Genomic DNA, 144,179 nt, shown 5'->3' with positions numbered 1-144,179 from the left:
GAGGCAAATGATTTAACCCTCTTTCATGATTCTTCTCTAAGAAAAAGGTCTCTAGATGCCAAGATGTTTTCAATGCAATGACTGTGTTATCTCCCTTCAGATGCTGAGGTAACACAGTCAAAATAGCATCGATGATTCTTGCAGCTTGATGAGACAGACTTCCCTTGAATTGCTGCAAAGCTTAAGACTCTCATCCCCTGTTCTTGAGAGAATCATCACTTAAGAGATTTCCCAGCACTCTAACTGCACTTCGTGATGGTAATGGGAAGTGGCAACACTTCTGAACTTGCAAGACCTTGGTCATCTTGGGTTTCATTTACTGCTGGTGCTTTTAGTGGTCCTTAAAAAAAAGAAAAAGAAAAAAAAAAGAAGAAAAAGAAAAAGAAAAAGAAAAAGAAAAAGAAAAAGAAAAAGAAAAAGAAAAAGAAAAAGAAAAAGAAAAAGAAAAAGAAAAAGGCTCACTCATGCTTTAATACAGTGCAAGTAAAAGGTTTGGCACACAGAATGGTATTTAATAGATGAGTATATATCTGGGCTTTAAAACTGCTACAAATGGTCATATATTGTAGCAAAAGAAGTAAGGAATTTATTATACTAAGGCATTCTGCTGCTAATTTATAAGCTCTTTCTCTTAGGTTTCAGCAGTTGCTAGAAGAACATGAATGTTTCTGTCATGTCTTAGAAACAAATAACAAAACATATCCATAGGGAAAGTTACGCCATAAAACCGAATTTTAATAGAGCAGGAGGGGGCTGACAACAAAAAGAATAATTTCATCTGCAAAGTTGCAGGTCGGCGTATTGCAGCTGAGAATTCTCTGGCAGTTGTGTAGATGTGAGCTCCCCTGTGTAACACTAACCCAGTCCCTGCCTGTCTCACAGGGAGAAGGGGTAATTCTGTGAAGGTGAAATGACATGTAATACAGACCTAGTAGCCATATGCTTAGTTTCTTATAAATATCTTCATTTTGCTTGATAGCCTGTCTCTGGCATTCCCAGTTTTTAACTCAGTAATTTTTCATAGTGTCATGTCCTAGCTTCAGGCAAAGGAGCAGAGCTGCTGCTGCCTGGGTACCCACTGGGCTGGTAGAGGGACAGCAGGGGCGCACCAGCATCAGTCACCTCCCTGGGCATGGGGACAGGATGGTCAGAGTTGTAGGAAGCTGCAGGCTCGTGCTGCTGTGGCATCACTAGAGCTGATGGCCCTGGGGGGCTGACATGGGGTGGGCAGTGTGGAGGAGCCCCAGGAGTGTGGGCAGGGACAGTCAAGGCTGGTGATACCATTGGGGTCCTCACGTACTGAGTAGGTCTATAAAATCCTCTCTTCTGACTCCATTTCCCCTCACAATTGTATGGCAAATATTTTCCTACCATTTCTGCCCAAGGTAGTGTACTGAAGCAGATAAAAACATAGATAAACAAAATCTAAACCTGCACTTTCTGCAGACAATTTTCCATCATCACAAGGTTGGTTCAGCCACTTGAAAACCAAATACAGAGAATCAAACCCAGCTAAAATGCCTAAAAACCTCTCTGTGTATTACTGTGTCAAAGAGGGACAGGCAGTGCTCTGCTGGATGGAGCAGGGCACAGGGAGCCCTGCTGTGGGCTGACCTGAGCTGGAGCATCGCTCTGCTGCAGCATGGAGCCCTGTGCTGATGGAGCAGCACAAGGAGTAACACGGCAGCTCTTCTGCAGCTGCCAGCTGGAGAACACCCTAAGGCTCCCAGCTCCGGAATTAGCAGAGCCAGCTCATGTGAACCCAGCTTGGGGTCGGGATCATGCAGAGCCAGCTGTGCAAGTGGCCAAAGATGCACATAAGAACCAAGTCCCAAATATTTTTACAATGTTAGTTTTACAGGAGAGAGACAATAAATCAAAATAGATCTTCAGTATAAAGGAGCAAATGAAGAGACTTCAGACACTGTAATGCAGTCGCCCCACAGAAGCACAACTCATGGCAAGCTAAGTTGTGTAAGGACTGTGCTGTTGGGGTGGAAACTCACTCAGCCCTCATAGTTTGCCCTTCACAGATGTTCAGTTCCTATCCTAAGACACAGGTGGATTCAAAGAGAAGGCAGATCAGAAATGCAAAGGAGCCACATTATATAATTATTTTAAAGAAGCAATACAGGAAGTCTCACAACATTGGTGTTGTGGTCATTCTAAACCTGAAAGCTATCTTTTATCAGGCTTGAGCTCTTCAAATCTATGGTTATGTGCTCCTTTCTTACCAAGACATAAGTTTTCCTACACATAGGCAGCTGCCAAAATTGGGAAGGAGGCAGTAGATAACCTGCAAGAAATTGGATGGGGAAAAAACCCAAGAGTGCATTTGAAACATTAAATATTTCAATATTAACCATGAGTATTCATCTCCTGCTCAAATTGGCTGCTTGTCAAGAATGAAGCCTCTCAGAGATGCTATCTGGTGAGATAGGTGGTTAATGAGGGACCTGGTCCAACTTCTCTCATGCACCCAAAGCAGATAAAAGCCAGTTTCTATGGTGGTGAGAGAGACCCTACATCCTGCCTGTGAAAGTTATGACACTGTTCAGACATCAACCTACCACACACTTTGTTAGGATGGGAGAATTCATGAGTGACCCCCAACAGAGGCTACTGCCTTTGGCACTCCACTGGAGAGTGATATAATTTCACCCTATCACTCCTCTGAGGGATATTTTTAAAAATTGCTTTGGCTCCAAAGTAATGTAGGTGTTTCTGAAGAAAATACATTTATGCAAAAGGATGACAGCTTGAATCTGAGTGCGTTTGTTTTGTAGTGGTATTTCAAGTGCTCATCAAATGCATGGCAAAGAAGGTGTTCAGAATGAAGGAAGAATAAATGAAAAAACTTGGCAGCAGTAGCCTCAAGTTATGAGATTTTTGCAGACATAAACCTTATTTTTTTTTTTAGCAAAATCAGTAAAATCATTGTAGTGATTGACCTTTAAGTGAAAAATCTGATGCTACACTCTTACTTGCTTCCATAAGGACCCACTGGAATTATGTTAAGAAAGTCTATTGTGATTGTCTTGCTGTTTCATTCTCAAAGTGCTGTTGACTTCCGGGTTCCCAATCTTCTTCTTTGATCCTAAAGAATGCCAGCAGTCTGTAGTCTTGGCAACTTCATAGCAGCCAGCTGGTAGGAAATATCCCAAACACTGATACTGAGAAGTCTAGCCTGATTTCTTCACATGCTGTCCTTTCAATTCATTAAGATATATATTCCTTAAAATATCTATTTGGAAGTGCCCATATATGAATGAAACTGGCAATGTGCAATGCTTCTAAGAAGTCTTATTTATCTATGACATTGCTACTGTGATGACTAGAGGAAAGACAATGGAGGTTTAGACTTAATATTAATTATAATTAGAATTAATAAAAATAACATTAGATATTAATTAGAATTAATTAGAATTAGAATTCATTAGAAAGCTGATTAATGAATTTGGCACCTTTAGCTGAAAGACAGGAATATATTTCTGTGTAGTTTTGCTGTGGAAAGTGCAAGCACAACAGACATTTGAAATATCATGTTCTGGGGACAGCATTAACATGCTTTTTCAGTGGTGATTTTTGTGGAGTTAAGACTACCTATGGTGGGTGAAGTTTTTCAGGACACGAAAAGGATGAAGTAAAAGGTAGGGGCAGAAAGAACAGCAAAAATATGGAAGTTTGCAAAATTATCTGCCACCCTGTAGCCTGTTATTCTGCAGTAAAGAGGCTGGCTAAGAGAGGAGCCTGGCCTCTCTGGTGCATTATGACAGAGGAAAGAAGAAATATGTGTTCTGTTTATCTGCCATGAATCAACAAGAAAGAGGTCAGCAGGAACATGAAATGAATTTTTATGAGAAGGTTGGACATCAAAAATTGCTCGCTCTCTCTTGCCTGAATTATCACTCCAGCTCTTCTTTCTGTATTTATGCTTTTGACTTCTAGTGGGAACAATTAAGAAGAAACAAGGAGCCTCTGCTGTCCCAACATAAAATGTGCAATAATATCTAGCCTCTGGAAGAAAAGCTTATAATCCATCAGGGAGAAAATACATCCCCTGATAATTGTTTAGCAATGGCAGAGCACTGAGGACCCTCTGAGGATATGAGGCATGAGATTATAGATCTAATAAAAATGTCTGTAAAATAGAGAGTAATTGAGATGTTTTAGAATATATTCAGCAACTATGAATGGACACAATAGGACAAAAAGCTATCAGTCTGCTTGAAATAACAGATTCAGCAGCCTTGCAGTGTTTCCTTCAAGGACAATAGCTTGGTTTTGGGGGTTTTTTTCTGTCCTGTACCTTGGAGGAGTTTTCAGTTTTTAAAAGCACAATAGTGCCAGAGCAGGTTCTGTCAAACATGAATAATTGAATTTGAACAGAAATGCAGAGACTCTGAAAACACAACTGAAGGCTTTGGAAAACACTCAGAAAATGTACAGGCTAGGTTAGCTGCTCCTGGGCTCACATCACTAAACTTGTCCTACCTCCACTGAGAGCACTGAAGTTCTGCTGGTGCAAAATTTCAGCAGATAGCTGTGAATCAGGCCCAGTATTTGTAGGGGTCTCCTCTTAAGTGGAAGGATCAGTGGGTATCTTTGCAAACACTGGTAGACATATGATAACATTCATATAAATTGAATTATTTAAGACTCCCATTAATCAGTGCTCTGAGATCAGCATCTGCTCTTCCCTTTTGCTCAGTGACAAGTTGCCACTCTGTGATTGTGCTTATTGCATTAGGCCCTAATGAACCTCAATGCTTTCTCCAAGGGCACCGTGCAGATTACTGAAACCTAATGACATCCTAAATTGTTTGTTCCTTAAAGAGTTCACCTGTGTGGTCCTGCCCTCTGCCAGTAGCTCTGCCTTAACCTGACAGCAATCTCAATAAATAGGTGGAGAAATAATAAGAGGAACAGACAAGGGGAGTGGGGAGGCACATGAGACACCAGGAAAAGACCCTTGAATAGAAAGGAAATAATATGAGTCTGTAAATATGAGTCTGTAAATATGAGTCTTTCTTTGGAGGAAAAAGAGGAAAATTGCAGACAAACCATTACAACAGGCAGCAAATTGTAGAGAAAGAAGGGTACTAAAGAGGAAAAGAAGGGTGGCTAGGGAAAGAAGAGGGGACTTCTCACCCATATTCTCTTGAAACAAAGTTTCCTTTTTCATGTAGTGTTTGTTAATCATAAAGGCACTGCTTTGTAATTTTTCACTTGTACTAAATCTTCTGCTACAGAATGTACACAGCCTGCAGGCTGGAGCAAGGGAACAAGGCCATGGGGTCTCATGCATCTGAAGTGAAATACTAGCCATAATTTTTTCTTTCTCTGTGATTAAGCAGTGTTTGACTTTTAGCTTAGCTGACTTTGAAATGTCAAGAGTAGCATCAAAGCTTTGACCTGTTTCTAGTGTCTCAAATCCCACGCACTCAAAAATGGAAAAGAATATACTTCCTTTCCCAGGGCTTTGAAGATAAAGGATATTTCCAAAAGCAATGCATACAGAATTAGGAAATCCGGCAACAGAACGTCCTTTTTAACCAAGCTGCTGCTGTTAAAACTGAAGACTGTATTCATGGTGTGCCATTAGTGCCATTGCCTGAGAAGTGCATGTTTAAAAGCAGTTTTACACTCCACATGTACCCCCTTGAAAAGAAAGCCCCATGCAGACAATTCCTTAGATAGAATATATATATATATACACCTAAGTCTGCATTTCTTACTCTCCCACACTGTAGGAACAAAACCTATTTTTTTAAAGATCAATTTACTCCTGCTGGGTAGCCATTATTTCACCAGGGCTGGATGATATTTGGTAAGTGGTTCAAGACACTTGAGATGCAGAAAACATCCTCTCGTGTCCAGAAAAAGGTCTATGTGTTTGCCTGATTTGAAAATGCATTGACTATTGATGACTCAGGATATCTTTAAGAACAAAAATCAATGCAGTATGCCACTAGAAGGCTAATCATCCAGTCCAGCCTTCCAAAGATGTTCAGCAGTTTGTTTTCTAGGCTCAGTGGTTCATGAGAGTTTGAAGATAAAAATCACATTACTTTCACTAACATCCTTTCTGCTTCTGCTTGCAATTATTCACTATCCCAATTTAAGTGGCTGCTGCCTCCAAGTGATTTATGTTGGAAACAATGCCATGTTTCATCTGAAAACATACAGTCACAGCTTCCAAGCTATATGAAGCATTCACCTCCAACTCCAGCACTTTGTGGGAATACTGACTCCAAAGCTAATTCAGTAATTTAAAGAGATGGGTGAGAATTGTTACAATAGTACAATTTCCAAGGTCACTATTATTAACCATATTAAATTATTTCAGAAAGGTTCTGTTGAGACTTAGGTAGCCTTTGAACTAGACAGAGCAGCATATATGTAAAGAGAGAATTGAAGAGCAGCAGATAAATAGGAAAATTAAACAGAAAGGGGCACACAACATCTGTGAGCTCACTGTGGGTGAGGCAGCAGGTGGGACTGGGAAAGAGCCTCTGCATCACTGAGTTCAACTCCCTGCGATTACACTGTCATGACATTGACATTAGGATCAGTGTATCTTCTCCCTCACCTAAACCTCATACCACAAAGCAATCTCTGAGATCATGCAAGACCACTAGTGCAAAAGGCAAAAAGCCTCAAAAAATTACACCATGGCATGATTTGAAAAGAACACAAGAGAGGCACAGCACTGCCATTAGTGAAACATCCCTGGAGAATTTCTAGCAGATGGACCCAGCACTGTGCCCTATTGGAAACGAAAAGCTGCTGAGCCTCTGCCAATCTGACATGAAGGAAAAATTTAACCCTCAAATAAACACCGAAACTGACAATTAGTTTGGCCCTGGGAATGTGAGCAAGGTATTGCAGCCAGCAACCTGAGAGATTTGTCAGACTGTAGTCCTGACCTAGCTCTTGTGGCCAATCCTATTACATGTCAGAGAAAGTGGATCACAGACCTTTCTCTGTGCCAATACCTGGTGGTAGCATTGCCAAATATCCCCTACAACAGAGGATATCAGGAATAAGAAGCTGAAATTTTTTGGCATATATGAGATAGCACTTTCCCTCATTTGTCTTCTGCTTACTTGCAGAAGAGTTGCTCTTACCTGAGAAGAGTTGCTTTTCTCCCAGAAGCCTAGTAAGTGACTGGGAGATTAGTGCATCAGCCCCAAAAACCTGTCTCAGTCACACAATCAGTGCAGTGACTACTGTGCTGTCCCCACACCTGACTCAGAAGGAGCTTACCCTCTCCTCTGCAGATCCTCAGCTGTGAGGCTTTCAATGCGCAAAACTGAAATAATAAACTTAATCTCTCTGTTCGCTTACACTATTATACCCAGAGAGTTGAGGACTCAGTCATCCAAGCAGCCCATCCCCACAGTCACCCAAAAGCCAGTCTGAAGACATCCATCTCAAAGGCTTCTCTCTTCTCCGACCGGCAATACCCTTCCTCCAACAGATCTAGCTCCAACTCTGGTCAAATTCTAGCCAGATAACATTTAACAGTAGCAAAAAGGGCCAGAGTCCCTTTCAATTTCCCTAAATTTGAAAATACAAAAGTTTAAGACTCAAACACTCCAGCCCAGTCTAGGCTACTTTCTGCTTCTCTAACTGGTGGTGTTCAAACAAGGCCAAGAGAGATGAGGTCATTAGTCATAATTATAGATAAAGACAAATAAGATCAGTGCACAAACAATCCATTATCCAACTGCACCTGCAGTGAAATGCCAGTCCTCTTCAACAGAGTCAATATTTTCATTTGTAAGGAATAGCTCAAGCAAGTCTATTTTAGACTTAATTTGCAGACAGAACCAAAGCTGAAGTATTACTCAAGTAACTGAACCACAGGAAAAGATAATGCTGTAGAAGGGGGTGGTTTAATTACAAGGACTCTAGACATTTATATTTTATCCCAAAAATATCAGCAATGTAAAGATACAATATAATTTTTCTTGTTCAGTTCTGAATAATTTCACCATCCTACCTCCAACTAACTTGCTTGTCATTAAATAAATGTACCCGGTCTCATTAGATTGTTTGCTTTACCAAATTCACCAAATAAATTTACTGAGTAGTGTTAATGTAGCCATAGGGGAGTGAGTACCATGTTATCCCATTGGGGAGCAGTATATAGAACCAGCAGGAACTTTGTACCATTTGCAAGTCTAATAAATCCCATAGCCCCAGCTGGAGGTAGCTCAGTTCCACCAGTTCTGAGTTTCAAAGAGACGTGTGTGTTTGATTTGGGGAAGGGGGAGAAAGGGGCAATCAGTCTTGGATGGACAAAAAGAGCTGATGCCACATTTCCTCAAGGACTTTTGTGACTGACTCTCCCCAGACAATGACTTGTACTCAGTAGGACCTCAGAAAGGAATCTACATTGAAAAGGCTGCTAGATATACTGCCTTGTCACTGAATGGAGATGAGAATCTTAGCAGTACAACAGGAAAATAGGACTGAATAAGAAAGGAGTAAGTTGTAGACTTAAGAGTGAAACTTTCCATCCTAATACACTCTGGAGAACTCGAATAAGTGCTTTCTAATTACCTTGCATTTAACGTGACATATTTATGGCTGTCACAGCACAAGTAGACTAATATACAGGGCTTTTTATTAAAGGGCCTCCAGAGAAAAGCATCCAAACCTGCCAGCAACCATGTTTCAAAGGTTTAACCTCTCTAATCTTTATGGTTCAGTTAAAGTTCTTCCTTCACACATGCCAAATATAACATTCTGCCAAGTGAACTGTAAGATTGACTTAGGCAATTACCTTCTCTATTTAACATGCAATTGCATTCCTTCTTATTTGTGGTAAATTCTATACGATTTGCTTATAAAACTTGCCTAATTATATAAAGTATGGTAACAGAAACGCTAAACCTAACTATTGATTTACAGAAAGCAAATGTAGCAAGCAGACACTGAGACACAGTTCATGACCAGAAGATCACTATACATTGAGGCATTGAGCCACATAGCATCTAACCTGAGCAGGTGTGCCCTGCTACAGCTTGATTTTCTAACCTGTGCTGTGCTGCACAGGTGCCTTTGCTGTAGGGTAAACTTGGGTTTTGCTAGTAACAGAGGAGCCTGCACGCAGCTTGGTACCAGCAATCACACCACCTGCATGTCCTCACCTTTGTCTGAAACTGCAGCAGCAAGTTCTTCTGGAAACATCCTTTCAGCACGAACAATGAATATAATTTTGCTTTAAGAAAATCCTGAAAGAGCCGGAATTAACAAAAAATAAAAGGTGGTGTACACTTCTACATGAATGGGATCTGGAGGCCTGTCTGAAGCTGAGCAACACAGTGTTGGCAGCATCTGGAAGGACATAAGATTATCTATGCTGCCTCTCTTTCTCTATAGCACTGATGCTAATAAATAGCAGTGCTTGTCAGAATCTGAATGCCTTTCTTACTGGGATTTTAAAAATCTAGCACCTCCTGCTGCAAAGCAGCAGCTAATAAAGCAGTGTCCAAGTCTGTACTCTTCTTTATTTACAGGACTGGTGGCATCTCTCCCATAATTTTTCTCTAGTTAACAAGGTGCTCAATTAGATTGGAAAAGTTGTATCTTGCTTGAATTTTTTCCCTCATGGACTGGGAGAACCACCCTGTTTGACTTTGATGCTCCTAATTTTGGTGGCTTTTGTTTGCCCAATACAAGTGGTTGAGACTTCCAATCTTACCCTAACAAGCTTTCTCCTTTTCCCCCTTTTCTTAAGGTTTAGTGTACCTTGATTCTAGCAAAGAAATTTCAGGTCATCAACCTACATGTCACCAACCTCCTCACCACTCAGCCCAGCATTTTCCTGACAGACCCTTGCCTAACTATCCATGTTCATCTTGGTTGCTCAAAAACTTTTTCAGCATTGACTAGCTACTAAGCAAATGAGGCAGCTGCATGTTTTACCCTCAGAGTGAACATTTTTTGGCCTATTTCTTTTCCTATTCTTCACTGAACTGGGATACAGTGATGTCAAGATGTTTGTATCTGGCACTAATTAACAAGTACCAGCCATTAGAGCTGCTAAATGTAATATTGGTTTTATCCTATAGAGGGATTCAGTTATTTGTTTCATGTAGGCACTGTGCCTTCCCTCAGGATTGTTCCTTCATTTTTCCCTTTGGAAGAGCATCATCTTTTTTATCATTTGCTTTCAGCCAGAGATTCCCTAAGGGAATCCCTCAGCTATTTCCTCAGATGTCTCCCTTGTGTCTATAAAGCACAATGGAGCGTGATGTAGCAGCGCTGATTGGAATCAGCTGAACAGAGCTCAGCTCCCTTCCTGAAGGTGCTCACTCACTTGGCTCTGCTGAGAAACAACAAACATTCAATTCCAGGCAAAAGGCACAGGGATGCCACTTGTTTTTTCCAACACCTCAAGCATACATTGTGTATTTTTTTCCCTAGAACTTGTACCTTTTTTGCTTGTACATCCATTTTGAGCAACTGTGTAAGAAAATATGCTTTGAGTATTGTCACACGCTAACTATTCTGAAACCTGTTCATATATATTGGACACCTCTTTCTCCAAACTGAAATCCTACTTTTTTCTTGATTTGTGTGGTGTGTTTTTTTTCTCTCTATCTCTTCATAGACTGTCAACATTAAATCTCACCCAAAGTGAATATGCCCTTCTTCTCTTCGATGTGTCACAGTGAACATCCTGAGTCATCTGACAAGGACATTAGAAAAGTTCATTAACTTTGCTTCCAGTGCTTCTGTTCAAGCAAAGGTAGAATGAAAATGCTTACAAAGTATAACAGTAGTGGTTTGACCTGGCTGAAAGGACTAGTATCCAAAAAAGCCACTCTATCACTCCTCTCCTCAGTTGCACAGGGGAGAGAAAATACAAGAAAAGGCTTATGAGTTAAGGATGGCAAGAGATCACTTACTGATTACAGGGAAAACATACCCCATTTAGGGAAATTAGCTGAATTCATTACCCATGAACATCAAAGTTAGAGTAAGATAATGAGAAGCAAAATAACTCTTAAAACTAGCTTTTCTCCACCCGTCTCTCCTTTCTGGACTAAATTTCATTCCTGATTCTCTACCTCCTCCTGCTCAGTGGAGCAAGGACATGGGAAATGAAGGTTACAGTCAGTTCATCACATCATGTTTCTGGCACTGCTTCCTCCTCAGGGAAAGGAGTCCTTCTCCAGCTCCAGAATCCTCAACAAGCTTCTCCAACATGAGTCCTTCCCACAGACTACAGTTCTTCATTAATTGATCCAGCATCTGCTTCCTCCTCAGAGGAAGGAGTCCTTCTCCAGCTCCAGAATCCTCAACAAGCTTCTCCAACATGAGTCCTTCCCACAGGCTACAGTTCTTCATTAATTGATCCAGCACGGCTCCCTTTCATGGTGCAGTCCTTCAGGAACAGGCTACTCCAGCATGGGTTTCCCACAGGGTCACAAGTCCTTCCAGCAAACCTGCTCCAGTGTGGGCTCCTCTTCCCAAGGCTCTGTCCCTGCCAGGAGCCTGTTCCAGCATGGATTTCCCACAGGGTCACAACATTCTTTTGAGCACCCACCTGCCCGTGGGTCTGCTCCATGGGCTGCAGGTGGGTCTCTGCTTCCCCATGGGCCCCCATCAGCTGCAGAAGGACAGCCTGCCTCCACCACAGGCTGCAGGGGAATCCCAGCTCTGGTGCTTGGAACACCTCCTCCCTCTCCTTCCTTACTGACATTGGTATCTGCAGAGGCTTTTTTCCCACAGTCTTACTCCTCTCTTCTCTGGTTGCATTTACTTCTCTGGAATAACTTTTCTTTACTTCTTAAACACGTTATCACAGAGGCATCACTTCCATCACTGATTGGTTTGGCCACGGACAGCAGTGGGTCCATCTTGGAGCCAGCTGGCATTAGCTCTGTTGGATATGGGGGAAGCTTCTGGCAGCTTCTCTCTGATGTCACCCCTGTAGCTCCTCAGGTCACAGTGTGGCCTGAGGGGAGGGGGGGATGTAACTAAAGTCAGTCTCTGAGCCTCTGCACTCCCCGCTACCAGAGCACTTGCCTTGCAAATGCAATACAATAGCCAAACAAAACACACACAAATAAAAAATCAAATGGTAACTTTGTCCAGTAGTGACTAAATAAAAAAGAAATTATAGTAGGTGTATGATATCTAGATAAGGTAAAAAATAATCCTTAGGCTGTGGAAGAAAATCAATGCAATCAAAATCAGCATGCTTAAAATCCATATGTCATTAATACACTATTATTTGTACAGGGTAAATATTTTTCACTTAAACAAGACGTTTCAGCCTTTCATTGCGAGAACTTGGCAAAATCCAAATTGCTTATTGACAAGCTGCACTAACTATGTACAAACAAGAGATGAGAGATTTTCAGCTTGTCATTCATGATATATCCTGAAAACAGAATCATTCTCAAGTAAGCCCTCTGCTGACTAAAGCAAAAAGGGGAATATAGCCCCATTGTTCATAAAATAATTTTTAAGAGGTGCCTAGAACTTTTACCTTTGCCAGTGGTTTAGTGCATGATACTGGTATAGGAGGTCTCAGAGATAAAGGGTTGTTTCCTTGCAACAAGGAATAATTGGGGAAGCATGAACATTAGCTTTTTTAGGATGGGTAAAGGAAAAGAAATGGATTTCAGGAAAGATCATCTGTTTTGCAAATTGAAACAAGGATTGAAAAATTTTAATAAACTTAAGGATCTTGGTAGTTAAAATTAAACATGCCTGTTGCCATGTGGTTTGGGAAATAATCTAACAACTGAGGTTAAAATCCTTAATAGTTCTGGAAAAATTGGATGGGTAAAACTGACATGAGACACAAAAGCAGAGAGGGATTGAAAAATTTTAATAAACTTAAGGATCTTGGTAGTTAAAATTAAACATGCCTGTTGCCATGCGGTTTGGGAAATAATCTAACAATTGAGGTTAAAACCCTTTAATAGTTCTGGAAAAATTGGATGAGTAAAATTGACATGAGACACAAAAACAGAGAAAGAAGTTGTGTGAGCACAGGGCAGCTGCAGGGTCCAGCTGCAGGAGGTGACATCTCCATACAGGAAGGAGTTGCTGGCTGAGGGGGTTATGCTGCTGCTGCCGTCCTTTGGCTGTACAACATGACCAAGGAAAGGAAGTGCTCTTCGTATTGGTGACTTTACACCATTTTAGACCATGTAACTCAATGCAATAGCTGGTAATTCCCCTTTAGCTTTCCCTTAACTGTCAAAAAACCAGGCTGCAGCTATCAAACGCCCCCTGGGTTGATACAGAAGGACCTCTAGTAATAGCCTGACCAAGTAGATTACTTTTTTTCTCCCTTGAAGTATAGGACACAGGGATTTCGTCATGCTGTTGCATGTATAAGTCTGGGTGATTGTGTGCATACATGCACACTTACATACACAGATTTCTCTATTTTGATAATGCTTTTACTGCTCTAGTAAGGATGAACCAGAGACATGTGAGCGCATTAAAGATAGCATCTTAATAAATTCTAGCCTTCCAGTTCTCCACTTTGCTGATTATGGTTTTCTAAATTGCACATTTGAGGTAAATTGCCTTAAAAGTACTGGAGTTTGGAGGAAAAAAAAAGGGGGAGGGGGGGGAAAATAAAATAGTAATGTTCCATTAAAGCCGTTATCTCAAGTCTTGGGAATTTTTTTTTGTTTTTTGGGGTTTTTTTTATAAGATATAACTCAGAAGCAATTTTCTACCCAGTTTACAGTAATTATGTTGATTGTCATTAACCATGCAACACAGAATTGTGTTTATAATAAAGTGCAATCCTGTAAATAACACAGGCATAGCTCATGAACAGTGCAACTTAATTGGGATCTCGGATTGAAATATCCCCCAGCTGACAGTGAAAGATAGATGACATTATCCTAGATGTAACCCCGCTGAAGGGATACACCACAAATATCTTACTCTTCCATGCATTTAAGGGAATGGGAAATAGTATCCTGAAAATTATCTAAACAATATGCAAGTTTTTCATGCTTTCAAACCTGGGTCATTGATTCTCATAATGGCCTTGGACTCCAACTTTTACCAACCATATGCACTAAAACATTTCCAGCCTGAGTACTGTTATTAAAATGCCGAGAATTTCTTAAAGAAACTCATTTGCTATTTTCCTTATTATGTTATATAGCTTAGAACATAAACACTTACATGCCCTGGAAAAGGAAAAAATTGGAAAAGCTAGCACTATGCTGCAGCACAGAGTTTAATTTAAACACTATATATGTATAGTGTGCCTCAGAGACCTCTATTACCTCTTCAGTGGGGTCAGACAAGTACAGACACTGTTGAGAGTTACAGTAACAAGAAACCAAATGCATTTCCAACGAGTAAGGCAATAAAAGCATCTTGTATTAGCTATCTACAAATAATGTAAATTTCTATATATCATCCAGCAGAGAGGGATTTTCTGCCAAGCTCATAGAGTCATAGAATAATTCAAGCTAGAAGGGCCCTCTGCAGGTCACCTTGTCCATTTGCCTGCTCGAAGAAGGCATGGCTAGAACAGATAGTTCAGAATCCCATCAAGAGTTAGTTAAACATCTCCAAGGAGGGAGAGTCTGTAATCTCTGAGGATTCTTTTTCCAGTGCCTGACCACCTTGACCCCCAGCCTCAAAATCAAGCTTTTCAAAGCCTCTGAGTGACCATGGCCTTTCTGTGTTACAGTGATGGTTTGAGAGTCAGCTTGCACACAGTGGTCTCTACAAAACCAGAGAAGTCTCCAGTGATGCAGTGGGTGGAGGTGGCTGAATCCTGCATCACCTGTCTCAGCAGTGCTCCAATGCTACTGCAGCACTTTGAGGCTCCAGGGAGAACTGCTGGAGTTTAGGTAAAAGAGAGACTACTCCTGGAGAAGGCAAGTGCAGAACCACCACTGTCTACACATTGTTTTTGCTAACAAATTTTAGAATATAAAAATGAAGCCAGATATTTGTAGTGGAGATTTTTTTAAAAAAACCCTCCACTTTGCAACCTTCTTTATAGCATTAAAAAAATACCTACATTTTGGAACTAGCTTAATATTTACATTTATGCAGTGTCTTAATGCCAAAATACAAACACAGGGCTTATAGATACAATATGTAAAAGAGAAATATCTAATTATGTTGAACATTTATATGGTACTTCTCATTCTCTAGATTTTTTCTTTTGCCTTTATACATATAAACAAGTAAAACTTTATTAAAATGAACCAAAGTCCTAACCAATCACTTCTGCCAAGGATGTGAGTTCATGGGCACTCATTTCCATGTGGGCATCATGAAAATCTCAATAGTTATGATAGCCCTTCCTCTTCTGGTATACATTTCACCAGAAACATGCAGACACTGATTATGCAAGGACTGAGGGCCTTGGAAGGGCTTCAAGGGACTTCATTCCCTTGTGCCTACAGCAAACCTGTTGACTCAAAAAGTGCTTTTCATCAGCTGATAATAGCCAATCTTTGTACGGCTTCACATAGCAGCCTTTTTCCTCTTGGGCCTGGACTGACAAGAAAGCTCCTAGCAAAGGGACTTGAACATGGTTCTTTCTCCTGCTTACTCCTGAGGCTGAATGATGCATCATTCCAGTCCCAAGCCCTCCTCTTCACAAGAGAGCCTGGTGTACAAGTTGCAATACTGAGAGAAAGGTGCATCACCTTCTGCATTGGAAGGTGCCATCTCCTGGTGACCACCTGCCAGGTATATGCAGAACTTCCTACCTCATCTGCAAATCTCTATTTCATTCCTAAGCTTTCTGGAAAAAAACAAACACCCAAAAACAAACAAACAAAAAAAAACCAACAAAAAAAACCCCCACAAAACAAAACAAAACCAAAAAACAACCCCAAAACCAACCCCAAAACAAAACAAAAAAAACAAAATAAAAAAAAAGCAAGAGAAGTTACAACAACCACATAATAAGTCATTTCACTGAAATCCACCCTGGTAGAAATCCCCCCTGAGAGAGAGACTTCTCAGACTCTCCTTGCTTCCAGGAGAGCCTTGGCTTCAGGCAGACCCCTCTCCACTGTTTATGCCACATAGTCACTTTTCTGCCCAGGTGGCTTTTACCCTGGGATGTCCCACTGCAGCTGCTCCCTTTGATACCTTCCTTTCCTGCCACTGGAAGCTCACGTGGCCCAGTAGGGAGCAGGTTATGCAGGCTTCCACTTAGAAACACAATGAGCCCTTTTCATCCCACTATTCCTGCAGGATAATGTTCCTCCATTACCCTCTGCTTGTTGGCACAAGTGAACATCTGGTCCTTTTCTCTAAAGTGCATTTTCCTGAAAATTAGAGCAACTTCTCTTGCACTGATCTAGTGGCCAAAGGGGACAGCTAAAATGTGACATGGCAACATCTCCTGGTGAAAAGAAGTGCCTACAGGCACTAAATTTAAAGCTGCATTTTAGTTGACTGAGTTATCAGATTGTGTTTAACTGCAACAGTGATACTTGTGGTAGACAGGAAGATTTGGAGCAGATACTGTTTTAGCAGAAATATTTGCATGTGATACTGTGTGAATGAATACAAAGTCTAAATTCACTTATCCATCAATTAAAAGAGTGGATCAAAAATAAAAGCCATTACTATTGGGACCACTGTGTCCCTGGCTCTCTTTGGAAATATTCCAGTGATAGCCTGGATTCACCCCACGCAGTTTTAACTTCTCTGCTGTGTTAGCCACACAATATTTCATTAATGACTTTTCCTTCTCCAGTCTCTCCCTCTTTGCAGAATAGGTTCAGAGGACCTGTAAAGGTCATCTAGTCAAAGCTCCCTCCAATGAGCAGGGACAGCTTCAACTAGATCAGGCCGCTGATATTCAGTAAATATAAATTAAATACCTCCACTCTTACTTATCTCCATCACAGCTTTGCTTCTCTATAAAGAGGAGGGCACCACGAGGTTCTCAAATACAACAGTCTGGCATTTTGTTGAGGATTAGTATAGTAAATTCTATGAACTGTTAACTCTGTGGGACTTCTGCAGTGGTAAGGAGGTCCTGTATGTCAAATGTTCTACTTGTAGCACAGCCCATATGCTTTACAAACAGAACAAAACCCATCTAAGATCTGACCAATAATTAAATATTTAGTAGCACCAAGTTAAATTTGCCTAAATAGTATTTTGTACCTTTCCAGAAATAAAAAGTAAAATTGAGACCTTCAGAAAATCAGGAAATCAAGAAATAAATGTAGAGCCCTAAATTTAGTAACTCATCCAGACACCTCCTTCATAGGAGGTGACATAAGAGGAACATATGAAACACTAGAAGAATACAGAGGCCCCAGTTCTTTTCTTTGTTACATCAATAAATTATATTAGCTTCCTTCAAACAGCACAATGCTGTCATAAAACAAGTATCATATTGGTTGATTTGACAAAAATAATTAATTCCAAGTAAACCTTCAATGGAAACATTTTGGTATTAGCTTGGTAAATACTACTAAGGTTTGCTCTCTGTTGACCACAAACTTGATTTTACCTCTTGAATTACAAATTTGCCCAGTTGAGCACCAGCTTGTAAAGCCCAGCAAACAGGCTATGAAGCTTCCTTCCCTCAAAGCCATAGGCTGCCGTAGGAGATCCTGCCAAGCTCACATTATCTCCCTGTGTAATTACAGCTTTTTAGTTCAGTGGGGTGTGATTAGCTCAAGCTGTAACTCATTAAGTGCACTATAATTACAGTGCACTCAGCTTCACAGTTGGGTTTGACCTAGAAAGGGCGTGTTCCTGGGGTTATTTTAACAATCTGTTGGCAGTGCTCATAGGCACCACCAAGCCTCGCAAGGAAAACATCTGAAATTCGACAGGCACTTGACAGCCTCGTTAGTGGCTGCCAGTGTTAAACGTGTCTGGATATTTCTGAGCTTTCTGCATGTTGGTCTCATTCATGTGTCTTTACCTAACATATCAAGATTAGCTCTTCTTTTAGCAACAGATGCCCAGTGGGGGAAAAAAAAAAGGTTTATTTATTAACGATGAAATTGTTAATTTCTGAATAGAATAATCAAAAATATAAATGTGCAGTAAGTGCTGGAGTTGTAAAAGGCAGTAAAAATTACAAGCTGAGCACAGGAGAAATCTCATTTTATGATGAGGAACTATGTTTTAGTGCAATTAGGGCAGCAGATGCTGAATGCCTGATCTGAAAAAAAATAAATGCAGTTTCCACAAAAAATCTTTTATGACAATTTACCATTATAGATGTGTATAAAAGAACAATATTATAGCCACCTTCAAAAGCTTGTTCCCCATTTTTTGCATTTCCTTTCAACATTTTGTTTGAATTAATGTTGCTAGGTATCATTGCATGAATTTAACCACACCCATGAAGAAAAGCTGCCAATTCATTTCCGTTATGGTGGAGGCCTGGTGATACAAAATGTTACCTGCCAGTCACATCAAATATTCTCTGGGGTTTTTTTCTGTTAAAAAGAATCTTCCTGAAAATCTCTCTTCTCTGTCTCTCTTTCAACAGGTATTGCTTTCACTGGTTATTTCTGGACATATGAATACTGATAAACTGCTTCTGCAAGACCAGAATTGCTTTTCACCTATTAAGAAGCAAGAATTGATCACACAAACTATAAAGGCAAAATTAAATTGGACTTTTCTTTGGTCAGTAGGGAAAGAGAACTTTCCATTCAAAAAAATTGTGGACGATAGGCCAATGTTTTTAAATTACACATAATTAAGGACATATTGCGATATTGTGACAGTTTTGCATGAACTTCTCTTGGGATTTTATACCTTCAGGTGGCACAAAGGGGTGCAGAAAAGCAGCCCTGGTATAAACGTGACTGAGAATAGCCTGTAGCATAATAGATAGACTACATTATTGTTGCAGAAAACAAACTTTTCAGCTTTGATTCTATGAAAAATACCCTTGCTCTGCAGGAAATTCTGTTCCCATCAGGGAAGCATAGTGGAAGAGCTCAGAAAAGGGGATGCCAAAGATGTAACAGGTGGATTTTTCTCAACAGCAGGATAACTTCACTCTTTTGTGTGCAAAACTGAGCTCTCTGAATCGCTCTGAAGTTGCACTGTCACTTGCCTCTTGCTGTTCTGGTCTCTTAACCCAAAGGCCAGCAAGGCACCCCCAGCCAAAGCATGCAGAAACATCCCTCCCTGCTGAACGATGAAGTGTCCCAGCAGATCAGCAGAGCACTGCGTGTGGCAGGCGAGGTCTGTGTGAACAATGGATCACAAAACCAAGGCACTGGGCTTTCTTACACAGAGAAATTGAAAGAAAACTATCAGCCAGGCCTGCTGAGAGAATCTGAAAGAGATGAAACCCAAGGACCTTCAAGAACACCTTTTCTTTAGGCTCTGCATGCAAGTGCAAGTTTCATGGCCTCCATGGCTAAAGATGCTGGCTAAAGGCAAGGGGAAGGTCGTGTCATCCTCCTGAAGTGACATTATTACAGATGGCCACTGTGGGAAAGGGATTCATTTATTATCCCTCATAAACACAGGGGCTGCTCTTTACACATCACAAGGCTTTTCTGACACGTCCCAAAGGGCTGTGTAATTCTAACAAAAGCTTCTGCTGCTCTAGCCCAGGATAGTTGGGATTTGGGGAAGTTTTCCCAAGGTCTCGTCTGGTTAAATGTGCATTTTATTAAAAGCCCAAGTCTGCTACTCTCTCCATGCTGAGAGCTGTTATGGGCAGCCACAAAAAATTAGGCAATGGAAATCTCGTAGGTTGACAGACTTGCTTCAAAGCAAAAATATATTAGGCCTTTCTTTTTGTCCTCTCTTCATTTTCCCCCTGTCACTTTTCTAAGACAATATTTCAGAAATTCAGTTTCTAACTGGTTATAAAAGCAGTTACTTCTTCATGAAACATTGGCCAGCTGATTTTATTACTAGAGGTCCTGCTAAAATAAATAAATGATTGTGCAAAAAATGAGTGTTTCCTTCCAAGCAGAGGGTAGAACATATGTCATGAGCTAGTTACTAAAATAACAGTATGCACTAATACAGATGGAGTCACCAATCAGGTGGTATTTCTATGATTTATTAACACTTTCTTTAATTATTATTATTATTTTCTAGTGGTATTTTAGCTGTTCCAGATATCAAGTTTAAAAAAGAAAATCAGTCTTGTGTATTAGAGTTCCATAGATGTATTCTTCAAAGAAAACTTATTTAAACATGAGTTTTATCTTTGTACAGGGTGCACTGGAATCAGCAGAAATTCTGCAAGAGTGAAATCAGCTTCTCAAATGTTTAGGACATGCCCAGTGAAGTGGTTTCTGCAATTCAGTTAATTCAGTTGCTGGGGCAGCAGAGTAGGATGTATGCAACTTGATTCAAGTCTCAGTCTTGGTGTTCCCACACAGAATCATCAAGGTTGGAAAATACCTTCAATATCATCAAGTCCAACCATCCACCCAGCAATGCCACTGTAACCACTGAACCACACCACCCAGTACCAGACCCACGTGCCTCTTAAACACCTCCAGGGGCCGTGAGTCCAGCACCTCCCTGGGTAACCTATTCCAATGCCTGACCACCCCAACAGTAACATTTGTTTTCTATTATCTATCATGATACTGACAGCAAAGAAATTAAGAAAAAAGAAAAGATAATACAGTCTGCGTGCTAAAGCTGGGCCAGCCTACAGCAAAGAAGATTTCCAGAGCAGGGAAACCAGAGAGCAAGAGGCAACATGAACCTGTAGCCCAGTGAAAAGAGAGCTTGATTTGATTTGCCTTTCTCTCCTCACTAAGCTATGTGCAAGCTCTTTCTTGTCCCAAAAATATCACATTTCCCTCTCTGCTGTGCACCTCTAAAAGGCAGAGTGGGGAGGGAGGGCACCCACAAGTCAGACTAGGTGTCTAAGATTACAAGTGAGTTCATCCTGGCATTAGGAGAGAGCTGAATTGGGGAACATCCCCTGCAGTATCCTTTCTTCATGGCTGTGTTTCCCTCAGCCCATCTTAACAGCAGAGGCTTGTTTTCATCCCACTTCTGACTCACCACACAGAGAGAAGTTGCTAACTTCCAGGTATGGATTTTAGGACCTGGCTCCAGGACTGAAGTATTGTGCACCCAAATCAGTAAGAAGTAGCACATCAAAGAACACATACTGTTTAGTTACTGGGGTATCAGGGGCCATTTTCATGCCCTTTGGTCATCTGCCAAAAGTAACAATGCATCAAGGCCGTCTTAAAGTACAACAACCACTGACAGCCACTCTTGCCCACCTGAAAGCAGAGAGTCATCTCAGACCTTCCTGGTCTGTTCTATTTCCCCCACATTTCTTTTTCTTTGTGTGAATGTATCCATATTGCACTTATAATGGAGGCAACAGCTTAGCACATTTGCTCTCAAGCTTCTTCCTTTTTCTTTGTCTCTTCTGAAATACATTCCAGCTCCTTACCCTGCTTGAACTGACTGGAATAATGAGGAGTCTTATTCAGCATCTTGGCTGTTCTCTGCCTTGTGTTTCACTTCATAATGAGTGGAAAAGGGTCAAATTACTAGTCTAAATTCACTCCATTAGCTGGTCTAACTATCCATCTTTCAGCCAGTGCTACTTTACTTGGACCAATTACATTCTTCTAATTTGCTTTTCCTTGCCAGTGTCAGTGTCTCAGTGCCTGACAGCTTCCTACAGTTTCCACTAACACATCCCTATGCAACAGCTCTGACCCAAAGGTACCCTCCCCTTCAGGAGAATTCAAATGTCTTCATTATGTTACTGGAATCATTCTCTGGCTTCCTTCACTGTGAAATGTAGTCAGCCTCTTTCTCCATCACACACAGGAGAGAGTGTGCCCAAGAGAAACCCTTCTCTTGGTCTGCTTTGGGAATTGCAGCTTCCTATGGCACACTGCTGACATGTTTGCTGGCTGCAGGACTCAAAAAATTAACTCGGAAGTAAAATGAGAGCATTGGAGGTGGTAATTCCTCACACCCCCCACTTGAGAATCACAAATGTAAGGCAAAGAAAAGAATGAAAAGAACAGGTCCTTTTGTTAGACTACAGTTTGAAGTGTCTTCTAATTTGGCCTTTGTTCTCTAAATCCTTGATCCATCTGGAAACACACCAAAAAAAAAATCATAAAAGGTTAAAAGTTACTGAGAGAGACTCTTTTGCAGGTCATAATTAATTTTTTCATTGATTTTCTGTACTTACATTACACTTTCTTATGCATGTCAGTTTTACTTATGTCTCTGTAAGTTGAAATGTGTACACACTGCTCCTTATCTCTGCCAGGAGGGTAGCAGCTATCCATCAGTGTCACATTAGGTTATTGGTCTGGTTATTTCACACCCAAACTTGTGCCCTGTGGAGGTATCCTTTTGAAACATGTGGCCTTCCTTTACTGACTACTTCTTGCAGAAAATTGCTAATTTAGAAATAATTGTTCTTTTCAGGGATACATGCCTCTTGCTTACTTTTCTAAGGTATTACCTTTTTGGTAGTCCTTGGAAACCTATGGAGGTTCATCAGGAAATTTGCATATGCAGATTTGAAAAGAGACCAAGGGGCCCTCTCTGTTTAGAGAGTAGTGTGTAATAACATAATCCAGGGGATTATGTTGATTTAAACAGGTTATGTTGATTTAAACTGTTAGGTTCATGGTAGGTGCCATAATTGATGCAGGACATTTAGTGCCAAGTGGAAATATACAGTCATAATAAAAACCAAATGAATAAGCACTTTCTAAAATAAAAACAAAACCAATAACAACAACTAAAAATAAAAGCATTTCCACATGGTTCTATAATCTGAAATGAGATTCTCATTAGAGGGTGTTGGGCTAGACAGGGATGACTAGCATTATTAAACACATACAGCTTCCTTTACTCAAGTAATTTGGTATTGGTTTCCAGTCAAGGAGAAAATATTAGTAGAAGATGATGCTGCAAAAGCATAACCTGGAAATGTAATTTTTTTAAGTCTAGAAAGGCCATTCAGGGATTTGCTGAGAACACTACATTGCTCTTTATTGAACTGGATAACACATACAAATTCTAGTCCCATCTGTACCGGACATCCAGAGATTAATATAGGATTGCAATATTATATTTGTCATTGTAAAGCCTTTCCTCCAAAGATGAAAGAGCTTCAGAGTCATTAGTGAATGAGACCATGCAGTATTCCACTGAAATAAACTTTACAAAGATGAAATACAGCAGCAGCAGTGAAAAGAACTCACAGAGTTTCTTGCTTTGAGAGGTATGGTGGAGCTGTGTGTCCATTTGTGGTTTCTTACAGAGGCTTTTGTCAACAGCAAGCAAAACACAATGACTGCAGAAGGAGGTGCTGTACACAACAGGAATGGGAAACCTCACTCTATTATGGAGAGCTCTGCCCATCCCTGTTTCTCTCAGTCCCAGGCAATGTGCTCCTTAACTCCTGAAGGTCACGTATGGCCAAAGAGTTGGGCCTGGAACAAGGAACAAAGTCTCACTCTTGATGTCAAGAAGCAGAGCAGAAAAATAATTCTACACAGAAGTTAACCATATAAACAGTACCTTTTTGGCAGCTCAGTAGCAAAACTAGAAACAGAACCTCATTTTTCTTTCTCCTTTCTTCTACATAGGCACAATTAATTTACATGTTTACTACAAAGGAAACATATATTTGAGAATGCCAAGGCTTTCTTCAGCACTGCTCTGTCTCTGGTGGAGTCAATAGATGGGCAGCAGGGATGAAATTTCTCTTGATCTAATTCACAGTGCAAGATGGTGCCTAATTAGACAGCTATTTGCTAAGGAGTTAATTTTCACTTTTCTCTTTGTTCATCTTCTTTTATTCTCCTCTTCCATTTCTGCAGTTAATCCTGTTCAGTCTTTCTGCAGGAGCTGTACAGAGGAAAATAATGAAGTTACCAGTATTCTGTTAATTAAACTTCCTCCCTTTATTAATTGTGCCAGGAACATTCAGAAGTGAAAGTAGAATTTTTATGTTTTTGTTGATGACCAAATATTACCAGTTCCTCTAAATTGTCAACAGTATAAAATAAATCACAGGCATAACAGTGCTTCAACAATCAGTGTAGGAAGCTGAAGTGAGTGCAAACCTTTCTAGAAAGAACAGTTGAATGAGCTATGTCTGTGGTGAAGTCCTGCAGATGTGTAGGAAGTTGCTGTTTCTGGCCTTAAAGCTGTTCTGTAAAGCTTCACAACAGCTCTTGTCATCTTTGTGTTTGTTTGTCCAACATAAAATATGATGGATAAACATATTTTAAATTCCTTTCCTTTTCTCTTCCCTCTGCCCCCTCAGTATCCAAATGTTTCTTTGCAGGTATATTTTATTGCTAGTCCATCTTCTCTCTCCTGTCTCCTGTACTTCCTAATTTCCATTACTAGTTAATTATTGTGAATCTTGTTTCTATGTTATTTAGAAATAGATTGCTGGTCTTTCATTCTTTCATAATGTGGTTTCTTTTGCTTAGGAGAAATTAATTTTTCTTGCATCCCAGACTCCTTTCTCAAAGTACATGAAACAGTCAAATCCCTTATCCAGTTTTATGCATGTTCTAGCATTTGTCCTCTTCCAAAAACTCCCTTCCCAGTTTTCTTTCCAGGAAATTGCCCCTTTTCACCACTCTGCTCCACCTCCCCATCACTCCCTGCTGTACTGCAGTTTTTGTCCTGCTGCTGCCAGGATTGATGCAGTAGAACGAGACCTGAAAATCCCAAATAGACCAGCTCTTTGCTCACAGATGTTTTATCAAGGGCCACAAATTCTTCATCAGCCAGAAGCAGCATCTGCTTGACTCTTTCTCTCTATGTCTTAGATTGGGCAAGAACTGTGCTTACCGCAGATCAGATTTCTTGGGAAAATAGTTACGAAACTGTGTCTTTCTGGAGTTCACAATAACTGAGCTATCAGAGTGCTTTATAACCTTTTCAAAAATGGTCTGTTGTGAGGAGACAAGAAAATAGCAAATATCTGACATGAGGCCACTCCTCTGCCAAATATCAACTTCCATCTCTAAAACAGGAAGGCAGCAGAGAACTTGCTGAAGATGGAGAAGCACTGACTCATGCCAGGAGTCAAGTGAAGCTGCCAGGATGGGGAAGCTTCTGCGTGACCAGCAAGGTGGCAGCAGAAGAGCCTGCATGCTTTGCTGGTGCTGGTAGCTGCTCTTCCTAAGTTCAGCTGAATGAAAGTGTTCCTTCCAGTGAAGTAGCTCCTGTGAAAGACTGGAATGTTAGTGGTGAATGAGTCAAGCAATCAGCTGTTTGCAGAGGCTGCAGGGTGCTTTGCTGCTTTGCACTCCCCTGGCTGAGGAGAAGCAGCATCTATCAACAAGAACCTGAGTTACCTCACCTTCAGGGGCTGGTCGTATCTCCTCCTAACCTGGATGTTCACATAACCCAAAAGAGGCTCTGAACATCACAGTGAAGGGTCAGATTATTACCCTACATGACTGTGAATCAAGTGCTGCATTGTTACAGCACAAGATTCACAATACCTCCTTACCAAACCACTTTCAGTTCTGCTGTCTTAAGATTTTTGTTCTGCTCTACTCTGTTCTTGCTTTTTCACCTTTTTGGCTTCTGGAACTGTGGATGGGGTCTCCCTACCCATTTATCTATCTTTCCTTCCTATCATTAGACTTACTCAGCCTCTGACTTGCCCATAAAGAATCTTTCTGCTTCAGAGATATGGTTCCTAATGATTTCAACAAAAGCATGTAATATCTTAATTCCTGCAGTCATTTACAGATAGAAGTAGCATTAGGAAATAACAGTTTGGCTGTTTATTGATGCACTATAGTACCTAGAGAAAAATAAGAATGAGCACTCCAATACTTTCTGTGAATCACCAGTAATTTATCTATGAAGCATGGATATGTGAATGTAGCTGTGGCAGGGAGGCTGGTGTGAGAAGGATGTATGGAGACATTCTCCAGTCTTCCTCCCATGTGGCTGATTTAGAACTTAAAAGGTGAAGCACCAAGGAAAGGAGAGCCCAAATGGAAACCATGAACTACCAAGTGCACACACAGCTGAAAGATTAATCAATTCTAGCACTCTGTCCCAGGCCTGAGGTAAGATCACTAAATCAATATATATTATTTATATTTTGTGTATTATTCCCAAGTCACTCCCTCTACCAGCTCTGAGAGCTTCTTCCAATCTCCAGTATTATCCCATCCCCCAAAGCACAAGAAATTATCTGCCTCCACTCTCCACTCCCTCTGCACAGTGCAGAGAGGTCAGATGTGCTTGTGGCTTCAGGTCTGAGCAACTGGCCATCTTGCAGGTAGTTATGCCCAGAAGACACAGCAAATCTGCCTTCACCCTTCCTCCTTCTCCTTATTCCCAGATCTCAGGGCAATAAATTGCTTTTGATTTGCTGCCTCAGCTGGTCTGACCAGCAAGTACAGCAAAATGGAACCAAGGCTCTGCCTCTGCCTGGCTACCCGTGGTGAGGGGAATCATATTAACAGCTCTGAACGTTCAGGTGTCAGGTCCCAGTAGCACTCTAAAGGTTATAGGTGAGCTTCTCAAATCCCAGGGCTAGTACATGGCTTTGACCACAGTCTAATTCTGGGTCTAACCCTAATCTGCAGGGCTCTGAAGCTGTTAAATCCTGATGCTCGCCTGCCAGCTCCCAGCAGCACCAGCACACAACAGAAGGCTCCAAACGTTGCTTTCACTGTCAGTGAGAGCAGCAAAATCTTCTGGGCCATGCTAGTACTGCTGATAGGTGGGAAGGCAACAGATGGAAAATAGGTTTAAAATCTCTGGGGACATCCATGATGCTCCAGGGACTGCAGATGGCTGGGAATGAACGCAGTAAAAGCTGCAGCAAAATTATTCAGGGTCTCTTACTGTCCTAGAGCTGAAGGAGTGATTTGGCCACCTTGTAAACAATGCCTGTGACAGATGGTTGAATATCAGACCTATCTATTCAGACCTTGCTAATAGAAGCATTATGGCAAACCTTGAATTCTGCTAATCCACATTCTAAACCTGTACAAAAGGTAAATGGTAAGGTTAACTCAAAAGCCAAACAGCATAAATAAAACCTACACATCTGGAGGCATGAATTAGTACTTCCTTGCTCTTATTTAATGTGGCTCATTAGAAGAACAAGAAATATATGACAGCTGATTTTTTAAGTGACATTCTGCCTGCTCCACTGACCTTGATTTTGAATAGAATGTATGAATTAATACAGAGCCATACTGCATTCAATCTTCTCCTTCTACCTTCTCTAAGAGAGGGTAAAAAGTTCTTGAACCCTCATCTATTTAAAATTCTGCTTGTGTTAAGAGAGCAGAGGCAGAAGAATTAGCTTTCATTGTTCACAGCTGGGCTACAATCTGAGGAAAACAGAAGCTGGTAGCAGAGCAGGGAACAGCACTCTGCCCATCAATTCTAATGGATTGACTTGAAGAATAAGATATCAGATGAGAAATGGGCCAGAATTGGACTCTGTAAAAAAATTATTTGACCATATATTTCTGCAGCTGAAAAACATTCTATTTCTTTATCATAAAAAAGTCAAGCAACACAATTAAGAACAATTTTGGCACAAGCTGAATGAGTACTTGACAACTAGCTGCTGTTCCCAGTGGAAGTAAACTCTTCCTACTCAGGCTATTAAAAGAAGTTTCTAAACCCTCAAACAACAATTTCAACAACAAAACAAGAATGAATTGTTATCATTAAAAAAGAAAAAAATGCAGTTTTTGCTAGAAGATGAAATCTCAGAAGCCATTTCAAAGTTTAGCTCAAAGGATGTATTTAGATCAAGAATTCATGCTTACAGTCCATCTTTCTAGTCATCATTCTAACTCTTCTCTATTGTATCTGAGCACCTAATAAAGACAAATTCATCCAAAGAATATTACCTTATCTCTTGAGGGTATTGCACCAAATTTTCAAGTAGAAAGTTGTAAAACTCACTGATGAGTGACTTGCCAAAAGATGTATAGAGAATAAGGTATTGATGCCTGGAGTTAAAGCCCTGCTGCCTTACCCAGCAGCTGCTTTACCACATAGTGGTGAATAAGAACTTAAAAAACATCTGTAGCAAAATATTATTTTCTCACATAATTTAAACAATTTACTGGAGTAAGTAGCATAGTGAAACATCCTAGGAGTAGCCACATGATGTCATGTCAAAGGTCTATCTAGCCCAGTATCCTTTGTCAGTGGCTGAAAATAGATGTTGAAAGCTGTCACAAAAGCTGAAAATATCCTTCTACTGCTCTTCTACTCAGAACATTTGTTTGTCTGAACTTCCTCAACTGCATGTCAAAGCTATATGGAAAAGCTCTGTGGGCTTTCATATGTATTGTGGATAAGGTATGATAATTCAGCTCTAGAGTAAATCTGAGCTGTATAGACTATTGCTGGCTGTACTGCCAGGTGACTTCCACATCTGTTTCATCAGAAGAGATTATTTATTTTGTTATCTGTTGAACTCCTAACTCCATCAGATTTTTCAGGGATCTGCAAGTCAAAAAAGGCTGGATGTTGCTTCTTGAGGGGTCAGGTTTCAGGTGATTCAAGTGGCTGTTGCCTGTTTGTAGCTGAGAAAATTCTGCCATCTGCTGGAGACAAGAAAATCCACTCTGGGTCCTGCAGCTGCAACTACTTCTCTTCCTGCATCTCATGTTCTCGTCTCATTGTTCTTTCAGTACATTTTTTTTTTTAAGGTTAAGACGATTTAATTATCCCGTGTGCACAAAAATTTGTTTAATTCATTTGTGTGCGTGTTAAGATTAAATGTGATATAAACACATGTTATTATCCTGAGCGTTAACTTTGTTTTTTAATTCCCACTTCTGTTTCACAGTGAGGCAAACGTAGCCTAACGTCATTTGTACTAATTAGAAGCTGCATGCAGGGAAAAAAGCTTACTTCAGCATAGTTTATTACTTCTTGAGGTATAAGGTGACTTGATCTAGTGCATTTTTGAAAAGCAGCATTTGCATGCTGACTGGAACAGAATAGAAGCTAACTCAATAGTAGCACTCCAATCCAGTACAGCTCCTTACTTATCACTTTGCAATTTCCCACTAGCAAGCAAGACCAGCAATTCTACCTGAGTCTTTGTCTGGGAACAGAAATGTCTTTAGTCAGCTCTTCAAATCCTGGTCAGTATTGCAGGTGAACCAAGACACTTGAGCAGAGCACTTGTCACAGCAGATGCTCTTCACACTTTAAAGCCATCCGAGACTGAAAACAAGGAGAAGCCTCTCAACTCCATAACCTGCTGTGAGGTTTGATACTATTTTTTTCTTAAAGCACACAATAAATGCAATGCTAACCCATGCTCTACCTGTCCCTTGCAGCGAAAGGAATGCTGTGCAGGACTAACATGGGCTGGCTGTGTTGGGGGACAAGGTATCTTACCAAGAATCCATTTCACTGGATCCTCTTCACAGGCAGCCTTCTTCAAGAGCCCAAACCAATGCAGAACATGTGCCCATTACATATGTAAAGCATGGTAACAGTTTCTCTTTGTCCATCCTGCCAGCCTGGTTTCTGTTTCAACACAGTTCAGGCTGTCTGAAGGGTGAACACATTACGGTGACATTCCTGTCTATGTGAGTGCATTCAGTGGCAGACCCTGATTGAAGAAGACAGAAGGTTGGCATATTTGCCATCCCTGCCACATGGTGTTTGTGCCCTGTGTTAAACACAGGACACCAGCTCTTAAATGCAAGCACACATACATGTGTGCTCAAGCTCAATCTTTTTCCTCTATTCTTCCACCGTTTCACTATTTAAGCCCCAGATGTAACCCCAATGTCCAACATATACCTATCTAGACTGCCAGTTTTAAACAGTATTTATAATGATATACAATCTAAGATTCAAACTCTTCCATAACTCTGCAAGTCACAGATTTAAAAAATACTATTTTATTCTTTCTACCATATGTAAAGCAAGAAAACCAAAAGTAATGTGACTCCTAGTTTAGACACAGTTATTCTGCTTTAGTCATCTGCAGTAACATAATCAAAAGAAGCAGAATGATTTATAGCCTAATATATAGCTGTCTGCATTATGAAACAGTAAAACAAAAATGAGCACATGAAAACCCAGGAAGGTAACTGAACTACCTCATATATTATTTCTTTCCTCAAGTACGCAAATGAAAACAGTAGGTTTCCCTCTGCATTGTGTGCATCTTCTACCTAGAATAATAAAACAGAATCATGTTAAAGGACAATTATTTAACAATCCAAAATTTTTTTTGAAAAGGTAGAAAATCCATCCAGCCCACTGCTTGTTCCTTCCTGAACAGCTGAAAAAAAATATAAGAAAAATATGTATTCTGCCGTGTATCCAAAGATGGAATAATCTAACTCTGGCAGGTCATTGAGTTCTAGGGAATTTTCTGCAAAATGGAAGTCAAGCACGTGCTGGCAGGGAATGAGGGCTCTGGGAGACTTTATTGCAAAGTTATAGCCTGGAGTGGTAGTTGCAAGATGTGCCTCCACTGATTTCTATTCCGTGCACTTGCAGCAATCCAGCAGTTACCATAAAACTTCTGCCTGACTAAAATGCATTGGGCACTAGGTAGGATACTTTCCTTTTTATAAGATATTGCTGCAGATTAGAATTTCTTTTCATTGTACAATTAGGTAAGAATGTAATGCTGGGGTCTCTTGATGCTTTACATTTTAACAGGAATAGGTTTGTCTGATCTAAAGCCACATACAGAATTGAAATTTGGTGCAAGATAGTAAAACATCTCGCACCAAAATGAATCCCTTAGTGTGCCTAAAGTATTCCGAACAACATCATAATAGATTTTCTCATAGAGTATCAGAAAGAAATATTGTAAATAATTTAAATGCATATATGCAAGAAAATGCAGGAAAGATGTAAAAACAAAAAAACTAGAAGAATTAGAACAACTAATTCTAATGATGTTTATGTGAGGACAGAAAATCCACACTAGAATCTTGCTTGCAGACACATCTGTATTACTCCAGGTAAATTATGACTTAAATTGGTTTATCTCATGTAACATCCCTATTCAGACACCCACACAGATATTATCAGCTATTTGTTTGGATTATCAACTTGATAAAAATCACCACAAAACAACTTAGGGCAATATACACATTGACCTGCACTGGTATAATTAAACAATTTCTAAAAATGTCATTGAATGCTGTACATGGACAAGACTTGACATATCTCACTGGGTAGTGCTCAAAACAGCAAAAACCTCTTTTGAGGAATTCATTGCTAATGTTTCCATCATTCTGGAAACCAGGGTTAGAGAAAAATGCATTCTCTCTCATAGGCCTGTGAGTGAAATGACTAAGCACATCCTTGTTTTATAGCTCTTTGAGCCCTCTTGCTCCTTAGACACCTAGGAACCTCAACATCGCTCAGGTTTACACATGCAGGGCCACACATCCCCAAAAAGTGGGTTTGGAAGAGCACCAGTGTTTGAGAAATGCAGTCAGAGCCAGGAAGTGAGCAAGAGAAGAGTGCCTTTAATAGCTTGTTTTGGACACATTCGAAACACATTCACACCCTCACCCAGCACAATTTCTCATCTATTCAGGACTGCTGCCTGAACACAGCCCAGGGAATGTACCTGCACTGGGGATAAGCAGTTAGTAAAAGGTGCCTTCAGAGATCAAAACAGGGATAATTTTAAAGGTGACAGAGGCTAGTAAATCATTCAGACACTGAGAATGTTCATTCTGTTTCCAAATCATTTTAAGAAGGTCACCATCATGAGAAAAAAAAACCCTGCATCCACCAGTAGAAATAAGAATTCTCACCTAAACTCTCCCTTACCAGATTGGCAGTTTAGAGTCCCTGTCTCCCACAGCCACTCAGTTTAGTCATGCTCCAGCTACAGATGTCTTCCTCTCACCTATGAGCTCTTTTCCTCACAAACCCTAAAAGTTTCTGTTCACCGTATTTTTTTCCTAGAGCCTTTTCTCTCTCAGACTCCATCCTCTCACATTGCTTGCCGTTCTGTAGCTGAGACAATTTTAAATACTCTCCTCATCTGGTGTCTTGCTCTCTCATTCACCCTCTCAAGTAAAAGCTTCCTTGAACAAAACTCAAGGTATAGCACAACTGATCTGCTTTTAATGTGATTTATTACAGACATGATTGCAGAAATCCAAACCAAAGCCCGAAATACTTCACAAGCATCATGAAAATAGCTTCTTAATGCCAGCAACAGAGCAAGAAGCTGTGAATTCTTTTTTTCTGACTGTTTGTTATTTATAGTAAGCAGGCAAGCGCAGAGGTGACTGCAAGTGACTCCAGGCCAAACAGAATGATGGTGAGATTTGCCAGGATATGAACTTTCATTACTCTCTCTCACTGTAAAACACAGAAAAACAGGGAATAAGGATTTCCTGCCTGATACCCCAGGCTTTTAAATAGCATGTTCTCTACCTCAGTAAAAGTACAAACTGAAGCAGGCATTTCTCCCTGCAACAGTGTGCTAGCAAAATGATGAGGCATTGGTCTTCCTGCGAGTTGAGTCTGGTGCTTTTTGGCAAACTCCTTGTTGTTCGAGATGAATTTCCCTGCCATCTCCTAATGAGTTAAAATGCCCAAGGCGCTGATAGAAATAGCAGGCAGATGGTGCTAGTGATTTGTGCATTGTCGGGCACAGAGGATAAGTGAGAGCGCTTACAGGAGCCATCTGCAGCTTCATGCACTGATCCGGCAGTCCATCCTTTATATTGGGCTTGACACCAGCGAGAGGAGCCCTCAGCACACAGGCGGCTGCGAGCTACAGTGGAGAACTGAGATCAGCTGTGATGAAGATTTTGAGCTCCCTGGGCAGAGTAGTTTAACTCAGCCTTGCTCAGGCAGGAAGCTCCTGCTGAAGGTACCCCAAGGCACCACTCACAGACATAAGAGCTTTTCCAGGGTAAAGGTTTCCTCTGTTTGAGAGACACCCATAAATCCTGACATGCTTATTCTTTGGAACTTGAGTCAAATCCTTTGACTTTCTACTTCAATATTTCAATCTATGAAAAAAAAAAAAAGAGGCTACTTTACCTAGCTCTTGGGGATATTGTGAAGATATTTCTATATTATTATATTGTTATTAACATGCAAATGCACTCTACAGTGAAATACAATGCATATTGCTTCTGGAAGGCCACCAGCCCATGTTTTGGGTCATACAGAGCATGTGTTTCAAAACTGCTCTTCCTATGCATAGTAGAGTCCAAATTGTAGTAATTCAGACAAGACTCACACTGTACCAAAATATTTGACTTAGTTGTTTAGACTTGGAGTTCAGGGTCAGGTCTAGCTACTTAACCAGACACTGATTATGAAGGAGAAATACCATGGCTTTCAGATAAGGGTAAAATCCTGGCCCCATGGAATTTAATCAGAAGTTTGACAGGGTTCCTATTTTAGCACTTCAGGATGGAAAGTCTGACAACATCTTTTTGTTATCCATCAGCCCCTGGTTCGTGGATCTGGGTGAGCAATATCATGTTTGGGAATTAAACCAGCAAGAGGATTATTGCAATGTATCCCTACAGCTCTTGGAAACTACAGGCTGGAAAACACTGAAACAAACGTGGAAATTTATCAGAAAGACAATTTGTCCCGTAATTCAAACACAAAGGGAGGGCCCAGAGATAAAGAACATCTTCATTAATGCAGACAAATATTCTTGACATTCTGAGCAAGCTGGGACAGTCCTGACTTTGAAGAAATTAGAAAACACAAACACTGTGGCATTAAAGCATTGTGGCATTAAGATACCAACTTAGCAAGGGGAAAAATATCCCACACCAAATCCTGAATAGCACCGCAAGAATATACTTTTGGGAAAAATATTTCTGAGACTGCCCTTCACCTAAAATACAGGAAATAGAAATACAGGAATAGAAGGAAAAAGCTTTGTGCCTCTGAGGCTTTGGATAAAGATTGCTTAAGAAGGCAAGGCATTTTCACAACCCATCACCATCCTCACAGGCTGGTATCACAACAAATATTTGCAGCAGTACATGATTTGCAGAGATAGAAAAAAACCAAAAAACAAACAACCACGTATGTGAGAACTTTCCCTCTTTTTCAAAAAAAACCCAAAAAACTAAGACTTCTGGAGACAAAAATAACTTAGCTACCACTAGATTACATTATTGTTCACAAGTGTTTGCACTAGCAGGGATGGAGTTCCTGGAAGTATTTTGCCTTGTTTTTGGTTTTCACGACACAGGTCCCCATTGCAGATAGGTTTAGTAAGAGGCAGTCTCTCCCCATCACCAATAGGCTGATGGCTGCTTTTAATAGAAACAAAAATTGTATCTGGTGGAAAACAGGGGAGGGTATTTAGGGGCAAAAACATGCAATTGCACCTAGATTTGGTTTGGATTTAGTCAGTAGCATTTTAGAATTTTTCAGTTTAAAATTGTTTGAAAGGAACATTTTCTTTATAGAATTTTTCGCATGTATCTGAATAGTGGTAGTAACAATTTTATGGCCTGCCATTTTTGCAGTACCAGAGAAAACCATGGATTTACCAGAAAGAAAAGGTTTAATTTTAAGACCTCTGTTACAGCTTGGGATGTCATGTGAAGTGTTTGGGATATGAGCCCCAGGGAGGCCTGAAGGGAATCACACAATCAAACACTACCTCCCCCCCAGGGTGACCATGCATGACCTGCAGTGAAACAGGAGACTAGGATGGAAGCAGGAGAGGTGTTTGGCCAAAGCAGAGCCTGAGGAAGGAAAGGTGTTTCTTAAGGTGTTCAATTATGTTCTTTTTTTTCCCACCCAATACTCAAATCAGTGACCAGTCGCTGGTGCTACCTGGGAGTAAATAAAGTAAAAATTCTCTGAATTGAGAGTGTTTTACTTGAAACAGGATGAAGAGAAAAAAAACCTCCAAACCCAGTTATCCCCCCTCCTTGGAATGCCAGGAAATTCAAAATTGCCTGCCCCCACCTTTTTCTTAATCCTAGCAATGGGCTGGTTTCTCAGAGGCTCACAGACTGGGTACCTACCAGGTGTTACCCTCCCAGCTCCCACAGCTGTCCCACTGCACCTCAAGCTCTCTCTTTTAATCTCATTTTCTTTCAGGTCTCAAGTCCACTTTTTTTCTCCCGTTCCTATTCGTATGCCTCCCTCTGCTGGTTTGTTTTTTTCATTCCAGACTTCACAGTTGTATCCTTTGTATGAAGTACAGCACTTCAGAACACATTCTCCAAACAAGCAGTGCTTTTCTGATGGAAAAAGGGGAAGGAGCAGGTGGTTCTAGTCATATTCACAGTTATGCTGTAAAGATCACTCCATTGACCTTACCGAATCCTACCCATGGAGGCAGGATTGAATACAGAATCACTACAATTTATTACAAGTAATCACCTAGGTTTAGACTCCACCATTTTTAGTTATGAGAAGAATTATTTAATGGAGCTATTTGTTGAGTTAAAACTTTCATGAAAAAATCAGATCTTGAAACAATATTTTTCAGTTTTCACGATGCAATAAGCTTGAATCCACACCAATTCCCTCTGGTGAAACTCATTAGGAAGAGGTAGATTCATTTCTGTAGTATAAAAGTACCACAGTGCAGAATCAGGCCAGAAATGCACACTGGAGAATAATGTAATAGTGTCCAACTGCAGTGGTTGTTTTTTTTTCACTAATATGTGTTCATGGTTATTGAAGAAAAAAACTTACATTGTGTGAATGCTTTCCTTCGGCAAATAAAAGCTGTGGACTGGCTGGACTTCATGAATTTTCACATTTATTTCAGAAAGTACATGGAATTAAGGATGCTATTCTATTTCCTTTAACCATTTTTTAAAACCCACAGGAGCCACTGTCAACTTTTCTGTTTGTCAAACCAAAAAATCAACATTCAATATATATTATATTCCCACTTTACAGATGCAGTATGTAGACTTTAGTAAGACTAAAGTATTACCAGATTTAGATTGACTTTGCATTCATAAAGTTCCTTGAGTAGCAAAAAGGAGGGCAATTCCACATGATTTGTTCTGATTTCTTAATTCCAGATGTTGCTCATTACCTTGTTATCTTCTAGGGGTTACATAGATGACTTATGCTGGGCTATTTCTAGGAAGGGAAAAGGGGCTAGGTGTATTTTCCTTAGTTGTTTTCTTCTCCCCTTCCATCCTTTCAAAGGTGGCCACTGTGATTTCTATTTCACAAGCCCCTAGAATTTCCCTCATCCTCGAAAATGTATATTCTCTTCTGCAAATAAATAAAGGGCTCAGGACTCAGGCTGTTGCTCGTGGACAAGTTTTGTGACAACTGTACACACATAAATAAAACCTAAGAGGAAAAGACAGCTCAGATGTTTCATAAGACAGAAATGCAGAGCCATCTAGGCAACTTCAACCAGATTTGCAGACAGCAAGGCTACAAGCAGAGAGGAATGACAAGAAGTTTCCTGTAGCTGGGGCAATTGTGAGCATACACATCACATTTCATTTGTGATGTTTACATCTGTAAACATAGCTCTCAGCATATCAAGATCAGCCTGTCAAGGACCAGATGTGAGACGCTGGCCTTGTGTATTAAGAAGATAGGAAAAACATGATGCAGAATGCAAAATAGAATTGCATTACATGGAAAGGACCTGAAAACACATGGGGTATGTTACTTTTACATAGCCTGATGAAGAGAAAACTTACTTATGATATAAACAAAGGGTCAGATAACACAGGAGCTGTGTGGTACAAGAGCTGAAAGAGAAAAAAATTGCTTGAGTTGTCTTTCCCTGATTAGAAAATGTTTCATAAGCTTCTGACAGGCTGGAGACCATGTAATCACAACACACATTTGGAGAGGTACATGGAGTCCTGATTCAATTGCCCTACTGCTAAATAAAATCCAAACAAGACTCTGAGAGATGTCTGTGCTTTACAATGAATTAATGAATGTTTGTCTGGGAGAGGAAATCAAATGTGACAGTACACTTTCTTTGACAAAATCCCCCAAGCACTGACTATTTAACTACCCTGAATGGTGAATATGTGTTTTGTTTTCAGTAATGATGTGCTGGAGACCAAGCATTTACAAGCTCACTGAACACAGCCATCTGCCAAAAAAAATGAAGGAACTGAGACATGACCAACACTGCTTAAGGTTAAGATGAGGCCTGGAAATAGAATGTGTTCTGAGGACTACGCATTAATGACACAACAGAAAGACATAAAACCTACATACATTAAGGGTAGGAATCAAGCTGGCAGCCAAGGGTCAGGAGGGAGGCTCACAGAGACACAGCATCTGCTAAGGACCAACTGCAGTTCTTGCTTCAACTGAGGCATCAACCTCAACAGCTTGTCACAAGGGGACCATATTTGTGCATGTTGTGGGGCAGCTGAATGGCCTTGCACAGCCAGCAATCCAAAATATGTCTGAGAAAAGGGAGGCCCTGGACTCAGTCAGAATCAAATGAACTTTCTTATTTCAAATTTACTCTATAGAATGGTATTGCATCCAGTATAGAATAAAGTTATTAGCTGAATGGCCTTGCACAGCCAGCAATCCAAAATATGTCTGTCTGAGAAAAGGGAGGCCCTGGACTCAGAATCAAATGAACTTTCTTATTCAAATTTACTCTATAGAATGGTATTGCATCCGGTATAGAAGAGAGTTATTTAAAAAAAAAAAAAGGTGTAAGAATCATCCCAGGGAACAATAAAACTCACAAAAGGAAACAGAAGAGCCTTGATAAAAAGCCTGTAATGGAGGGACCAGCAGATGCTGCCCACTGACTTGACAAGGGAGCAGAAAGAAGCTTCACAGCTATGGAGGTCGCTTCCTCCCACCACAAGTAGGCTCTGTCCTTTTGAAAGACAGGTTTATGACTGTAAGTATATTTATTCCATTCTGTAACTGAGGAAAACACAACACATCAGCAAGAAACTCTGGTAAAGAAGGTTCAACCTGGAGCATACTGATCTTAATGTGTGAATATCTTCCTTCCTTCCTAAAAAAACATGCATGTGGTAAAGGAATTGTGCCAACAGGTTATTCCCAGCTAGCCTCTGGGCCCCATGCAACTTCTCACTCCACACCCCACAACCTCCCTGTGGGATGTGGAGGGAATCCAAAAGGTGAAAATGAGAAAACTTGTGGGTTGAGATAAAGAGATTTCAATAGGGAAAAAACCCCATACATATAAGCAAAGCAAAATAAGGAATTAATTCACTGCTTCCCAGCAGCAGGCAGAAGGAGCTGACATCCTATACCATGTTCATGTTTTACATCCTTCTTGTTTAGCATTTAGTGCAAAAGTTTATGCATTGCTTTTTTTTCCATTTCTTCACAATACCAAAACTAATACAAGGGGTTCTGAGAAAACTGACTGCAAAGGTGTGCAAGCCGAGTGGCAGGTGAAACAGGTGCATTAGGTCTCCTTGCTGGAAGAACTCCTTCTCAACAGGATTATTGGATTAAAATCCAACTGATACAGCTAAATATAATCCTATCAAGTTCACTGCACAGGAGAAATGTGAAGTTCTCTCCATGAAAGTTGGGGGCTAAAAACAGATGCATAGAGGGAAGGAACTTCTCCAAGACTGAAGAGGAGCTGATACAGCAGATATTTAAAGAGGACTTGTCAGACAAGAGCATACTGAAAACTGCAGAAATGACAAACCAGATCAGGGCTAAGAATACTTGAACTGGAGATGTAAAAGAATAAAAATATGCGGGTACTTGAAAAATGCCTGAGCTGAATTAAAAATCCTGTAACATCATGTCCTAAATAACTAAATATAATGCAGAAAATCAGGACTGACATATCTCATATGTCTAAGCTCTGACAAGCTTAGATCTAAAGGAGGGAGGAACATTCTGCAGTGCCAAGGTCTGTGACAGAATGAGTAGCTCTGTATCTAATAAAATAAAAATGTGATCTAACAGTGGAAAACTAAGTTTGACTTCTTTTATGTTAGCCCCATGGATGACTAGGGTAAATGATGGATTACTGCAGCAAAAGTGATTTCCTAAGGATAGCATTCGTAACTGTGAAGAAATTGAAGACAGTGAGAATTACTGCACTGTAAATAAGAAATACTGCAGATACCTGCCATACAGCTTTTAGAATCAAAGTGGAAATATTTCAATCTCATTTTTAATTAGCATAAATGTGCTGGCTTTAAATTAGAGATTCAAATCATTAGCAATGTCAGTGGTTTTACAGCTTCAAAACATTTGTTCTAAACGAACTGTGCATTACCAACTCAATGATAAAAAGGCTACTGCTAAACCTTGTTTCCTACCACGTATTATGTACTCACCACCCAATAATAATCCATTCTAATTTTAATTAAAATTCTAATTTCACTAATGTCAGAATGCAGATAATTGCTCCAAAACACGAAGCTGTGCAGTGAGGCCACAGAGCTGATGGCTCTATCAGCAGCACTAAGGCTCTCCCATAAAGGAGGGACCCAAAACTGAGCTTCTTTCCAACAGAACAGACTAAAACCACTGTAAGTAAGCTTTTATCTACAAAGCTTTTTGCTTCTCTGCCAAGCCCCTGCTGCTTTTTAATTAAAACCAAGTTTTGTTAATTAGAACAAAGGTCCCAATTTTAACTTGAACTAAACAGGATTTTTCTTAAGCTAAGAACTAAAGCCTCTGTTGTCATTGACTGTTGGAAGCTGAAGCTTCCAGGAAGAGCAAGGGAGACAGCTTCCCTGAAAACACAAAACTGCTGTATTTTTCCTTTTAATATTTTAATACTGTACCTCTAGGGACTTTTTTTCTGGTTTTAATTTCCCCCATATTGTCAGAGTTCTCTACACCTCTAGATGTGGCAAGACACTACTATTCACTTCAGAAAAAAACAAAAAATAAAGTGAGTGTGTGCAGAATTCTCACTTTACTTCAGACTCTGCTGTTGCTTTTAGTCTTTGTTTTCCTCTACCAGTAAAGCCCCATGTGGTGTGTGTTAACACTAGATAATAAGACAACACCCAGCAGGATTACAATGAATATCCTCTAGGGACTCTGCAAGCAGGTTATCTAAGAATAATGCACATTTTCTTATCTTCTTTTTGAACAGAGCTTGTTTGTGTTCCTATAGCATCTACCAGCCCTAATCACGTGCATATCATAATCAAAGATATACACAGCCACAAAACAAAACACTCTGTCTTTTTGTTGCTCACCTTCAACTCTGAAGTATTTTATCTTGTTTTCTGAGAACAGATGCTCTTGGGAAAGAACCTTGAGATGGCAGCACTGCCAGAAGCTCCCACACTCCAGGTGGAAGTTGTTCTTCCTGTGGCTCAGTTTCATGTCTAGCACACAGCTCGTCTGTCACCATTTCACCCCTCCTTTTGCAAGAGCTGAGTCAGAAAGGAGCAGCTGTGGATAGCAGAGGTGAAAAGCTTTCTTCAGTATATTATTGCAAATTTTATCCTGTAAGGAAAAAAGGGACCAAGATGAACTCTTTGTGGTCCTGAGTGCACTAATGAGCCTTAATGGCTCTGAGCAGCCTCATCTGCAGCTTCTACTTATACCCATAGGCCCAAGAGCTCTATTTAAGCACAGCCCTGGGCCCTTGTTCCTTGCTTTAGCTGTGTTAGAAGAGTACTCAGTCTGTGAGATAAGTCTTGATTCAAGCTTCAGCCTCTGGCCTGACTTGACGTCAGCCTGGTCTTGTTGCCTTGGTGGTTGCTGGACCTCATCCTAAATGCAGCTAAGGGGTTTTACTGCTGGTTTTGCCTTGCATTTCTCTCTTCAGTGTGATGTTGCCTTATGATCTGGACTTCTGGCTGACTGTGACTGTTTCTAGGTCTGTCTGGCTCTACTGAATGGGAGAGCAGGTCCTGGATGTTGAGGTACCTGCCCTGATGGTATGTTACCAATTTGGGCTCCCTACTCACCTTTCCCTTTGGGAAGTCCTGTCCTTGCCATTCCCTGACAACTTCAAGCATCAGATCCTCCTTTAAGTTACTTGAATCCCAACTATTTTAAATTAGTTGGAAATACGCCCTAATTAAAAGCCTATATCAAAGATGGAAAGCAGCTTCTCCTCTTTCATGGAGCAGTTTTCACATCCTTTTCCTGATTCTCCTATTATCAAGCTTGGTAATTCTAGTGTTTCTACAGAAAAAAAAAAAAAAGATAATTATTTTATTCTGCTAGCTGTGGGCTTCTTGTTTGTTTGTTCCTGGTCACAGATGTATACAGTGCAGGCAAATGCTTTTCCTAGTCCAGAGCATCCAGCTCTGGGATCTGCAGCATAAGAAGGATCTGGATCTGCTGAAAAAAGTGCAGAGGAAGGCCATGAAGAGGATTAGAGGCATGGAGCACATCTCCTCTGAGGCTGCGAGAGCTGGGGCTGTTCAGTATGGAGAAGAGAAGGCTCAGGGGACCTTATGGCACCTTTCAGTACCTAAATGGGAACCAACAAGAAAGCAGGGAAAAGACGTTTTACTAGAGTGTGTGTAGGATAAAGGAGAATGATGGATTTAAACTGAATGAGGACAGAATCAGATTGGATATAAGGAAGAAAACCCTTACAATGAAGGGTGATAAAAAACAGGAACAGGTTGTCTGGAGAGGTGGCTGATGTCTCACCCCTGTACGCATTCAAGACCACATTGGATGGGGCTGTGAGCAACCTGGTCTAGGTGGAAGTATCTCTGCACTTGGCAGGGAGTTTGGACTAGATGACCTTTAAAAGTCCCTTCCAACCGAAGCTATCTGTGATTCTCTGTATTTGTGGTGATAGATAAGTATTTTCTCCATCTGACAATACTAAGGAGCTAGAATTCCTGCTACTCATTAGTTCTCTATGTCCTCAGACCTGAAGCTGTGATTCTTCAAGGGCATTTCACCTCCGTTTTCCCTGTAAGAGATCCTTTAATGAAAAATATCTGAGGCATAATTCAGCATTGTGCAACCCATGAAAGCATCAGCATGCCTATGATTCAGTGTAAGCCCTGTGAGGAGAGGCTTGAGTCCTCCATAAACTCTGGTGTGCTGCCAGCCTCCCACTTCTGTCTCAGACAAGAATATAAGAACTCTATAAAGCTAGGAAAGCACTTTGAGGAATAAGTAACAAGAGTTTACCAGTGCCCTCCTGGAGAAGAAAAAAGCATAGTGTGACTTCACCTGGCATACTCACTCAGCTGCACACAACCACCTGATATCACATACTTTGTATATCTGAAACTGTGACCCCTCCTTGAGTGTTTAGCCTGACTTGAAGAACTCCATGTTTTTAGTGGAGCGCCTGAAGTGCTAAAGTGTGTAATACAGTGTCCTTGAAAATAGCTTTGAAATCACTGCTGTGTCACAAGGCAAGACATAAATGAGTCATGAATTGCACACATGCGCAGGACTGCTTCCCAAAGCTGGGCTCAGTCTGTTCTGTAGACTGCAGCCACCCTTGTGAATTAAAGCTCCACAGTAAGAAAGGCTGGGTGAGTGGCTCTTGTCAGAGTGAATTATCTCATTCCAGAGCCCTCCTTTGAGAAGAAGTATTGTTTAATTATAAAAAGCCTTGTACAAAGAAACTTCAATTTTGTTTTCATCATTAGATATGTTCTCTGTATTATTCAACATTTTATAACTCATTGCTGAGAAGACAAAGCAATCTTCCACAGCCAGGAATATATACACATCTTTCTACAGAAGCATTAAAAAGTACTGAGGGAAGAATAGCCAGCATTTTAATTAATTCTGGTTCCAAGGAACAGAATGAAAAGATGGTGAGTGGAACATTAGCCCAAGATAATGGACTCCTAGTCACACTGCTGCATAATTGAGATACAGCAGATGATTTTATGAAAATTGGATGGAGCAAAAAGATTTATTTCTGGAGTTGGAAACATTAATCCAAAGTGTCAACTTTTCTGCGTCATTCGTTGGGGGTCAGTGCTGAAGGTGCCAGATATCTTCTGAATGCCCTGACAGTACTTTCCCTTGAAGTAAGTGAAGATGCTCTGCATTTAGCAACTGTTTTCAGCACTGTCAACTGGCAGGTGATAACAACGTGAGGTACATGCTGATGTTACTTGAAATACAGTAATATATGCAAGCTGCTCGTGGTGGTTCTTATTACCGAGGATGTGTTTAAAAGTGCTAGGAGGAGAGGAGGCAACATTATTGTCATCTCTATCTCCCTGAAAGGAGGATGGAGCCAGGTGAGGGTCAGTCTCTCCTCCCAGGCAGCCAGCAACAAGACAAAAGGACACAGCCTCAAGCTGCAGCAGAAAAGGTTTAAGTTGGATAAAGCGAAGGATTTCTCCATAGAAAGGGTGATTAAACATGGAAGGGGGCTGGCCAGGGAGGCGGTGGAATCACCTTCCGCTCATAGAAAGGGTGATTAAACATGGAAGGGGGCTGGCCAGGGAGGCGGTGGAGTCACCCTCCGTTCGAGAAGGTGTTTGAGAAAAGACTGGATGTGGCACTTAGCGCCACGGTCTAATTGACACGGTGGTGTTGGGTCACAGGTTGGATTCGATGACCTTGGAGGTCTTTTCCAACCTAATTGATTCTGTGATTCTGAGAAGTCATATTTTGATGTGATAAAAATACGGGGAAAAAACCAATGCGGGGTTCCCGTTGTGATGTTAATCTGAGACCACGTCTTGCAGTTTTTCGGGCATGCTTTAGATCGCATTTCATTTCCACTGTTTCTACTTTCCCGCTGCCTAAGTTATCCCGCAGCACCAGGCTGGGTGATGTTACAGCGCCGGTGCGCACGGACGGGATTTCCCCCGGCACCTCCCGGGCCCGTCCCGGGTCTGAGGCGGCTCCCGCGCGCCCGCCCGTCCCCCACGCGCCGCCTCCCGCGCCTGCGCGCGCGCCTCCCGCCGCGGCGGATGAGCGGATCAGGCGGCGACCGGGCGGGGCGGCGGCAGCAGCGGGAGCGGAGCAGCGGGAGCGCTCTGTGCCGCGCGGGGCAGGGGAGGGGTCCTGCCAGCCCGCCCGCACATCCACACAGGCCGCGCTCCCCGCCGCGCCTCCTGCCGGACCTGCTGCGGGCAGAGGTGAGGGCAGCGGCGGCTCCGGGGCAGCGCCGCAGCGACCGCGGCTGCGGGCGGCAGGCGGGAGGCGTGTGCCACGGTGCCACCCGGGTCCCCGCCGGGGCCTCGCTGCCGTGCATGCCGCCTCCCCGGCTGCCGGGCGGGAGGGGCTTGCTGGGAGCCCCGGGGGTCTCCGGTAGCGCCGGGCCCGGTGGGGGCTGCTGGGCGCCCGGAGGGCTCGGCGGGGTCCCGCGGGCGAGGCTGAGCGGCTGCGGCCGCTCGGTGCGGTGCCGGGCTCCGCAGCCGCGGGCCGGCTGCTGGCAGCGCCCCAGCGCGCCCCGGGCCCACCGCCCGCCGGGCGCCGTTGGAAGCGGCGGCGTTAAAGCGGTTAAAATGCCGCTGCCGTGACTGCCGGTAACCTCCTGCCTTCCCCCCGCGCGGGGAAAATGAGCTTGCGCTGCAGCCGTGCCCTGGGGAGCGAAACCTAGTTACTGTCCCCGGTCCCGCGGCGCTGCCAGCCGCGCTTCTGCGTCTCTATTAGCAGGCCTTGCACATGGCTCGCTTCCTAAAGAAACTGGGCTCCAAGGGCCCAGTCTTGCTCAACGAACGCGGCGATCGTTCACGTGAAGTTCACACCGTTGGTGAAATAGTGGTGTTCGCAAATTGTGTGTTACAGCAGTGCGCTGTTGAATTCGCCTTCTGAAAGCAGGAAAGCCATCAGTTCAGTGTCTCGCTGTTTCTAACGTGTTTTGTGCTGCCACTGTCTGAAACAGAGTTCTTGGGACTGGGATCAGGATACCTTTTAAAAAGAGCTGATTTTCATCTGGCAGCTTTTATAACTTCAATCATTTCAACTTAATAATAAGACATATAAATCTGTTTGATCTGTTAAGTGTTAGTGCAATCGGGACCCTGCTAATGCTCATTAATTATCAACCTCAGTTTTGAAGTTTGGAAAAGCCAGGAGTTAGAACCGAGTTGTTACTCTACAGTGGGCATAATGGGTGTGTAAAGAGCAGGGCTTCCCACTTGTCTTTGTCAGGTCTGTTGAATGAGAGTTTGGAATTGATACAGTTCTGGTTTTCAATGATGCGGAAAATATGAGAAGAACATAGTTGCATTGTTGGCTACAAAGTAACTGTAGACTGGTGAAGTTTTCTGTGTGCTGTTGTGTTTTCCAATTCCCTGCAAACTTCTGAGGTAATTTGTTGTTTCAGCTAAGTGCTAGTTTTTAGTCAAAGCTCCTGAGCTTTGCGGTTTGTTTTGTGATTATACAGCTTTCCAAAACCTGACTGTAGAGCGCTCCTTTCCAGCTGCTGATTTGATGTGTCTACTTCAGAATCGAAACTAGTTGGGGAAAAAGGGATGTGTGGTTGTGGTCACTTGTGGACCCTTTGGCTCCTCTTTGTTTTCATTTTCTATTCTAGTGTTATGGAGGTATTAGAATCATTTAGTTTGGAAGACTCTAAAAATGATGTTCTAACTAAACCAAATACTATGAGGCTGATGTAGCTTAGACCTAGCAAGACATAATCCTTTTTCTACTTTAGTTATGGGTCAGGGAAAAGAACAACTTTTAAACATGCTGCTTTGTCAAATTAGTTTAAAAAATGACTTTTTAGTAAAGGTCTATCCAGCTTATATCTCTGCTGCATGTGTAAACCCCAGAGTACCTCAAACTGTGTTCTATAAATGCTTGTTGATGTTTGTTAACTTTTACAATACAATAGAAGGAGGAATTTTATGATGTTGCAGACTTGTACACTTTTTATGGGGAACTGAAGTGGGACAGAAAGACTTCAGTGGTCCTGTTCTTTTAATTGTGCTTGCTGCAGTGTCTCAGGTTTTGTTCCAAAGAGAAATAAGATGCCGAAATGAAAGGAAAATAATTTGGGCGAAGGGAAGTTTATTGAAGATGGCTCATTTTGAGATTGCCTTTTTATTAAATTCTGTTGATGTGATTGAGAAGGGTCTAAGGTGATGATGCAGCACTTATGCATTTTCTTTTGTCTGGTCTGCTGTTATACTTTCAAATAAATGGTTGTGCAACTACATAGTAAAGAAACTATGCATACTTTGTATTCTGTGAAGTTGTGTTCCAGCCTCCTCTCCATCCAGTAAATCTTTGCATAGAACACTCAGCCAAGTCTTAATGAACTGTGTTGAGTCAATTATTAGGCTTTCATCTCTTCACTGATTACTGCTTTACCACCTGCTTCCCCGCTGCATTTCCCACAAATTCTGTTTCCTGAAGCATGCAGCAGAGTTTTCTAAGGGCTTTTTCTCCCTTCTCTCTTCCTGTGCTGTGTAATTCCTCTTGCTTTAGGCTGTCTGTCAGATAACTTATCTCTTAGTCTCTTGGTCTTCTTCAGAACAGAAAATAAATTTGCTGGAGAATTTACTTAATGTCATATACTTAAAACTTCCTAATGGGCCAAGCAATGTAGTTTGTTTTAGTTCTGTTTGTTTCTTTTTAATGAATGTGTCAAACTCTACATTACTCAAATTTATGATTAAACACAGAAGACCAGTTTTTATTGTTCAACAAAATGTAGAATAATGAGGGAAAACAAAACCAAAAAAAGTCCTTCAGTGAAGAAATAGCGATAGCTGTAGAAAACAGCATAGTCTTATTCCCAACATGTGTGGGTTTTTCTGCAGTCTATGCAATGTAATTATAGTGGTATAAACACAGATGTTGCTGATCCTATTCTCTGAACTGTGATGTGAACATCTTGGTCAGGTAAATTGTGTTTCATAATAGACTATGCTGTTAATGAAGATCTTGCTTCTGCAGCAGATGTACAGTTGGGAAGCGGAGGAGCAGTGGCAGAAAGCTTTTTGAGGGAGGTGTTTGTGTAGTCACTGTTTTCACAGGAAGGGTGAAGTAGTGTAGTTCGCTGCCTAGATTGTTTTGGTGAATTGGTGTGGTACTTAAAAATACTGCTTCTAAGTGTGAAATCATGCTTTAGATGATTTCCTGAGTGAACTGCATTTACTGTGTAGTTTTCTCCTCCCCCACCCCCCCTTCAGTATTCTGATGTGAACATAATGATGTTGAATTGGTTAATCTTTTCTGGTTTGTTAGGCAGCAGTTATAATCATCTTCTATTAGAACAGGTTGGTTGATGGTAATACAGTTCAGAAGTAAATCTTGTTTAAGGCAGAAGAAATGATGGGCACAGTCTTTGTCATTTGTTTTGTTTGAAAAAAACAGTTCAACTAAAAACCTGACAGCGACCAAAACTGTTTTTCCCAATGCCTTGATTCATTTTAGAGGATCGTCTCTGAATTTTGCTTGAGTGATTTTGCTGTTCTCTTGTCTTTTGGGTAAAGTTGATATCCTCTGTGTTTAACTTCAGCTGGTAAATAGTTCCCTTCCTTCCATCTGCTGCCTACACCTCTCCCACTAAAACAAAGTGGAGAATCGTGCTCTGAGTTTAAAGCTGGAGCAATGTGAAGGGCTTTGTAGGGCTCTTGCTTCTCTTGAGAATGTGTGAACAAATATTGAGAAAAGTATGACTTGCACAAATTTTGTAGGTGCTAGAGAAGGTCTAGTAACCAAAAACTAGAAAAAATTTATTATTTACGTTGAAAAATACTTCATGGTATTTGCAAGTAGTAGAGTAGATCTATTGTTGCTTCCCTGTGGACTAATTTGGACCTTGGACTTGAAGAATCTGCATTGATTTGGGTATGTTTTTATAAATCAGCTTCTGATGAAGGAGGGAGTTTCTCTGCCTAAGAAACTCCCATCAGTTTAGATGCAGTAGAAGCAGCTGTGTAGCTTTGTCTTAAAACATATGCTTGTCCAGCTTGTGGGAACAGCAAATTGCATGCTTTTCTGGTGATTTGTCTCATTTTGGTAATTTCAGACTGTGGTGGAGCTTGATGTTGTGCGGGCTGACATTGGCTTTTAAAAGGAAGCCCGGTATAGAGTGTTGAACTCTATAAATGCAGCAAGTGAAGTCTGAGAAACAGTGCTCATAATAGGCCACTGATTAGTAGCAGATATGTTAAAGTGTTTTTTTCAGAGTAATTGGTTCTGGATTGGACACAGTTGAAATCTGGAGCAGTATTTTGCTATATTTGTTATAAAACAGTGTTTAATCCCATCTGTACTCTACAAGAAGGAAATCTGTTGCAGATGTAACGTGTATAGTAGCATAAGAAGCTTCTTGACAACAGCTAAAACTGTTTGACAGATGGTGGGAGGCATTTGGGAAGTAAGATTTTCACTTTGAGGAAATAGCTTGGACTTCTGGTGCTAGGAGAGGAATAAATAAACCTAATTTTCTTCACACTCTTAATTGTGGATGTGAGATTTTATCTCAGCTTGTTCCCTCAGCACGGGGTACAGCACTTATCATTCATCCACTAAAAATGCTACATCTGTCTCTCAAGAAGTTCTTAAGGTTACAGTGACTTTGACACCATATGGGAATGTGTGTATCTGATTTTCCTTTTTTTTTTCATTTAACCATTCATTCATCCATTTGAAAAAGTTCTCATTGCATCTAAGCTTGAGCTAGTTCATATGCTATCTGTATGTTCAGCCGTTTGCCAGTTCATTAATCCTGTCACCCAGTGTTTGTGTTGCAGTACTGCAGAAGCTGTTAATATGACTATTGAGTTGAGATAAGGAAACCAGCATGTTTCCTTTCAGAGTTATCTTTTTCTTGCCTGCAAACAGAAGCCATGGTATTGTGAAGGTTATTTCAAAAGACCAGTGAGTTTCTTTTGAATAGGTTTGGACTTGGAAGTGCAGGTACAATACTGGTCATTTAAACATGTGGAAAAAAAAAATTGAGTCTTCTTGCTTAACTTAGACTTTTTTGTTGACAGTTTTAGCTATGTAAGGAATTACACATGAGAAAATAAGTGGGTTTTTTAGAATTCACATGTTTAGAGCCAATAGTCTTTAAGCAGGTGGTCTAGTAAACCAAGTTGGGCCCTTGACTGTGGCTTGGGTATTATTTATCTGTTCCTAAGCATTCCCAAGACTTAATAAATTAAAGGATAATTTTCACCTCTCATTCCACCTCAGAGTAATGAATAACACCCATGAATGGTTTACGTGACTCTTCAAGTAGCAGAAGCGTCATTCCAAACCTGGCTTTGTCTCATGTACAGTAGGTCTTTTTCTAACTACTTAAGAGGGTCACGTCTCAGTGACTGGCATATTTTTCCTCAAAAATGTTCTTTAGATGTTGTATTTGTTACAGATGACTTGGAGAGTTAAGACAATTTATTACTTACAACTGGAGGGTGATACTGAAAAAGAGAGCCATATTGTTGATACAAGATTTGTGAAAGTAAATTATAGATTTAGTTGGTATCAAGTTCATGAATTATAAAAGATTTCTGCCTTTATTCTAAAGGTGAAATGTCATGTATTAAGATTCATTAAACACTTGGCCAGGTGCACAGCAAGTTCATTTGCTTGAAATTTCACGTAGATTTTTTTCCTAACTACTTCTAAGACATAGTAAAAAGCATCCTTTATGGGCAAAGTGAATACTTTTATTAGGTAAAAGATGGGTGGCATTTGTTTCAATATTGCATTGACCTAATTTTTTAGTTAATATATTCATATTTTATGGTCTTGCAATCTTTGCAGGTTTAAAAAATTGTGTTAATGCTGTAAATATGTGAATAGATATTTCTTAAATGGCATCGAATTGAGAAACTTGAAACAGTAGTTTTTCCTGGTCTGCTTGCAGTGTAATAGAAAATATCACTTGTTATGGGGATACATGCTGACAGATATAAACTCTTCAGTACTAAATAGCATATTTTTTCTTTGTTCTTGCATATTTAGTTCTGATGTAAATAGCTGCTTATGGATCACTGGTTTTTTTCTTTAAAACAGGCCATATCTTGGTTTGTTTCTGCATGACATGAAAATGCAGAATATTATATAACTGTGTATAGTATATAATATATACTGGAGTGTATATTATATACTATACACAGTGTATAACTGGAGTTAGGGAAAAATACTGTTCACAGCCACATGAAGCTTTCAGAATAAATCCCAATTTTGCCACTCCCTGTGCAAGCTGTTCCTTCCAGTCTCGTCTCAGAGGTGGCTGCCCGAGAGCCTGCGATGTGCGTGGGGACGGTGGTGGAGGGGGCAGGGTGGAGGTTTGTTCTTTGTGTGGTGGGATGCTGGTGCTGCCAGGAGAAGAGGAAGCAGTTTATTTGCAGTGGAGGTTTTGGCACGACTTGTGAACCTTTGTGCTGCATTAGTCAAATATTGTTCTTTAGCACAGAAGAGATAGCTAGGATATTGTTTAGGCATTAAAGCAGTGGGTCTGCATAAACTGCAGTTTGTTGTGTCTCAGCTCTGGGACTCGCATACAGTAGCACCATACTGTACCAGGAGAGTGGGTTTCCTATTGTTCCTCGCTGGAGAACTAGTCTAAGAGAAGGGCTGAAACATGCTAGAGTTTCAGTCTGAAATTCACAATACATAACAAATATTTAACATGGCTGTAGGTCACTAGTCTCTTTCCTTGCACGACTTCACCTTTGTCTCATAAGAGCTCTGTTAGAAGGCTTTAAATGTAATCAGACCTCTTGTGATATTTCTTTCAGTATTTTTTCTAGTGGAAGGCAATCACAAGAACAAGTTTATTTGTGTCTCTGAACGGAACTGAGCCAGTTTAGAGCTCCATTTAGAGTGGTGCAATTTATTACATAATGCAAGGAAAATGTTTGGTCTAAACAGAGATACTATGGCAATTCATATAGCAGTCTGTGTTACTTGGGCCTGACTTTTAAGAGTGAACCACTTAGCTTTTTCTTCTCCCTCATCCCCACCCTCACTTGTGGGGGGGGTTCAATATGGAATTTTCCATTTCATATGGAAATGAGGCAGCTCATCTTCTTGATGGAGGCATTTATTTGTTCTTAGGCAGTTTACCATTGGTGCATCTCCTGCTTTGTAGACAGGCACAGATAATCTTTGTGCTTCCTGTGTAGAACATGTCAGTCCTGCCGACTCCTTGCCACCTACACCATGGCTGCTGAACATGAAACTGAAGTTCTGTGCTGTACTGAGCACTGGCTCCCCGGAGTTACAACTGTGAGCTAAATTAGATGTAAATTGTAGGAGTGGTGCTGGGTGGAGATGGTGCAAACCCCCAGAACTGCTTTGCTTCAGACCTTTTGCCTTTCAGGTGAAGAGTGAGTACCTGTGAAGTCAACCAAATGCTCCTTTTCCACTAATAGGTGGATGTATAATTTAATTTTTTTGGTAGATGTTGAATGCTCTAATATGACTAATGCTAGTGTTGTCATTTTTTCATGTCTTGGAAGCTGCTGTACTGTACTTTTTGAGGGACTACTGGGCACTCAAGACTACTGGATTTTTTAATAAAGAACATGGAGTAACTTTTAAAAAAAGGATATATATTTTAAGTACTTGAAACATGATGATTTTATTTATACATAGTCCATGCATAAATATGGAATAAAGTAGCTAAAAACATCAGGTTGGTACCTAAAGGAAGTGTTAACTGTTCTAGTACACCAGTTTCAATTTTATTTATACATAGTCCATGCATAAATATGGAATAAAGTAGCTAAAGACATCAGGTTGGTACCTAAACCAGTTTCAGAAATAGAGGAGTGAGTCTAAGTTGAAACATTAACAAGATGAAAATGACAAGATTTGGAAGTGGCACTTATATTGAACCTAAAGACCATTCTAAGGTCTTTAGCAAGGAGTGTTTGAGTAAGTATGAATGTGTTAATCCAAGTCTAGAGGAAACAAATTTTGTCTAGATACAGAGTTAATACAAAAAATTTTAAAAATTATTTGTTGAAGATGTCAAATAGCAGCTAGTGTGATTGGCAGGGAAAACTGCAAAGGAAAAGTTCTGTAGACTTGGCCAACAAATTGGCATCAGCTCAGTGTCAATTCATTGTTTTTAATGGCTTGTTCTCCTTCTGAACAGTATTGGCACAGGGAGACGTACACCAGCTAAACTTGGTTAATAGCCTGCACTGTAAGCCTGGGCCAAATGGAGGGGAAATTTGGCTTTGACACATCTCAGTGGATTTGTTACATGTACTATACAGCTACCACACATTTATTCTGGGTATAGTATGCCAGACAATATAATTTTGCAAAACATGTTAAATATTGCTAGTATAACTGTACAGTTGAGTAACTGACTATGCTGCAGCAGAAGATAATGCAAACATTCTCTCTTCTCTTAATGCTCCTTATTTTTAATGCCCTCTTTCCACTTTGGGAGACAAAAAGAGAGGTCTCAGCAACAGGAGAAGTCATTTAGGTCTCGTATTGGACAGCCAAAGGACAACGTCTACAAAGAGAAATTTCCATATCAATATTAGATTTTAGAGTTGCATATTTTCCAGCCCTCTAGGTGGCTGATCATGATTGGTTCTCTGAATAAGAAATCTGCTGCTCTTCTCTTTCCATTTCTTATGGGGGAACCTTACAATGCTGAATTGACTTCTGATTTTTGTCCCTGGAAATATACTTTTCCAATTCAGGCAATGTCACTGAAGTTATGGTAATATGCAGAGGGAAAGGAGGAGGATTGAAGAATAAATTGTTACCTGAAGTAGTAGATAGGATTAATTAATAATTAATGGCCAAGCTTTTGTAGCTGATGTCTAACATACTTAAAGTGGATGTCATGTACATGTTACTAATGGAGGACTGTCTTTTGTGAGTGGAGACCACTTGCATCACTTTCCTAACCTAATAGCAGCTGCTCTGCCAAAGTTGAGGTGGCCTTTTTGCTTCTCTTCTATTTTTGTCTGTGTAAGTAGAATGGTGAGGGCCTCTTTCTGTTACCTTTATTGAGGAAAAGACATCTGGGATTGCTGCTTTTTCATGTGAGATATGGCCTGTCTACTTCATCTGCAGTTCCAGCTACATTATCTGTTCCAATTTCACTGGATACTTACCATCTGTCTTCTGCCTTGGTCTCCTACAAAAGTCACCATTAAAGGGCTGACGGGAATTTTGTGTCTGATTTCTTGTAGCTCTAGGCACCATCTGACTAACTGTGGCTTTAGCTGTTTTTCAGGAGATCATAGTTTTAGAAGAGGCCATGGCAATATCCTTATGTTCTCTCCAGATAGATCAGACACTCTGGAGGACTACTAGCTGCAGGAGGGTTTATTTTTTTCTTTTCCTTAAGTGATACACTTTGCTGTGTTACTAAGAGAGTGGTGTGTGCTGTCTAGATGTGATACAGGGCCTATGTAGAATCTGCTTTGCTGCAAGGACTTGCTGAACCTGTAGAATATTATTTGCATGTGTGCATGTATATATTTGCATAGGTAAGAGTGTCCTAGCAATACATTAGAAGGAGATAACCTCCTGTAAACTGCGAGCTGGCAGTTCTCAGTGCAGGGCTCCCAGCTGGGTCTTCAGCCCAACACAACAGCTGTGACCTGCAGCCCTTCATTTTATTTGCAGACTCCTTTAGAAAAGAAAGAAGTTTTGGTATAGGTAAGTAAAGCAAGTTTGCCTATCTGTATGATGGAAATGGCAGACTTTGAAGGTATCTGCTTCAGTTAGTGAATAAAAAAAAAATACAAATTTAATCTGCACAAGACATGAAAAGTTACAATTCTAACACTAAAGGTCTTGCTAGGCTGTCATGATCTCTAGGAGGCTGGAAGATTTATGTTACAATACAGATTTCCCCTGTTGAAATCACAATTCTGTAATTTCTCATCAGTAATTAAAATGTATTCTTTGATTGTGCAGAGCTAACATTTGGATCTTTTGTACGCAGAATTAAGGATCCCATACTAAGCTACCTCTAAAGATTCACTGCTTGCTGTTTTTAAAAACAGCACCTTGATTCAAGCTTGCAAACAGGATTGTAGTTATCTGTTACAAACCTGTGCTGCCTTGAAAATGGTCAGGATAAACCTTAATGCAAACAGCTACATTACAATACCTGGGAAAGAAAGTCATCAGAGGAAAGCATGGATTTGAGGCCTGTGATACTGGCAAGCAGAAAGCATTTCCCCTACTGAAATGACAATTCCATCTATTTAAATAGCACAAAATTACTGAGCATGAGCAGAATTTTTAAGACAATTCTGAAATCATCGACAAGAATAAATGTTCTTCCTTCATGAGAATTGTTCTCCTTTGATTAAAAAAAAAATCTGCTAAGGCAAAGGAGCGCTGAGCAGAAGGCTTATAGATTCTGATGAAGGTAGGGCGCAGTGAGCAATGAGCTGCCCTATAAAGTAAAGGAGAAACTGGCGAGAAATAAACCTGAGTGTACAGATGGATCTGTACCATGGCAGCTACTTTAATTAAATATTAACTATACCCACTTACTGTCAGTGCTTCAAAGAACACCGCTCAATATTCCTCTCCGTGCACTAACAAGAATATTTCTCTTTGAAGCTCAATAATCAGTTATTTTCAGTGTCATCAGCTCTGTTTGGCTGTCAGCTTGGAGCGGGGAAATATATTTTCTTCTTAACTGAACTAAGAAGTGGTGTAAGGAAATGAGGCCTGTGGTCTGAGAGAGTGTGTTTTTTGGTGGTTTTGGTTTGCTTTCTTTTTAGATTTGTAGAAGACCTCTGCTCTGGTCTCTGTGAGATCATGTTACAAGTTGTGCTACTTTGGTGTTCAGAAACCTTGTTGAATTAAGGCAAGCTTTTGGACTTTCCCTGGTTTTGGCTTATAAACAGCCATATATATTTATATATAAATAGCCCTCTTCATGTAGACGTAAAAAGTTTCCTTGTATATCTTATTTTTAATTTCTACCTTCTTCCTAAACAAAGCTTGATTTATGTCAAAAAGAAGATTAAATATCTGGTAGGTGGTGGTGATTTTCCAGCGTAACAAATCAATGACTGCATGTTGTACCATTTGTTGAGTATCAATGTTTATTTTTTGTTACTAATTGACCAGAAAAGAACTTCAATACACATTTTAGCTGTTTATTTTGTTAATTATCAAATTGTATTTCTTCCTTCTTTATGAAATGAAGAAAACTGGGCTTTTTTGCTTATCTTAAGTCACTTTCCTCTGTGATTGATAGATTGTTTTTGTAAATATAACCTACTTATGCACAGGACTTGTGTTATCTCTTAATATAAATATACTGAAATACCCTCCATCTTATTAATTGCCATATTAGCAGCATAGATGGAATTGAGGCATGAACAGAATAACACAAAAGTCAGCATTGAACTGTACTGTTTCAGTTGCTGTATTCTGTGAATGCTTCAAAGTATCACCTGTAATCTTTCATTCAAAAAGAGAATAAATTATTAATATTTACATCCTATAGAGATTAAATATTTGCCAGTATGAATTTCTGACAATATATTGCAGATGTAGCTTTGCCTGTCTTCCTGCATTTTCATTCTTTGTTTTCTTACATGGATTTATTTCTGAACTCTGTTCCTTAATTATTCTGGATAATAATTTGTGGACTACTTCTTCCTCTTATTGCAGGTACAAGAATTCATTATGCATCTGAAATAATTACCAGCATGACATTTCTTATGCTGAGAACAGTTAAAAATCATATCTTCGTGTCTTCTTCATCAGAACTTGCAACAGTATATTATGGATCAGGCTGATGAACATCCAGCAGAAAAATTAGATGGCTTAGTCTGCTTTTGGAAGAAGAAACCAATAATATTTCTGTAACAACGTGGACACTGGGTATTGCAGTGTAGCAACAGGAGGCTCATGCTTCTCAAACTGCTAGCTCTTTTGGGTTTAATTTTAAACTTCAGGAAGCTAAGGCTTGTTGCATTTTAAGAAAACAGTGTTAAGTGTAACTTCACTGTGTATTGTTCTTAAGAACTAAAGACAATGCGTTTCAATTTGTTTTTTCTTTTAATTCTGTATGCGGAATATTGTCTGGCAGTCGACCTTTTGTGAATTGAATATGTAAGAAAGCATTTGTGCTGGCAGCCTGGGAAGAGGAAAGGGAAGTTAGAGGGAGAGAGACCTGGTGTTGATTTAATGTATAATGTTCAAAAGTGATGGCTGAAACATGTCTGCAGTATTGCACCTAAATTTGAACTGTGATTCATTGTAGGCATTTTGTAGACATTTCTGTGGGTTTAAAAATATGTATTAATTTCCAGTGTTAGCTAGCAATTTCATTTTAAACAGTTCGGTGTTTTTTTGGTGGTGTGGTTTGGTTGGGGTTTTTTGACTGCTAGTTTCTTGTAAGTGATCAAAACATAAACTGCTTGCTTAGCAGATATTTCTATCTTACAAATGCAGATTTTAAGAAGCTTGTGTTGTCTTTCTTGCCAAATGAGTAGCATCTGTTATGATTCATTTGGCTTGAAAGTGTTGGGGGAAATGTTGTGGAAGCAAGCTCTTGGCTCATAGAATAGTTTTCTGAATGTAGTTCAGTGCCTTCATAGAGATGGTGTTTGATTTTGCACCTCTGCCTGTCACCTTCTTGGTGGAGGGAAGGAAGAAAGGGATGTGGGGGGTTTTTGGTGTTTTTTTCATTTGTTGTTGCTGTTTTTGTCAGGGAGCAGATGGTGTTTTAATGACTTGTAACTTGCTATAGCTGACCACCTGCAATCTGCACAGCGTGTTCTGCAGCAGGGCAGCCCAGACAGGGGAAATTGTGGAGGAACAAAAAATAATTGCTAAACAAGTTTCATGTGAAGTCTTAGAAAAGGACCTGAGTGAAGGCAGATGTGCATATGTTATCAGGGTTTTACCTTTCAGTCTGAAAACTCTTACTGAATCCTCACTCCCTTCTCCAGTATCAAGGGTCCCAAGAGTTGAGTGGTGAGGGAGAAGAAATGATGAGGCTTTTTTATTACCACTCACAGGTATAATAGGTACAATTTTACAACTCTGCTTAGCATCTGTCCTCTTTTTGTGGCACAATGCTGCTGTTGACATCAGTACTGAATAAAAGCCCACTTAAGCTCTGGCAGCCTTAGTTCCGTCCTGTTGCAGGGTCATGTTTGCTTGAAATTTGTTCTGTGATTTAATAAAAAAACCAAAACATTTATCTCCATATTTGTCTTGCTTTGGTCCTCTTTTAGGTGATGGTCCTGTGTCATTAACTGTTTTGGTTATAATTGTCTGACTCTTCTCAACATCTTTTCTCCATCCCAGCTTTATTCCGTGTCCATAAAAGTTACATCTTTAGCCTCATGCACCTCTCTCCATTCATTTAAACATATAGCAGCATATTGATTTTTTCTTCTTTGCAGCTGTCCTGCCTGTCTTAGCAATTCAGAAATCTGTGTTCTTGTGCTTTGCTTTACTTTCTCTGGAGAAAAATATAGGTGTTCACTGATGGAAGCTTGCATGATACATGAATAGTTTGCAGTTGTGAAATTTTAAATGTCTCTACTTGAATCCCATGCATGATGGACTTTGCTGCTTACCTTGCAAAAATCATGCTATTGTAACAGTGTGGGAGAAGCTGCAGTTCATGTGCCTATGTCAATGTCTCCTCCCGGCTCAAACAAATTACTGCAAGAGTAAGCTATAAAGCAAAATTAGTAACACTCCACTCCTCCCAATTCTGAGTCCAGGAGGTTGTTATCAGCATCAGTTTATTTGCTCTGACCAGCACTTGCAGGAGCCCTCCTGCTGATACTCTGGTGGAATGCAGCGGTATCAGTCTGCTCTCCATTACAGCCTTGGACTTTGTTTCCTGAGTTAATGAGGATGACATAGGTGTCTTGGCTTCTGCTCCTCCTTCATCATCACTGTTTCTGGTGTCTCATGCATCTTCTAGTTCCCAGCAAATGTTTTGCTGGGTAGCAAAGACAGTAGTTTTGATCTTCAGCAGGCTGTCCTTCCTTATAAGGAGTAGAAACGCTAGACTCCCATGGATTCTGATTTGTGAGCATTACAAAGACAAGCTGGCATGCTCGGTGTCCTGGGAGCTAGTGTTGTGTACTTTGCTTGAGATGCATAATGAGGCTGACAGCTAGGAGATGGATTATTATCTGGGGGAGCACTGAAATTGCTGTTGAGGTGGTTCCTAAAGCTACTGACTTGCTAGTGGTGGAGTCATTTTTCTACCCACAATGAAATGGGTAGAAATCATGATGATGGTATGGGATTTGAACAGTTTGTCCTTCAGTCTGCTTCTGGCAGAAGACATAAGAGTTGTAGCAATGGGTTATAGCATACCTTGCTTTTTTAAACTCCTGCTAAAATTTTAGGAAGAGAGGAAATTGGAAATCAAAGCAGTATATGTACTTGGATTTGCGTTACTTACATTTTCCAGGAATGAGTGGTAGGTAGTTCATTCCTGTGAAGCTCATGCCATGCATGCCATGATGTGAACTCAGTTTCCAGACAAAAGTGACTGCCTGGGGCAGTTCTGCATGGAAAGTGTGTTGCTTACAGACTAGACCTATATCTTAGTGTGAAATTGAGATGTTTTCTGTGCAGGCAACAGTTTTCTGAAAGTGCCTCAACTTTAAGTAAAGTGAAAGTGCAGACAATTCAGATGTGCACCTGCACTAGAACAGCATTTTGTAATCAGACATATGGGTTTACTATGGAAAACGTGATTTTTCTTTTGGTAATCTGAAACGAAATGTCTGAGTGTGCTCAAATCCCATACAGGGGAACAGTTTATTGTGGATCGCTGTTTTAAGGACGATCTCACCTGCATTAACATTTTTGTTTGACTGGCATTGTGGTACAGTTATTTAGGCATCTGAGAAGGTTGCTTTTCAAATTAAAGCAGTTTGCATACTTTCTTACCGTGTGTGCTATGTTGTGGAAATGCCTGAACTGAAGATTCTTGAAGCACCCTTAGAGTGTATTCCCTGTGTTGCAGTCCTTGGCCGCAGGTTAGGGCAGGGAGGTGAGCTCTGTGAAATACTGCCATCTACAGCACTCTCAGGGGTAGCTGAACAGCATCGAGAGAACTCCTTGGAAGTTATAAGGCATGAAATATGGCATAAAGAGGATTCTGACTTTCTGCCACTTCATAAAGGACCTGTTTTCAAAATGAGGAGCTAATTTAAGCTTGTTGATATACTGGAACAGATGCCTGTTAACTAGATATATTGTGTATATTTTAAAATAAATTCTAAAAATGGGGAAGAAGCAATAATTAATACCACTCTGAACTCCAGTAGTGAATGAAGTTTTACTAAAATATAATACTGGAAACAAAATTTTGATGTTAAAACTGAGTAGTAACTATGAAACGGTACTCATTCAGATTCACTAGAGAATCAGAAATCAGTTTATCTGCTTTTCCTTCTGTTGAACAAGTAAAGTTATAAAAAGAAACATGATCATCAGAGTCACACACATCTAAATTTCATAGCAAGTAGGCATGATTTTTTTTTTTGTAAGAGGAAATATCTGTGATGTAGGAAAGAAGAAGTTAGAAAGAAAAAAGAGAATTCTAGCTCCTTCTGCCTGTCTAGTTGTTCTGTTAATTTCATAAAATAAAATGGCAAACATAAAAATAGCAGGTGGGGTGACATAAGTTATAAGTAGATTTCCTTGTAATTAGGCAATCTAAAAGGCAGAATGAATGAGAGAGAGAGAAGTTAAGCTCTTTGAGTGGGAACCGGACTGTGCAATTAATATCTGTTGTTAAAGATAGCATGAAAAGGCAAAATCAAACTTCATAGCCCACCTGGGACATCTTTATCTTTTTTCTCTGTGGCTATTTTTCTGTTAAGCCTTCAATTTTTCCTTCATAAACCTTAAATATTTCAGGATCTTTATGAAGATTTTTTCAGTTCTTGTTAAAATGTGATTTATTTATTTACTAAAACAGCTAACAGATCTTTGAAGGTGTCTAAGGAGACAATTGTGCTATGCTTTTTTTTTTTTTTGATTGAATGCTATTCTCCAGTCCCAAACTAGACAGACTGTTTAGCATTTTAATTGGTTTTCAAGATGAATTCAGGTTTAATGTTCAAGGCCAAAGACAGGGTTGGAAGGTTAATTATACTTATCAACATTTGGGAACAGTCAATTCCCATTGTATGTGAAGTGTTGGCATAGTGCTTTTCTCTTGGGGGGAAATTGCTTGTTATTTCATGCTGTAACTGGAATGTTTGCATGCTTATCTTGGTTGTGTGGTTTTGGTGGGTGTCTCAGTTTACAGTTTGGTGCTTATAAATGGCTTTGAAATACCTAGCTGGCTATTCACTTTTAATCTGGATTTTATTAAGTTAATAGCACTCCTAGAATTACAAGCCTTAATTTCATATTGCATGTCTGTTGCAGACAATTTAGATACAAAAAAACTGAAGTTGTGAATTTCACAGATGTTTTAGAAGCTGTAAGGGAGTGTAAAATGTGCAACTGTAATAAGAACTATCAGCATATGTATGGTATGCTTTCTCAGGTTGTGATCATCAAAAAGAGATGCTGATCCTTCTCTGAATTTTATTGAGGGCTACAAAATGAAGGAACGAAATCCTTTCTCATGCGAAAGATTGTATGCCAAGCTGGTTTTTAGATTGGAGGCTCTGCATGCTTGTTGCTGTCGTTAAAATCAGTATTACTTGGGCTTTAGCGTTACAATTTTGTAAAAACCCCAAACCAATAAATTTTCACTCTCCTACATGTTCATGATAAGATTTCTTGGACGAATCATAGTTTTTAAAAGTTAAAGACTCCAGTTGTAACTACACTGTACCTGCTGAAATTAACTGGTTTGTGTCTGTGATAGCTGTTTTTGGATACTTAGTTAGTAATGGATAGTGCTGGACACGAGGTTCCTCCAGTCGCCCCTTTTGCACTGCACATGGTTGGAAGCATGTGCTGGCAGTTACTCTTACAGCTGCTCCTGCAGGGAATCTGAACGGGTACCTGCACTTTTCTTCCTTCTGACATCTCAGTGCAGTGCATGAAAGGGAGTGTCAGAGCAGGAGTGTGCCCCAGGAGCACCCTCTTACGCTCTGCGTAGGTTGGGACATGCATTTTTGTCCAGTTACAGCTTCTGAGCTATTGCTGCTGGCTCCATTTACTTTGTGAAGCATGGAAGTTAGTGTTTCGTTCTTTTCCTACACATTAGACTTGGAAATACACATGTAAGATGTCTTCAAGGGAATAAAATGTGTAACATTATACAGAGAGGTGTAGTTAACTGCTTTGGCAGAGATACAGGGTATTGAATTGCTTTATGCTAATATTATCTCTGTCGTTAAGCTTGTGTTATCTTGGTGTTGTGAGCAATTTTAAATATGAAAGTAAATTATAAAATGCTGTTAACTGATAATTCTTGTCAGTTTGGGGGACAATATTGGAGCATTGTAATGCTGTGAAAGACAAGGATGTAGGTTTTTTACTTAAAAAAAAAAATACATTCCCTCTTGGAACTATTCTTTTTTCCCTTATTTATCATCAAATAGTAATTGAATTTGCTTGAGCTTACTAGTATTGCATCCTTCCTTCCCAGCATTTGTGTCTGTCTTTCTGCATTCCTGACCTATTGATGGCTCTTGCCCCTTAACTACCTCCTTTAACTAGCTGATTTTTGAGGGGCTGGATAGAGGATGGTGGAGAGGCAGGATTCAAATTCCCTGTCACACAGTCCTATGGGATTGCACAGCTGAGAGGATTGTATTCACTTTAGATCAGGTGCTCGAGCTAGCTGATGGCCCCATTAAACCATTTTAGGGGAAAGAGAATTCCCAGTACTAGAGTAGTCTGGGTGGAAGAACAGGAGGAGGTTCCTTGTCCATTAAATATTTGTTTAGCCTTGAAAAGAGTAATGCTTTGCTTAGGATGTAATTTTTTTCTCTCTTTGTTTTCTTCTCTGAAGCATTTCAAAGAACTTCCAAGGAAGTGTCAAGACTTTGTTTTCCTGTCCGTGCTTACCACCACTCCCTGGTTGTCAAGGAACAGAACCCTTTATCCCAACCATGACACATTCTCATTTGATTGAATCAGAAAAAATAGAATCTTCTATATTAGTCCCTGAAGCAGAACATTAAAAGTACCCTCATAATATGTAGTTCTTGCTATAAAAAGTCTTGGTGTCTCCTTGCAGTACTGGGAGCAAAAAGCATTCAGCTCTTCAGAAATGGGACAGTTTTGTGAACAAATATGTTTAATTTCTGTTCTTGAGGGCTGGCTGTAACATTTGAAGACAGAAGTTTGCTTGACTTCTGTTTTCATCTCTGTGAAAAATAATTTTTATATAGGTTGCTTGTTTGTTGCAAATAGTGTGAGCAGTGGCCTCAGTGATATTGACCTGATTTCTGAGGGCTGTGAATTGCAGATAAGTTGTCACTTGATGATGCTTGTGATTCGTCCACAGCTGTTTGTTGTGGCAGGCCAGGTGCTTCTCAATGCCCAAAGAAATGTCATAGCGGAGCTTGTAATTTGTTAAATAGAAATGGGTAGGTAAACAAGAGGTTTATTTTTAGGTCACTTGCCAAGTCTGCAACGCAATTATATTGTACAGTTCCTGTGGATCAGGCTATATTGTTAAGTATTATTGATTCATCCTATTACACCAAAAACTATGCAGGATCATATGCACAAGCTATGGACAGCTATGCACATCCAAGTTGATCAGCAGTTACTCAGTAGCTTCAGAAGACAAGCTTGGATGTTTGGTGGTAAAAGGACTAGTTCTTGTTAAGCCTGTATGAAATCCCATTTGTAATATTTTTCTCCTGTATTTAAAAAACCCCCACAGAACAACAGTGAAAAACCTCCCAAAAAACCTCCAATTTTACTCCCTAGAATCCCCCCAAAAACCTCACAAACCATAAACAAACCAATAAAAAACCAACCCTCCCAAAAAAAACCTACAAAAGATCCTGAACTGTGATCAGGCGGAACAGCACTGACATCTAAAAAGCAAAGATGGGTTCATCAGCTCATTTTTCTTAAGTGCTAGAGTGAAAAAAACCTAAACTTGGCATAACCAATGGAAATCTAAATTAGACTTTCTAAAGCTTTTTAATAAACCATGATGTGTAAACCAGATACTATTGCTGCCTGTTTGAACCTGCTGCAGCTTTAAGTTAGGATTTCTAGGGTTTTTCCTATTGCAGTAGGTTACTCTGACCTTTTGTTCTTAAATTCTTGTACAGATATCCTGTATCTTGAACTTGTATAAACTACCTTTTAGCACTTGCCAAAAGAAATTGAAATAAAGGCCATTTATTATGTCATCAATTCCGTTTTATTATGAAGAAGAGACACTGCTGCTAAAATAAGAAAATTAAATTGAACATGAGAATAAACATAAGGTTCCTGTTTGAAATATCTGCATTTAAGCCTGCAGAAAAACCATTTTTTAGAAACCTCCCACACAACATAACTGTATTACAGCTAATACAGCTCAACTGAAACTGGTTTGTCTGCATTAAGTCTTCTTTCATATTTTTATTCTTGGAATTTTGATTGATTTTTCTATTTTATTTATTTCAGTTTAGAGTAGAAATTAGGACTGTAGTCACTCTCTTAACTGAGTCATTGTGAAGTGTATTCATGATGCTCATTTTAGAGGTAATCTCAGCTCTTGCTTGGCTGAAATGCCCATTGGCATACGGAAAAGTGGTTCTGTAACGGTAGGGCTTTGGGACATCTGACATTAGGGTGTCCTTTCAATAACTATGAGAATTTAAAAGAGGCCCTAAGGTGTCTTTAACCCTTGAAAACTGGTTGGGCATTCTTTTCAGTTCTCAGAGGTAGCAAAATACACAGTGCAAAGGAAGGACTAAAAACCTAGTAGAATTGCCATTAGAAAATTGGTCTTTGCACTGGCTCAGTTTTGGAGGTATATTAATCATTTAATGGAAAATCTTATGGATTCATTTAAGAAATCAGCTGTGGCAGTGAACTGTCTGCATGTTGGTGCCTGTTGTCCAAGCAAAATCACTGCAGCTTCTGAGATGCAGAAACTTTATGGTGGTTTAAGCTGATGTTTTTACTTCATTTGCAGTAGGTAACAAGCACTCACCTAATCACATATAGCTTATCTAGCAGTTGATAATTCATTGATCTGTAATAGATGATTACTTGTAATCATTTATAAATACTCTCAGAATAGCTTTGTGAAACTTTATTCCTAATGAAGTAGATTGTATTCTTGACCTACAGATGAGAATTAAAATATTTCTGTATCGAAGATCTCATTATAACTAAAATGTTTAGATACACCATTTGATGTACTAAAGTAGACTTTTAAGATCCTCTTATTGAGACTTTTTCTGCACAATGAATTAATTCTTATATTCTCAAAATGTTTTTCATAGTCTTGTTTTTTGTTTTGGAAAGTTCCATGCAGAAGAAATCCAGGTCTACATGTTCTCGTAGGAGGGCAACTGATTCCATTTTGGCATCAGCATCAGAAGGATTTGTTCTGCCACCTATCCATCTTGTCTGTGGAAACATCTCTGCTGACTCATCTTACTTTTTCATTTCAGAAAAACCTCTAACAACAACATTCCTTTTCCTTTTCCCTTGGCATGATTGCCTTCATTTCCTGAAGTAGTTTGCAGTTGTTGTTAGGGGAGTCTGTAGCTGTAGCACAGTGCGTGCTTACCCAGGCTGTTTGGGTTGGAATGGAGGTGAGTGAAGTGGTGTCCCTCAGCTTTTTGTCACCCCTGCTGTGCCAGGCCTGCAGAAGTCCCGTGACCTAGCTCAGTTTAAATTATTCACATTTTGTGAGTGTCTGTTTAAAATAATTTGCAATAGTGGGGATTCCTCTTGACAGAAGAGGGTTAGGAAGCAGCCGCACAGACAGGTCTGCAGGCAGTTCAGAAAAACCTGAGCCTCAGTGGGGTAAGAGGTGGTAAGGACTGGGAGTGGAGGACTGGTCATCTCCCAATCCTAGCAGAGTGTGTCACACTGCCTCTTCATACAGCTGCCAAAATGGGAGATGAGAAAGACAGTGTTCCATGTGAGAGACTATTATTAGTAACTTTACAGATGTGGAAGAAAATCACAGGGTGGAGTTCTGAAAGGAATATGGCTTGCCATGTGTCTAACCACTTAGTTTTAGTCCATCTTTTTTTCTTCAAAATCAAGACTGTCATTGGCCAATTTAACCTTGGATGGCTGTGTATGATGCCCACTTAGTGGTTTTGCTGGTTACTAATGTAGTAAAGTAACAAATAAAAATATGTAAAAATACGATGCTAGATTTGGGGTTGTAAGGCATGAATAAATCTTCATTGCCTACTTTACAATGAAACAAACAAAAAAACCATCTGAATGTTTTATAAAGCTTCATAGGCTCTCTCTTAAATGAACAAAATCAGTGGTTTATTGCCTCTCTTATTTTTATGCTCCAAAGTTAGACTGAGCCCTAGGTAAAAACGGCTCATGGAGGTGAAGTGTATAATGCTGCAGGTAACTGACACCTTTAAGTGAAGAAATAGACTTTTTTACTGTTAAGACCAACAACTCATTTGAGTCATGGGAACAGTCTTGCAGATTACTTATCATGAAGACCTGAATAATTTTGGGAGCTTTGAAGTGTATTTCAATGGCAAAGGGCTCCAGAATCCTAGGAACTTGAGCTTTTAGAGAGAATGTTGGGATTTAGTACTTGTGACTCTTGCCATATTTTCTGTACTCCTTAATTTTTTTCAGGACAAGTTTGTTTGTGGAACCTATTTAAGGTAATAATTATTGAAGTCGCAGTGGGTATTTAGAAGTTTGTTATGCTTCTTTGGCCTTCATTGCCATCTAACTCTCTCAAAAGATAGCTGAAGTATCTGGACTGTGCCAGGTTTTTTCCAGATGAGAGATGTTTTCAAGTCCTGTTCTTAAACATTTCGGCTTTCCTGGGTTTTTTTAGTAGTTTGGTATTTGATGTTTTTTTCCTTTCTGAGAACAGCAATACAGAAGCAGAGGAAACAGCTTGCTCTGCATGTGAGCTGTTTATTCAGGAAATGAGAAGGCAGGTGATGAAACTCAGGGTGGAAGGAAGTGTTTCATAAGGGTAGATTTGGTGGGTGATCGCAGTGTACTTGGGGAACTTGAAGTAGTTGTTGATTCTGGTGTGTTTATATTTGTAGCAGACTTTTGAGCATTCAAATATTGCAATGCAGAATTAATGTAACTATGCAGTTTGTAATCTGTGACTTCTATATAATTACTGGTTTTCCCAAGCTTTCCTGTTTGGACTGACTTCACAGCAGTAGGAATTGAACCTAGAGATTTTCTCAGATTTCTCTTCTGGAATTGCAGAATACAACCAGTTCCTAATTCTTCTAAGTTCTTGTTAGTTAGGAAGAACTGACCCTGTTGCCTCTCCTCCATTTTTACTAGTAACTTTGCTTCAGTTCCTGCTTTCTTGGAACTGATCTAGACAAACACAGGGTACTTGGCGTGCAGTGGCACTTTGTCATGTGCAAGAAGCTGGCTTGATCTGTAGCTTGATAATGAAATGTACTTGATGTGCAGGCTTGTTAGCTGAGAAAGATGATCTGTGGCCTTGTGCTACAACCAGAAGGCTTCTCTTTCTCTGGTGCTTCTCTTTCTCTGGTATTCAGAGAGCCTCGAGGGTAAAACATGCTACCTTTATTGCCTTCTGTGCTATTGCTGCTCCCCCGCTGCACGGAGCAAAGTGAAAGTGCCTTCAGCAGTCATAGGACAGCCTGGAAGACACTTAGATTTTTTGAGAGCCATGGTTTGATCACCCTAGTTAAATTTAGGGTACAGATTTCCTTTAATCTCTTAAGACTGATCCTATATCTCTTAGGAGTTATAGGTAGCTATAACTGTTAGATCTTGATATCTAGAAAACTTGTTCTTTTTGGTTTGTTTTAGCACTTAGATACCTTTGTCAAGAGTGTTACCTTAAGCTTCCTTGTGGATATTATAGAACTGCTTACCTGGAGTTCACCTGGTTATCCTGACAGATAGCTGAACATGAGTCAGTAACATGCCCTTGCCATAAAGAAGATGCATGGTGTTCATGAATGCTTTAGATAAAGCATTGCCAGCAGGTTGAGAATAGTGATCCATCCGCTCTACTCAGCACTGTTGAGTTCACATCTGGGCTGTTGGGTACAGTTCAGGGCTCCTGAGTACAAGGGGGATGTGGATGTACCGGAGAGATCCAGTGAAGGGCTGTGAAGATGATCAAAGGCCTGGATCATCTCTTGTGCCTGGATCATCTTCAAGAACTGGGTCTGTTTAGCCTGGAGAAGAGAAGGCTGAGGGTGAACTCATCAATGTGTATAAATAAATACCTGAAGGGAGGGTGTAAAAGCGACAGATACAGGTTCTTTCCAGTGGTGCTCAGTGATGATACAAGAGGCAGTGGGCACAAACAGAAACACAGGGAGTTCCATCTCAGCATCAGGAACACTTTTTGACTTTGAAGGGCGACCAAGCACTGGCACAAGTTGGCCAGAGTGTTTGTGTAGTCCTCATCCTTGGAGATATTCAAAAGGTGTCTAGACATCCAGAAGGATGGATGTTTCCCAAGGGGAGCTTGGCAAACATGACCTTCAGAGGTCTTTTTCTACCTGGAACATTCTCTGATTCTCTGTGAAATAGCATTTCTTTGGTTCTCTTGTGACTCTACTTTCCAGCAAGGACCTAGGTGAATTTTTATCCTTCTTGACATCAATGTAAGCAACTAGTTTTCTTTTCTCCTAGTGTGCTTTGCCTTTGCTTGCTGCCACATTGATCTTTATAGTAAATGTATTGTAGTGCTTGTGTAATCTTAAAAAAAAATTACAGTATATTATCTGATTCTCATCTTGGGCAATTTAAATGCTTCTACTTCTCTTAGGCTTTAGGGAAAGAAGGCAGGCATCCAGCAGAGCTTAGGTCGGTTTGGAGGTCAGATCCCAGGAGAGCAGTTCCCCTCTGGGAAGGCTGAGTGAGGAGGCAGCAGCTGTTTCACAGGCAGCCAGTGGCAGGGCATGGCAAGGCTGGGCTTGCCTTGAGGTTTGGTGCTGGAGCACAGGAGGGTACTGTGATACTGTGACACGTCCCAAAACAGTACTACAGTGCACCTGCCCGGTCTAAGGAGCCTAGGTCATGGTCCTTAGGAAGAAAGCTAAAACCTGCCTATATAATACACTATGCAGGTGTTCAAGTAACTTGGTCATTGACTAAAAAGAAAATGTGTTAGATTCAGGGGTCATCTCTACCACTTGCACTTTGTGGCTGCACCTTGGCTGAAATTCAGGAATTTGTGTGGGGACAGTGGGGACTCTTGATGAAACTCTCCAGATTTAGTGAAGTGTTTGAACTGAAGCTAATTTTGTGTTGGAGAAGGGGAGGAAGAGTCCTTTTGTGGACTGGATTATAATTTAATGTTATAAATTTACAACCAGTGAGGTATTTCTGCCACAGTGTCATGGCCAAACTCTCTTCTGCCTAGAAAAAATATTATGTTTGGTCATGAGCTCTTGTTATGCTGGCAGAAAAAGGGCCTTGCATTGCCTAATAACCCCTTTATCTAGTTCAACATACCCTGCAATAAAAGCTTATGTAATCTGGTTAACAGAGAATATGTAAGTCAATGCAGAACACTGCCATACGCACTTCACTGGTCTGTACAGGACTGAACAAAAGCTTGCTACCAGAGTTTGTCTCATGGCCAAGGCACCTAAGTTGTGCTGCTTTTGATCTGTGTTTTGTGTAACTGTGTCTAAGAAAATACTGGGTGACAGCATAGTACTGAGACATCAATTTTATGGCTTTTGCAATTTTTTTTTAATGATGGGAGTTGTCTTTTTACCTCTTCCCAAAGGACTTTCCGTGTGTGTAGATAGTTAGAAAAGATCCCATTGATGCAGAGCAGTAGCTTTCATTGATGCATATTTTTCTTTCCTTCTGTGGGAGACCTAAGGAGGATTTTCCTATTCTCAGGGTGCAATGAACTGAAAACCAAATTGTTACAAAAACTACCAATGGCTGAAGCAATTTTTTAAAACCGTGGAAGCCCAGAATGGAATGGTTTGGGTTAGAAAAGCCCTTAAAAGTGATCTAGCTCCAATCTCCCTGCCATGGGCAGGGATATCTTCCACCTGACCAGGCTGGTCAAAGCCCCACCCAACCTGGCCTTGAACGCTTCCAGGGATGGGGCACACACAGCTGCTTCGGACAGCCTGTTGCAGTGCCTGCCTCACTACCCTCACAGTAAATAATTTCTTTCTAGTATCAAATATTAACATTGCAAAAGTGAAGTAGATTTGTGAATGAGCTGGTGGACCTGCTGACCACGCTTCTTTTGATGCAGCCCAGGATACATTGTTTTTCTGGGCCGCAAGCAGATGTTGTTGGGTCATGTCTAGTTTTCATCCACCAATATCCCCAATTCCTTTTCCTCAGGAAAAGGAAATTCTTAACCCATTCTCCACCCAGCCTTGGGTATTTGTGCTTGCAGGTATTTGTCCTGGGGATAGTCCCAGCTCAGGTGCAGGACCTTGCACCTGGCCTTGTTGAACTGATGTCCTGAGGTTTGCACAGACACAACTCTGAAGTGTGCCAGGGTCCTCTGGATGGCACCCCTTCCCTCCAGCTTGTCAGCTGCACCACACGGTTTGGTGTCATCAGCAAAAATAAGATGGACTACAAGTGTTAACAGGACAGGTTATGGTTTGTGTGATAAGAGGAAAACATTTCCCTTCTGCTTTGAATATATGGTTTTGACTTGTTCAACCTTCTTCACAGTTGGAAAGAAAGAGCTTATTTTGTGGCAGGATTTGTCTGATTGGTACAGTGCTCTAAAGTAAGTAATACCTTTGTGTGTGCCTGATTGAATCCAGTGTCAATAGAGGGAAAATAGCTGACTAGCTGGCTACCATTATATAGTTATTTTCAAATAAATTCATTCTGCATGTACCCTCCTAAACACTTAAGCTTTTACGAATTAAGATTCTGAAGAAGTATTTGTTAATTAAAACCTCAAGCTGACCAAACTGCAAACACTTGTGAATGTAACAGAGAGCAGCAAAAGCATGTCATGAACATTCCCCAAAAGCTAGAAAACCCCTTAGATCAATAAAATTATACATTTAGGGGTTGTATCTTCAAATCTAATGGTTGGATTAGATAAAGTAGAAAAGAGCTTGCTTGCTTGTGTAAGCACCCTTTATAATAACCTGGCTGCATTTACAAATAAGAAAATCCCCTTTCCCTACATTGTTTGCAAAATTGTTTCAAAGCCTTGGGGTTCAGATGGTGAGAAGCATTCTGTAACTTTCAAAATAAATCTGTTCTCCAATTTCATACTTGTTTGACTCTTTGGCAATATCCTTTTGCTGAGAGAGCCCTTTTCCTTCCTTTGTATTTATTTTGGCATATAACAGAAGCAATATTGTTCACTTTCAGCCTTCATTTTGCCAAGAAAAATAAGGCAAGCTGGCTGTCTACTCATAAACTAAACAGCTTGGGGGAAGGTAGTCCTTAACCATTTCTGTACCTGCTTTACTGTTTAAACATGAGCAGGTAGAATTTTTTCCTTCCTTTTCCCAGAAAACTTCTTTGCAGCCTTGCATGATGGATTGAGTCTTTGGAACCACAAGTGATCATGAATGCTAAGAATTAGATCATAGGGTACCTGTCTGATGGTGCTGCTCTTGAGACTAAGATAAGGAAGGCTGTGATCATGTGAGCAGATGGAGGAGCAGAATACACCAGGAGTACTGACAATAAAAATTAAGAGTTAAAAAAAGTTAAATATAAAAATGGGTTAAAATGTTGCTGTCAGCAAAGATCAGTTCGTTCGGATAACTTGAGTATGGTTACAAGTTTGTGTAACTAAAAAAAGCTGGAAAACTGCTTTAAATAGCAGTGCTTGCATCTGTGTGTAATGCCACTCTATTTTTCATCCTATTTAAAAAAGTTTGGTGTTTCTGCAAATTGAATATGCATGCAGTCTGGTGTTGCTGAATTTCCTGCTAATAAGAGAACCTAAAATGGGTGTGTGGGGGAGAGACATCAAAAATCATCACCCAGGTCTGCATCTCATGTTTGGGTGTGGAGAGTAAGAGTTGCAGGGCCTGATGCGATGGGAAATAGAGCTTTAGGGTGAATTCCTCTTTCTGTGATAATGGCATATTTCCTTTTTATTAGTGCAAATTAATAACTTGTAGTAATATCCTTTCAGATGTCTACTGTTTCTAATTTACATGAGAGCATCTAGCCATGCTTCCCAATTATGTGCCACTTCAGTTAATCACTCAAATGCTTGAGCAAGGCCCTTCTCAGTTCATTGGACTAAGTCATATAAAACTTTTAACTTTGCAATTTTGTTAGCACACAATCATTTTGTTAAACTATTTTTTAATGGTTCCTTTTGTGGTTTACTGGCATATGTTATAGTAATTATCTAGAGTGTATTAATACTCTGTTTTTTCCTGAGGGAAAATTCTAACTTGCTTTAAATAATACAACCCCACAAACTAATTATAATAAAACATGGAAAGGAGTAGAATAAATGGTTATTCTGTTTTGTGAGATTTGTTTTCATGAGTGTCTATTTCCTGAGACAGACCTTGAACCAGAAGATCCTGTGTATTCTGGTTATCTGTTTGCCTTTCTCCCATCCTCCTTGGGAGGAGGAGGGTGGGAACATTCAGGATGTTTCTCAGGTTCCCTGGAGGGACTGTGATGTGTCTTCCCACCTCACCCTTCTGTCTTCACTTAATCAGTTTTTACCAAAATTTGACATTAGCTTGATTCATAGATTAAGAACAATATGCAAACATTATAGCATGAAAAAAATTCACCATCTCCGTGCTACCCCCTGCTCTTGCACAAGTGTTGGTTTAGCAATTGAGTTTGTAATTTAGCTGCTTCCTACCCCCTCACCCCACCCAAGACAAAAGGAAAGAAGAGCATTGTTCTTGGGATAATTCTGTGATGAAGCACTTGCTGTGGCTGGCGGGAAGGGCAGAGTGAGCGCGGCTCCGCGGAGGGTGGGAGCGCAGGGTTTTGTCCGTGCGCGGTACCGACAGCACTGTTCCAACAGGTAAGCACAGCCTCCTCAGCCCCTGCTGTCCTCTTGGATGGAGGTCTTGGACACACAGAGCAATGGGCTGTAGCTGCACATCTCAGTAGGCATCCCTGATCTGCACTTCTCCTGAAACTTGCTTAACAAATCAATGGTTAAAGCACTTCTTTTCCACCAAGTTTTGCTGGATTCCAGGGTATGTGCTTGTCTTGCTAATGACTTTAAATATGCTGTATGTACTAAGGTTCGTTGTAGGTTTCATTCTCTTCCAAAAAAAAGTAAATAGGAAATGCCTGGAGAATGAGGCATTGCTTTCCCGCTGTGTGTGATGACCCCCAGAGGAGTGCCCGCTGTGCCACAGAAGGTGCTGGCTTGCACATATTATTTAATTTTTGTGTTTTGGTTTCACAGAGCAGTACATGGCTGTTTCTGGAGTTATGCTGGGAAGCCCTCAACTCTGGCTGCTCCAGAATAGCTTTGTTTTGTACCCAAACAGATGGCATGCACATGCCTGTGGGGGGGAGTGGTGTGCTGCTGGGAACTCTGGAACAAAGGGAAATACAGGGCAAAACCTGTGGGTTTCTTTTTTTTTTTTGCATGACTCTTCCTTATTTTAAGAAGTAAGTGCTTGTCTCTGTAAGTAGTTTTTGTTTTGGCCATTTTATCTGAAACTATTCCCTCCATTCCTAAGCTGATTTCTCTGAATAAATGTTCATGTTTTGCAAGGTACTGTAAAACGCAGAGGTTGTTACCATATGAGACTATACAGCCTCTTAAAACAGAGGGAAGAGAAAGTGTAGCTCTCTACTGGATTTCAGCCCCTGGAATTAAATTATTACACTTTTCTTTTCCACTCTAGGGTCTTGAGTAGCAGGATGGAAGAACTCCGATAGAGACAGAGAACAGGTCCTTTCAACATGGAGAACGTTCCAGGTGATGGGGAGATGGATAAAAATTCAGTGAGTAACTTCAGTGTGCCTTTGTGTAATGAGATGAATGTGAATGAAGATGCTTTTGCAGGGAGAGGGTTAAATGACATGAATCTCTTCACTTTCACTTTGATTTGATACTTTTCTGCAGGGAGAGGGTTAAATGACATGAATCTCTTCACTTTGATTTGATACTTTTCGGGTGAATGCATTTGGAATATTATGAATGTTATGTAGTATCACGTATCATTTCCTAGATTCTCATGGCAGGAGCGCTGAATGTCAAAAACTTTTAGATTTTGAATTTGATTTTTGGATTTTGTCTCAGAGTCCCAAAGGAAAAAGGTATTCCTCTCAGTCTAAGTGGCACTTTGCTAGTTAGTGACTGGACAATAGAACAAATAATGTAGTTCTTTGTGGAATGAGGAGCAGAAAAGATAGGAGTGATAATTATATGTTATCAGAGTAATCTGAGGTGTAAGAGTTGATGATGTGTACTGATTATAAAATTTCTGAAGCAATGAAGCTCTTTCTGAGCACAATTTAAAAACAGGAAAGGCTAGTGTGTACTATCGTGCTTCATCATCATCAAAAATGTTGAAATTATTTAAGAGTTCAGTTTTTCCACAAGCTGTGTCATGTATAAGCACTTTAATAGCTGAAGAAGGAAATGTTTTGTAGTTTCCAAAGCACTACCTTGCAAAGGCAAATAGGTTCTGTTTTTCTGTAACTGAGGTGAAGGTCAAATTTAACACCTCAATATTGACAAACTTTATTTGTGATACTGAACTACTACATGGAACTATTAACTTGATCAAATGGTTTATTACTGTTTTTATCTTAAGTGGTGAGTTTGGAGACAAACTGTTTGGCAGTGTGTTAAGAAAATTCTTGTTTTTTTTCTGTAATGAACAAATTCATTGGTTTGCTGCATGGCTCATGCATTTATGTCCCAGATGCAGCATGCTTATGAGTATCAACTGCCAACTGTGCAGTAGGGTATTTTAATTTGTTTTTAGATGCTGTCAGTTCAGTTGTTGTGCTCCTTGTTTCCTCAAAATATATAAAAAAGTACCAGTTTGCAAAACACTTCAAAGTAATGTAAGATGTGCTACTTTTCTTTTTGTGACATGCCTTCAGAGTAGCATGATCTTAAGAAGATACCTAAAAATGTCTCATTTTACCAAGACTGCTTTAGAAGAATGCTAAGTGTAAGGATAAGATTGCCTTACATCCTGTGTTCTTCTGAAGTGTCATCTCAGAATAATTTTTTTTTAACTGATAGTGTATTGTAATAGGCTAGTCTAAGCATTTCTTATCAAAATGTCAGCCAGTGGGGTGGTTGTCTGTCTAAATTGCAGTTACAATAGCAAGTTTTGTGGGTTGCACTACAGGCATTGAAAACATTTTTGAAAGCTTATTTGGTAGTCTAATATACAGCCTAGTGTATATCATAGTAAAAAAAGTGGAAATTAAATAGTAAAGTTCCATACGTATTTTAAGAGAGATTGACCCAGTAGTTTTGAAGACCTTTAGTCAATGCAAATCCTGACACTTTCCAGAAATTTAAATATTTTGAAATTATGTTCAAAATTTTCCAGTATTCCAGGCTTTTAGGTGCAATCTTTGCGGTTTTTTTTAAAGTTCCATTGTCATGATAAAATTAATGAAGTTACATGTGTTGTAATATGCGTAAGGAATACTGATCAAATTTTTTCTCCACTTTTAAGTCCTTTGGGATGTTTCTAGGAGGTATCTGAAAAAAAAACATTTTCAGAAGTGTCAGCTTTCTAATTTGTTTTTTTGGCTGGCTTATTAAAGAGCACAAGATGAGGAGATCACAGGCCTTAATGCTGTGCTTTTTTCTTTTCCAGAATCAGTATACAGAGAAAAGTCTTATATTAAGTGCTCTTTCTGTCTAACAATTAGGTTGATACATACTGAATATAAATTTGAGGACAAAGGCTGTGACAGCTCAGCAAACTATTTTTGTAGTCTGACACCATTAAAACAGTGCAAAATAATAGATGCTGTCAGTTTGAGAACAGTTTTTCTCTACTTTTTTATGAAACAATAATTTAATCAAGTCTCACTTCCCCAGAACATAGAACATTACATGGAAATGTATGGTATAAACCATTCTTTTTTGAAATATTTGTTAGTAATTTTCAGTCACTTCTAATTTTTGCTAAGATATACATTTAATAAATTTGCCTGGGATATTACTTGTACAGTCAGTGTCAGTCCTTGTTACTTAATACATCAACAGACATAAAAGTACCTTTTCCTTGAAGTATTGAATTGTTTTTATTGATCAGATTTGTAGGTTGGGTCAGTGGTCCTGAATTTAATCTAACTGGATTACTTTCAATGGCTTACATGTATCAGAGACTGCCTTCAGGGAAAGTCTGTCTTCAGCAAGGTTAAATGTCAAACTTGGCTTTAGAATGTTCATTTAAACTATTAAAAATTTAGCTGTATGTTTTGATTGTAAAAACAGTGCTTTAAAAATACTTTTGTAATAAGAGATTCACACATACTAGCGTGACATATGCTTTTGCTTTCACCCTAATATTCAACAGGAAAAGGATTTTGTTTTTTTGAAGAACTTGGCAGATATAACTTAAAGTTTAGCAGCAGTTGTTATAAGCTTTATTTCTGAGAAACGAACATCTAAAAATAGTGCTCTTTTGAAGCACGTAAGATGCCTTTGTATAAAAACAATTACATCTGCTGTCTCATGTGATGCTTTATATTGCTAGATTTATATTGCTGGTTTTACTTCTAAATCTTAGTTAAAAACTTTACTGGGAGGAGGACTAGGCTTCATGTATTTTGGTAGCAAAATTTTTAACTAATTGTGTCTTTGTAGAAATGAAATCAATCACGTAGTGCTGAGAACCTGTCAGAGGACTTGTTCTGTAATCTGTCATCAAAGTCATCAATTATATAACGTGAAAATAAGGCTAGGCTGTGCCTCTGGGAATATGTGTATGTTTCTCTTAATTTTGTAGATTTAGAATAAGAGTTGTGGGTGGTGATGGATGGGAATGTCCTGGGAGCATTCTTTTCAGAGAAAACCCTGAAGTAGTAAAATGGTCATGTTTTATTCCCTCAGTTGTTAGGAACCCCAGTCTGCAGTGATATGAATTGCAGATGATAGAGGTGCAATAGGCCATTGGAAAATGAAAAGGTCTTTTTGGCCAAAATAGTCTAATTTCAGTGCCTTAATATCTGGCACCAGTGATTAGAAATATATATTCTGCAGGTTTTCGATAAATACACAGACCCAAATACCTCTGATGAAGAGAGGGGGTTGACCAGCAACAGAGAGAGTTTGGTGTGTAAACAGAATGTCAGTTGGAGAATAGAGGACAGAATTAGACTGGCTTGTGTTTCAGCCTCTGGCATAGGAGCTGTTTGTACCAGTTCATAGGATTAACCATGCAATGCTAAAATATTTACATGCAAAGCCCCTGCGTTGCCATCTCGGGTGACAGGTTGCCCTGCTCTCTGGTGTCACGTTGTATCTTGGCCAGGGCTGCTTGCAGGGCAGGCAGTGAGACAGGACCTGCGCTGCCTTTTCCCTCTTGTTTCTTGCACACGTAAGTAATGCACTGCGAGTGAGCATCTGGCTGAGCCTCAGGTACTGCTGATCCTGTGTGTCTGTTCACAGTGTATTTTTCCAGCTCCATTCTCTTGCTGTCCAACTCCCAGTGACCACTAAAGAAGCCCAGTGCTGAATAGGGGTGCTCCCAGTCCTTCAGTCACTTGCTGGATCTCTGTATAGTTTCTGCAGGCTTCTTGTTTTCTTGTCAGCCACTCTTCTCTTGAATCTAAAATCAGCAAAGGATAGCAGAGCTCCAGTCTGAACATAAACTGTTTCCTAGTCTGCAGTATGTTATCTGTACATTAAGAATAAACATTTTGCCTTGAAAGCCATTGAATTTTTAAATACATTTCATGTACTACTCAAACATGTCTGGTAAGTTCTAAGTTCATTGGTTTCGCTTTTTGACCTGAATTTAGTCTCTGGCAGGAATAGAAGGTTATTTGCCAAGTGTGCTTAAATTTTATTTCAGTTTTTCCTGATCAGTCAAGTCCTGTTCAGATGCAGAATTGTGAAAGAAGGGTTCCCTCACCTTTCCAATGATGTGTACTGCACTTGCTGTATATTCATTGCAGTATTCACATTTGCACATTGCACTGTCAGTTTGCAATTCAACACCCTTAGGCAGTTGTGAGGGACAAAAAAAACAAAGTGTTTTGAGGTCAGGTGTGCAAGACAAGATTCCTGTTTGCAAAGATTTTGATTATGATTTTGCTTTTTTACATTTCTTGCTGTTAAGTTCTGATAAGAGGCAAGATTGGATCCTCTTTAAAGCAGAGCAAGGATTTTACTACTTTATGGAGCACAAATTTTTTATTTGGGATATAGAAGATATGTCATGTTTGGATTTATTTTATTTTTAAAGAGAAGATGTTCATGCTGATCAGGATTCTTGTTTTCTCCTTTTCTATTCTTCACAGATTTCAAATGCAGTAAATCCTTAAAGACATAAGTGGAATTTGCCTTTTATCTGTACATGGCTGAGCACAGTCGGTTCTTAGCCTTGATTGTAGTCTTTGTTAGCAAGGATTTAAAAAATATTCTAGATCAAATATCAGAAGGGCTTACAGGATATTACTGTGTAGTTACCCTCCTTTAGTGCCTATATTTGATGCATTCAGTAGAAGAGAAATTTTATGCAACTTGGTTCTATGGAAATACTCAGATATAAAATATCCTCTTAAATTTAAAACTACACTGTTTGTCTTGCATCCTAAGCAATATCAAATGTTACCTGTGTTTGTAGATGAACTGAGTCTGTGGCTTCTAAGTTTGTGTTTGTATGCAAAAGCAGTTAGGCTTGAATCTAGCTTTAGTAGGTGCTTGCACATTACTTATGGCTTTAAAGGTTGTTTGTGTTTTTTTTTCTTCCAAAACACTTTCAGAAAAGTGGAGTGGTTTTGGAAACATATTGTGTTATTTCAGCTTTCTTCAGAGCTTCAGTCTTTTAAAACCACTCCAGCTTAATATTTCTTTAAAAATGCTGTGTATCAAGTAATAAATTGCTGCTGGAGAGATTCCACTCAGAAGAAGTTGTTGAGGCAGTTGCTATTTACTAATGATGGCTTCTAATAATGGCTTTTCTATAGACATATTTGTCAGATTTGTTGCTTCAACTTTTCTGAACTGCGGAGTCTCTTGAGGTCTTGCCTTTGGCATTGAGGTGCATGTTGTATTTTAGTTATGAACTAACACTGTTTTCATTGTCCTTCTTTCCCGCTGCTGCTGCTGCTTTTTGTGCACTTGCTTCTTCCTGGCCTGGATTTTTATGTTTGCTGTTCTTCATTCCTCAATTGTATGTGTACACAGCAACACGGTGAGAACAGAGACTCTCCTGGACCATCAAGTAAGTGACTCCTCTCTCCTACATTATCTTTGCACATACATTTGTAGTAGTTAGCATGTATCTTTGCCTATAGTTGCTGGGATAAATACTAGGTTTTCTTCTGTATCATAATTAAGAAGTTGCAGTGTGATGAAAATTTGCTGTTGGAAAAGTATTTTGCCTGGCATACCACTCATCCAAAAGTTTCCCTACCGTAGCCTTTATTTTTTTGGTGGGAAAAGTTTATTCTTCACTGCTCCCAGTCATGGTCAGGAAAAAAAAAATTCTATTATTTATCTGGAAGAGGAAAAGCTATTTTTATCCGTTTGAAATGAAACTTTCAAATGCTGTTGTAGTACAGATAGTAAATGTATGGAAATAATGGTTCAGAAAAAAAATTTATTTTTGCGTTTGTCCATTTCTAGTGCTGTGTGTGGTTCCCTTAATTTCAATAATTTTACATATTCAGAATTGAACAGGTGTATATGTACTATAATTCTTCAGGATTGGATCTGCTGAGGTGCTAGGAAAAACTTCAGGTGTATGTATGTGCTTACATGCAGCCAAAGACTTACTGGTGCCATTGGTTTGTGGGCATTAATATGATAGTATGATTGGCAGAGTAATTTTGCCAATTAGAGATTAAGGATTAGGGATTAAGAGTTTGTGTATGTGGGAAAAAGAAAGATGCAGGCACAAACTGTTTCTTTTTTCTATGAGAAATCTGTGCAGAAGCTGTGGTCTTAGCTGATATACCTCATTATAGACATTAAAAAACAATGTTGAATTGAATTGTAATAAACATTTTCCTGTATATGATGTCCTGTGCTATTTTCAGTGGTGTAGGCACTTTCAGAGGCTCATTATAGAAACAGAAGTGGGAATCTGACTCTCCAGACTGTTTTTCATATTTTTACCTGAAATAAGTTGTCTGTAAAGATCCCAGTATATATTTCTTCGAAGGTATTATTTGTACTGATAAACTTTTATATTAGTAATTTGATGATCAGTATGATGAACATGAACAAAGTATGCTCAACTCTCAACAGTTCTGTTGGTATTGACTTCTAAAGAGTCACAAGGAGGCTTTGATATTTGCTATTTGTTGTTTCTTCTCTAAAATAATGCCTTGTCTTCTCCCTCACCTCAGAGCAAATGTCTGAGCATTAGGATGAGGCATTTTGCAGGAGGGGGGACAACTTTCTCCTAGTGGCTGCTATGGTGTGAATAGTTATGTTCTTAACTGTTTTATTTCCATTTGTTTAGTACTTTTATGCTGCTTTGTATAAAAAGGAGATTTAAAAACTCTCCTGCTCATTCTTCAGCTTTATAGATGGAATTTCTCAAAAACCCACTTGGTTTAAGAAGATCACCTGAATACCCAGGCATGTGAAATGCTTGCCATATGGTATTCTATACTAGGTGATACACAAACTCTGCTTGGTAAGAAAAGAGCCTTTCTGACAGTTCTGGGAGTTGTTGCAGGACCTAATTGACTCCTAATGAAGGAATATGCATTTTACAGTGAGCTTGAAGCTTGTAGTTCCATTAGTGTGACTGAGCCCCCACTGGTGAGTGCAGCTCCTGCTTTAGTAACACTTGTGGGCAGAGCTTGCTTACACTGCGGGTTACTGGCAAATACTGCCTGAGAAATGACAGCTTTAAGAAACCTCTGGAATTCCCAAAGCTTAAAAAACAGTTAGCAGTGCTGCATGGTGCATATTCACAAACAAGCCTTCTGCACAGTTTACTCAGGAGAGGGTTGCTAGTGCAGCTCCTGCTGTGGAGCCCACAGTGTCACCTGCTGCAGTGGCATAGGGGCTGGTGGGGGCACCTGCAGAGCACAGTAGGCTGAGAAATCCCATCCCTGCGGAAGCTAAGTGGCCAGTGGGTCATCAATAGGTGTTTTCAGCTAGTTGGGTGAAATCTGGTCTTCCTTCAGTGCACTGTACACCTTAAATCTTTAAAACAAGTATAGCTCACTCTCCTTGCAGTGACCCATTTTGTGCAAACCTGTGAAGCAGCTGTTTTTTTATTCCCTTTTATTTTCACATACAAGACCTTCTGCAGTATGGTCTCTTCCCAGGGCTTCAGCAACTACCTTGCTCCTCCCTTTCCCTTACTTGTAGTTGCAGAACAATAGACAGCTAGTTTGGTACAACAAGAAGAGCAAAATCAGACAGTACTTTGAAATACCAGCCTTTTGGCACTGATGGACTTGAATTCTGAACTGATAAAATGAGCTCATTGCCTCCCTTGTCCATTTCCTCACATATTTTTCCCCAGCAGCAGTTCACACAGAGTATAGTTTGTCTGGAGCAGAGCTTTAGATGGCTTATCTGATATAGAAAAATAATACAGGTGGGTGTACTGCAATCCTTGCATTCTTTATAGAATCATTTAGGATGGAAAACACATTTAAGAATCATCAAGTCCAACTGTTAAGCCAGCATTGCCAAGTCCACCACTAAACCATGCCCCCAAGTGCTACATCTACACATCTTTTAAATGCCTCCAGGATTGGTGACACTTTCCTGGGCAATGCTCCCTCCTCCAATGCTTGAGAAGCCTTGTGGTAAAGAAATTTTTTCTAATATCCAATTTAAACCTCTCAGGCCACAACTTGAGGCTGTTTCCTCTTGTCCTGTCACTTGTTACATGAGAGAAGCTACCTTTCAGGTAGTGGTAGAGAGCAGTAAAAGCTACCCTGAGTCCCCTTTTCTCCAGGCTAAACAGCCACAGCTCCCTCAGCCATCCTCATCAGACTTGTGCTCCAGACCCTTCACTATCTTCCTTGCCCTTCTCTGGACACTCAAGCACCTTTTTATTTTTTCATACTGCTTTGTGTTCATTCCAGGTTTTGCTGCAAAATGTTTCCACTACTGTAATAAGAGTAGTGATAAAGCTAAGAAGGCCTTTGTACTTTGCAGAGTCCATCCAGAGAATAGAACTTGTTTGGTTTGACTCAAATCTTCTGCTGAACTTTTAAGGAAAGCTTGGGAACTCTTAAAATCATCTGTGTTGTAAGTTCCAGTCTTTTCTTCAGTAAATATTGCTTGTTTCCCTCTTTGAACACATTGTCAGTATATCTGCTTTCACACGACAGCTGTTACAGACAGTCATTCTTTGATTATGAAAAAAGGTAGTTTTGTTGTCTGCAGCTTAACAAAATGTACAGAAACTATAAAACAGGATGGCTGGCCAGGTGATCCTAGAAATAGGTAGGAAGACACCAGACAAGTCTTTCAGACTGATGAAGTTCAAGGAGAGTAACTCTTCTGCTTTAAGCCTTTGCCTTGACAGAATTTGCACGTGATTTGTATTGCTAAGACTTGTTTCTTGTGATGTATATACAGACATTCATCTTAGCTTTCTGGGATGTTGGTACAGCTTGATCTGGCAAGCTGTTTCATGGGTTGGCTGAGTTGAGGCTAGTTAAACCAAAAGCTATCATAAAGTGGCAAAGAAAAGAAGTATTTCAGAAGATGAGCAACAGCTCAATGCTGTATCTATTGAGTATCAGCCTTTCCAACCTCATGGTAATTTTTTTCATCTTTTGCCTCATGTCTTAGACCAGTCTTACTGGCTTCTTTCTGCCATCCTCTCAAAGCACATATCTGGTTTGAAAACCTCAGTTTTTAGAATGAAATGTTTGCAACAGAGCAGCTGAATACCAGTTTCATAAACAGCAGTGAAGTTATTAATAGAAATCTATGCACAAGCACGTAATGTCTTGAATGAGCATCCATTTTGTATTTCAGCAGCAGTAACAAACAGTGATGACCAGCCTATAACTCCAGGAAGAATGAACCAGCATCAGGGGAGAGAAGCCTATTTTACTCCAACCAAAGACTTACACCAACCATGTCTCAGTCCAGGAACTGCCCATAGTCATGGTAAGACAAAGTTATTTTTTACAGATGTTTTAAATAACTTAAATTCTGACATTAATTATATGTTCCAAATATTGGTTCAAAATCACAGCCTTTTACAATAAAGAGGTAAGGAAGAAAGCATATTGAAAATTTGTATGTAATTATTAGTATCTTTGTGTTAATCTGAAACAGGAAAAAATGCATTAGTTTATTAAGGCATGCTATGATTTGTTTGATGGGAGAGCAGTTCACATGATGTTAAATGATTATTTGTGTAGTCCTATAAAACCCACCGTAACGTTCTTTTCTCAGTATTCAAGTTGTGTCTTCATGCAGCAGTGTTATGATGTACCATAACTTGGAACTTTTGTAGAAATATAAGTAAGATACTTCTCTTTAGAAAAAGGAAAAAAAGAAAGGTCTCAACACTATTTTTTGCCAGCTTTCAAGCGTTCCCTCTGCCTTGCTAAGCCTGTTGAAAACAAACTGTGGATCCATGAGAGCTGACTGGATGGAAAGTGAAGCTCATAAGTAGACCTAACATGTTGATAAACTATTCAAGAAACAAAAAAAATGCCAAGCAATTGTTGGTCCCCTTGTGCTTATTTGCATTTGAAACTACTTGCATTTGATGTTCAGGAAATCATTGGACATCTTTCTTGGGGTGTGTGAAGTTTGAAGTGAAAACTTTAGGCTTTTAAAATTAATATTCTCTTCCCTTTTGTTATTGGCAGCCATGCTAGTCATCCGTGCTTCCTTTAGTTTTTTCCATGAGTAGTGTTCCTGACATGGTTTTATATTTTTAACTGGTTTTAGTATGAGTCTCCCTTACTGCCATAGCTTGCTTTGTCAGAGTAATGATACTAGTGTTTCAGAGTAATAAAAGCAGTGTCTTAAGTAACTTTGAGTCATATTCCTGTTGTCCCATTCAGTTGTATTAGACAAGAAAAAAAAAATTGAAATAAAGACAGTTGTTACTGTGCTGAATCTGGTAGTATTTTAGTGTGTTTTAAAGTTATGATGGTAGTATTTTTGGTACTACACACAGCTAGCTCAAATATATTTTCTAGTTCCTGGTATTATCACACTGGAACAGCACTTGATGTCCTCTGGCTTATGTCAAGCTTAGTCTGGAAATATTTTCTGTATAATATAAATATAACTTGTTTATAATTTTTACTATGTTGAAAGAACTTGTAGTTATTTTCTCTCTGTACTGTGTATCCTTTACTAGACAAATGCTGGTGTTACGTAAGTGTATTTGAATAGACTAATTAACTCTTCCTTTTAATATTGATGTTCCCACTAAGTTATAAAGTCAAACTGTTGTGTTTCTTCAGGACTTTCACTCATAGAAAAATAATTAAAATGGGCTTGAAAAGCACTTGATTGTCCTACATCAAACTCCTTGCAGATATTTTCTCTGCAGATTTTTTCTTTTTTTTTCTTCTGAATATTTCAGGGCATATATAAGTGAATTTAAGCCAGTTAAATGTATTTGTGCCTTTTTTAGCATCAGTCCTTACTGACTTAGTTTTTCAGGAGCACTACTAGATATAAGTCTGTACTTTCATGAGACAAGAAATTTGTTTTGCATTCAGTTTTAGTAGAGAAATAGTACAACGTGGGCTAGGCTTCAGCAACCCACAATTACTGTCTTGCAGCCTATCTACAGCTTGAGAGCTGATTTTCATGGAGTGGGTTGACCAACACTTAAAAATCAGGTGAATATTCAATGGCAGTTATTCCTATGGCAAAATAACAGTGCTGGCAAAAATGTGGGCTTATTACATTGGAGAAAAAGAGATGTAGTGGAAGCTTGAAAAATTTAAAGTAGCACAGAGCTTAATATGATGAAGTGAGGCTGTTGTAACTGAAATCCAGTTAATCAAGGTCTTTACAATGTGCCTGTGGTATGATATAATGAGATAGGAAATGTTTAGATACAGAATTTGAAGGCATTTTCAAGGAACTAAATGGAAATACTTTTAGTCACTGACAACTGAAGTCATCCTTAGGAGATGAGTAATGTAAATAAACAATTCAATATCATGCTAGGCACAGGATAACAGAGAATCAAAACAGAAAAATGTATTATACCATCTACAAAGAACTGATTAGATATATATAAGGTACTTAGCAGGTACTTAGCTTTTGCTGCTGGTCAGTTGGATGTTGTGCAGTGCTATTTGGCCACTTTAACCTAGGTTGTTTTCTGCTGCCTGAATGAAAAGCACCTGTGTTGCAAGGCCACTTAGGCATAGAACTTGTAGCTCAAAACCAGGTGAGTCAGAATGAAACAAAGCCTGTGATGAGGCAGTCTGTGGAACAGCTAGCACTAACTTTGGTGTTAACGTGGAAACCACCATGGCTGTCCAGAAGCTGTCTAGGGACAGACATGCTCAGTGACCATTTTTTGGAACACCTCCTGTAACAAGCTTAATTTGTGTCATCTGCTTGTGTTTAAGTAACATCCTAATGACAAGAGAATTACAAATATGGTTAAAACCCTGAGTCTTAATGCAAGGGAAGGGAGGTGAACATTTAACATCAGTTTGATCCGCTCACCTCTTATTTGGAACAAAAAGAACCATTTAATGTGTCAATATAAAGTTGTAAGTGGTATGTATTGTATAATTTTAGGTGCTGCTGTGTATAAATACTTTGTTTTCATTTCTGACCACAGCTCTGGATTTCAGAGCTTCTATTTTCCTGTAGTTGGTTTCTTAGTTTAAGGCACGACTTCCTCTCCCTCACTCCCATTGCTCTTGTGAGATGGAGCTTAGTATGTTGTCTGAGACAGAGATGGGGGTCTTCTTGGAGTCCAATAGAGATTTATTTTATAAATGTAGAGTACAATTTGATCTGGCAGCATTGTCTAGTGGTTGTTCAGCAAAAGTCTATTTAAAGTGTCACTGTTCTATGTAATCTTTGCACTGTTTTACAAAGTATTTTCAAGATCCTTGAAGTTACATGGTCCTTTATTCTGAGGCTGAAGTAGCTTACCTGTGAGGCTACAGACTGGCATGTGTAGGTGTGGAGGTCACACTCACTTCCATAGGAAGTTTTAGCAAGGTTGTTTGATGGAAATGTATTAAAATAAGGGATGGTGGAGAATTTTCCAGTAGGATTTTGACTTGTATATATAGAAAGTTCAGAATTTTAGTTCAGAATTTTCAGCCATATATATATAGCATTGATCCTGAAATGGGCTTTTAATTTTAATTTTTGTGGATTTAATTTATTCCTGCCTTGTCCATCAAGTGGTTAACTAGAGCATCAGAGTAGCCTAACCCTGACCATAATGCTACAACTAATGTGTCTTAAACAGACTAAATGATTATACTATGTTTTTTTGTTCAGTATTTTATTTAGACTTGTCAGACTTGGAGTAGGACCTAAATAATTCTGTAGCCTTTTGATGGAAACTTGAATGATCTTGGGAAGTTACTTTGTGATGGGTTTGCTTATGTTTGTGGGATGGTGTCTTTAGGCCCCAGTGGGCAGTATGGCCTTTCCAACTCACCAAGACCGTGGTTTTTTAAGTGTAGTGCATATAGATGTTAATACTGCTAAATCATTTTTCAGTTCTAGCAGCTGACACTCAGTATGGTGCTAATTTAGTTCACATTCCATGTTTGCATTCAGTGGTTAAAAATGTTATTAACTATTAATGAACAAACAACTAAACATTTATCGAACTTGCTTCTGGAATGTTTTCTTTAACCTAGCATGTGACCAAAAGGAATAGTTGACAATTATTTTGTTGCAGTTTTAAAATTAACATTAAAAATACCAAGTGCAAGACTTCATTTTCAAAGGTTGAAGAGCAGAACTCTGCTTGCTGTTGTCACCTGTTCATGTCAAATTATCCCTGGTAAATTGAATTCTTGTAAATCTTATTAACTCAAGCATATTGATTTATTTATTTGATGAAATGAATTAATGCAGAAATAGTGATCAGATAAAATTTATGAAAAAAGTGAGCAGTCTCCTTATAAATGATTAACAATGTTTCTAACTTACCAATATTTTCTTAAAACATAGTTCAGACTTTTTATGAAGACATCACAGATGCTTAAATAGCAATAATTGTGGTAAATAGAGAAATCTAGTTAAGATAGTATTATTAAAAATTCTGTAATGGAATGCTTGAAAATATCAGACTTTTCTGTGTTTTTCCTGTCTTTATTTAAAACATCAGTGAGATGCAGATGAGGTGAAAATGTGTCCTTGTGGGATGTGTGTGCCCAGGAGGAGCCGGACAGGAGATAAGAAACAGGATCTGCCTTTCTTTTCCAGCAGAGCAGTAGCAGTTGTTAATTCAATTTGCAATGCGATTAAAAACGTATTGTGTTACCTAACTGAGAAACAGAAGTGGTTTAGGTGCAGAGGGGAGGGTTGACAGTGGAAAGGAAATTACATCTGCTAGTGATGATGATGACTATGACCATGAACTGGAAGGAAGTGAAGGTGATTTGGGGGAAGAGTGAGGGCATTTTTGGCTGTGCTGAACTTGTAATTTAAACAACTCCAGAGGAGTTTTTAAAGGATATGCTAGTGCTAGGATTTTAATACACAGGGTGCTGCATTTTTGGAGAAAATAGGAATTTAACTATTTCTGTATGTGAGAGAAGGTGGAAAGCAAAGAACAGGCATTTTCAAGAAGTAGATCCTAAAGAATAGTTATTAGCTGTTGAAGGAATGAGATGCCTTTGGAGCCTTAATGACCCAGAAAATATCAAACTCGGATGTTACTCACTGTGTACCCAAGGCAACTAACAAGTTAAAGCTGATTTGTTGTTGATCTGTGCAGCTTTGAAAAAACATTTGTTTCAGTTGTTTGGCTCAGCTGACAGCAGGAGCACAGTTTGTTTCACTGGGCAGTAACAAAGGTCTTGGAGCTCCTGTCTGGTCATCCCTCTTCTGGGTTCCTGGTGGTTGGTGTGCAAGAAGCCCTGAAAATACAGCAGTGTATCTCCTCTTAACCAGCTGTCAGTAGAAAACAAATTATTGTGGACCAGTAGAAGGAAAGATGCAGCCCTGTGACAGTGAACTTGAAGCCTTTTCGAAGTATTAGCAACTGTACCCGAGACAGTCACTTGGCTGTGGTGCTCTGGGCACATTTCTGCCAAGGGTTCTTTCATATGGATGCATGAGACTGAAGCCACAGCAGTGGGGAACTGCCTTGGAGCTGGGGAGAGAAATCCCACTGCCCATAACTACAGCAGATGTATGCATTGAGCACAGATGAGGCTGGAACTCCACTGGGAGTTGATCACTGCTAAAATTTGGGCTGTTGTGGGTTTGTTTTTTTGGGTTTGTTGGGTTTTTTTTGGTTTTTTTTTTGTTTTTTTTAACTAATGCTTTCAGTGTGTTAGTAATTATTTTTGATAAGAGTATTTGGCTTGCACATGGCGAAATCTTGCCAATCTATCTGGTTCCAAACCAAGCTGTTTCCTGGATAGTTGGGTTATATTTTATCTGCAATAGTGATTTCTGTTTTTCTTTTCACCTTTCCTGTGTGTTTACTCTCTACATGTAGGCAGACTTAGTAATGGAGTAACTTCATGCAGTCTCCTCTTTCCCTTTACTGTGTCTGTTCTTTGAATAGAGAAGCTGAAGAATGGCTAAATAACTCTCTGTCTTGACACAGTAAGAACAATTTATTACTAAGCATGTCATTCTTTGTTTCTTCACTTCATCTTGCCATTCATCTGTCGTGTTGCTTCTGCAGTAAGGCGCCTTCTCTGCAGAGTAAATGCATTTAATGGCTTAGAAAAATGTTAACACACTTGCTTTCTCCATTCACATAAGAATTCTTTCTAAAATGTTGCAATCCCTCATGCTTGGAGACTCTTAGCCTTTCTTGTTGTTTTATTAGGAGGGATTTAATTTGGTCTTGCTTTGCTTTTGATGATGAGGAAATATTTTGTAATCAGCAGTGTGTGGGAGCCATGGGCACTGGTTGTTCTTTATGTGGTAGTGGATTAATGCCTGTTAATCCTGCTGTGGGGTCCTGAACCTAGGGACCTGGCTGGTCACTTTTCAGTTTTTCAACAGAGTGTGGAAGTGAAGCCCCAGTACCACAAAACTGTGTAACCTATTTGGAGTAACTTTAGTGATGCTTGGGCCCTAAATAATCTGACCTTAGTCTGTGTTATAAAACTGAATTTCTTGTAAAATGTTTTAAGTTCTGCTGTGTGTGGTTAGTCTCCTGAATACATGATCTTGACCTCCTGCTTTCTTACTGCCATGCGTACTCTGGCACATTCCTCTCTGCAAGTCATTGTGTTTATTAGAACTTGCCATTTCTGAAATGCTACTCCACCCAGTATTTGTGGCTTGGGTAAATTGCATATTCTGCTCTCTGTGTGGGTTCTAGCTTTATGAAAGTGTGGTACTGGGTTTAAAAGGCACAGCAATGATTGATGTGAAACATCACAAGCCAGTTCTCTTTCTTCATGACAGTCTCTGCAGGACTGGCCTACTTGAACCTCAGCTGTGACTTTGAGAATTTTATAAGGGTTGAGATGACAATGTTGAAACCTGAGCAGTGAGCAAAGCTATTTACTCCATGTGGGAGGAGCTGAGCAGGCTGTTAGCAAGTGAGGAGGTGCAACCAAGTACAGCTGGCAGCAGTGCGTGGGGAGTCTTGGTGGTCATTGGTCACCACTCTCAGGCTTGCCTCTGGAATTACTCCTCAGCTAAACTGCACTGGACTTGGAAATATCAGAGATCAGAAGAATATTTGGTGAAAGAAATTTACCTCTCTCAACTACTCTCCAATTTGTAGCCTCATGGTTTAGGTATAGTTTTTTTCTGAATCAATTACCAGTGCAGAAGGCAAGTATATCTTTAATACCCTTTTTATTAAAAAGAAAAAAAAATCCCTTTAACTTCAAATGCACATGTGAAAATCAATTGTTAGATAAAACCTTCATAGGTATGATTGTCTACCTGTTTTCTTGTCTGTTTTCTGCATGCTGCAAACTAATTCTCTTCTGCATGTAGAGAATTATTTATGACCTTTTCATGGACTAGGGGAAGAATTCTACTGGAAAAGGTAGTAATGTTGAAATGTCAGGGCAAATTACTGTCAAAACTGCAGGGCAAGTCTGAAAAGCTTCTGCCTTCCTCTACTACACCAAGCTTTCCTTCCTGTTTCTTTTCTCTCTAGCATTCACAGAGTTTGGTTTTAAGAAGATTTTAACTTTTCCTTGGGTACCTATAATGGGAAAAGGATGGATTTTTTTTACTTTGCATCACTATCCATAGTCTTACTACTTACTGTATTACTCCATCAGTATCAGTTTTTAAAAGGTGTTAGTTGTTCTAAACTCCTAAAATCTCTATAAAAAGGATTATTATAGTGAAAATTCCTTATTTGGGTAGTCTAGAAAGATTTGAATTGAGTTCAATTTCATGGAATCCATGCCTTAACAATTTAGAGAGGTCTTTTTAGACCTTCTTTAAGACTGTGGGTTTTTTTCAGCTGTAAAGCTTTTCCAATTGGAGAAATGCTTTAAAACTAAAACCAGACTTTGTCGGAAGTGTTCACAAGTTGTCAGAGCTCCACGTATCTTCTATTTGACTTTGCTTTGTACATTTAGATTTTACATTTTGCTCCAGGCAATATCCTTGGAAGAATGTCTTAAGCACTGGGATTAGGATTGGTTTTTCAGACAGCATTTACTATTTACTATTTGAGAAGCCCTGATTCAATATCTGATGTGAGAAATGTGTTCTGTCCTTTAGAAAAATATATACATTAAATAAGTGTTGCTCCTCTAAAGAGATTGAGAATGGATTCTTGTGCTCCCTCCTGCCCCAAGATACATGAACTAAATATTTCAGTCATGTAGGGATTTTTGTGTTCTTACTGATATAGGTGTTTTATAAAACAGAGAAACTGGGAAAACTTTTTTTCTCTTTCGGTGGCATACTTAGTCTAGTGCCTCCGATGGTGACTTAAACTTTTGTTTTAAAAAAGCTCATAAATTCATGTATAGATACACTGTCATGCATCTGATTCCTTTAAGCTAAAGTGCAGATACTTCCCTGTTTATGCAGGCTTTTCTGCCATGTCTGACTTACACAGTTGGACTCAGCTGTATTTGCGAGTATCTGAAATCTAAGCTGCCTATGAGAGTCCATTTTCTAGAGTATATCAATTCTTAAAGCACTTGAAGCTAATATCAAAAGGATAGAAACCTGCCTGGGACGTTAGACTGCAATCACAGAGTTTGATTTCATCAGTAGATGGACCTATTCTGTCTGAATTTATTTTCAGGAAGGAGAGAAGAAAAAGGATTTATGGGATTTTTTGATCTTTAGGGCAGGAAGGGGTGAAGAGATGAAGGAGGAAGCTTAAATTAGACTTTTTCTTTTCCTCCTCTGTTGTAGTGGTGAGACAGAGTCATATTTTGGTTAAAGACTCAGAGCCCGCCTCTCCTGTGTTGCTGTTGAGTTAAAGCAGAAGGTGCTTAGAATACCTGGATAACAGCTTCCCTGACTGGAGAGAGCCTCAGAGAGGGGATATGTAACATTATCTGTATTGAAATTGAAATCTGTATAAAATTGAAATTTTATCTACCCAAAGAGTTCAATTTCAGTTCTAAATGGAGAAAAGGGCACAGGAAGGAGAAAGGTATTTTAATCTGTTCCTGTTTACAGTTTGACTACATGAGCATTGTCAAGGGGACTTGAGAGGGCATGGACAGAAGTAAGGGAAAGGACTTCAGGATTATGTTGTTTCCTGAAATCCCTGGAAATACAGCTGCTCCTTAGAAATGTGGACAGAAGGTGGCAGAGAAGACCCAGCTGTGAAAGAAGCTGCTGGGCTGGCGGGTAGGGCCCAGCAGCTGCAGGCAGATGCAGACAGTGCTGTGCAGGTGTCTGATGGAGGAGCCTGCCCTGCCTTCACTCTGTGTGACTCAGCCGTTCCAGAACGACAGAGACACGGAAAGGGCCAGATACCAATGTCAGCAGAGTGTTCTGGGCAGGGTCACAGCCCTGACTCTGAAAGAGGAGATAACAGCCCCATTAACTGGGCAAGGTAGGTCTGTAATGAGAGGATACAGTTCCTTCTGTGTGTAAGGGGAGTTCTACTGCAGCTTTCTCTTGATTTTAATTAGGGAAAAAAAAAAAGAAAATGCATATTATGAATAGATTTGGACCAAGGTATTTGCTCTGTTTTGTAGTTAGGACAGATTTGGAGAGGTGATATGGAGCTGTGTTTATTAAAACAAAACCAAAACAAAACCAAACAGAAAAAAACCCTCATGTTCTCTCTCCTTGCATTTCCTCCTCATTGCCCTGCCACTCCATTCCTTCAGTTTTTTAGCTGCTTTTTCTGTTCCTTCTGGGACATCTGGACAAGGACTGTTTCAGCTGAAGGGAGTGTGAGACACAGGGTTGGATAAATGGAGACAGGCCTGAATACATGATGCTTATTCAGTTTTTCCTATTCCCTGTGCTTCAGTGAATCATGTTTTTCATATAGCATATAATGGTTTCTATTGATGGCTATCTGTGCCTCATCTTTGCTTTTTCTGATACATCTTTTTACTTTGTTATATATTGGGAAGTTAACTACACTTCTTTGTATGAGGCCATAGAGTAAATAGTATTATTTGAGGGTTAATCAAGTTCATGCTGCTATTGATTTAATTTATGGCATGTGACTCACTTTGTAAGAAAAGGAGAATATGGAGTAAGGTAAGAACTCAAGTTCTTATTTTCAGGGCAATTCTTGGTGTCCTATTGTCCTGTTTTTTAACAGAGAAGTTTTCAAAACCTGTTTTATCAGAAGTAAGGTTTGATGGAGAAAATGGGACCAGCAGAGAAACACCAAATGGGAAGGAAGTTCCACATTTTTCAAGAGGGTGGCTGTGCACACTAGTCCTTGCAGCGAGAGGCTGCTGATGTAATGAACAGTGGATGAAGGTGGTTAGGGAGAGATTATTTGACTTCATTCTGGTAGCTGCCAGCAGGAGGAGTTTCGATCAGCAAATTTCTAGTCTTGGATCACAGTTTACTGTTGTCCTTTTTGTGTTTAAAATTTAAGCTGGCCCATTTAGGTGTTTTATTCATTGAATAAAATATTTGGGGCATTAATAATAAAAAGTCTTTTTTGTGGAGATTATTTAGGCCAGCTCTTCCATGAGTCAGGCTAGTTTGTTTATAAAGACATGGGAGAGTTTTAAGAAGAAAAGGCAACTGCCTCACCTTTTAAAGAAAAATAAAATGAAGATGTAGAGGTCATGGCAGTCAGTTGACAAAATCTAGTTAGGTGAGTGCCTGAACAGGAAAGTTCAACTTGGCTGTGTAATGCAAACGATTGACTCCCTTTTCAGATTCCCATAGTGTACCACAATATCAAACAGAGAGGCCACAAAGCTCATGAGTTATCCTTTGTGCAGTATAAATTTGGGACTTGAAAGACTAACAGGAAGTCAATTTAAGGAATCCTTAAACCATAAATACCATTTTTGTGTACTTAGAAATGAGTAGGACTAAAACTGAGAGGTTTTTAAAAAATGAGTGGTGGTGTGTTTCCCAGAAAAAAGGAGCTGAAGCAAAGCCATTTCACTTTAAGCATCCTAAGAGCTTTAATGAGAGGAGTATAGTGTTGCTTGGCTTGCTGCTGATTTGGCAGCCTCTGCCTCTTCACTGCATTTTTCATGTGCGCCCTTCGTTTGTTTCTTTTTTTTCCTCTTTTGTATCTTACTCATCAGAATGTGAGGTAAAAGGCTGCTACTGCAACACTCTTGCTCCAAGCAGCTTATGCTAACCAGCTTTCACAGAGAACATAATCCTTACACAAACACCTTAACTCATGAAGGAAGAAGGTCCAGTGCGACGTAGGTTTTCTTCATGTGCTGGGATTTCATCCGTGTTTTCTCCAAGAGCTGATGGCCGAAAGCTCGTCCGGAACGCTTCATTTGGTGGCTATAACGAGCTCTCTCCTGCTTTACCAGGTTTGTTTTGGTCTTGCACTTCTTAAAATGTACAGAAGCAAATTTAATTTCTACCTCAAATTGTCACGCTTGAATGAAAGCAATGTACTGAGATGTGGGTAGAAATCAAAAAGAGTATTTGCTTGTATGCATTTCGATAACAGCTCTTTGTAGTGGCAAGATTTGCCGACAGGGAAAGGAGTAAGGTGGCTTTCACACTGCCACAAATCTCACTTTAAAATGCATTGGTGTATTTGAGACTGACTGGAATGTTTATTTTTGTTGTTTGGGCTTTTAGGACTGAGGTTCTGTGATGTGGTTTATAAATGCTTTCCTCTCTTGTACTTTCCACTGCCTCCCCCCTCCACCCCCCCACCACATACACATAATGGATCTGCTTTAAAATTGTGTGGTACAACAGAAGGTTTTCGTTTAGCCGTAACTACTGGAAAATCCGCAGGCTGGGCATCAATGGTTTGACATAAAATGACAAGATAGAAAATGAGGGCTAAAAACATAGCTTTGCTAAACTCTGTAGTGCAAGGTTTGAAGACTTAAAATCTCTGAAAGGGCTTTAATCTCCTTTTGCACAGATTTGTTGTTCCCTGAAAATCAGTACTGGAATATTGAAATGAATTTGTAGATCGTTGCATGTCATTGTTCATAATGTGCACTTCTGACGTAGGTAGCTGAATTTCAGCAGTTTATTTCAGAACGCCTCAGTGCTTGAAAATGTGTTACAAGGTCACCCATTCCTGAAGGGGGACATAGTACAAACCGTGCATTCTTTCCAGAATTGCTCTGGATGTGTGAATTGTCTTGTGCATGCGCAGATATGCACTTTATTGTGTAGTCCCAAGGGGCCAGGATGTTGGGGGGGAAGAAAAGGGGGGAATAAAATAGTTTTCACTTTCTGTTGTGTGCCTCCTGCAGCATGGCTCACTGAATTTGTAAGGGCTGGTTCTGAAGCCCCAGAGCAGAGTTGGGTGCAGACCACGGGGGAGGTTGCAGACACCATGTTTTATTGAACTTTTTTATCCTGGAATGTTTCCTTTCACTCTGTTTCAGGAAATGATTAGCCTTCTACCAAGAATCTAACACTGAGTTTTATTCAAGCTGCTTACAAAATAAAAGATCTCAAAGCTTGAAAGCATGGGGTTGGCAACTAGACAGGTGCTTCCTACCTTTAAAATAAGTATGTGTAGTCTGGTAATTAGTGGGGAAAAAAAGGGGTCTCATTTTGTATTTGCTTCCTTTCTGTATAGAATTCTGCAGCTAAAGCTGATCACTGTTCCTAAGCAGACAAAGAATGAGTACTTCAAATGCAGAACAAACATTAAACGATTTTTAATGAAAAAAATTAAAGTATGTACATAGAATTAAAAATGCTTACTCTTTTGGAATCTTGCGTATATCTCTGAAGAATTTCAACATTCTTAACATGCTTAATGAACATTCTTTATATACTCTTTCAGATTGGTTTAGGCAAAGAGTAATTGTCCATTTTAAATATACTCATGTATAGTTACAGTGATTTGGTTATTACCAAAGTGCTTACAAAAGAAAACACTGCTGTTAGAAAATACATAAAAGGACTTTGCTTACTTTTCTGATTACTTCACTTTCGAAGTCCATGGAGGAATCTGAATTAGTTAATATGGGATTGTACTCTTAAATCTGGCTGTCAATAAGCTTTTTGAAGTCAGTCAGTTAAAAAGACTATGGTTCCCTATGTTCAATTCTTTAAAAAGATTTTTCCTTTTTTTTCTGATGTGTTTATTATATAGCACCTCTATTGATAATTCCCACTAAGTACAGCTCATAGTTTTCCAGAAGCATTTTCCAGCTGAAGTATTTGTTCCTCAAAACTGCACATGCACACCAGTAATCAAATCAGGCTGTTCCTTTCTTTTCACTTGGAAGTCAGTAACACTGTTGCTTGGATTGCTATTTGTGATCTTTTCATGCATTGCATTGCTTTTCTACTGTTTTTTCTGTACGTTTGAAAAAGTGCCTCCAGTGGATAGTAATTATTTCTTTTATGAATAAAATAGAGCTGACATTGAAAAGTAACATGCTTATTTTCTGATGTATTTTTCTCATGTATCATAATTGCACATGGCATTTATTGAGAGGCACAAAGCCAGTATTCGAGATGTACGAGTTATGTGGTTGGTTTTGGTTTTTCCATTCCTCCAAAATTGAGTGAAGGGACAGATTGTGTGTGCAGCTTCAAAAAGTATATGTTATGCTTGAAAAGTGAAATCTATTACCTTGACAGTTTTTTTTAACTGTACCATGCCACAGTCTTTATCGTAAATAGTCCTTAATTTTACAGTGTATATAGCCTTGTTTTTTTGTCAACATTGAGTGAAGGGACAGATTGTGTGTGCAGCTTCAAAAAGTATATGTTATGCTTGAAAAGTGAAATCTATTACCTTGACAGTTTTTTTTTAACTGTACCCTGCCACAGTCTTTATTGTAAATAGTCTTTAATTTTGCAGTGTATATAGCCTTGGTTTTTTGTCAACTGCAGTGTTTTGAAGATTTGTTTTGTTTTGTGGGGTTTTTTGCTATTGACTACATAATCTGTCTCAATCTCTAAAGCAGTACTGTTTGATTTTGTTTCATTGACCTCTTGTGTGCAAGGGTTCTGGTTCTTCTGTCAGGCTCTTAAATCTCTCTGAAAGCTCCTAATGAGTTTTAATGTAGATTTTCACCTGCAAGTTTTGGAAGAAGATGGTGAGTGCTCACAGTAGGAATGCACTAATGGACAGTTTCCCTTGGCTTCTGAGGTCATACCATGAACTGTGGCTGACTGCACTGGCATTGGGATCAGCTTTCAGAGCCCATGGCACCTGAGCTGTTAAGATAAGGAAGGTTGCACTGGGAGAAAGCCTGTTAAGGTGTAGTGTTGCTTTGAACGCAGTCGCTGATGCTCAGAACTGCTTTAGAGAGTGCAGTAGTGGTGCTCCTAACTCTAAAGATTGCCTTCAGGACTGCAGGTAGAAAATGATACATAAATTCAAAGGATTCAATAGAGAGGAAATTACAGAAAGGGACTGTCCTCAACACCTGAATTTCCACATTTTGAAATGTGGGCTCAGGTTATTTTGTTAAAGAGCTGCTGATTGAGTTATAAGGTGGGAAAGAACAACTAAGCTAAAATATTAAGCCCAAAATCACTGCTGATAAATATTGAAAAACTTGAAACACTTTCTTTTTATTACAGGCTGTTTCTAGCCTCTTGTGCTCTGGCAGTCTCTGCTCCAGACAGCTGTCTGTATTTTGAGGGAGGTCACTGTGGGATGGTGGGGGATGCAAAGCTGGATGACTGGGTTTCCTCGCAGACCGAGATGGGGCAGTGCAAGGTGTCCCAGGAGGTGCAGCACCCTGACTTGGCTTTGCTAATGAACCTCTGAGAGAGCCCTTTTCTGTGCTGTGGGTGAGGAGGGGAACAGTCTGTGTGGGGGTAAGTTCATGAATGAGCTGGCACGCACACCTCTGCAGCTTGAGACGCTGAAAGCAAGGAGGTGAAATTCATGGAAATGCACCTGAGCTTTGGTCTTCGTGTCCAATTCTCTGGGACAGAATAGTTCTTTCTGGTTTCATTTCTTCTTGGTGGTACTGAGGCAAAGCTTGTTTGTGAAAATATAAAAAATATATGTCTGTTGGATTAGGGTGTGTAAAGTCTGTAAAACTGCTGTGCTTCAGAAAGCAAGCTTGGAATTATGCTTCTCTTCTGTAAGAACAATCCTGACTTAGCACTTCCTTGCTGATTCCCCCTCACTAAGGCTTCTGCATGTGCCATTAAATTAAAAAAATGGGAAAGTCATTAGAAAATGCCTGCATTGCATTTTCAGTGGGATTTGATTCCTTTTGAGGAATTTCTTTTGGGCACTGGATGAGGAGAAAGCCTCTGCTGTGGTTGTGGTGTGTGTCTGACTGTATAAGACTAATGTTGACTCCAGTAACTTCTCAGTGAACTAAGGCAAGCGTAGCCTCTGAGGCTTTAAACAACCTTTGTTTTGTTTCCTGCCTGATAACTAATGCTGTAGAAAATGTGCTTTTGCATTTGGTATTATATAGGAAATGTGGCTTCTGGTGTCTGGATTTTTGTGAATTCCCTAGTACTACAAATCTTCCACCTGTCAAGGTACTCCTTTCCTGTTGTCAAATGATCTTCTACGTTACAGGTTTTCATTAGCTGAACAAGTCTATTGCAGGTGTGTTGGAAGAATTTAAAAATGAAGGATTTAATGAACTTTGCCCAGGTGGGGCTTCTATAAGGATGTGTAAAAGTTGTTTGTAAAGGCATGTAGGGCTTCCTTTCTGTGAACATAAAATTAGATTTTGTACTATAGTATATAATTTTTAAAAAATCTCATCTTACCAAGGATTATCTGCACACGGTAATAAATATAAAGGGAGAAAAATCCCCAAAAGACTGATTACCAGACCAAAATCAAGTGGAATCTTAAGATTTCTCATGTAACCTGGAGGTCAGTTAATGCCCCTTTAACTCCATGAATCTTCCCAGGATGTGTAATTGTGACAAATGAATCAGTTTTGTCTTAGAGTTTCTAAGTATTAAAAGTTGTGGAAGGCTGAAGATAATAACAAAAAAAAAAAAAAAAAAAAATTCCTGCTATGGACAAACTACCCAACACTGCTACAGAAAGTTAAAAATTCTTTCAAAGCTCATAGTTTGCCCTCATATACACACATTGCCCTGAAGGATGTGAAATCAAGGAGTTTCTGTGGAAAGTCTTCTCATTTCAGGAATCAGAATACCGATTGCTGTTTCAAAGTCAGGACCAAGCCCAGAGGGATGCTCCAAAGCACCCGTGGTGTCCGAAGGTGCACTGTCCTGCTGCTGCTGTGTCCATGGGTGCAGGGTGTCCCTGCTGGTGCAGTGCCCTCTCACAGGCACAGCTCTTGGACACTCCTGTGCCAGGCTTCTCAGCTGTCTGGGCTGTTCTGAAATCCATGCCTGAATTCACAGTCTCATCTGCCTCCTCTTCAGAGGGTGTGTAAATGATGGCATGCTGACTTAGATAAATGCATTGTGCAATTTGCTTTATTCCTGTTTATAAAAGTTTTATGCTGCCACCACCCTCTTCAAATACAATTGATCCATGAGTGAGATGCTGTCTTGTAAGCACAGGAGGCAATTTTTCTGTGAGAGGCTGCCAGGTTTTCAGTATATGTTCTCTGGCACAGAGCAGCTGTGTGGCAGAACCTATACTAGTTGTGTCCCTTTTTTTCCATTGTCGCATGGATACTGACTTACTTTGCTTTCTGGATACTGGGGAAGTGTGGGGCTTGTCACAGAAGAGAAACTTGGGATTTTGACAACTGTTTTAATGAAAGGCCTTGTAGTTATGCTTCTTGAGTGTAAAGTTGAAAGTATAAATTCAAAAGTAAGGAAGTTTTTCCATTTTCTTGCAAAAAAATTCTGACTGGTCATTTTAATCAGCTTTGCTTTCATGTAGGTGGCATTTAACAATTATCTAGCTACAGAAAGGTTCAGAAATGAGCAAACAAAAAAAAGCTTTATTTAGTGTGTGTGTACTTCTCTGTGCCTGCATGTATACAGGTAGGGTAGAATGAGAAAATAGAAGAACAAAAGTTTGCTTGTTATATTTACATGTCATTAGGTTATTGGATCAGATACAGCATTATCCAAATACAGTGAACTGTTCTTGCTCCTTAGTGGCAAGTATTAAATTAGTGTATATGGTAGTAGCTGGTATGTTTTCAACTAACGAGGTAGACTGGTATGTGTATGCTATTTGAAAATCTGATTTACTTGTAGTTTTTTATACTATTGTTTTTAAACATATTGGCAAATTTATTTCAAAAGCTAGTTCATACAAATTTTATTAATGAATTTAAATAATTTGCAACAATGCTGGTTTTTCTTTAAGGTTCTGACAAAGGGAAGGACGATGTGTCACAAAAAGAAGATGCGGCATATTCTATGTCAAAAAGCAAGGTAAGGAAAACTACCTCCTAACCTGTCTTTAAAATGTTGGTATGTAAAGAGGTTACACGTTTTTAATTAAGGACAAATGTATTTAACTTCTGTTGTAGATAATCTTGAAGATTACTCTTCAGATTCAGCAATAGATAAAGATTAAAGGGAATTTCTTCATGTAGTTCCCAGGATGACATCACGTCCAAATCTGTGGTTCAAAGTAGTGGAAATTAAATATGAAGTCTTCTTGCAGTTGTCTTGGAGTGGGATATTGCCTTGCCATAGAGTTTAAAGGCTCTAACTTACTCAGCTGTGTGGTTTTCTATTTTCTGCTAGGATATCCACTGTCTTTTTAAAGAGGCAAATGTGGTAACAGACACTTAAACAGATTGTTGGGGTGCAGCAGGTGTGGGTTGCTGTGGAAGGTGACAGCTAGCTCCCAGGGGAAAGGGGGAAATTCTTGCTTTGTGGTGCTTTTGCACACAGCTGCTCCCACATCACTCTGTCCTGGGCACAGGCAGCCACACCCCTTGGAGACCGAGCCTGCACTTGAGGTCTTGACACAAATTTTTCTGTGGTATTTGATATATCAGAGCCATGAAGAGAAACATTACAAAGATACTGAAGGAAAATGAAGAGGCTTAAAGATTATAGTAGCATTTCTAGGCTTAAATGGTGTCATTGAAATTGCAATGGGATAAGCAGTTTAGTGTCTGCAGCTGATGCTGCAGTTTTCTGGTGTGCAGCTAAGCATTTCAAACTGTTGGTGTCTTACATGTGACTTAGAATCACAAAACTTTGTATTTTTGCTTTACTGCATCCTAGAGCCTCACTTGTCAGGAATATCAAGGAAGTATACTTTAGCATCCAGCTTTCTTGTGATCAAAATATTTATATTGGCCCAGAAACCTCCAAATCAGTTTGACTTGGAAATCAAGTTAATATGATCTCTTTTGACTTGGATTTATTTCAGACTTCCAAGAATCATGTATCTTTGATTATCCAATTCCCCTTTCCTCTCCCTTATATTTATTTTTTCTTAGCTGCTGTCTTAACAGGATCTTAAGTCTTTGGGCTCTTTTCTACTACTTTTTTTGGGGGCTTTCTGTCAAAGATGATATCAATATTCCTACTTCTGCTAATACATGCTTTTCTTCACCTTTTTTTTTTTAAATTGCTGCATGTGGTGCTTGATTTTACTAATGAAAGTGAAATAGCAGCCCTTCTTCCTAAGGGAGAATGGAAAAGCAGTGATGGGACTTGCCTGGAATCTGGTACTGAATGTACCTTGATGGGAGTTACAGCTGGTTCTCTTAAAGTGTTTTCTTCTAAATTTTTTATCCCATCTGCTTTGTGTGGATATAGCAGTGAGAAGGTTACTGGCTTAAAAGTATACATACAGATCACTGACCTGTCTCATCACATTGAACAGCTAAATGTAAACCTTTACTCAGTGTCATATTAATGAGCTTTAAAACAGAGACAATGAAAAAATTAGTTTTGTAAGTAGAGAAACTTAATGGTTTGGGCTTTTCTATGCATGACCTTTAGATTGCCTTAGCTTTCTGCTGGTGAGCAACTAGAATATTTATGAATGTTTTACTTAAGTTGTTCCATTATAGCTTGCATAATGAGTTCATTACCTCTTCTTATGTGACAGTGATAATCATTTTTCCCCTCTTCTGTTACTACATTTAAAGTACTGTATTTCCTTTAAATTCTAGAGAGAGGACTTTAATTTCAAGCTGTACACTCATCTTAAAGCTAGATTTTGAGTGTCAAGAACATACCTTTATTACAAGATGTTTCTTGTATTTTTCCAAGATAGATACAGAAATTCAAGAACATTTACTTATCATTAAAATAATTTTGAGCTAAAACTACTTTTTGCCAGTTATTGCACATATCTTTTTTACATTACCTGAGTAGACTGCTGTGAAGTCTTAGTTCTGGATTAAAGATTGAAAGTAGAATCCAGGTTAAATTGTCCTGTACAGATGGTGACTCTTTAGGCTTTGATTCTTTTGTTTGAGTGGCCTGTGAGTTAAGAGAATGCTGAAGTGCACTGTTTTTATTATAGCTGTAAGTTTTACTCAAAGCTTCCATATTTTTGGACTGTCATTATAGTATTCCAAAATACAAATTCAGTGAATAGACTTTGCACTGTCATTTGAGATTTGAAATGTGGAACATCTTAAGGGTCAGTTTTGATAAAATGTCCTTGAATTTGAATTGAATACTCAGTTTAGAATGTCAAATTGTTTTGGAGTTTTGTTGGGGGTTTTTTTTTGACAGTGCAGAAGTTTTGGGTCCACCAGGCTTATGTTTCAGTGCACAAAGAAATACAACTCTCTAATTTATCTGAAGTCTGTATTTGATGAATACCTACTTGTGTTCTCTGACCTCCGATAGGAATGGTTTGAAAATGCTATCACAGACTCCTCTTAGGCTCGTTTTTTCCCTTCTTCTTTTTTCCTAAAGAGTGCTGTTCCCAAAGTGAATATTTGGTGGCTTGAGTTCCCTTTCAACTAGTAGGCAACAAACCTCTAGGTGCAAACTTTGAACCTTACAAGACATGGGGGAGAGGCGGGGGGAGAAATCATGTGGTGCTGAGGCAGCTCATTGTCCTGCACGAACGAGACTTGGGTGTCACGAACAAACCTGGGTCTTGCTCCTGCCTGATGCCACCGTGAGCTCCTTGAAGATGACTTGCAAAGTAATCAGAGCGTGGAATTAGGGTTCAAGGAGCAGAACAAGTGCCATTAGTGGGCAGTTGTACTCTGATGATTTACAGAGCACTGAATCCTAGACTGAAGAGGCTGTATTTTCCTTCATGAGTCACAGGGTAAGTGCCTCTATAGCAGTCTGTTTGGAGAAGCTGTCAAGTTGTGGATGAAGACAGCTGATTCTATATTCTGATTCATAAATCCTGGGAATGACTCCTGTGTCAAAACACCTGCATTCTCCTAAAACTTTCTCTCTCTACTAAAATAATGCCTAACTATTCAAGCACGCTACAGTAACAGTCTACATGAGCTAAATACTTGCTGTGTATGGGTCAGCTGCTTCCAAAGGAACCTCAGACTTCTTTCCCATAAAACCCTTACAAAAAGAGACTCCATGAATAGGTGGTGAATAGCTCATGTTACAAGAAGTGGTTTCTTGGTTTGGTTTTTTTTAAGGGGGGAAGCAGTAGAGGAGTGAGAGGGAGTGGGAACCTTACAAACATAATTGCACTTCGCTAAAGTGTCAGCATTAGTAATATATTCTTGTATCTGTCATTGTCATTTATTTATTATGTGTGTTATGACTTTCAGTCTGAATCCAAGCTTTTCAATGGCTCTGAGAAGGACTTCTTTTTATCTTCAAGCAAACTTACAAAAAAAGAATCTCTCAAGGTGAATAAATTTCTTAGTAACTCCTCAAGTGCTATAAATGCATTCACATAGTTTTTCCTTATTCTCTAATGAGAAGACAAAAATGCCAAATAATGATGAGACTTAGGGAATATTTAAGTATTGAGAGAAGTTGTGCTGTTGAATCTCTTCAAATTTTACTGTATTTTTTAATTGAATAATAGCTTCTATAACGCAGTCTTTAAGATTGTAGAATTACTCAGATTATAGATTATTTCAGATTGGCAGGAACCTCAGGATATCTACATGCAATGAAATGACAACTAGAATTACCAAAATAGCAATTTGAATGCATTTCTGCTATCTTCTTCCCTCTGTACTGTAGCAAGACCAAACTCCAGTGTTTGGTAGATACCATTTCAAGAGAAACATAAAATTATTTGGATTTAAATGAGGGAGGTACATTCCTGCAAATTTCTCCTAGGGGAGAACATAACTGGTGGGTACAGACCATAGATCAGATAATGTACCTGTATGCTGGAATTTGATTTGGTTGGTTTTACCTCCCCTATGTTTCTAACAGGAGTTTCAAAGTCCTCAGTTTAAAAATAAAATTGCAGAAGAATCTGAAATTGTCTACATCATAGCTGCTCTTGAAATAACAACTTGGCACGTTATGCACTTTAAAATCAAATACTCTGTTTTAAAGCTAGTTTTCTATATATATATCTGTATTACAAATTGAATTTAGCAGGTTTTTTCTCAGCTTGTATTGGCTGATACCTTTTTGTGCTGATAACTGGCTTATGACCATGACATTGTAAACATTTTTTTATTATTTTTTACAGGTTCAAAAGAGAAACTACAGAGAAGAAAAGAAGAGAGCCACGAAAGAATTACTTAGCACGATCACGGACCCCTCAGTTATTGTTATGGCTGACTGGTTGAAGGTCAGAATCCAAGTGTGAAACCTGAGTTGAAGATGGAGCAGTTAGTTGCTTGCTGCTTTCTGGACAGAATAGAAAAGGCTCAATCTTTTACTTGCTGTTAATGTTTTTCTACAGGCACAGCAGCCACTAATTGCAGCCCAAGGTCCCTGTGCTCAAATCCCAGGGGACTAATACAGGAACTTAGATCCCACTTACTGCAGTCACCCTAGTCACATTACTCTTGTGTGCATAGCCATCAGTTTGGGATAAGTTGGCTTTGCTGTGCTCATTTTGTCCTTTTCATTTTACACTTTGAAGTGGCTCTGTTACATACATAACAACTGCAAAAATAATTCAGTCAGATATTTAAATGCAGGTTTCTTTGTGTATTTCTGATAATTTTCCTTTCTTAAGAACTAGCTGGTTCTTAGTTGTCTTAAGAACAATCTTGAAGACAGCAGTTCATATTATCAATGGTAGTGCAGTTGAATTGTCATGCTTCCCATATCAGGATGTGTGCATACCCATTTGTAGAACTGAGTATTCATTAAGACAGAAGAACAAGCATACCTTTACATTCTTCAGTAAACCTAGGTAAACTTTTGAAAGACCTGATAAACTTTGCTTTGAAATAAAAGCGAATAAATTTTAATTTTGTTAAGGGGGTTGATTTTGGTATTGGCTTCACTGAGATATAAGTGTAACTATTTATCTTCTAGATTCGTGGTACCTTGAAAAGCTGGACCAAATTGTGGTGTGTACTGAAACCAGCAGTGTTGCTCCTTTACAAAACTCCCAAAAATGACCAGTGGGTAGGAACAGTGCTGCTGAATGTTTGTGAACTCATCGAGAGGCCTTCTAAAAAAGATGGCTTTTGTTTCAAACTTTTTCATCCTTTGGAGCAGACCATATGGGCTACAAAGGTTAGTGGTAGCATGCATGGTTCTTAAGGGATGACTAACATTAATCAGCTACAAGTAAAGACAACCTCGCTGAAAAGTGGAACTGTGTTTTCTGTTTGAACTTCAGTGTTTTGTGTTGATTCTGAATATAAGCCCTCAACATCTAGTTCCATTCATCAGCAAAAGTGTTTGATTTATGCTGCTCTGTGTACTTAAAGAGCTTCAGAAGTGTGGTGTGCAAAGGGTTGCCATTAAAAAGGTTAATGCCATCACTGGCAGTCACATAAATTAAAGGAATGCACATTTAACATTATATTTTACATCAGTCAAATCTCACAAATTAAGGTGAGATTTGCCAAAATGAAAGAGTTTTGTTATAAACATTTCTTGGTGTTCAACTCTATATTCGTGTACTAAAATGTCACCTTGAAAAAGTTCAATTTACTTCTAAAAGTCAAAAAGCAGATTACTTGCTTGTGCAATAATATTGCAACTTGTTAGCCAAGTCTCTTCCTTTTTGTTATGATGTTAGGATGATAAATGTTTTCATTCAGTTCTGATGTCTGTTTGCCTTGTCATACATGGCATAATATTGTGAGCAGCTCTTACCTGTGTTGAAAAGCACGGGTGTATTCTGCAGAGCAAAGGTTTGTTTCAGTATCTTGTAAGGATCTTTAATGCTTGCTCTTACTCATTGTTTATAATCTGATAAACTATTTTAGTCCTTGGTTTGTGTTTACATGTGGAGAGGGGATGTGGAAGCACAGCACAAGTGAACATATTTTCCTTCTAAAATAATGTCTTGCTTTAGATGAAATTACTGTACAATATTAGTACCATTGTTATAATTAATTAATTATAACCTCTAAAATATACATCTTACAATCTCACAATTAGTAGCAATTCTAAATCTTAAATTGATATAGATGTATTGTCACATCTGTAGAATATGCTGTGTTAAATTTGTCATCCTTAAAGAAGTCAGTATGATTCCTGATACTTGTGGTCATTCTGGATTTATCAGTGTTATCTAAACTTACCAAACTTAGATCAAATCACCTGTAGTTTCTTTTGAATAACTTTATTTAATTATTGCTTAGGCAAACTTTTCAGTGATTAGTGGTGATCTCACAATTGCAGAACACAAACTCCATATCCTTTTCCAAAGCTATAGCATTTGGTGTTAACGTGCTTTTTTATGATATATATACATACATTGCAAAGTGGTGGCCTGTCTGCAGAAGATTACAAATCAGTCTTATATTTCTTTATTGCTTGGCAATGAGAAATGGATTTGTTTGTTCTTTTAACTAGATATTTAGAATTTAGAGGACATGCCCTCCCAGATTTTTACTTTTTTAAGGTAGGTCAAATTTTGAACCTGAACAAGTTGATATTGTCCATTCTAAATGTGCTGAGAGCTGGAGTGGCGTTTGTTCATTTTGGTATGGCTATTTGCAGTTGAGAATTCCTGGATTTCATTAGATTAACAGCCTTTAAGTTTGAAACTCTTTTCTGCCTTGTTTACCTAGTCAATCAAAATGTTTATTATCATGAGGCAAATATCATGAGGCAAACTTGCAAAAGTGTAATGGCAATTGACTGATCTAGAGTAGGTTTACCACAAAGAGCCTCGAGTCCAAGGCAAAATGAGCCTTGTTTGTAGTTAGTGCAGAAAGATAGCATTGCAAAAAACATACATAGAGCTGTAAGTGCTGCAGGAGATTTTCTTGGTTGAACACACTACCCATGGTGTGTCTATCTGGCAGACTGCAAATTCTCTTCTGCAGTAGTTTGGGGCCAGTCACTTCACATGCTCCCTTAAGCCTGTTGACATGGTCTTTGATGTTCTTCCTGCACTCTGAGGTAGCTGATGCACTGTACCTTCATTGTCTTCCTCGTGTGCCTGGTCCTGATGCCATTTCAGTTTTCTGAAATTATTAATTAGAAAAGTTAATTCAAATAATTTTTTTCTGAGTAAATTTAGTCAGGGGTGACTGTGTATCAGTTTTCATTGCTGTCTTTGAAACAATGTTCATGGCATTTGAGCTTCGTTGGCATGAATATTCTGTAAGAAGTAAACTTCAACATTTTTTAATCTAATGGAATTTTTAACTTAACCACTGGCTTGGAGTAGTAGCATCATTCCACCAAAAACAGAGACAATCCAAATAAAGTCACCCAGCAAACAGAAATTAATGTGCCTCTTGTACAGATCACTAATTACTGGAAATTGGTTTTGAAACTATAATGGGTGATACCAAAGGAAAGTATCCAGTGGTGTTGGAGCTGTAACCATTTAGAGGAAATCAAGATCCATGAGCAGTTATATAAAATAAGTCAACTTACTTAAATACTTCTTTGCTAAAAATTACTCACTTGGTTTTAATCAATATATTGTTAAAACGCTTAGGGAATGTAACTTTCTTGCATTAAAAAAGAAGGCAAAACCACACTTCATTTCTAAATTGTAAGTAGCATGCCCTGAAGTGCCCACTGTATAAACCCAAAGGGCAGTTCGCATGAGCAGAAGTCTGCCCTTAGTCTTCCCAGTGTCCTGTGACCCAAGAGTTCCGAGGCCTTTGCAGGGTGCTGGCAGCACCCCAGGACCTCTCCCAGCCCAGCCTGGTGTGGTGCCATGGTGCTCTCCCCTCCCCAGGTGACACTGGGCTTCTTCCCTGCCTTCCCACCCTTGGGGTGAGGAGTGGTCATGCATTGGGGTTCTCCCTCTTGGTTCTTGGTACCCACTAACTCTTAATCCCAGTGTTGCAGCCTCACCAAAGGCTTTTTGTAGGCACACCTTTCCTCTCTCTCAGAGGGAGACTGAGGTTTGGAATTTTGTTTCTGGCACCCAATTGCTGTTACTCTATACTGACTCCTCAGGAGTTTCTGACCATCATTTATACCAGCACTAGTTTGTCTGTATTGGTATTTAACTGCCACCAAGACTACTCCTTAACCTGCTTCTTGCCCTCAGAAATGTTCTGGCTGTTTCATTTGCTTGCTTCTAAAATTACCTGCCTTTATCTGCTTTTGCTCAAAACTTCTGCTGGCTTTCCAATTTCCTCTTCTAAGCCTTATACTGGCTTTCTATTAGGCTTCTCCGGGGGAAATCAGTAAAGATCAAAATATGTTAAGTCATCATTTAGGCAGGCTTAACCCAGCTTTCAGCAATAGCTTCAAGTATGTTTAATACAGCCCTCTTTGCCTATCAGTTTTCTTAAAGTTATAATAGATAAGCTTTTTTTGGAAAGGACTTCAAAATGGTTATTTAACATTTTATTCCAAAATGAAGGTTGACAGAAATGGAAAAGTCTTTTGAATTTTTTTTTTTAATGTGAAGTGTGAACAACTTAATGGTAAATAGAAAATAAAACTTTGGCCAATCTGATTTATACAGAAAAAAAACAAGCCCTTCCCCCCCCCCCCCCCCCCCCCCCCCCCCCCAAAAAAAAAAACCTCAAACCAATCAAAAAACTGCACCCAAACCAAAACAAAAGAACACCAACCAACCTAAACTTTTTTTTTAATCACAAAGACCATTCTTTTGAAACGTGGGCTTGAATTGGGTCCCATACTTAGAATGAAGTCTTTGAAGAAGAAATCCAGTGAAAGAGGGCTGTCCAACTTTCCATTCATGTCTTCATTAGATGTTGCTGAGTGACAGTAAATGGCCCTGCAGTGTGTCAGCTTTTTACTACATTGAATGATGAACTGTAAAAATGAATTAAAATATCTGATGTTGTTTCTTGTTTTGTGTATTTCAAGGGTCCTAAAGGTGAAGCAGTTGGTGCTATAACTCTGCCATTGCCCAGCAGTTACTTGATCATCCGAGCCACTTCAGAATCAGATGGTAAATACTTCATTGATTTTCAGCAGTGAGAAAGATGTTTCAATTGTCTTATCATGTCTGTTACAGCCCTTTGATTGCAGTTTCATTGTTAAGGTTTTGCTTTAATTTAGAGCATTCACTTATGTTGGTACTAGTACTTTTTCGTGGTTATTAAAGGAGAATATTGATCTAAAGGAAAAGTTATTGAACTCCCTGCAGTTGCCTTTTTTGACAGGGTAGAGGAGGGGGAAAAGGGTTATCTGTGATTTAGCTATATTAATATATGTCTAAATATTAAGTGTCTTTGTAAAGTGCTAATATGGATGTATTCTTATTAAAGCATTTCTGTGTGAAGTGCAGCAGTTGCACAGAGTTCTAGTAGCAAAAATTTCTTCAGAAAGTAGTTTTGTAAACACCCTTTACTGGTGATCAGTGGTGATCAGTGCAACTATCTTCTAAAGTTACAATGTGAAAAAAATTTAAGACTTATGTAGCTGTTTCTATCAGGTGCTTTTCATCTGCTGGTTAATTAGGCATACCCCTGCAGACTTCATAGATAGGACTCTTTCTGCCTTCTGTGTTGAGAAATGGATTAGATACATGGAAAAGAACTAAGAAGGGGAAAAAATACACAAATTTGTTCAGTTACTTTTTGCCAAAACAAATTAGAATATCTACTTTTTATTTTTCGAAATGTTATTTATATGCTATCTTTATAGCTCTTTGTCCTTACTATTATCATGTTACTTGGGTAAATTTTGCCAAGTGATGCAATTACTTTGTCTTCATAACTAGAGCAAGGCTGAAGACAACTTTGGGGGCATTCCACAGTCATGGCCTGGGTGGAACCAGACTTGCATTAAGGAAGAAATGCTGGAATATGCTCCAATAAGTCATGATTTACCTTGCTTGTCCTTCCTTGAAGCATCCCTTGTGCTGAAGCTGGCTGGTTGGGAGTTGTTTTTATGTCCCCACCAGACCGTAAAATGCAATGCATGTAACATGGAACAGCTCTGACGTGTGTCTTCCAAGGCAGTGCAAGCAGGCCAAAGGAGTGGTGTAGTTCTGTTAAATCCTTACGTTTTGGTCTAATATTAAATTTGTCTTTAGGCAGGTGTTGGATGGATGCTTTGGAGCTGGCACTGAAATGTTCAAGTCTGCTTAAGCGTACAATGACTAGGGAAGGTAAAGAACACGATTTGAACTCCTCAGCCGACAGTGCTCATGTCTCTTTCTACGGTCTGCTCCGTCCTAACAACTTGCACGGTGGAGACAATTTACAGTAAGTGAATTGATTACTACACCTCATTGCTTTTTGGCAGAACCGTGTAGTGATAATTTTGCCACAGGAAGGCTAAAGCTACTTTTTTTTTTGCTCCTGAGTTCTTTTTGCATGCCTTATTTGCAGTGTGTTTTACACCCTGCACATAAAGTGAAAAAATCTTTTTTTAAGCAAAGTGGATCCAGGGGAAATTTGGCCCAAGGAATTTGGAGTATTCCATCAATAAGTTTAAGTAGTCAGTTAAACTGTTCAAAATAGAAAAAATTAAAATTTTAAGTTGGTGTCTCTTGTTAGCTTCAGCGGAGAATCCGAAGCTTAGTACACATGACGGAAGTTGGTAGATGTGAATTTGAGTTGCTGTTCTTTAAAGAAATAAATAACCCTTTATTTAAATGGTTTCAATATGAATCATCAGATGGATGAATAATAATTCAGTCACCTCATGATTAAATGCATTAAAGTTAAAATTGTCTTATATCACCTGATATCTAAAGTCTGAGAGCCCTTGAGTTACTCCCTGATTATTTCAATAAATACTTTTTGTGAGCACAAGTTTCTATGGAAATAAATTATTAAGTGTAGTGAATGAATGGCTGTAGTGGGTTGACTGTGGCTGGATGCCAGGCACCCGCCAAAGCCTCACTCTCACTACCCTGTGCAGCTGGATAGGGAGAGAAAATTTAACAGAGGATTCATGAGTTCAGGTAAGGACCAGAAGAAGTCACTCACTAAATACCATCATGGGCAAAACAGGCTGAAGTTAGAGATATTAATCAAATTTATTGCTAACAAAATCAGAGCTGAATAATGAGAAGTAAAATAAGACCTTAAAAAACACCTCTGCCCTACCCCTCCCTCCTTCCCAGTGGCACAGACAGGGAGTGGGGGTTTCCAGCTGCTGCTCAGGGGGAGGAGTCCACCATGGGGTCCCTCCCACAGGAGATAATTCTCCAACATGAGTTCCTCCCACGGGCAACAGTTTTCCACAACTGCTGCCACGTGGGTCCCTCTTCCACAGGGGCAGTTTTTCAGGCACAGCCTGCTGCAGTGTGGGTCTCCCACAGGGTCACAGGTCCTACCGGGACACTGCTCCAGCACTGGCTTCTCTTCCAACAGGTCTGCAGGTCCCTGCCAGGAGCCTGCTCCAGCACAGGCTTCCCATGGCTTTACAGCCTCCTCTCAGGCATTCACCTCAGTAATCTTCCACCAGTTCAATATGCTTTGTGGAGATTTAGCTGTCCATTTGTCTTTCCTGTGTGGGCAGGAATTTTGTACTGCTGTTATGAGTATGCTGTTCCAGAGAGAGACCTGGACTGGGAGAAATGCAATTCTTCTATGCAATGCATAGATGGTCTGAGAAAAGCACAAAAAAGGCAAATGCTTGCCCCGTGCAGCAATTAAAGGCCCTATCCAGATGACCAATCTTGGCTCAGCTGCAGTTTAGCAGCTTCTTTTCACTCCTAGGAACAATATGACTGCTGCATACAATTCAGCTGGAGATCTGTACTCTGGAATAGTAGTTTAATATCAGCTGCTGGCCAAGATTACAATCACAGCAGTTAGCTACAGCTGTTAATTAATTAAGACTAATGCTTTAATTAAGTACATCTTCTGGTATAGCATATTCTTAGAGTATTCAGTGTGCTTAACTGTCTAAGGAACAAAACTGGCAGGCCTAGCTTTAATTGGGTGGCAGAAGAGGGAGAAGAAAGGTGAAAGCAATTTTAGCTTCAGCTGAGAGAGCACTTTTTAAAGTAGGTTAATAGCAAGAGAAGGTCCAAGGAAAACCTTGGACTGATACTTGTTGAAGATGGTCATCTGAAAAATAGGGATGAAGAAAAAGCAGGCATGTTTGCTGCTTTCTTTTTTTTTCCTTCAGTCATTAATACTAACAGTAGACTGGGCTGCCTGATCTCCTTGACTTGGAGGCATGTGAGTGCAGGATCAGTGATTTTCCATTTGTGAGCACTGAAATTGTAAGAGACCAGTTGTATCAGCTGAATGTTTGTATGTCCATGTGGTCTGATGTGATTCATCAGATAGTTGGAGGAGCTAGTAGATGTTATGACTCAATTGTCTTCCAAGGGTCTGGGGAGTCTGAGGAGGTCCCCAGTGACTGGAAACTAAACAACAGTATTCAGATTTACAAGAAAGGCCTGAGGAAAGACCCAGGAACCTATAGACCTGAACTGAGACTAACCTCAGTACATGGAAAAATTGTGGATAAGATTATACTGTGTTCTGTTGAAAGACATTTAAAGAACAATGAATCACCAGGCACAGTCAGCATAGGGAAAGTCATATTTAGCTAATAAGATACCCTTCATAAGACAAGTTCAGTTGCCTACTGGATGAAGGTAAAGCCGTGGATGTAGTTTTTTGGATTTTATAAGGCTTTTGATATTGTCTCTCACAGGATGATTTTGGATAAATTATTCAGCTGTGAGATGAGCAAGGTCATGATGTGCTGGTTGAAGAAATGGGTGAATGGCAGGACTCAAAGGGGTGTGGTGAATGGGGCTACATCTGGCTGGTGACACCAGCAGTGTCCCTCAGGGCTCAGTCATGGGCCAGTTCAGTTCAGTGATCTGGATGTAGCAGCTGAATGCACTCTTATCAAGTTTGCTGACAATACCACACAGGGAGGTGCTGCTGACTCTCTCAAGGGATGAGAGGCCTTGCAGGGTGATCTGCATAGATTGGAGAGTTGAGCAATCATCAGTGGCATGGAATTAAAGAAGTCCCAGTGCCTGATTCTGCACCTAGGGCAGGGTAATGCCAGGCACAAGAATAAATTGGCAGAGGAGTGGCTGGGGAGCAGCCCTGCCCTCACAGTGGCCTAAGGTGGGTGCAGGGCTAGACGAGGGCCAGTGGAAAGGGGCCAGGGAGTCTGTCTGGCAGCAGAATCAACATGGGTCAGCAGCAAGCCATAGCAGACAAGAGGGCAAACACCATCCTGGGGTGCATCAAACAGACGTTAACCAGCTGTCAAGAGCGGTCATTGTGCTGCTATATTCAACATTTGTCTGGCCTCACCTTGAGGGATGTGTGCAGTTCTGGGCCCCAAAATTTAGAAAGGTTATGAAGATTCTTGATTATATTCTGAGGAGGAGCAACAAATCTTGTTAAAGAGCTGGAAGGCATGGCCTGTGAGGAGGGACTGGGGACTTTCAGTTTGTCTAGTTTTGAGAAAAGGAGGTTGAGATGCAAACTTAGAGCTCTCTTACAGCTTTTTGAGGAGAGGAACTGGAAAGAGAGGTGCTGAATTCTTCTCCCTGGTATAGAAGCATGGGAATGGTTTAAAGTATCATCAGAAGAGGTTTAGACTGTACATTATGGTCCAGTGTCAGAGCATATGGAACAGGCTTCCTAGGGAGGTGGTTGATGTCCCAGGTTCATCAGTGTCATTTGACATTTCAGTGAGAAGAATATACATCCTATATGTTTCCAGCAAGGCTAGTTTGACACTGCTGCCACCTCAGGCTTGATACTGGCAATTTTGGTGTGTATTTTAAGATCCTGGATTGGAACCAATGAAATGATTGTGTGAAGTTGAAGATTCATTTAGCCTTTGTTTTCAATAGGTTAAATGACAGTGAAATTGAGAGGCAGAACTACAAAGATCAAGATACATACTCTGACAAGTCTGATAAGGAAAATGACCATGACCACGAGGAATCTGATAACGATGAGCTGGGGAAAAGTGAAGACAGCGACAGTGACACATCAGAGCGACAGGATGATTCTTATGTCGATCCAGAACCAATTGATATCAAGGAAACTACTTACGTAGAACAGAGTCATGAAGAACTTGGGGAGGTAAAAGTGCTGTTGGTGTACTAAGTAAGCAGGTTCTCCAAATAGTAAGCTGATATTCTAAGGGTCAGGCTACACTTGAAAGCTGACTTACAGGATTGGCTTTCATATTTTCAGCAATAATGTATAGAAGAGGTTCTGTTCACCCATATTCTGCTCTGCTTTGCCATTCTTGTGCTAATGTGTGAGATTTTAACAGAGATAATGAAATTACCTGGCATTTTGCTCGAACAGAAGGTACAGAAAGGGCCTCCTGCAGCAGAGGTTCATCATGACTACTTGTTCTTTTGTTGTTGCTTCTGTTTGGGTTTTATTAACTTAGTCCTGTTTTTTTCTTCAAGTAAAATATTCAAGTTGAAGGTTTGAATGCAACCTGGCACTTCTTTTTTTCCTTCTGCAAGAGAGAAGTTAAGCAGTAGTCTGCAGAATTTAGTGGAAGGCTTGCTGTGCCTCTGATGTCAACTTGCATTCTAATGATTCCCCAGAGCTGTTATTCCACTTCTGCAGGTTGTTTTATGTATTTGCAAATATGACAGGGATTTGTAAACCAAAAATCTTGGAAACAGAAATTGAAATCAGTCTTTTCAGAAATCTCCTCTTTCTCCTTAAGAGAAATGACTATGGGATTTTTTTTATACTTCTGGAACTGGAACTTGCATATCTTGTGCTTTAGTGCTTTCTAGTAAAATGTCTATACAAAGCAGTGTTTTAGGAAAAGCTGAGGAGTTTTAAGTCAAACATTTTTGAATATGCATTTTAGAATTGTTCTGGGAAAATGGATGCCTTTCCTTGGTTTTCCTACAACCACTGCTCTTGATTTCAGAAACTATATGGGATAATATCTCCCCTCTTCTTGGACAGAAAGGAGCATGGAGTGTGGCTGCTGGTTTTGCTCAGTTACCCCCAAGTGGTGTATTTTCTTTAAGGAAAACCACTGATGCTACTGACTGATTCAAGGCAGTGACAAGCATAGATATGTCAGCTTTTATGGTTGGGAAAGGCTGCTAGAATGAACAGCCGTTCAGTGTTTGTCCTGCATTCGAGAAGAGAGAGTAATGCAGGTGATGCCTAGGAAAGGACTAAGGAAGGATTTCTGAACAACATCCTACCTCAAAATTTTCTAGCCTAGAGATGATGAAAACAAGTGTGGTTTTTGATGCTGAATAGTAAATCTATCATACTTCATTAAAGATGTATCATAAGTGTATTTATAGAAACTTGATCTAACTTGCATAGTTGCTTCAGCATCTCAGAATGGTTTATTTTAAGTATCCATTTCCGATTCTTACTGCAACCTTAGAATGTGCTGACCTGTCTTCTGGAGGATTGTTTGCTTTGTCCTTTCTGTAAGCAGTTTTTTGGTTCATCCTAGGCAGGTGAGGCTGCTCAGACAGAAGAAGTGTCAGAAGAAAACAAAAGTTTTATCTGGACACTACTAAAGCAAGTCCGGCCAGGAATGGACTTGTCCAAGGTTGTACTGCCTACATTTATTTTGGAGCCTCGCTCTTTCCTGGACAAGCTCTCTGATTACTACTACCATGCAGACTTTCTGTCTGAGTAAGTCTCTGGTTTTCATTCTTACCATTTTAAAAATTAAAATGGGGTAACAGTGTCAGATATTGTCATTTTATGAAAGCTAACTTGAGAGCTCATAGGTACATCTTGAAGTCTGGCCCCTTTTATAATTTAATAGCAGTCATATTGCAGGCATTTCTGGTTTAGCTTCTGAAGACTGGTTGAAAGACTTCTGAAAATGAGTTTAATTTTTTTTTTTTTCTCCAAGAAGCATATTTAAATATGAGATACCAATATTAGTTATTTTTTTAATGCAGTGTTAAGTTCGGTTCAGATTTACAGTTGCCAGCTCAAATATAGCTAATAAATTAAAGACTATAAATTAAAATATTATTCATCTCAGAGCTCTGCATGTAAGTAGACTGATAGTAAAAAGATACCAAAGTAGTAACCTATAAATGGAAGAACTTAAGTGGGAGAGGGACAGAATTTAATGTTACAAAGAACAGCCTCAAATATGGAAATACCATTTCTGGCATTTTAGTTTGATTTCAATTTTGAAACAATTATTTGAAAACTTTAAATTTGGTCAGATCAGGCTTGAAGTTTTACAGTAGTGCAAATCACAGACCTGTTTTAGTCAGCTCAGATTCAAGATACATCACAACAATTGATAGCATGTTATACATGATGCAATACTGGTACTTGATCTGTGTGTTCTGTTTCACAGAGCTGCTCTTGAAGAGAATGCTTACAACCGCATGAAAAAAGTAGTGAAGTGGTATTTGTCAGGATTCTACAAAAAGCCAAAGGTATACTCTCGCGTATTATTTTGTCTTCAGTCACTGTGTCTAGTTTGAGAACTTAGGGATATGCTGGAGTAAGTTTTTCTTTTTGAATTTATATTTTAATGCATCTTTAAAAAAGCAAAGTTAAGTTTTCATTGCTTACACAAATACAACCTGGAAATTTTTGATCCCTAGCCATGCTTAAAATAGTCTACATTCAATTGTGTTTGTCCCATGGAGTAGAAGTTGAACTAAATATTTTTATATAAAGTTAAGCCAGTTCTACATTTACCATTCTTTAGTGATAACAGTCTGAAATTGGAAGACTAATGTTTCTATCACTTCATTTAGCTTTGCACTAAATACTCCTCATAGTAATGTTGTTGGGAAACAGTATTGACAGAAAGTACTTGCTACCTAGCTTCAGACAAAAGCTCTGTAATAATTGTGAAAAGAAAAAACAAACCAAAACCCCTTACATTCTGTGTGTCCTTATGTGTAGAATAGTTTAGTGGATATACTGAATGTATGATAATTTCCTTAGAGTGAAGAGCAGAATAATTGAGCATTTCAAATTATGAGATCAAGTACCATGTACTTCAGCATATATATATTATGATAAGTTTTTTCCTGTGTGTCTTATCTTTAGTGATAGATGATAAAATGTTTTGTGACTTGTGTACCTGCACAGTATGGTTACTCTCTCTTCAATTTCTGTTTAGGGACTAAAAAAGCCGTACAATCCTATACTTGGAGAGTTTTTCCGCTGCATGTGGATTCATCCAAGGACAAACAGCAAGACTTTTTATATCGCAGAACAGGTAGATGCAATAACTGGAAAAAATAATTTTAAGAAAAATAAATGTATTCTACATTTGTGCTAGTTAAATTCTATAGTTTCAGAAAATATATTGAAATGTATGAATAGTACCCTATAACCTCTCCTGGTGAGCATAGTTTTCTTACAGTTGTCTCTTTTAAGTGTGCCTTCCTAAAGAGAGAGAGGGAGGAAGGTGCTTCCAATATTTCTGTTCCTCGTCCCCTGGAACAACTCAACTGCTGATTTTCTTAACTCTTGAAATTCAGTAGGTGATTGCTTTATCTCTTAAGATTTTAGTCAAACTTTACATATATTAACTGCATTCTAATATATGCAGCCTGAATTTTTCATTGTAATTATTAGCTCAAAGTTTATACTATATTTACTATATTGCTTGTTTTTGTTTGTCTCAAATATGGGGTTTTTTTCCAACAGGTGTCACATCATCCTCCAATATCTGCCTTCTATGTTAGCAACCGCAAGGACGGGTTTTGCCTTAGTGGTAGCATTCTGGCCAAATCAAAATTCTATGGTAAATAATGGGGTTTTTTTGGTTGTATGTGTATTGAGGGATGCAAAATTGGTGCACGTGAGCTGTGTTTTGTGGATGAAAGAAGGCTATTAGAAGGGTCAGCGTTTTGGTTGTTGTTTTGTCCTTTCTTTACCAAGTTTTTGCTACTGGTCTTCAGAATTTTAATTTCTGTTTTTGGACTGTTTTAATATTTAATTGTAGACACTGTTTATTATAGTGGCTTCACTAGGATAGGTTGCAGTGTTAAATACACTGATGTTCTTAATTGTATTGCTTAGTTATTAGGGAGTGTTGACTATTGTCTTGTAGAGGGAGAAATGTGACTGTCTGTTTTTGAATTTCAGGGAATTCATTATCTGCCATACTAGACGGAGAAGGACGGCTAACATTTCTAAATAGGGGAGAAGATTATGTAATGACAATGCCATATGCCCATTGTAAAGGTAGTGGTTCTTTTATTCTCTAGATGGCAAAGTTATGGGAAAAGAAGTTTGTTATTCTAAATAGTTCATTATTCTAAATAATGTGCTGTGTTGGATTCAAGCCTGTCATCTGGAGGAGAGTGTTCTGAAGATTGGTGGCTCTAGGCTTCCCCATATTTTATTAGGAGAAAAATACATCTGTTTAAGCCATGTTTTAATTTTTGACTGTTTTACGTGCCTCCTCGAGCCAGGTCTCATAAGCTCTTGGAGGTATATAACACACCCAAGATAGCTCAGCTCCCTTTGGAGGCATAAAATCAGCAGGATGACTTCTGTTTGCACTGTTGGAAACAAAAAGGTTTAATGAAAGGCAAACTAACAAACAGAAAAAAACGAGTCAGGTGCAAGAAGTTCTTTCTCTTGCTAAAACACCTCACAAAAGCAATTAGTTTCTTTGTTCACATATTTTTCTAGTAAATTGCCCAGGTGGGACTTTTTGGCTTCTGTTCAATTAGCTATCCTTGAGTTTGAGATGAAGTCCCCTAGGCCTATGAGATGCCCTTTCACCTGATCGAGGAGAAAAACTTCTGGGCTTCTTTCCTCTTTAGGTGGGGACAAAGGATAGTTTTGCCACTCTGTCAACAGGGGGCACATTCCTACATTTGATACAGGAAAAGATTTTTTTTTCATAACTAGTAAAAAATAGTAAGATCATATATATAGTTATCTGTCTGTACATGATATTAATTTACTGTTTGAGTTGTCTTTTATTAGAGCAGCTTTGAGCTTTTCCACTGTTCTCCTCTTTTAAACATAAAAGGCGATGTAGTATCTACACCACAGTGTGATTTCATTATAAATTATCAACATTTGTCCTTAGATTCACTATGGGAAATGGGCCAGTGCTTTGTAAAGTTTTCTGGAAGGTCAATAAGGACACAAAATGGATTGCAGAATTGCTCATTTTTAAGCTGTAACTTACTCAGTATTGTCTACCCATATACTCCAGAATTCCCTTTTAGGATACACAGAATCACACAGGAAAGGTCATCTGAAAATAATATTTTTCCTCTGGCACGACCATGTTTACTCTAGTACCCAAGTAACTTCGGGCTTTTGTTTTGTTCAATTAAAAACATTTGTTTTAGCTGGGGGTTTTTGTTTGTTTTTTTTTTTCTCTCGCAGGAATTCTTTATGGAACCATGACCTTAGAGCTTGGAGGAGTAGTCAACATCACCTGTGAGAAAACTGGCTATAGTGCAACAATTGAATTCAAACTCAAGGTTAGTGAACACTGTGAGTGGGCGTAAGAAGGAGAATGAACATAATGTCCATTCCCATAAGCTAAACAAAGGTTTCTGAAGTACTTCTAGATGGCTTCTGAAAAATGCATTTGCCATCCATGAGGAGGAAACTGATTAAAAAAACGTTTTCGAGAAGTGTGCACATGGACAGGAAAACTGTATTCAGTTGAAATTACAGAGGAAACATTAAAGTTGGGAGGCTGTGTTAACTGACAATTTGCCTTGTCAGTCCACAGGATACATGTGCAGCCTGTCAAAAGGCAAAAGAAAATCCCTGGCAATTGTTGCTGTTTCTACAAAAGATAATCTCCAGTAATGAATGGTCCTTGGCAAAGCCATGAAATTACTGTAGCAAATGACTGTGTCCTTCAGGATATCATGTCACTTTTATGCCTTATTTTCTGTTTTCTTTCAACATATGTTAGACAATACTTTTACTCAGAAAATCTTTTAAGAAGGAAAGAAGAAACTACATACTCTGGTTTTAGACTTAAGATTAATAAGAAGATACAATATTAAAGATATCAGGGCTGTTTACAGCACATATCATAAATTCACGTTTTTCCTTAAGACTAAACATATAAACAAAAATAGTGTGTTATTAAAATAAACATGAAACCATTTGTTTTTGTTTTGCAGCCTTTTTTGGGTAACAATGACAGTGTTAACCAAATATCAGGGAAAATTAAGCTTGGCAAAGAAGTTCTGGCTTTTTTAGAGGGTCACTGGGTAAGTAGTGAGTGATGCTCTTTTATAAATTCTGGCTGATGGTTGAGACAGGTGAAAATAGCACTTAAGTACAAAAAAGACATGTTTTAGAAAAAGTGAAGTACTACTTTTGCAGAAAGTATTCCAGAAAGTATAGAATCAACATTGTTCAATTTCCAGTTTGTCAAAGGTGGAAAATTTTAAGTTTATGAAGAAAATGAAATGTTGCTTCACAATGAATCTTGTGAAATGTTTTGATATATGCATTAGTACTATGAAGAATTTTTATGGCACCAGCATGAAATATTTAAGGTTGTTTCAGTTCTGGGGAGGTGACATGGCATCACTCGTTTTTTGAATGTGGTAGTGATTCCATTGCATCTCTGTTCCAAGCTAGAACCTAGCACAGAGGGTAGAAACTGAATTTTCAAGTCAGCATATCTAATTATTCTTAACTGCATGCATTCTAAAGAAAATAAATTCTTATTACAAAAAAAAAGGCTTAATCCTTGCTTGTTTGTTATTTTGACACTCTGAGATAATTACAATTAAGAGACCAATCATATCTGTTACAGGACAGTGAAGTTATTATTAGTGAGAAGAAGACAGGTGTTTCAGAGACATTCTGGAACCCATCTGAGATGAAGCAGCATAGATTACATAGATATACTGTGAAGCTTGAAGAGCAAGACGACTTTGAGTCAGAGAAGTAAGTTCATTATAGAACCATGTATTTGTTTTTTCCAAAATAAAACTCATAATTTTCTCCAAAATAGAAGCAAATTATCATTACTTTCCCATATTTGATGATACTAGTCTTTGATGATAAAAGAAAGTAACGCTGTTAAATATAAGATCATTATTTATATACCTTACAATCAGAGAAATCTTAATAGGAATGTAGATAAAACTTCTATTAAAATTGTAATATTCTCTTTGGAGGGTGGTCCATTTACTTAGCCTATAATTGAGGAAATTTTTTGCAGTTATTTCTGTCAACTGGATTGTGATTCTGTATATTGTTCATTTGTCAGGCTTTGGCAACAAGTGACAAAAGCAATAAATAACAAAGACCAAATAAAAGCTACTGAGGAGAAATATATTCTGGAAGAAGCTCAGAGAAAGAGTGCCAAAGAGAGGAAACTTAGGGATGAAGAGTGGACATGCAAGCTGTTCGATCAGGATTCAGTCACAGGAGAATGGCACTATAAATATGCTGAGTGAGTTCTGGAGTGCTTGGTAATGTTGCTGAGCCTCTTCTTCTGGTTTCAGCAGCAAAAGAACTGATACATATAGCTTATTTATGTATAATAACATAACTGTGCTATGTTCTAGATTTTTTGGGACATGGCAGTTTGGGGTGCATTGTCCTCCCTTTTTTCCCCCTAGACTGACCAGAACATCTACACAGATTTTCCCAAACTGGAAAATATGGTACATATGGGTGTACCAGCTGGAAATCAGACAATCCTAGTGTCTGAAAATCAGAGAAGCCCGTGCATAGTTGGATTGAGCCATTTAATTTGTTATATATTAGAATAACTCTGAGAATAGCAGCTTTACAGCAATAGTTAATGCTGGGACCAGGTGGCTCTGCCTGGCTGTCAAATCTGTCCTGCACATGAGTGTCTGTGAATCTCTTTGTGTGATGTTCTGTGTCAGAGGCTGAAGATGCAGCTGTCTCCCTGACTGCTGGAAGGATGCATTCTGTGTCCTCACCGATGTTGTAAAAGTCAACTTGAAGCTGAGCCCTTTACTAGTGATGGTTTTCACAGGGCACCCATGTTCTGCTGATTTTTTCTCACCGATGTTGTAAAAGTCAACTTGAAGCTGAGCCCTTTACTAGTGATGGTTTTCACCCATGTTCTGCTGATTTTTCGTAGTACCCAGCATGCTTCTGTATCGTAGGGATTGTAAAAGTAAAATAGCCAACAATGATACACACAAAGTTAAGTAACTTTGAATCCATGGATGCTGGAAGCATATTCCCATGACTAAATGTGGGAGGCCTTTGCCTTTCTGTACAAGAATGGTGATATTGAGGTCATTGCCTAAGTGTATGTACAGAGAAGAGTAGAAAAATCCTGAGTACTCTACACATCTCCAGCAAATTTGGAACTTGGGAGGTTTCCTGGAACCAAACAAGGAATCTGTGTATTTAACAATTCTCAGTAAATTCCTTTTCCATGAATTTCATTAGCTTCTAATTAAGTTTGTGTAGACTTTCACAACTGCAGCAGGGAAATTCTCCAACTAGATTAAATGCTCAGTGAAGCACCCTCTCTTGGTTTGAATCCTCTAGTGCTGTTGATGCCTCTTTCTGTTGGAAGAGTTGTCAATAGTGCAGCTGAATGAACTGCCCATACTCTTGAACCCTGTGCAAAACCATTAGAAAGAGAACCCTACTTGAAATCTGTTAGACTTTAAGATCTGTCTTGTTAATCTGCGATATTCCTGATGTCCTTGAGCCCTTGTTGCTCAAGGATGTGCCACAGAAATTTTGCCATGTACCAGAAAGCAGTCTGCACTGACAGCATTCCCTGGAAGAAGCCTCCCTCTTTTCAAGCATATAATGCTAGCTCACCACCACTGTAGAGAGCAGTCTTCTACACTTTCTGTGAAAGATGTGTTCAGTGAGCTGGAGCATTTGTTAAGGTATCTGGATTATAGATTTAGGCATGTGGATTACAAACAGAGAAGAGAGCAATGCCTAGTTCTTAACCCAGTTACCTCAGATGACATTTACTTCAAGTCAGGTTAAGCTAAGATGTAACTGTAGGTCTGTGTTCACAACATCTGAAACAGCTACTTATAAGGCATACAGAAAGACACGAAAGGAAATTCCTGCTTAATGTACTCTTGCTAAAGCTCTGTGTCAGAACATCCTTCCTGCAGCTCACTTGCAGCTTCTGTCCTGAAAACTCTGTAATCAGTGGTGACGTTGGTGTTTTCCTTTGGCTGCTTGTTGTTCTCCAGTGAGTTATGTGTCTTATGCTGTTGTGTTTTGTTTTTTTTTTTAATTCTGTATCAGACTGTAATTGTAAAAGCGCTCTTAAAAAATCAGAACAAGAAAACTCTGCATAGCTCATTAGTGTCTCATGAAACCAGCCTTGATTACCATTAGCTACTTTGGGATGAAAGCAAGTTTTTGAGGTAACTGATTCTTAAACTCTCCTTCATAGGCATCTTTTAAAAGGAAAAAAGAAAACTCAACAAAAAGCAGTCTAAATATTTTTAAATTCCCCTAATTTCCCTGTAGTTCTAAAATAATAACTGTATCTGAAACAGGAAATCTTTCATGATTCAATCACATATGATTGGCAAAAAAAATGACTGTGGTATTGTTGGTTAATGTAATAGTTTATGGTCTTGTCAGCTGGCTGGCGGGGTTTGATCTGGACATAAAGTTCATGTTTTAGCTCTCTTGGCCATGCAGGTTAAGACTGGACCATAAGTAGAAGATAAGATCATGATGCCATATCTGATTTCTGTATAGGGAGAGTTTTAGCCTCTTGATACTGAGTAGTTTGTGAGCAAGGAAATATTTCTTATTTCAATTGCTGTAGTGTTAATAATATTTACTTTGTCTAGTACCAGACCATGGGACCCTTTGAATGATATGATCCAGTTTGAAAAAGATGGAACAATCCAGACAAAAGTTCGACATCGGACACCAATGGTATGTTCCAGTTCTCACAGCACATGCAAGAACCAGGAACTTGTATATATTGTACATTATTTGTATAAAGATCATTAGAGCATTGGGATTGATGGGAAATACTATTATCCTACAAAAATGTTGTTTACACACAATATACAAAGTCTTTCACTTCTGTGTTGCATCCTAAGTGGTAGAAATTACTGGATTGGATAGGAATATAAAATATGCACTTTGAGGTCAGCACTTTAACGTGTATTTTCCCTTAAATGGGAAGATGCACAAAATTCAGACTTCAAATACATCAAAAATTTTAACTTGGACTTCTCTTAGATATTGTGCTTTTAACTGCCATTGTTGGAATGTATTGCTTTGCTACAGTTCTCTGGAAATAACACATAAATTTATCAATTTTAGGTAGCTGTCCCAAAAATCAAACGAAAGCCATCCAGTCTGAGCAAAGGAGAGTGTGGTTTCTCATCCCCAGAGCCTGATAACCAGGATTCCTCTGGGAGTGAAGGTACAAAAAGATATGTTTACTTACAGAAAAAATAAATTTATTTGACAACTGAAGAGTTCAGTGTCATGCATACTCTTCTTATCACAACATTTTTACAATGCTTTAGTTCTGTCCAATGTGAAGCATGTTCTGGAAAACAAAGGAGCAGAATGGCTCTTGTTTTTAATTGCAAATTTTCCTGTCTTTTTAAATGCAGTGTAGGCAGGCTTAAGTGCACATATTTAATATCTAGGGGAAAAGAATGGTGTTCATAAACTGTTTCCTTTCTTACAAGGTTAATTGCTTTAATTTGTAGATTAGTGTGTGGCTAGAGGGTAGATTTTTGTTGTTGATAATGTTTACAGAAGCTAAACAATATGATGAGTGTTTAAAAGATATTTCAAGTACTTAAGTTGCTGTCCTGTGGTATAGGTGACTCTAAAATAAAATTTTCAATAGAAGCTAGTTAGAAAATTTTCTCCTCATTTTTAATACAGGTTTAGTTTGTCAATTGTACTTTGTTCCTTTTATGGCAGCAGTCACTTCAGTGAATTACATCTGGCTTCTGTATCCTTCTAGCTCAACTTATGAAGCATAGTACAAGAATAAGGAAAAAAGGGGCAGACCTTGGTGAACTGCAGAGTGCCATTGAGTCTATAAAGGAAACACAGGAAGACATTAAGAGGTAGTAATAATTAAAATGCTTTAAAATGGTTTACAGAACAGTAATCTCAGGATTTTTTTTCCCTTAGAGGCTGGTATGTGTCTTTACTCTTCTCAAATATTGATTGCTCATTGATGTTTCAAAGTTATCTTCTAAAGCTGCCTTCTGTAGGCAACCCTAACATAGTAGACAATGTCATATTGTCTAGTCTGTAATTTACAGGATATTGTTTTCTATCTTACAGGGAGATCGTGGCGCTACGAGATAGAGTCACTTCTTATTCATCACCTGGGGACTACCATTCCTTGCAGTTTAAGCACTATGTCTTCATTCTACTCCTGGTTCTGCTACAGCTTATCATTAATGTCTTGTTCAAATAAGAAGTGTGAACAAGGGCCTTCTTGAACTGGAATGATCAAACTGTTACTGGGGACCATATTTTAAACTGGACTTTAAATGATGCAATATTATGTAAAAAAACTGTGTAGCAACAACTTACAAAACTTTGCCTCAGCATTCATGGTTCAGAATCATACTTGTGTCTACCCAGTTTCAGTAAGAGCTGTGTAAGTGCCAGTACACTCTTGCTCCTGGTGTGTGCCTGTCTCGCAGTCATACGACATCAGCCTTGTGTTTATATTGCGTCACACTGATGAATCTTCAGCACAGAATAGATCAAGCTAAACACTGAGGTCAGACCCCATAGGTAGGATGTGATTCCTATTATGGTAGAATGATAAACAGGCATACTTCATTACATATAAACTTATCATTTTTGTAACAAAAACTTTTCAAGTAGCCAACAGCTTTTGTAAATGGCATTGGGTGTTTGGAAGTAAACTTTTGTTTAAGGTCAAACAAATGCATTATTATATGAAAAATTGTGAGTGTTAGGAAATGGTAAGTAAAAAGCTAAAGTCTTTGGGAAATCTGCAACATAATGTCCTTGATTAGTTTTGGAAGTATGAGGTTTTTATCCTGAATTACTGTAGGCTTGTAAGCCAGCTGTTTTATAGTTTTAAAACTTAAGATTCCTCTTAAAAACATTCCCACATCTACTGTACGGAGCATATTTTTAACAGTACAGCAGCCAGGGAGGTACTGTTTGCGTCTACTCTCTCATGAATTGCAAATGTCAAGGATTTCTGGTATGTTTGTAAGTCTTGAAAAATCTACAGCTTTGGATTTACATTTGTGTATGGCCATGTCATGGTCAGCAGGCAGATTGCTGATGCCAGGACTCATGGGTATTTTTGAAACAAAATGTCAAGGGGTATGCTTAGTGTGTAGCTTGAGCTGAATCTCCAAAAGGCAGTGTAGAATAGGATTCAGTCACAGTCATGAGTAGAGTTACAAATGAATATGTGTGTGTTTACACAGGGAAAGCTCAAAAGTTGTGTGTTGGCTAAAACCACATATCTCAAAACAAATAAGAGGAAAATCCAAGTGTTTGAAATCCCTCTTTTTCTGCAAGCATATACTACCTACCAGAATACATGGATGCACCTTCTTAGTATGCTGTAGCCATACAAATTCATTCAAAGCTTAACTTTAAATTAAAAACCAGGGTTTCTAACATTTTTTATTTGAAGAAATATATGCATGTATAGAATTTGTAAAATTCCAGCAAAAAATGTAGTGCTGGTATTTATCTGGTGAGTTCCCTGTGCCAGTCAAGCATACCAAGGCAAAAAGGGGCTGTAGAAATGAAAACATATTTTCAGTATCCCAGGTGAGACAACAGGAGGATGAATGGCACAATATGAAGAACAGCCAAGTTTGTTTTCAGAGGATCCTCTCAGGAATTAAATCCATCCTGGGCAGTGGAACAGTTTGAAAGTCATGTTTGGCTTTTTGCTGTGGCCAGTTATGCCTCTGCCTTGGGCAGATTGCCTGACTCTCCAGATGATCTGCATTTCTGTTCTGCATCAGTCTCACTAGTATATAGTAAAAATACTGTTTACTTGTTTATCTGTCCAGCTTATCTATTTCTGTGGCTGACACTTCCATACACCTCCCCTTCTCTTTTATCCTTCTTCTTCCATGGGCCTCGGCTGTGTAAAAGTCTATTGTGTAAGCAGTGAACTTCAGCATATTTCGTATAGCGTCACATTAGCATGGTTTGGTCTTGAATAATTTTTCTGGAACGTGTTACGTTAACCAGATCTTGTAGCCATGGGCAAGACCAAACCTGGTTGGATTTCTATTAAATCTACAGCTGATGGGGCAAAATTTGTGAACATAGGAAGTCCCTTCAAAAACAAACAAAATAACTACAAATGCCTCAGTCTCTAAATGGAAACTGAAGTTACCCATGTATGAAATGGCATTAAGAAAGCAGAGTGTTACGGCATTCACTTTGACATTCTTAGCCTGGAATTTGTCTGTTCATTATTGCATTCAGATGTCAAGGCTTCACCTGTCTTAAGATGCATTACAATCCTTTAAACACACTCAGAATGTGAGAATAATCCAATGAGTGAGAATCAGGCAATAACTTCAATCCCCTAGAATAATACTCTGCTAAATTTGTGGTGCTGAAACTCTTGACTGATAGTTTCAGGCTTTTATCTTCCTTGTAAATAGAAATGTCCTTCTGCCTTTTCATGCTGATTTTTCAATCACTTCTGTCCAAGAGCAGTGAATAACACAGTCTGCATGCATTTTCACGTGGCTCACATGGCAGTGACTGGATTTGACCCAGCCAGCTGGCTGGCTGGCAGTGTTGGGCAATGTCAGACTAAAAAGATAATCCATAGCTGAAGTTCATGCTTAGCTCAAGATGAGTGAAAGGCTTGAACACAGCAAAACAAAATCCTTATGCTTGTTTTCCTTTTCAACTTATTTTTTAGAGTTGAAGTCTGCTGAAAAAGTGGTCTTAGTGATGATCTGGAAAGGTAAAGGATATGTGATGAAACTTCTTGAAAAGTAAAATTGCAGACTTCTGCAAGACTTTATGATTAGATAAATTCTGAAAAATACAGTGAAAACCTGGTAATTCTTATTTTGCTGGATTTTGTATGTTCCCTCATTTGAATAGAACAAAGAAACTTCTTCCCTGTTTTTTACTGTACAGTTGGTCACAGACATGTATGGATCCTTTTCTTTAGTGTGTCACCATTGTCCTCTTTAGCCATGATGTACAGCAGATCTTGACTACTACCTGCTTCAGACTGAGCTCTGCACATATATAAAAATTGATTGTACAGTTTGCAGATGCTTGATGCTTGAGGGCTGTGGCCTTCTAGATTTTAAAGTTTATAACAGCACTTGTTTTGACATTTGATTTCCAATTCCTGTTTTGTTTGGGTTTTTTTCCTTGTACAGGAAATATCTGCAGAATTTGCCATGTGGTTTTGTCGGGTTGGTTGGTTTGTTTTGAGATGCACTCTATGCCTTTAATTTGCCATTTAGGTACAGGTTGCCTAATTGGGTACAGATTACCTAAGCTAAGAAAAAGTAAATATGCCATGTGAAATGCAACAAGTATCATTTTCAGTAGATGATATTTCTTGAATTTCATGTGTTGATTCCTTTTAAATAGTTGATATCACTTGATGAGGGTGTATAGTCTGGTTTTCATGTCCTTCCTCCCACTTGTGAAATCTCACATATTATTTGCAAAGTTTTCTTGTAAAAAGTAATGGTTGTGGTTTCTTCTTTTTTGTTTGTTGTTTGCTGCCCTTCTGTGCCTTTGGTAATATTTTTTTTCTTCCAAGGTTCATGTTTATGAAACAGGGTTGTAATTCAGTGTTTCTTAAAGGCTGTTATTTTTGGCTATTACCATTGTTTGTGTAAATAATGTGTAACAAAAATTCTGTACATCTCTAAGTTTTAATTATTTTTATTTCAGGAGTACCCGCAAATCACAGAAAATTTAGCAGATATTCAAGTATTGTAAACAGTGCCTTCTTGATGGGTTTCTATGCTGTTCGGAGACATGTAAAGATTTGTCAAATTTGTGCCATATATATCAGATCTTTTGTGAGGGCTGTTGTGTTGGAGAACTGATGTTCCTGCTTAGTCAGTCTTTGGGGGGCAGAAAAAATCAGCTCTTAAAACATTACACTCTTTCTTCTTTCTGGCCGGGGAGCCGCAAGTGGAGGGTTTGGGATGTTTACAGTGAAGCTGCACTACTCTGTGGCAGAAATAATTCGAACGATGTAACTTCGGGGTGAGATTATGTGAGCTTTTTCTCCTTAACTTTTTCTCCTTTATGCCCCACCCCGGCCTTTCTCTCTGCCAAGCGGGAAGATTAGCGCTCAGGACACAGCGCCCGCTTCCCCGTCCCGCGTGTCCCGCCCTGTCCGGCCCCCGGGATCACGGCTCTGTGAGGGATCTGAACTGTTACGGCCCGCCTCCAATAAAGATGTGTCGCACCTCCGCGTCTCTGGGCTCTGTGCGCCGCTCCCCGCCCGCTCCCTGTCCCGCTCCTCGGTCCCTCTCGCTCCCCGCCCCTCCGCCGCTGCCCGCCGCGGCCGTGACGCTCCGCGGGCGGCCGGAAGGGGGAGCTGCACGCCGCCGTGCCCGGCCTGCCCCTGGCGAGCTCCAGGGTCCTGCCCGGCATCGTCCTCCGGAGGGACTTCGCTGCCTACTGCCCGACGGACGGGGAGCTGCGGGCCCTGCTCGTCACCGAGCCCCTGCGGCCCGCCCTGGCGGCCCCCGGTGTCGAGTTTGTTGTGGACTCCGAAGGTCAGTATCAGGCTTCCCTGCGCTGGATCACTGCGAGGACAGAAGCCTTAATGAAACACTTTCAGAGTAACAATGTTAAGCTGTTACTGTCAAGTGTGAAGCAAGAAGAAATAGTTATCTACCACGCCAAATTATATGGTGTGTCTGTGGTAGAATGCTTATCATCGGAAGAAATGGCCCTTATCAGTGAAATCACTGGTGTCTCCCCTTACGTGCCTTTTGGTGATAGCATGGACCGAGAAATAACCGAAACTGCAGTGGTAACGTTTTGCCAGCCCTTACTGCTCGTCTCCAAGAGATGTGTCCACATTGGCTTGGCCCGCGTGTGTGCCTTCCAGCCCCATTGCCTGATCCTGTGTGGGCCGGTCGATGGCGTTAATGAACAACACGCTGCTGCTTTACAGGAGGCCTTCACAATGCTGCAGCAGCTGTTTAAAACACTTGATCAGAGGCAGGAATGGAAAGCGGAAGGTGAAAGCCAGAGCAATACTTGTAAGAGTAACCAGGTTTCTGAATGTCAGCTGAAAGCACTTAGTGATGAAACAGAGAGGAAAATTTTTGACCCTGATAAAAGTGATCTGCTGATCCACAATCAAAAGAATCACAGCACTCCTGTGTTAGTGGCACATAACACTGATGCAGTCGCTGCCTGTGAGTGCCTGCATGTTGGCAAAGGTCTAGAGAAAACATGTTGCCATATAGTTCCATTTAAACAGGAGGAGAGTCGTGCAGGTATTGCACAGGATTACTCCAGCTGCCTCATAGAAGCGGGATCAGTTTTGCCAGTAGGAGGTTACTTTGAAATCCTGTTACATTATTATATTCGGGATTATGCAAGACGGTGTCAGCAGTCAGAGGTAGCAATTGTATCTAATGTGGTTGCTGATGCTTTGCTAAGTATTCCCAAGGCCTTGTACGGGACAGCAGAACGAGGTGGATTTACCAAATTCTATCTTGAAGCCATTAATTTACTCCAGAAAAATCAGCCACTGCCTGTAAACGATGAAGGCTTAGAGTCAGTGTATTGCAAATACCAGTTAGTCATTTCAGTTCTTCATTGTGTTACAGAGCTTCTCTCCGTAGACTTAGTAATTGGTATTAGGCGGCCACTCCAAAAAATTGAGGATCATGACTCAGAAGATGACACTTGAAAGCATTAATAAAGAATGATTTTTATATGTGTTGTTTCATTGTGTCTTCTTGTCAAATGGACACCCTCAAAAGTCCATGCTAGAGACTAAAAGATGCTTCTTCTCTTAGAAGATAAAGGCTAACTGTCAGTCTAAGACACAAAATAGAAAGATGCAGATAAGGGGAAAAAAAAGAGAAATTTAATTCTGACTCCAACATTTATAGATTTCTAAAAGTGACAGTGGATTCGAGAGTGAAAGTTCCACCTCTCCAATGACACTAGACAAACCAACAGTCCATCAAATTTCTCCTTCTCCAGAAAAGAATGCAAAACAATTATTTACATAATGTCCATAAAAAATTTGTTACAAGAATGTAAACATCAGAAGGCTTAAAAGAATTCAAAAAAAACCAAAACAACAGCTAACCATCTGAGACTATGGAAAACTGGGTTGTGAACAATATGAGCTTGACATTTTTGAGTGTGAGGAAGTGTAGCTGATTTCTGCAGCAGAAGATGTGCAGTGCAGTCTCCATCCACTTGCTGAGGATCCTGTGTACATTCAAGCCAAGGGTCAGCTTTGCCTCTTTTGGTGGATTGAGTGTTTTCACAAGTTAGATATAATTTGTTTTCTTGGCATGTTAAAAGTTGCCAGTATGATCTGAGCCACTGAACTTTCAAGTTATAAACCAAGGGGTGGATTTTGTAGCCTTCATAATTAGCCAGATTAAATGTTTGGGGTTTTTTTTTAATTAAAATATTTTGTATACATCATGATTTTGACTATAAAGGGGAAAATATAACTTGTGAGCCTGTTCAGCACTGGGTCAGGAAGCATTGTGGTGTATGCCAATGAAGAATTTTCTGATAGGAGATGCAGCGTTTTTATCTTCCATTGAGTTCATTTCAGTTGAACTAGAAGAGTTAAGAATAATTTCATACCATGAGTTTATGGCAGTTTCTCTGGAAAATTAGTTTATATTACATTGCTTAGTACAACTCTTAATTTTAACTACAATGGGTTGAGTTGTGGTCCTGGTATAAAAGGCTGTGTACTTATGGGAAAAGTTTACCCAGGCACTAAAGCACTTCTGTTTGAAAAACCTGAGACAGTTCAGTCTTTGATCATTAGGCATTTTATTCTGGATTTGTTTCTTGGTTCTGTTTTTCCCTAATTCTTTTTTTCCCAGAATTTTCACCATAGTATTTGCTTTAAGCCCAGTAGCCCTTGTATATGTACCTCCCTTTCTGCTGGGTCCTAAAAACTACAGGTTTGATGGAGGAGATTTTTGAGTAACTTGACCAGCTGCAGCTGACAACGGTATCAAATTGGTTCTCTCTGCATTTCTCAGTGTTGCATAATACCAAGAGTAATGGCTTTTTTTAAAATCTACTATTAAATAAAATTTAGTGAGGCTGTTTAAAACCATAGGCATAAATCATATTTACCTGCTATACCTGAGATGATTACAAGTAGAAAAGAGATTTTTGTCCCCTCCATTAATTTATGCTTTTCCTTTTCCAGTTTCTTCAGAAGACTCAAACTACCAAAGTACTTTCAGCTGTTTTGTCAACAATGCTTTGTTGGACTGCAACTTTCCTTTGACATTTTACATACATTCCTGGTAATATAAAACATGTTAATAATTTTTTTCCTGACGAATACACTCTTATGGACATCTCCAGATGAATAATCGTGAAACTCTGGGCTCACTAGAGTGATTTCTTTACTAAAGAACTAAGGACAGTAATTGTTTTTGTTAGAATCTTTTGGCAGGTGCGGGGTAGGGGAGAATTAAACAGGCAGGAAAGAGAATCCCATCCTTGTTGCTGCCATGTGCTCTAGGAAGGTGCTTAATATGACAGGTCTGATATGAGCCCAGAGAAATCTCCGTTGTAGAAGGTTTTGGAGCTGTGTGCCCTGTTCTGCCTGGACAGCATCGGGAGCTCCCACCAGCCCTGGCACTTCAGCAGCTGCTTGGGCCTGCATTTTACTGCTGTAATGAGCTGATGAGACAGTTTTGCTCTTGCACAAGTTTCTGCAATACTCTCCAAACCACTGACCAACTTGCTGGCCAGAGAGAAGTGATTTGCTCTGTGGTAGTCTAACAACTGTGGCATAGAACATGTGAAGCCTGGGAGCAGCAGGGTTTCTCTGCAGAAGCAGCTTTTGTATTCCGAATCAAGGTGCTGTCTAAATAAAGAGAATAGTTTTCATTTCACATTACTTTATACCATTTGCACATCTGGTTACTTTCAGATTTACTGCAGTTTCTTTGAAAGGTTAAAAATATTTTGTTACATGAACAGCCTTCTGGTCATTTGATTTAAATTGTGTCATTCTTACTGGGAAGAAGAAAGTCCAGGAATTTTATAATATATGGGACTTTTACTTTTGCATGCCAGAGATACAAAGAAGAATTTAAAAATGACAGTTATATAAAACTTTTTTATGACCTGTTTTTTTGTGAAACCTCTTGAGTCTAGAGATTCATTGAGGCAGGAACTATATTTCTATGACTTCTCTGTCCTTTTATATTTTATGAATTCTCTGTTTTCAATTTTGAACCACTGTTTCCCTGTTCTGTCTGCAGAACTGGGATCATGACAGGCTTTTCCCTTGGAGAAGAATGTCCCTTCTTTCTCTGTCCTAGTCTGCAGAAGTGGGTGCTTTCTCAGGATTTGGCTGTTTGGTTCCAGTCCTGGAGCTCATTACAAGATGTGCACCAGTTCAAGGGTTAAAAAAAGGCATTAACGTCTCTGTCCTAGTCTGCAGAAGTGGGTGCTTTCTCAGGATTTGGCTGTTTGGTTCCAGTCCTGGAGTCTAAGCTCATTACAAGATGTGCACCAGCTCAAGGGTTAAAAAAAGGCATTAACTTAGTCTTTGGAGAGAAGAACAGATTTACTGCTGGGTTCAGCTCTTCCTTATCCTTAGGAGTCATCTTCAGTAATTAGCCTGGATGTAAACATGATCTGTCTTAGAAAATATTTTGGGTTCACTGCTATCCAGTCTACGCCTTAAGAGAAAGGCTGCTTGTAGCCCTGAGAAGCAGCTCAGTCTGTCTTCTGGGCTCTGCTTGGGTGCTATCTCTGCCATTTCTGCTCTGCTAATGTTTCTGACCTGCTCCAGCAGTGGCCCTGCATTGCAGAGGCTGCTTGGGCTGTTAATGTTCCTTGGTGCCTAGGCCTTAGGTATGCAATAGCTCAAGACATCTCGCAGCTATCCCGATTTTTAAAGCTGTCCCTAGCTGTAGCTTGCCCTTTGCCAGGGGAACAAGTGATCTCTTGACACAGTGACAGGGACCAAAGAGGTTACCAAGAGGGACAACTTGGGACAATGTGTTAACTCACTCAAAACCACAGGGACCAGTGTGTTGGGGCATTCACTGGGGTTGTAACAGCCTATGGCTTTTTCTTCATGCACTGTTTCACAGAGAATATTTCAATTTTTCACCATTATTCTGTTATTTTTATATTTCTAAATATGGGTTGGCCTCCATGGAAAGTGGAAGTTAGGTACCCATGGACATGTTTCAACTCTGATCCAGCCTTGAAATACGACATAAAGTTCAGAGATACTGATGTTAATAGTGATGCCTTAAGTTTTAGCTTCCATATTTTTCAGCTTCTGTACTGCCTTAGTGTGTAACTGTGAACTTAATATAAAGTGTTAGCACATTCTCCTCACAGTTTAGTTAGACAAAACAATCTTTTTCCAGCCTGAGTCCCAAGGACATCATTGCAGATTCAGGCCCAAAAGTGTAAACAACAGCAAATTGAGGACAGCAATCTGGGAGGATGGGACTTCATAACCTGAAGCTGTAATTGGACATTTAACCCCAATATGCTAAGGGACCAAAACTTCTAAAAGTGTGAAAACTCGTGACTGGACATCCATCTTGCATCCATCTTGGGTAGAGACACAGCTGGGCTCTTGTACCACCCAAGGTTCATCCTTTGAAGGCCTTTTAATAAATGCCTACTTTATTCCTTTAACTCTGTCTAGCCTCTGTTCCAGGTAGCCTCTCTAGACATCAACAGCCTATGAGTAAAAGAATGGCTTTAAAAAAATCTTGATGTTTAACTCACCTTTCTGTAGCCCTTAGCAAACTTAGATTCTGCCCCACATGAAAATAATCAGAATACTTTGAAGGCATTCAGCCCACCACAAGGACTTGTAGGTATATTTTAAGCAAGGTAATCCTATTTGTTAGATAGCAGATTCACATATACAGGCAGGCAGTTTCTCTTTTTTCTTGCATTTTAAAAACCCCGAGTTTAGTATATGTGTCTAGTAACATGCAGTGGGACTAGTTTGAAACTGCCTCCTATGTGCAGTTCTTGAGAATAGGAATAATCTATTTCCATGACAGGAACACAGTGGTTTTTAGTTGTTGGTTTGTGTGGGGGTCGAGTCTGAGCAGAGGTTTGCAGGTGCTGGGACCACACTGAGGCAGCCTCTGTTCCCCAGCTCTCCTGAGCTGCTGTCCCCATTGCTGAGCCAGCCAGCTCCGTGCTGCTCAGCACCTTCCCTGGCCGTGCTGCTGCTCTTCCTGGTTACCAAACAGGTATTGCTTAGCTGCTCTAGTGGAAGTTATGCAACCTGAGTGTGGCCTTACATTTTCATCCATGCTTAGCTGACCTTCAGCATTTTTGGCAGCTATACAAAGAGCATCATTAAATAGGAACCACGCACAACAAAGAATATTGTTCTGTTGTGCTGCAAATCTCATGCTGCTGAATCACATGTGTAAGAGGGGATAGGAGAATGCAACATTTTGTTTAGGAACATAACTCTATAGTGGCATATTTTATATTTTTTCTGTATATTTTATATGCAGAAAAAATGATATTGTTTTTGTTGCTATCTCTAGAAGTAATCTTCCAGAGCCCAAAGGTAGGGGATTAATCACACCATGTGAAAAGATTAAGGAAGATTAAATTCTTCACTTGCATGTGGCTCCCAGACTTCACTAGAATTGTATTTATCTGTTCTAAATTTCCTTTTTGTTACATGACATATCTGCTAGTGGTAGAAACTCCTGGTTTCATTGCTGAACGATTTCTATACTTTTTTAGGTTAATCTATCCTCTTGTATATTTTTTTTAGTCAGGTTCTTTTAAATCTCATGTTAAGAGAGAGAATCTTTCAATGTTCAGTTTGCAAAATTCTGTTTAGTTTAATTTTGATCTTGAAATCTAAGAAACTGTGTGGTTTTGTCACTGGTAAACCCAAATATTAAATAGTTGTTCTATTTACTGTAGTACTTGTGGATGCCATTGCTATTAAAGTTAAACAAAACAAGAGAGTAATGAATGTAACACTTTGGAAATGCATTGGCTGTAATTAACACGATTATGGTTTTGCAGTATCATTTTGTGTAAGGTGTCGTTTGTATTCTGTTAACGACACTAGAAATAGATGTTTAGATCTAGGATTATGCAAATTACTTCTCCCTTAATAGAATGGAATATTAAGCTAATAATTACTTCCAGAAATAAGAATTCTATTTTTTGCATTCTGAAACTAAAAACAATAGCAAAAATGTAATAGATGTAATGCATCTACATAGCAATACAGATCCTTCTTTATTATATGGTTCAATAAAGGACCAGACTTTGTAAGCAATGCTTATTACTGTAATAGATCAAGCAGTGTAATAGATCAAGGACTCTTTTTAAAAACAGTCCTGGCAAAAAGAAAATAAAACGGTTTTCCATAGGGACGCCATTTGTGCTGGTTCAGCAAACAGCTTGTTTCTCACAAAGTCACCAGCAGATAAAAGAGCTGTTACAGTGAGGCTTTGGTCCAGTGCAGGATTAAGGGCACATCAGTAATGCTCTGTCGTGCATGGCTGTGTCCTAAGCCATCAACAGCAGAAATCACTATAAAAGATAAAATTTCCATTAAAGGTATTTTAAAAAAAGGTAGTGTTTTTCTGAACAGATTTTTTAGTCTGTTCTTATTTTGAGATTCCTGGTAAACAATGGATGATCTTGCTTTTGATAAGAATCATGACCTACTTTCAGTGGATGTCTTCATTTTGCAGACTAGGCATCTGATTAAATATTACCTTAAAATGGGGATGCTGAGAGAAAATACATAGCAGGGCTTTCTTTGTGTACATGGAGGAACAGGCAGCTCCAGATTAGAGTAACATCCACTGAGATACCAACTTTAGATTTGGTATCATATGTAAGGATTATATTTATATGCCACTGCTTTTGGAGCACTGAAAGTGATTGTAGAAACTGCTGGATTATATTGGAGGAATATATATATATGTGTGTGTGTGTGTGTGTGTGTGTGTGTGTGTGTGTGTGTGTGTGTATGGAGGAAATAAACTGCTTGGGAACTTTTTCCTAAAATCAGAAACATTCTGAGACTTTTACTGATGCAGTTCTGAAAAGTACAAAATAGTCACAAAGTGCTGAAACAATTTAAATCTGTTACCAGTGTTGGCTGTACTGGAGATGTTACTGGCATGAGGGTTTTTTAATGTCCCAGTGTTAGGAGTATAATCCTGAGGAGCAGTGCCCCACAGCAGGGCTGCTGCTGCCATTCCTGTTGGCACTGGAGGTAGCTCTGCCCTTGCACTCCAGCAGTCCCACAAAGACAGGTCCTAAAGTGCCAAGATTAGATGTGGTTCAGTTCACCTTACCACGGTGTTTACGATTGAATTTCAGCAGCTCAGTAAATCTTGCAAGCTGTGGTGTAGGTAAGCAGAGGGGGTTTTTTGGCATTTCCAAACAACCAGTGCTTATAATGCAGCAAGTATCGGAAATTACATTCCCCGGAATCTGAGACATTTTTGTCACCTTGCAGAATTATTCAGTGAGACACATTTTAAGTCTTGGCAGTAATTAGCAAGTACTATCAGGATCATTTTGTTCTAGGACTCCCTCTGTTAAAAAGTTTGCCACCTGGGCTATAATCCTAAGTGCTGCAGGAGTTACAAGAGAATCCAATGTGTTATCACGCAAAAAGCAGGAATTTTTCCCCTCCTGTGTCATTGCTTGACTGTAGAGCTCATGAGGCAGTGAAATATGGTAATAACTCCACGGGTGTGTGGGTGGAGAGAAGAAGACAGGAGATAAGAAGGCCCAGTTCAAAAAGAAGAGGGAGGAAAGATGAAGGCTGATTGATGAGTAGAACACAGAAAAGGACTGTAGTGTAGAAGGGAAAATATAGACTCTCACATTCGTGAATGGAGGGAAGCAGCCCCAGCTTCCACACCTTTCTCCATGGAGAAGCAGTAGCAAAGGGAAGACATTAAGTTCTCCTCTCCCCTTGGAAGACTGGTAGATTGTAGTTGCCAAGTGGAAAAAGATAAAATCCATAAAACTGATTTTCTCCTGTCCTGGTGCAGGGGAGTAGCTACCTTGGAAAGCATTAGGAGCTGTGGAGACAGTCTGTCTACATATCTCAAGGTGTCCTGGGCTGTAAACTTGCAACAGCCTGAGATAAAGATTCACATTTCTGTTCCTGAAGCTCAGTGTCTAGGAGTGGGTAAGAAATGACTGGGTGTGGATTACATTTATTTAGATAGCACATCTTGTCCTCACTGTCCTGAGCCTCTGGAATGTGCTTTGATCCTCGGGTCTTTCGAAGGAACGGGCTGGTATCAGCAGTGCTGAGTTTGGCGCCTCAGCCATGAGGGGCTCAGGGCTTGAGCTTGAGAGGAGCCTTGTGCCTGGGGAACCCACACAGGTTCGTGTTTCAGGGCACCCAGTGAATAACAGGCTGTAGTGGGAAGTTGCTAGGTTTACTGCTTTGAAAATAATTGTATGAACTCTTATTTAAGCCATAAATCATCAGCTGATAAATTTGCCATCTGCTAGGCCTTAGATAATGAATCTAAATTTACTTGTGTTAGAGCACAGGAAGCCTGTCTAGGACCTCCAAGCTTATTTTTCATAGTGAAATACAGCAGGAGTTCAGTGCTTTTAGCCTCCTCATTGAATTGTAGGGAAAAAGTAATTTTCTTGTGTAGTTCTGACTTCTCATAAGACTGAAACATTTTAAGAGAAACAATTCTTGTAAAAGTCATAGGTTTCCACCCTCTCCAATACCAATCCAGTATTGGTAGCATCTTGTTTGTTTAATAGCTAGCACTTATGAAAAATGTCTGTCCCTGCTGAAAACAGCAAGTTTCAGCCTCTGCATATTCAGACCCCAAACCTCTAATCCAAATATATTCAAGTGATTATAAACAGAAGATACTGAATTGACAGAGTACCAGACCAATAAAATTAATTGCCTAGCACTTTAGAGCAGATGATTGATACCAGATTTTTTTAAATAATAGTTCACATTGCTTTTCCTGCTGAAAAAAAATTACATGGTTGAATTAAAATGCATTAAGAAGATCAATTATTTTCTTGCTATTGTATTTAACATATTTGAGTTTTAACTATTTTTTCTGTGGTGTCTCAAGGGCTTTGTAAATATGATTAATATATGATTTCAAAAGCCTTTTATTGATTCAGTAACTGACTGACTTTGGCTGTAGCATTTTAACATCAAAGATCAAATTATAATAAAAATGTAGGAAACATCTCTGAAAGTCTTGGAAATCTGACTCCATGAACCATTGGAGGAAACTAGTGGATTTTTTCTTCTGGAGTTTTACAACAATTTGTTCCTGAGGTTAGGATTGGATCCTGAACCAGCAGCATCTGCAAACAGCATTTATGATCTCATGAACTGTGCAGCTTTTTAGCAAATGTACCTTTACATTTTGACATTGCTCAGGTTTATAATGAAGTCTGAATTTATATCAAAATGCAGAGAAATAAATTTCTTATCATTATTCCCTCTGGATTCCTGTTGTCAGAATGAGTGGGTGTTCACGTCAGAAGGTAGAATAAATGCTAGTGCCTTGAAATGCTGCCTCTACAGCTCCTAATGGTGTTGCACTTGTCATCGTGAGCTTTCCAAATGCTCCAGTTTTGAACTTGGAATAAATTTGCTCCACTCGTAAAAAACACCCACGTCTGTACGAAGAAATGTGTGCATGTACCTTTCTTTAGTTTCCATAATGTGACATGTGTTTTCCCTCCATAATTTTCCTCCCTGGCACTGTTTTTATGTGCCATGAGGCACTGGCCATTCCTTATCCATATTCTTTCCTCAAGGTTGAGAGTTGTCATATTTTGTTAAAATCTTAGATGTCAGAATTTCTCTTGACTTACTATTTATCTGTTCACATTTTTTTAATCACTATTCAAAAATTATGTTTAAAAGTCATTGAATGATTCAATAGAGAACAGGAGACATGAATATTCAATTTAAAGAAAGCAAATGCTGAGGACTTTTCAAACTTTTCACAATAAAGGCATTTATTGTAAAAATAACAAACCAACAGTTGGTCTTCTGCTGGAATAGCTATTAAATACCATGGAGTGACAATAATCAGCTAGAGGAGGAGGCAGAGTTTAAGACTCCAGGGTTTTATCATTGCTGATTTACTGCATAGCCTGGAGTCAGTTAATGCCCATGTGATTAATTTTTCATCATGAGATACTAGTGGGCTTCATATTCATAAAGGTTTCAGACTCTATTTTAAATCATGGGGAATTCAAGAACAGATGCAAGTGTAATCATTTGTTTGGAAAAAAAAGAGAAAATTTAAAAAACCAATGTATTAGGTATCCTCTCAGTTTCTTAATTATATTTGTATAGAGTGAAGAAAACTGTTTCTGCCAGGATTGCGGATATTGCATATTGTATTCCTTTACCCATAACTGCTGTAGGAAAACTGAGTTGCTAATGAGGAAGCAGGCACCATTTCCTGCATTCCTTTTCCCTTCTAATAAAAAACCAGCTCGCTCACATGTAAAGGATTTCTGCATGCAGTACAGAGAAATGTTTAAAATACAATGGTTTTAATGAGCCCTTCCCTTTCCCATACTGCAGCTCCATATTTTTTTCTGTATTTCTCTGACACATTGCTGGTGATTTGAATTCCAAGCATCTTGGAACAAGTGAAAATGTGATTCTGTGAAAATCAGGAAATGTGCTGTGTAGCCAAGCCAGGACAGGTTGCAGTGACTTCCAAAAGGTGCAAAGGAAGCCCTGGTATCCCTGGCTGAGCCAGCGTTCAAGGGCAAGCTGCCTGTCCTCTGGAGCTGGCATGGCCTGTGTGTGGTATAACGATGTCCAGGTCAATGATATGACCTTCTCCTTGGTCAGCCAGCCAGGGGTATTGCCATACTGCCTGGCACCAGCTCTGTCTCCTAAAAGCAGTGGAAGGAAGGTGTATGGAAAATCACTGCCTGGGAAACTCACTCTTCTCCCCTTGCAGCTAGATCTTTAATTTATTTGTTCCTAATCCAAGTCCAGGTCTAACTTTTTAGGGAACAACAGATTGTTACATGGTGTGTCACTTTGTTTGCTAGGATCCTGTGTTAAGCATGCAGCAGACTACCCATGTAACACTGGGTGATTTCATTAGGATGAAACATGGAGATGGAGACTATTTACTGGGTTATACTCATCACACCGTTCCAATATTTGCTTCTCTTAATCACCAGCACAATAAAAATGTCTTTCCATTCATTCTATTTTCATTCCTAAACTTTAACAGTCTTCATGAAATAATCAACATTCTGGAAGACTTATTACTGCCATTAATATAGTGAATCCAATGCCTACATATTTATCATTTACCTATGGATATTTACCTTTTGCTTCTTTCTCCATAGATACTGGAGATCACATTTTAAAAAATAATATTAGAAACATATAACTAATAAGTTATAATTTATAACTACACTGATAACAGCTCCAACACAAACCTCTAGGTCAAAATCAGGTACTTATCTGGGATCCTCATTCCCATTTCAATCCTTCAGACCTAATCTACAAAAGAGAAAAAAACTAATTTTGCTCAGATTTGACCAGTGGACCAAAAGCAAAATTTTTTGGGTGTTTTGAGAGATTTTTTGGGTTGCTTGGGAGTCCACTGCATAATATTTAATTCACAGAATGCCATTTCTATAGCAATTCATGTACTCTGAATGTGTAGAGTATTAGATATTTATTCATAGAATTACATATGTTAATTGTAGCAAGGTTGTTATGATGCTCTGACCTTGAACCTGCACTTCCACAGGTACCTTGACAGAACATCCTAACACTGAAGACAAAGACAGAGAGGCATGATTGTGTTAAAAAGCTGATTAATTATCCTCAAGGTTAAATGGGAAAGTCAGAGAGAACTGACTCATATGCCATTAGCAACTGAAACCCCAATTTTATGTTAAAAAAAAAGGTCTATTGTTGCTCATAAAACAAGCAACAGATTTTGATTAAAATCTGACTGCTGCTGCAAAGGAGGTTGACTGGCAAAGCCCAATCCCACCAGAGCACGAGTGACATTAAATGTCAGAGTACTGATGGAACTGGGAAAGAGGGGAAAGGCTTTTTTGGATTTGCTGTGCCACAGAGGGGCAGACTGGTTTAATGCCCTGGGCCATGGAAAGCTGCCTTGCCTTATTGCTGCTGAAAGAAGTCACTTGCAGTGATTTGCCCTAACATATAAAAATCAAATTCCCAAGTACAAATGGAAAAAAACCTCAGAGTGTACAGTCCTGGAGCTTGAACTCCACTGTGCATTTGGTGAAATTGAGACCTCTTCTGTTCCTAATTTCCAGATACTCTACAGAACTTGGGTTCTTACAGGATGGCAACCTAAAGGTTTTAGTTTTATAAGGCAAGGGACATTTGGGAAGGGCTGATGCTGAACTCCAGAGATGGAATGTTGCATGGACTCCCTAAATTTGAATTCAGACTGCAAGTGCTGTGAAACGGGAATGGGAGTTAGGGATTGGACAGAGGGGGCCTATTTGCATTTGTCTCTGGTTTCACTGAGAGCATCCTGCATGTTTATCGAGCCGAGGATATCTGCTGTCTGCAAGGCAATGACTCCCAGTTCCTGCTGAGATGCCAGAACTGCAGGAGACAGAACTGGCTGTCTTCCAGAGGCGAGCTAACATTCCCTGAGATGCGGCAGCCTTCCATGCCAAGGCTGGCAGTCCCTCTCTGACTGCTGTGTGTGGCACTAGAAAACCTTCCAAAGAAGAGAATTTTTAAAAAAGAAGAAACACTTTGTATCAGTAATGAGAACAACTTTTGGCCTCAGATGCCACATCTGCTTCAGGTATCCTGGATACTCTTCAGAGCCGTATGCAAAAGCAGTTTAGCTACTTTTCTGCTAAATGAACCTGGCTCCCCTCTATCTTTTTTTTGACCCAGATGAAAGGAAGCCTCTTTCTTTTCTCATTCCCTGGAGGCCTTCCTCCTGTCCCAGACACTGCCTGTGAAAACAGGTAAAGGTTGTGCATGCTTCCTCCATTGCTGGTCTGCTTGAAATGATGATGGAAAAACCAGGAATCCCAAGAAGCTTTGCTAGCATTTGCTTGGTAGGTGTCAGTCAGCCTTGGGCTGAGCTGGTAGTCCTGCTGTTATCTTACAGTGCCCTTCTTTCCATCCCCTTCTTTCTTGCCTGTTAATGTATTTTTGTAAACTGTATGCAACTGAAGCATCCAGTCTCCTCCAGGCTGCTTCTTGCTCTTGGTTCCTCCAGTTCTTTGAAGAGAGGAAAACCAGATCCAAAGTATGGTTTGGATAACAGTATTTTTTGGTGGTGGACAGGGTTTGGATTTTCAGCTTTTTTAATGTCTGCCTGTCTGCACAATTTAGATGTGAGGGTATGTGCCTCCTGGAATTGTCTTAGGTGAGCTGGGTCAGAGAGAGCGCTGAGCTCTCCCCATTTCTCGTGACAGGTTTTGGATTAAAAAGATAAGCAGATGGCAGGGCTTGGTGTTTCATAGCTGCCTAGGCAGGCTGCCTTTCAGTTCACATTTGCTCTGTATAGGACAGACTGGCACAGCTCAGTCTACAGCTGATATTGCTGATGGGATGTGCTGGGAGACAGAAAAGCACATCATGTGGTCAGAAATCTGCCCAACCCTCCTAGTAAATAACAGCCAAGAAAGGCTCACCTTCCTAATGACTGCATGGCAGGTGACTGCACATGAATGCACACTGCTAAAATTCATACCTGTGTGTGATTAAATGGTGTTCCTCACTCACTTTATCCACTTTTCTACTTGGTTCATATACAGCATTCACTTGTGGATTTTACTAAGTGGTGGTCTCTGTGCAACTGGCAGTCACAAGAAACAGCAGAGGAGAAAGTTCCTTCCACAGGAAAAACACATTAAAAATAACATCACCCCTGGAGGAGGCAGTAGTTGACACTGGAACTTTTCAACTCTCTTCATTTGCTAATGTTGTAAAAGTTGGCAGCTATTTAAATTGGTGACAGCCCTCTAAATACATCATGGGTTTTGGTTTGTTTTTTCCTTAAATAAGTAATCCATCAGAATGGCAAAATACCTTTGGAAAGAATAGCACTGTGATATTAAGTTCATCTAGAAGTTACAGGGAAAAACACAGCCTGACTGTTAATTGTTTTACTTCAATGCCTTTTGCTGATATTGAGAGCTTAGAAGAGCTCAATAGTGCTTTCAATTACTTGGGTGTAAATCCAGAAAATGACAGTGGAGTTGGTCCAGATTTACATAAGGACAAATGAGATTTTAAGAAATGTCTGTATAGTTTCCTTTCAGGCTTTAGATATAATTATCCTAATTAGCCTCTCAATTCAAGGGTCTAATTTCCACCATGGTTAATGAAGAACACTTATACTTGGTGACTGAATTATCTGACTTGAATTATCATTTTTAGAGAATATTCTAAAGACTCTTAATGAGGAAAAAAAAAGCCTCAGAGTTCTCCAGCTTTATTTTTCCAAATATGAAGACTAAATATAGCATGTGTTCCCCAGAAAATATGAGTGACAGGGATTAGTAATTCATGAACAACATGGCCCATTTACAGTCCTACCAGCACAGAATTCACCGTGGCATGGAGAATACCAAACAAAACAACTCGGTTGACTTCCATGCATTTAAAACAATGAGGAATAAAGGCTTAATTCAGACTAAAACTCCAAAAGCTCCCTGGATTTAGTTAACAGTAATGAAAACATTGAATAAGCTGAAATAAGCTGAGAAATAAGCTGAAACCAGATTTTAAAAGGCTGAAAAATAATTAATTAAATCCCAAAAGTGCTAGAAGTTGTTGTTGAAAGTGAAGCTGTGTTCTGTCACAAGACTTTGCTCAAAAAATACTTTTCAAAAGTCCTACCAATACCCATGGATTGTGTTTAATTGTCAGTGTTTTAAATCCCTACCAGCCCATTCTGAGAGGTGGTACGCTGTGACTATGAGCC

General features: G+C 39.4%; 2 protein-coding genes across 12 annotated transcripts; both read left to right on the top strand.

Annotated features, from left to right (window-relative positions):
- The first annotated feature begins 43,789 nt into the window (after positions 1-43,789).
- On the top strand, positions 43,790-128,433 carry OSBPL8 (oxysterol binding protein like 8). 11 transcript variants are annotated; one of them, XM_039703890.1, is made up of 24 exons: positions 43,790-43,970; positions 72,705-72,804; positions 78,194-78,230; positions 81,974-82,105; positions 98,976-99,043; positions 102,343-102,423; positions 103,230-103,331; positions 104,030-104,233; positions 107,981-108,065; positions 109,155-109,326; positions 112,911-113,145; positions 114,515-114,699; positions 115,388-115,469; positions 116,168-116,266; positions 116,701-116,797; positions 117,142-117,240; positions 118,405-118,502; positions 119,163-119,252; positions 119,807-119,940; positions 120,266-120,451; positions 122,823-122,910; positions 123,307-123,409; positions 123,968-124,073; positions 124,297-128,433. In XM_039703890.1, the coding sequence occupies exons 2-24, from the start codon at positions 72,763-72,765 to the stop codon at positions 124,430-124,432; spliced, it is 2,661 nt and encodes an 886-aa protein (XP_039559824.1). In that variant the 5' UTR covers positions 43,790-43,970; positions 72,705-72,762; the 3' UTR covers positions 124,433-128,433. The 11 variants fall into 11 exon arrangements, with proteins under 11 accessions (XP_039559824.1, XP_039559821.1, XP_039559831.1 ...); XM_039703887.1 differs by having other exon boundaries at positions 81,971-82,105; XM_039703889.1 differs by lacking the exon at positions 43,790-43,970 and adding an exon at positions 71,765-71,863 and having other exon boundaries at positions 81,971-82,105.
- A 106-nt stretch (positions 128,434-128,539) lies between these two features.
- BBS10 (Bardet-Biedl syndrome 10) lies at positions 128,540-129,922 on the top strand (the record flags this gene model as incomplete). The annotated part of the gene is made up of 1 exon (XM_039703799.1): positions 128,540-129,922. A coding segment is annotated over one exon (1,356 nt), but the record flags the coding sequence as incomplete, so codon positions are not given.
- Positions 129,923-144,179: the final 14,257 nt, after the last annotated feature.

Source organism: Passer montanus, unplaced genomic scaffold (genome assembly GCF_014805655.1).
Source record: "Passer montanus isolate IOZ18808 unplaced genomic scaffold, ASM1480565v1 scaffold17, whole genome shotgun sequence".
NCBI classification, from domain to species: Eukaryota; Metazoa; Chordata; class Aves; order Passeriformes; family Passeridae; genus Passer; species Passer montanus.
The sequence above is the reverse complement of the archived record's forward strand: the minus strand, read 5'-3'. Positions and strand labels throughout refer to the sequence as shown.

Excerpts from the sequence above, each read along its gene's own strand:
- OSBPL8 (XM_039703887.1), top strand. The coding sequence starts at position 72,763 with ATGGAGAACGTTCCAGGTGATGGGGAGATGGATAAAAATTCA. Across the intron at positions 72,805-78,193 it reads GGGAGATGGATAAAAATTCA|CAACACGGTGAGAACAGAGA; the intron begins GTGAGTAACTTC and ends ATGTGTACACAG. Across the intron at positions 113,146-114,514 it reads GTCATGAAGAACTTGGGGAG|GCAGGTGAGGCTGCTCAGAC; the intron begins GTAAAAGTGCTG and ends GGTTCATCCTAG.